General features: G+C 44.0%; 1 protein-coding gene and 2 pseudogenes across 14 annotated transcripts; 2 read left to right on the top strand and 1 right to left on the bottom strand.

The window, feature by feature from the left end:
- The first annotated feature begins 1,772 nt into the window (after positions 1-1,772).
- Positions 1,773-65,608, top strand: LOC118918132 (collagen alpha-1(VII) chain-like). Of its 14 annotated transcripts, none has more exons than XR_008994175.1 (5): positions 1,773-1,892; positions 3,614-3,843; positions 20,437-20,814; positions 62,238-62,367; positions 64,341-65,608. XR_008994175.1 is itself a non-coding variant. In XM_057493419.1 (5 exons), the coding sequence occupies exons 2-5, from the start codon at positions 3,776-3,778 to the stop codon at positions 64,353-64,355; spliced, it is 528 nt and encodes a 175-aa protein (XP_057349402.1). In that variant the 5' UTR covers positions 1,773-1,892; positions 3,614-3,775; the 3' UTR covers positions 64,356-65,608. The 14 variants fall into 14 exon arrangements, 3 of the variants coding, with proteins under 3 accessions (XP_057349402.1, XP_036752546.2, XP_057349403.1); XR_005026996.2 differs by lacking the exons at positions 20,437-20,814; positions 62,238-62,367; positions 64,341-65,608 and adding exons at positions 12,494-12,574; positions 12,894-12,968; positions 19,433-19,614; XR_005026992.2 differs by lacking the exons at positions 20,437-20,814; positions 62,238-62,367; positions 64,341-65,608 and adding exons at positions 12,494-12,574; positions 12,894-12,968; positions 13,901-14,543.
- A 5,041-nt stretch (positions 65,609-70,649) lies between these two features.
- On the top strand, positions 70,650-102,205 carry LOC130680963 (NT-3 growth factor receptor-like; annotated as a pseudogene).
- On the bottom strand, positions 100,947-137,250 carry LOC130680962 (zinc finger protein 541-like; annotated as a pseudogene).
- Between the last annotated feature and the right edge of the window lie 6,929 nt (positions 137,251-144,179).

Here is a 144,179-nt window from a genome sequence, read left to right as displayed (position 1 = left end):
CCACCTTGAGTCATTCCTGTTTTTTGCCTTCCCAGAAATCTCATCTGGGCTTATTTGCTATACCCAGATATGATATATCAAGGTGATAATTTTGTTTCCTAGGAGTCCCTTGCTGTTCTCCAGGAATGATCAGGTAGGATTAAGCACTCAGGAGCGCGGGAGTAACACTGAAGTATGCGAGAGGTCATATGGAGATTGTTATGTTCAGGGAAAGTGTTCATAGCTAGGTCTGGGCACCAAAAGGAAGGAGAACCTCCATTCCTAGCCTGGCCATTGCCTATCAGGTGAGCTGCTGAAGCCTATTTGCTGACAGAATATATTCCATGTTTAGCCTTAATTTCCTGGTTGCATGTACAAAATTGTCCCGTTTTCAACTTTCCAATTAATCAGGAAGTGAAGAATGTCAGATGGTCATCTAGGCCAGGGTGTTCTGGCTTGTTTCTGGTCCCTATAAAGCCAAGACTGCTGATCACTTTTCCAAGAGACCAAAAACTCTGTTCAGTATTTACAAACTTCCTCCCTAAAAGGACCGGCTCCTGCTTCCTGTACCTTCTTAATCATTATCTTGAGAACTGCCAGCACCTGGGCCTATATGTTTTCCACTCATAGCATTGTAAAGCCTTCTTATCACAGTCTTAACATCTAGCATGTTTGCACACTGTTAATTTGTTAAGTTTAACATGATTTTAAAAAGAGCTAGTTTTTGGAGACAGTATGCAATGGAAGCAGATGCCCCTGTTCCCCACCCTACCAGCTCTGCTTTTGCCTGTTTTTCCACAATAAAAGTTTCTACCTGCTGGATTTTTTCACTGCTGCCTGAAAAGCTAATGACACAGAATCAGTTCAGGGAGATCCAAGAAAAATATACACAGCAGGGAGTGGGAGAAAGTAGTGATCTGAACACTGGCCCGAGAGAGGAGGTTAACACCCGTGCAGGGGGTTTAAGCTGAACAGTGTCATGTCACCACATTAAGAAATACACAGAGAGGCTTTCAAAACTTGGGTTGAAAAGTATCCCCAGAGAGTTTAACTTTTAAACCAAACCATAAATGTGCAGCGTGGTTATATACAAAGTCTCCTGATTTTCATTCTGATAATGTCCTGATACTCATTCTGATTAGCGGTCTTGAAAGACGATTTTGGAAAAAAGCTGCGCACACATTCGTGCTTACACACGTCCACACGGAGAAAGTGCCACTATTTGAATTTGCTGTAAATAACCGTCTCAGAGGCAGGGATTCTGTCAAACAGATCTTTGCGTCCCCGTTTCCTCTCAGTGCACCTTAATGAAAAAACACTCATTTTCACTGTTTTATTAGGTTTCAGATACTAAAATTCTCTTCTAGGCAATAAAAGGGTTTGCTGAATGCCTCAGGCCACCAAGTTTGTGTAGAGAGTAACACAAACAAGCGGAAATTTTCATTAGTTTTCCTTCGCCCGATTTAGAAACCCTGGGTAGTTGAGGCAGGACTCGGGTCAGCAACCCCTCCTTGAACCCTGGATTTGTGTGAGTGTGGCAGAGAGGCTATCTAGCAGGAACCCCTACCCCAATCAAAATTATTTTAAAACGCAAAAGTTTAACGGCTCGAGTATCAGTCCGTTTAACTGCTCGGTTCCCCCGCTACCGCCTCGATCTAACTGGACCCAAACGGCCGCCAGCGCGCTCGCTCCTCAGAGGTGGGACTTTCCTCAGGCGGCCGTTCTACCCTCTGGGTCCTAAATTCTCCCGAGTGCAGGCGAAAGTCTGCAGGCAGGGGCGGGGCGGGGCGGGCGCCGGATGTGACGTTTCCGGAAGCTCAGAGTGTCGTCCGCCGGGACTGGTGGGGAAGTGTCCCGGGATTTGGCGGGGGCCGGCGCCGAGCGTGGACCGAGTGTGGAGGCGAGCGGCCGCCGTGAGTGTGGGCCTGCAGCCTTCTCCTGTCGCGCGCCCCCTGCCCGGGCCGCCGCGCGCGAGGCTTCTCGCGGCTCCCTTCCCCAGCTGGGTCCAGCGCGTCCCCGCCTGCCCACTCGAAAGTCCCGAAAACCTTGAAAATTTTTGCCCTGGAAAGCCAACTCCCTGACTGCTTTCGAAAAGGGAGGCTCAAGCAGTTGTCAGGCGGCCCCTCTCGACAGTATACGCCCCCTCCGGTGGCCACCTACCTTCCTCCCGTATCTGCGGATGCTGCATCTCCTCTTAGGGTTGTTGCCCAGCCCTGTTGTACCAGGCACCGCCCTGGCCTCGTTAGGGGATTCCATTCTCCCAAGATATCCTCTCCCGAGAGGTAGTGACCACCCTCTGCTTTAGTTTGCTTTGATGGGCTCTGGGCTGTTAACTAAATTAGGCAATTTGGGGACGTTTTAGATTTGCTAGCGGCTTTCTGAGCCCCTAAAAAGGCTTGGTGGGAGATGGGATGACTGTGTCCTGTCCCTGTCGTCTCTACAGCTTTTTGTACTATTGGTGTTTTAGAGAGCGAGTTTGGTGCAAGAAGCGTGATCTAGGGATAGAACTGGCCGAGGGAAGACTATCTCTGAGGGACGGTGAGAGTGGAACACAGAGAAACTGGATAGACTAGTGATTGGTGAGGATTTCTGGGCAGATCAGAATCCTGACTGAAGTAGATCTCTTTTGGGAAGAAGGAAGGCTTAAAACTGAAAAGATAAAATAAGGCCTGTTGAACTATGGCCTTGAATTCCAAGGTGAATTCAATAGCTTGTGCATTTTTGAGCATGCGAAATGCTAGGGTGTGCTGTATTTCAATGTGTATCAGATATCCAGGTTCTTTTTGGAAATGGTGTAGAGTTATATCTGATTAGAAGTTGGAAACTGATTCTAACAGCAAGAATATGTAGAAAGATTGTAGAATTACTGCAGCTTGAGACCCAGGGAGGGAAACCCCCAGGTTTTTTGTTGGTTTGCCTTTGGCATTGCAAGTTACTTTTGTGCCCTTTTGTTATTCAGAGTGCTCAGTGAAGATAGATTTGAATAAATTGTTTTCAAGATCTAAATTCCTTGCCCTGATATGAATATAATGTTATAGATTGACTGGAATAGTGCTTTAGTGAGCAGAGTTAGAATTATGAGCATTCATTCCCAGCCAGTTCCTTTAACTTGTGCTCAAATATGAAAAAAGTACACCATAGAAAAATGTCACTTGCCCTCACGTTAAATACCAGTGATCAAATACCAGTCATCAGTTAGCAATTACGATGAAAGTCCATTGAGTATACTCTGCCATGGAGTAGATTGAAGTGGGTATCCGAGAAAAGAAATCATGCAAAATGTTAAGATACTGTCCTTCCTTTTATGGTGCTGATGGCAGGGCCACCTAATGGTAGGGAATGATAAGCATGCAAAGTAGATGTAAATTTTATTCCTGTACCCCCTTACTTCTGGTGCAGGGATTGTGAGTTTTTGAGTCTGCCTATCCTTTCACCATGTGATAAGGGTTCTTCCTTGAGGGTCTCAGCCTTTTTATGGAAAACAGACCTTATGTGATACGAGCCATAATATAGGGTATTTTTCTCTTAATGTCTTTGTCATGTAGAGGTTTGTGGGATGAACACGCTGTGTGCTAGGCTGTGCTGGCCAATGGGGCCATGGTTGATGCCGCCTGTTTTTTTCTTTACTGCTCAGAATTTGGTCCTGATGTTTGACCATGGAGATGTGAGCTGAGCCTTCCTGAGCCTTCCTACCGAAGACCGGGTGAGGGCCCTCTCCCAGATGGGCAGCCCAGTGTGAATAAATGAAGAGATTCCACCACATCGGTACTTCTGCTCTGAAGTCGAGGTGATCAGAATGGCCTCCATTTACTCTGAGGAAGGCAACACTGAACATGTCTTCATCCTTTATAACAAGCACATCACGTAAGACACCTCCAGTTTCCTTTTTCTTTTCTGGTGACTGATGCCTCACTCATTCTGCTCTTATGCTCCTTTATTCTGCTCAGAATTGCTAAAATTGGGGAACTTGACACCATCATTAGCATTAATCATTTTTACTGGCAGCTCCTACATAGTGGCTGTCCTTGACATTCAAACACATAAGTACCAAAAGTATTATTATTATGACTCAATAATTTCATGAGTAAGAGGCCTAGCTCTTCGACCTGTGCCCACGTAGCCCAGCTGTTAGGCAAGAGAGTTGGTGGTTAAATTATACTGGTTTTGTTTTGATTAATGTTTTTCTCTCTTAAGGCAGCCTGCCATAGGATTATTATTAAGATTAGCAGAGCCAAGATTCCTTACCTCTGCTTATTTTATAGCAAATTCAGTGATTCAGGGAAAAGTTTTTTCTTCTTAACCTTTATCGTAATCATGCAAATCATCAAATAAGTATTGAGCACCTACAGATCGTGTGGCTTATCATAAGACCTTCCCCTGAGTTACTTAGATCTTAGGTAGGCAGCATAAATAGAAGATTTCAGTGCAGTTGCTAGGCAACAACTCCTAAAGCCACAGTGATAATGAAATGATGTGTAATTTAGGAAGGGAATAATGTTAAAGTGTCCCATTTACATTTGTAGTCTTATTCTTTCATAATACTAGGTCCTTCTTAAAAAAAATAATAGTGTTTTGCCTAGTTTTTAATAGTTCATAGAGTATTTCACCTCCTTTACTTCATTAGGTCTTCACAGTTCAGTGTGCTCTGAGTTGGGCGCATTATCCTCTCATTCTTTAAGTAAGGAACCGTTCTCTGGGTTTGGTGACATGCTTTGTTCCACAGTTTGGAGTAATAAAACCTTGATTTTCCAGCTCTTCTTTCAGGATTCACATTATAGGCCACATTCTTTTTGTTTTACTTTTGGTAATTCTCTGTGAGCTGAACGTAGTCTTTTGAGATAATAGTCTAGAGCCACACTGACCACTTTTTCGTTATTTTTTAATTCTTTGAAAAGGTGACATGTACATGTGCAAAATTCAGAAAGCACAAAAGGGTATGTATATATATATATCTAAAATCAAAGTTTCTCTGCTGCTCCTCTTTTCCCCCAAACCCTCACTTCCACTGCCCAGAGACAATCACTCTTAGTTTCTTATATGTCCTCCCAGAGATGGTATATGCTTAGCAATTATATCACATTAGACTTTTTGATCACATACTACTCAAAGGGTTTGTCAGTATTATTGAGATTTAGGTGGAATAATTCTTTGCTGTGGGGACTGTCCTTTGTGTGCAGGGTGTTTAGCAGTGTCCCTGGTCTGTACCCACTAGATGCCAGTAACACCTCTTCCCCCACTGTGACAACCAAAAATGTCTCCAGACATGACCTCATGGATTCTGAGGGGCAAAACTGCCCTGGTTGAGAACCAGTGCCCTAAAGAACAGGAGGCGGAAGAAAGGGACTGCTGTTGTCTTTTATTTTTATTATTATTATTTTTTGATAAAAAAATTTAAGAGTTGTTTATTAGGACTGTCATTAAAAAGTGAAAGACTCTATATTCCACAGAGGGAATGATGTTGTTTGTTTATTTATTTTATTAAGGTATCATTGATATACAATCACATGAGCAACATTGTGGTTACTAGATTCCCCCCATTATGAAGGCCATACCACTTACCCCATAACGGTCACTGTCCATCAGCATAGTAAAATGCTATAGAGTCAGTACTTGTCTTCTCTGTGCTATAGTTCTTTCCATGTGCCCCCCCTACCTTATGTGTGCTAATCATAAAGCACCTTAATCCCCTTATCCCTCCCTTCCCATCCACCCTCCCCAGTCCCTTTCCCTTTGGTAACTCTTGGTCCACTCTTAGGTTCTGTGAGTCTGTTGCTGTTTTGTTCCTTCAGTTTTTGCTTTGTTCTTACACTCCACAGATGAGTGAAATCATTTGGTACTTGTCTTTCTCCACCTGGCTTATTTCACTGAGCATAATACTCTCTATCTCCATCCATGTTGTTGTAAATGGTAGCATTTGTTTTCTTCTTATGGCTGAATTTTGTATATGTACCACATCTTCTTTATCCATTCATCTACTGATGAACACTTGGGTTGCTTCCATTTCTTGGTTATTGTAAATAGTGCTGCGATCAACATAGGGATGCATATGTCTTTTTGAATCTGGGATCCTGTATTCTTAGGGTAAATTCCTAGGAGTGGAATTCCGGGTCAAATGGAATTTCTATTATTAGTTTTTTGAGGAACCTCCATACTGCTTTCCACAATGGTTGAACTAATTTACATTCCCACCAGCAGTGTAAGAGGGTTCAGCTTTCTCCACATCCTTGCCAGAATTTGTTGTTGTTTATTTTTTCAATCTTGGCCATCCTAATTGGTGTGAGGTGATATCTCATTGTGGTTTTAATTTGCATTTGTCTGATGATTAGCAAAGTGGAGCATCTTTTCATTTGTCTGTTGGCCATCTGAATTTCTTCTTTGGAGGAGTGTCTGTTCAGAAGCTTTTAGTTAGATATAGTCCCACTTGTTCATTTTTGCTTTTGTTTCTCTTGCCTGGGGAGATATGTTCATGAAAAAGTTGCTCATGTTTATATTCAAGAGAGTTTTGCCTATGTTTTCTTGTAAGAGTTTTATGTTTTCATGACTTACATTCAGGTCTTTGATCCATTTTGAGTTTACTTTTGTGTATGGAGTTAGACAGTAATCCAGTTTTATTATCTTACCTGTACCTGTCCAGTTTTGCCAACACTAGTTGTTGAAGAGGCTGTCGTTTCCTGATTCTATATCCATGGCTCCTTTATTGTATATTAATTGACCATATATACTTGGTTTTATATCTGGGCTCTCTAGTCTGTTCCATTGGTCTGTGGGTCTGTTCTTCTGCCAGTAGCAAATTGTCTTCATTACTGTGGCTTTGTTATAGAGTTTGAATTTGGGGAGTGTAATCCTCCTGCTTTATTTTTCCTTCTCTGGATTGTTTTGGCTCTTGGGGTCTTTTGTGGTTGCATCTGAATTTTAGAACTATTTGCTCTAGTTCATTGAAGAATGCTATTAGTATTTTGATAGGAATTGCATTGCATCTGTAGATTGCTTTAGGTAGGATGGCCATTTTGAAAATATTAATTCTCCTTCTCCATGAGCATGGGATGCATTTCCATTTACTGGTATCTTCTTTAATTTCCCTCATGAGTGTCTTGTAGTTTTGAGAGTATAGGTTTTTTACTTCCTTGGTTAGGTTTATTCCTAGGTATTTTATTCTTCTTGATGCAATTGTTAATGGAATTGTTTTCCTGATTTCTCTTTCTGCTAGTTGATCATTAGTGTATAGAAATGCCACAGATTTCTGCATATTAATTTTGTATCCTGCAACTTTGCTGAATTCCGGTATTAGTTCTAGTAGTTTTGGTGTGGGTTCCTTAGGGTTTTCTGTGTACAGTATCATGTCATCTGCAAACAGTGACAGTTTAACTTCTTCCTTACCAATCTGGATGCCTTTTATATCTTTGTGTTGTCTGATTGCCGTGGCTAGGAGCTCCAGAACTATGTTGAATAAAAGTGGGGAGAGTGGACATCCTTGTGTTACTGATCTTAAAGGAAAAGCTTTCAGCTTCTCGCTGTTAAGTATGATGTTGGCTATGGTTTTGTCATATTTCGCCTTTATTATGTTGAGGTTCTTGCCCTCTATACCCATTTTGTTGAGTGTTTTTATCATGAATGGATGTTGAATTTTATCAAATGCTTTTTCAACATCTGTGGAGATGATCATGTGGTTTTGTTCTTCTTTTTATTGATGTGGTAGATGATGCTGATGTATTTTCGAATATTGTACCATCCTTGCATCCGTGGAATAAATCCTACCTGATCATGATGGATGATCTTTTTGATGTATTTTTTAATTCAATTTGCTAATATTTTGTGTAGTGTTTTTCACGTGTGTTCATCAGGGATATTGGTTTGTAATTTTCTTTTTTTGTGGTTTCCTTGCCTGGTTTTGGTATTAGAGTGATGCTGGCCTCATAGAATGAGTTTGTAAGTATTTCCTCCTCTTCTACTTTTTGGAAAACTTTAAGGAGGATGGGTATTAAGTCTTCACTAAATGTTTGATGAAAGGGATTTTGTTCTTAGGTCATTTTTTATTACCAGTTCAATTTCTTTAGTGGTAATTGGTCTGTTCAGATTTTCTGTTTCTCCTTGGGTCAGCCTTGGAAGGTTGTATTTTTCTAGAAAGTTGTCCATTTCTTCTAGGTTATCCAGTTTGTTAGCATATAATTTTTCATAGTATTCTCTAATAATTCTTTGTATTTCTGTAGTGTCCATAGTGAATTTTCCTTTCTTATTTCTGATTCTGTTTATATATGTAGACTCCCTTTTTTTCTTGATAAGTCTTGCTTGGGGCTTATCTATTTGATTTATTTTCTCCAACAACCAGCGCCTGCTTCATTGATTCTTTCCATTGTTTTATTCTTCTCGATTTTATTTATTTCTGCTTTAATCTTTATTATTACCCTCTTTCTTCTGACTTTGGGCTGTATTTGTTTTTCTTTTCCTAATTTCATTAATTGTGAGTTTAGACTGTTCATGCGTCGGCCTTCACTGTGTCCCACAGATTTTATGGTGTTGAGTTATTGTTATCACTTTTTTCCATATATTGCTTGATCTCTGTTTTTTGTTGGTCATTGATCCATTGATTATTTAGGAGCATGTTATTAAGCCTCCATTTATCTGTGGGTATTTTTATTTTCTATTCATAGTTTATTTCTAGTTTCATACCTTTGTGGTCTGTGAAGCTGGTTGGCACAATTTCAACCTTTTTGAATTTACCAAGGCTTCTTTTGTGGCTTAGTATGTGATCTATACTGGAAACCGTTCCATGTACACTTGAGAAGAATATGTGTCCTTATTCTTTTGGGTGGGGTGTTCTATAGATGTCTGTTAAGGTCCATCTTTTCTAGTGAATTGTTCAGTGCCTTTGTCTCCTTATTTTCTGCCTGGTTGATATGTCTTTTGGTGTGAGTGGTATGTTGAAGTCTCCTAAAATGAATGCATTGCATTCTACTTTCACCTTTAAGGCTGTTAGTACCTGTTTTATACATTTAGGTGCTCCTGTATTGGGTGCAGAGATATTTATAATAGTTATATCCTCTGTTGGAATCATTATGTTACATTCTTCTTTGTCTCTTGTTACTTTATTTAGAAATCATTTTGTCTGATATAAGTACTGCTGCTCCTGCCTTTTTCTTCCTATTATTTGCCTGAACTTTTTCCATCTTTTCACTTGTACTAGTCTGTGTATGACTTTCGGTTTGAAGTGAGTCTCTTGTAGGCAGCATACAGATGGGTCTTGTTTTTTTTGTCCATTCTGTAACTCTGTGTCTTTGGATTGGTGAATTCAGACCATTTACATTTAGGGTGATTTTCCATAGATACATACTTATTCCCATTGTAGGCTTCAGATTTGTGGTTACCAAATGTTCAAGGGCTGCTTCCTTACTGTCTAACAGGCTAAATTAACTCGCTTATTATGCTATTTCAAACACAATCTAAAGGTTCTTTTTCTCTCTCCCTTCTTCTTCATCTTTCTCCTCCATTCTTTATATATTAGGTGTTCTGTACTCTTAGTATATCCCTTGACTGACTTTGTGTTTAGTTAATTTAATTTTGTATTTGCTTTGTCTACTTCCTTTACTGTGTTTTCATTTTCTCTGGTGACAGCTATTTAGCCTTAGGAGCACTTCCATTTAGAGTGGTCCCTTTAAGACACTGTAGAGATGGTTTGTGAATGGTGAATTCGCTCAATTTTTGCTTATGTGGAGATTGTTTAATCCTTGCTGCAAATTTAAATGGTAATCTTTCCAGGTAGAGTATTCTTGGCTGGAGACCCTTGTGTTTCATTGCATTCAGTATATCATGCCACTCCCTTTTTGCCTTTAAAGTTTCTTCTGAGAAGTCTGCTAACAGTCTGATGGGCTTTCCTTTAGAAGTGATCTTTTTTCTCTCTCTGGTTGCTTTCCATACTCTGTCCTTGTCCTTGATCTTCACCATTTTAATTATTATGTCTTGGTGGTGTCTTCCTATGGTCCCTTGTGTGGGAGGTCTCTGCACTTCCATGACCTGAGTGACTTATTTCCTTCCTCAGGTTGGGGAAGTTTCATCAATTATTTCCTCAAGGAGAGTTTCTATCCCTTTTTGTCTCTCTTCTTCTACTGGTACCTGTGTAGTATGAATATTGTTCCTTTTGGATTGGTTGCACAGTTCTCTTATTATTTTTTCATTCCTAGAGATTTTTTTCTCTGCCTCAGCTTCTTTGTTTTTTTGTTCTCTAATTTCTGAATAGATATTTAGTTGGTTTCTACATCTTCGGTATTGTGAATAGTGCTGTGATGAACATAAGAGTCCTAATAGCTCTTTGAGATCCTGTTTGCAATTCTTTTGAATAAATATCCATAACTGGGATTGCTGGATCATATGATAGTTTTATTTTAAATTTTTTGAGACATGTCCATGCTGTTTTCCATAGCAGCAACACCATTTGCAGTCTTACCAACCCTTTTGGTTTTTTGATAATAACTATCCTGACAGGTGTGAGATGGTGTCTCATTGCAGTTTTGATACACATTTTCCTGAAGATAAGTGATGTTGAGCAGTTTTCATCTACCTGTTGGACATTTATAGGTTTTCTTTGGGGAAATGTGTTCAAGTCATTTTTCTATTTGTTAATTGGGTTATTATTTAACTGTTGAGTTGTAGGAATTCCTTACATATTTTGGAGATTAACCCCTTACTGAATATATGGTATGCAAATATTTTCTCATTCTGTAGATTGCCCTTTCGCTTTGTTGGTTGTTTCCTTTGCTATGTAGAAGCTTTTGAGTTTGATGTAGCCCCACTTGTTTTTATTTTTGTTGCATGTACTTTGAGTATCATATCTATGAAATCTTTCCAAAGACCAATGTCATGAAACTTTTCCTCTCTGATTTCTTCTAGGAGTTTTACAGTTGCAGGTCTTATATTTAGGTCTATAATCTATTTTGAGTTGATTTTTATATATTGCGTAAAATTGGATTTATTTCATTCTTCCATATGTGGTTACCCAGTTGTCCAACACCATTTGTTGAAGAGACTTTTCTTTCCCCACCATGTATGCTAGGTACCCTTATCAGTGATCACTTGTACATGTATAGGTGAATGTATGTGGGTGCTCTATTCCATTTCATCAATCTCACATAACCTGTCCTACGTTATTTTCCTCTGTTCTCTCTACTTTATAAATTGTATAAGCCATAAAGACTGAATCTTTACACTCACTTATTTGCTCAGTGCTTTTTCTTGTAGAGTAAAAGAAAGCCGTTGAAAGTTAAGCAGAAAATGACAGGTCCAGTTTACATATTTAAAAAACTACTCTGATCACTATTTGAATAATAGATTGGAAGAGTACAAGAATGGACAGAAAACCTATTAGAGATATGCAGTATTGTGGAAAGCAGTGGAGAGAAGTGGACAGTTATGTTTGTTGAGGGATTCATGGCAGGAACTAGAAGGTATGGGAAATGGAAATGATACGAATAACCTCCAGATTTCAGTTTGGGTTTGAATTATGTACCAGTTACAGAGATTTGAAAGAGTGGGAGAGGTACATTTAGAGGAGGCGTGAATACAGTTCAGTTAGGGACATTTCTAATTTAACATGACTGTGGGATCCAAGTGGGTATATCGTATGTAGTTGAATCTGGAACTCTAAAGAAAGAATGTAGAATAAGAATATTCCCTGGAATTGGCCTCGCGTGGAAGTCACTGATCATCTTAGCAAGGGCAGTTAAAAGTTAGAAGTCCAGTGGAATGGCTGTTCTCTGATTAGAAGAGAGAATTGGGGTAGAGAAAAAGGTAAAGAAAAGAAAAAATTTTATTTTCCACTTGAAATATTTGGCTATAACAAGGAGCAAAGACATGCGCCAATACCTGAAGGAGGATATGAAGGTTTTCTAAATATATAATACACTAAATGATGCTTTCGGAATGTTGGAAATGACCCAGTAAAGAGAGAGAGCCTGAAGTTATGAGATATGACGTGGAAAGGAACCACGGTCCTGAAAGGAAGATGGGTTATACTTCCTTTGCCCCAGTGGAGGAACTTGCATTTAAAAGGAGGGGTGGTTCTGTTACTGCATCTGAAAAGATTGTAGGTGTACGTGGATTGCTGAAGGGTGATGTTACCTACATGATGATCTCCCAGCCAGAATATTTTTCACCTGCTGTCTTTTTGGTGTAGCGCTCACTTTTACTTCATATTTCAGCCTCCTCAGAGAAGCCTTCCCTAACTACCACTTCCTATTTAAATTATTCTTCCATCACTTTTGCTTTTGTCCCTTAATAGCCTTTAATATAATTTATAATTGTACAATTGTATATATTGCAACTATGTAATTGTAAGGTTTTTTTAGTTTTTAAATAAATTTTTTATTTTAAAAGTTTTAGATTTAAAGAAAAATTGTGAAGATAGTACTAAAAGTTGTCATAGACCCTACACCGTTTCGTTTATTAACATATTAGTATAGTGTATTCATTATAATTAATGAACAAATATTGATATAGTATGAACTAATGTCCACACTTTCTTCAGATTTTTCTTTTGGTTATTATCTACTGCTGTGGGGAAAGTGAAGGTTCCTGTGGCCAGGATTCTGAACAACTGCTTTCTCTGGTAAAACCCTTAACATATTAGTCCTAGTTATTATAAATTCTCTGTGATAGTTCTAAAAGCTGTGTCATGTCTGAGTTGGTTCTGATGGTTGCTTTGCCTCTTCAGAACATGTTTTTTCTTTGCCTCTTGGTATGCCTTGAAATATTTTGTTGAAAGACATTTTGTGTCAGGTAATAGGAACTGAGTGAATGGACTAGGGCTTTTAATCTGACCAGGGGTTAGGCTGTGTTTAATATTTATTGGACTTTGTAGATATTAGAGTTTTTACATTCCTCTTATGTCCCTGTTTTTTGTCTTCTTAACACGGGGCTCCCCTAAGCCTTCCTCCTCAGAGTCTGGGTCCTAACACTCGTCAGCTGTAACCCACTGATCCTGGAGCCCTGCTGGTGTCACGGTAAGCTGTGAGGGAGGGGATACGTCCTATAACCTTATGAATGAATCTTCCTTTTTTACTGAGTCTCTTTCTTTGGTCCATGACGTTCGAAAATGCTTCTCCAGTGGTTTAGCTTTTCTTTTTAAACCAAAGTCAGGTGAGAAAAGAAGTCTAGAGGCCACTGGAATAGGAAGAAATCTCTTCTCCCACCTGGAATGACCACTCTGAGTACCAGTTTTTTCCCAGGAGGGTAGGCTTTCTCGTGGAGAACTCTCTGGATGTATTTCACAGTGATTTGTCTTATTCCCTTTTGGATCATTCTCGGATCCTTGTGAGAATCTGGTGCATTTCAAGTTGATGGCTCCGGAGGATTCTGTTCCAGAGGAGCAAATGTCAGCTGTGACTGGATGTGCCTTTCTCTTCGGATTTCAGAGTAGTGATTTGATTTGCAATTTCAGTCACAACCTCATTTCTTGTTTGGGTCAGTTTGTTCTGCTTTTCCTTGGAAGAAGGGAAGTGATGACTTCCAAGCTCTTTTTGAATATCAGCACGATTGTAAATAGACATATGAGTTATTAGGAGACTTCAGTTGAGAAAAATCACCAGGTCTAAAACCCATCCAGGTTGGTGTGATCATTATCCAGTGGGCATGGCATTTTCCAGGACAACCTAAGGCAGCTAGAGCTAGAATTCAGAGAAAGGGAGGTGACAGGAAGAACAAGTCAGGGAAGCGGGAGCACCACCGCTATCAAGGTGAAAGGATTGCAGGCTTGGTTTCAAATGGGTGTGTGACCATCTACAAGTCAGTCAGTAATTCCGGTCTGTCTTCATCTGGTCAAATCAAAGAGGCGAGCAGCAGCCGCTTGAGCTCCCGGCGGGCGTCCCGCTTGTCCCTGCGGAGCTGCGGCTGTCTCGTCGTCGTTGATCCGCTGGGCTTCCTTGTCCCCGCTCAGGCAGCGCGCCGCGATGGACCCCAGAGTCATTCTCCCACAGCGCCTCCGCTGCAGCCCCGCCGGTCCTCTGCTCACACGCGCGCGCGCACCCCCTCCCGCCCTCGCTACCCGGAGGCTGCGTTGGCCGCCGAGCCCCCGCCGCCCGGGCGCGCGTCCGGAAGAAGCTCGGGGAACCTCTGCGGGGCTGTGGCCAGGGCCGGGCCAGCAGGTGGGCCGGGGAGGCAGCGGGAGCGGACGGCTGGGGCCACCGGGACGAGCGAGGCGGGCGCGGGCGCGCGAGGGAAGGCCTCCCGCCCGGCCTCGCTTACACGCCCGCGCTTCCTTCCCCAGGAGGCGGCGGTCCGCCTCGCCCTCCGCACAGCCTCCGCCGAGGTTCCCTGTAGGCCTGCGCCCGGCGGCGTGAGCACTGCCACCGGGGCGTCCCTGCAGCGAGCGGCCGCCGACGGCTCCCCGCGCCCGGCTCGCCCGCCCCTCGCCGCCTCCTGGCACTGCTCCGGGGCGCCCTCAGCCCAGCCCGCGCCCACCGTCCGGATTCTGCACCTGTAATTGTGTGTTTTTAAGTGCTGCTAGATAATTCTAAAATTATAGTTTTAAAATAGAGATAAATTGACATATAACATTGTATTAGTTTTAGGTGTACAGCATAATGATTTTTTTTCAGCATAATGATTTGATATATGTATTATACATTGTGAAATGATTACTACAATAAGTTAACATTCATCACTATATATAGTTAGGATTTTTTTTCTTGTGATGAGAACTTTTAGTATCTACTCTCTCAACATTTAAATATACGATACAACATTGTTAGCTGTATTCACCATGCTATATATTACATCCCAGAACTTAATGCCTCTGTTAACTGGAAGTTTGTAACTTTTGGCCTTCTCCCATTGTGCCTACCCCCTCACCCTCACCCCCCCCTTCTCTGGTATTCACCAATCTGTTCTGTATGTCTATGAATTCTCTCTTTTTGTTTGGTTCTGTTTTGTTTTGTTTTAGATTCCACATGTAAGTGATATCGCACAGTATTTGTCTGACATTTCATTTAGGGTACATCCATATTGTTACAAATGGCAGAATTTCCATTTTTTTAAAACTGCGTACTATCCCATTGTCTGTATATATGTATATATATACATACCACATTTTCTTTATCCATTCATCCATCAGTGGACACTTAGATTGTTTCCTGTCAGCCTGTCAGATTTCATAAAATATTCTGTCAGGATTTTGTTGGAATTACATTGAATTTATATATTCATTAATACACATATTAATTGGAGAGAATTGACATCTTTTTACAATATTCAGTTCATATGGTCTCTGCCTTCACTTATTTATCAATACATCTTTATCACCTTTTGCTAAGTTTTATAATTTTTTGTAAACGCACATCGTTCATTAAATTTACACATTTTGAGAGTTGTATTTTTAAAAACTAAATTTTTTTATAATTATTTTTTTGACATGTAGAAATAAAATTCATTTCATCATGATGGTCCTATCTATGTCCATCAGCTTTGATGAATGTTATATAAATTCAATAATTTGTCCTATGCAGATTCTTTGTAGTTTCATATGGAGGAGTTTAAACTCTTTCATCTGTTTGTTTTTGTTTATCTTTTCATTGTTTATCTTTGTGACTTATTGTTGCCTTTTTGATGATTCCTTGGAATTTTGTACACACTGGATAATATCTGAAAATAAAAGGTTTACTTCTTCCTTTCTGATTTAGATGCTTTAACTTCTGTTGTGCTGCTCCCTTCTCTCTCCTCCTCTTGTCTGGCACCTCCAGTACTTTGTAGAATGGAACCGTTGGCCGTAGACATCCTTGTCTTGTTCTGAACGTAGGGGAAGACATTCAGTCTTGTATCATTAAATGTAATTTTGGCTATAGGTTTTATATGCCTCTTATTGGGTTGAGGGAGTTCCATTCATTTCCTAGTTTGTTGAGCCTTATGAATAAGTAAGGGATTTTGTTAGATACTTTCTGTTTCTATTGAGGTGGTCATGGTCTTTTTTCCATTTATTTTGTTAATATGGTATATTTCATTAACTGATTTTCAGATATTGAACCTTGATTTCTGGAATAAATACCACTTTAGTGTATAATCCTTTTGACTTGTTGCTGGATTTGGTTTGAGAATATTTTATTAAGGATGTTCTTTACTTCTGTTCATGAAGGTTATTGATCTGTATTTTACATTCCTTGTGATATCTTCATCTAGCTTTGGTATCAGGATAATAATGACTGCAGATAATGAGTTGGGAATTGTTTCTTCCTCATTTACTTAAAGAGTTTGTGGAGGATTTGTATTATTTCTTTAAATATTTGTTAGAATCCACCAGTGAAGGCAATCATACAGGAACTTGTCTTTGTGTGACTTTTAACTACTGAATCAATCTTGTTACTTATATCTATTCAGAAACTAGTTTTTCTTGAGTTTTTATAATTTGTGTCATTCTAGAATTCTTCTCTTTTGCTTTTTGTCTAATGTTGGCATAAAGTTTATAATATTCTCTTCTAATCCTTTTAATTTCTGTGATGTCAGTAATGATGTTCCCTTACTTTTGATTTGGTAATTTCTGTCCTCTTGTTCATTGTAACTAAAGATTTCACAGTTTTGTTGATCTTATTTAAAAACACCTTTTAGGTTCATTAATTTCTCTATTCATTTATGGTTTTCTATTTGATAATTTCTTGTAAACATGTATTATTTCCTTATTTAGGCTTATTTTGTGTTTTATTTATTTATTTATTTATTTTACTTAGGATAGAAACTTAGTTGATTTGAAACCAATTTCTTTTTAACAAAAGCATTTAAAGGTACAACTTTCTGTGTAATCACCTCTTTAGGTACATCCCATAAATTTTGTTAAATTGAGTTTTGTTTTCATTCAGTTCAAATATGTTTCAATTTCTCTTCAGATTCCTTTTCTATCCCACAAGTTACTTAGAGGTGCTAGTTTAATTTCCACATATTTGTGGAAAGTTCTTATTTCATTCCTTTGTGGTAGGAAAACATAATTCATATGACTTTTTTTTTAGGTTTTATTGACACTCATTTTTTTGCCTAGCATATGGTCTATTCTGGAGAATATTCTGTATATACTTGAAAAGAATATGTATTCTGCAGTCTTTGCACAGTGTTCCACACATGTCATCACTTTGATCAAGTTGTTTGGTTGTGTCTTCTATAGCTCTGATTTTCTCTCTAGTTGTTCCATCTATTATTGACAATGGAATATTTAAATTTGGCTATTGTAAATCGTGCTGCGATAAACATATCTGTGTTTAAACATATTTGTGAATCTGGGATCCTGAATTCTTGGGTTAAATTCCTAGGAGTGGAATTCCTGGGTCAAATGGAATTTTATTTTTAGTTTTTTGAGGAACCTCCATACTGCTTTCCACAATGGTTGAACTAATTTACATTCCTACCAACAGTGTAAGAGGGTTCCCCTTTCTCCACATCCTTGCCAGCATTTGTTGTTGCTTGTCTTTTGGATGTTGGCCATCGTAACTGGTGTGAGGTGATATCTCATTGTTGTTTTAATTTGCATTTCTCTGATGACTAGCTATGTGGAGCATCTTTTCATTTGTCTGTTGGCCATCTGAATTTCTTCTTTGGAGAACTGTCTGTTCATATCCTCCACCCACTTTTCAAATGGATTTTTGCTTTTTGGGTGTTGAGGTGTGTGAGTTCTTTATATATTTTGGATGTTAACCTCTTGTCTGATATTTCACTTACAAATATATTCTCCCATACTGTAGAATGCCTTTTTCTTCTGCTGATGCTGTCCTTTGCGGTACAGTAGCTTTTTAACTTGATGTAGTCCTCTATTTGTTCATTTTTGCTTTTGTTTCCCTTGTCTGAGGAGATGCATTCAGGAAAAAGTTGCTCATGTTTATGTTCAGGAGATTTTTGTCTGTGTTTTCTTCTAAGAGTTTTATGGTTTTGTGCCTTACACTCAGGTCTTTGATCCATTTTGAGTTCTAATCTCATGTATTTTATAGAAATTAAGGGAAAAAGTGAGAAAAATTAATGTATGCAAATCTTTTATTTTTACCCATATATTTAGCATGTTCAGTGGTCCCCATTTCTTCCTATGTATTTGATTTAGTGTCTTGTGTCATTTCTTTTCAACCTGAAGGTCTTATTTAGTATTCCTTATAGGTCATGTTTGCTAGCAACAGTTATTTTGAGTACTTGTTCATCTGTGACTATCTTTACATCAGTTTCATTTTTGAAGGATACCTTTTTCGAGAGAACAGGATTCATCACTGATAGTTTTCCCCCCTTTATTTCAGCTCTTTGAATTAACAGTTCCAGTGCCTTCTTGTCTCCATTGTCTCTGACAAGAAGTTAGCCCCAGTGATATTGTGTGTTGGCCCCACCTCCACCCCCCTTCCCATACATGTTGAGTCATTTTTCTTGTGCTGCTTTCAAGATAGTTTCTTTGACTTTTTTTCTGATAATCAGCTGGCTGTGATATGTCTAGCTGGGGCTCTTTATGTTTATCTTGGGGTATGTCAAGCTTCTTGTATCTGTAGATCAATGTTCCCATCCAAAAAATGGCATTTTGTCCATTATTTCTTCAGACCTTTTTTCTGCTCTTTTCTCTTGGTCTTCGCCTTCCCAAGTGCCCATTACACGTAGGTTCGTTTGTCTGATGGTGTCCCACAAGTTTCTGTTTTTCCTCAGTCTTGCTTTCACTCTGTTCTCCAGTTTGGAGAACAGTTACTCATTCTCAGTAATTTATTTTTAACTTCACACTTCTGTTGCAAACTCAAAAATGCTGTTGTATCTCTCTAGTAAGTTTGTAATTTCAGTTATTTCACTTTTTAATTCCAGAATTACCTCTTGTTTGTTTTCATCAATTGATGAATGGCTAAACAAAAGGTAGTATATCTGTACAATGGAATATTATTCAGTAATAAAAAGGAATGAAGTACTGATACAACTTGGATGAACCTTGGCAACAGTATGCTAAGTAAATAAGGCAGACACAAGTGACCTCATATAATTCTGTTTATGTGAAATGTCTAGACTAGACAAATCCATACAAACAAAATGTATTTTTGGAAGCCAGTTAATGGGGGAAGGTGGCAATGGAGAGTGAACGCTGCAAGTACAGGGTTTCTTTTGAGGATGATAAAAATATTCAGGAATAAGATAGCAGTAATGGTTGCACAAACCACATGAATGTAGTAAAATCCATCAAATTGTACAGTTTAAAATGGTGAATTTCATTCTATGTGAATTATTTCTCAATAAAAATTAATCATACTAGGGTAGTTTTTGCTAAGGATAGACGTATACATGATTCCAGAATTAGACTCAGAGATACATGGTTAATTGATTAATAAGGTGCTTTATTAATTTCCTATTGTTGATATAACAAATTACTGTACACCTAGTGGCTCAAACAATATAGTTATTATCTTACAGTTCTTTAGGTCAAAAGTCTGAAATGAATTTCACTGTTGTAGAATCAAGTTGACATGGTTGCATTCCTTTCTAGAGGCTGGAGAGGATCTGTTTCCTTCCCTTTCTAGCTTGGACGAACTTCCTGCATTCCTCAGCTGGTGGACCCCTTTCATCTTCAAACCCAGTAGTGATTGGTTGAATCTCACATTATACCACTCTGACATTGACTCTTATGCCTTCCTCTTCCCCATTTAAGGACCCTGCCATTACATTGGGCCCAACCATATAATTCAGGATTTTAGGCCAGTCTTGTAGCAACTTTAATTCCACCTGCTAACTTAATGCCCTTTGCCATGTAACATAACATATTCACAGGCTCTGGGAGTTAGAATGTGGACATTTTGGGGTGCCTGTTATCATGCCTACCACAGATTTGAGGAAAGTAATAGTATTGTCAACAAACGTTGTTAGAATAACTAGATTTCCAGTAACTTCTTTTGCACGTGCCTGTCCAGTTGTCCCCATACCATTTGTTGAAAAGACTATTCTTTCTGCCTTTAAGTTACTTTGGCACCTTTGTTGAAAATCAATAGACTGTAAATATAAGGGCTTTTTTCTGCATGCTCAGTGCTAGAAATCTATCTTTATGCCAATAACACTGATTACTGTAACTGTGTAAGTTTTGAAATCGGAAAACGTGAGTCCTTTAACTTTGTTTTTCATTTTCACGATTAATTTGACTTTTCTGGGTCCCTTCCAGGCCATCTGAATTTTAGGGTCAGCTTGTCAATTCCTACCAAAATCATGCTTGGACATGTTGGTTTTGGGGATCAATATTCCCTTTAAACATGTATATCCTGATCTTGGCACATAGGTTCCGCCTGATGTCATTATGTTTGACTTCTCCTCTCTTCATGGAAGCTCCTTCTCTAAAGGTTATCCTTCAAGATAAACCTGTGGTCTCCCTGAAAGGTCTGCGGGCAAGTTCAGCGCAGGTTTTCTAAGACAATCTACCTGGGCGAGTACCTCACGCTTTCCGGTCTAGACTACATTTCCCAGAAGAACTTGCGAATCCAGCGACCTTTTTCTATTTCTCAGGGAACATGGCTCCCTGGAATTGGCAAGGCCCACGGAGGAAGCTTGTCTCCAGGGTGTGGGGCCTGCACTTGTGTGGGAGCCCTCAACCCGAGACTGCACGTTGATCTCGAAGATTCCTGGCAGCGATTCTGAGAGGGGAGCGAGGATGTCGGCTTGGCCCACCTTGTGTACTAGCAGGAAAACCGGAGGTCGGGGCGCCGTCTTACCCACGCGGATTCGGCTCCAAACTACATTTCCCAGGAGCCCCCGGGGGACCTGGTCTGCCTTTTCACTTGCCTGCGGCGCGCTCGTACTCCGGAGAATTGGAAGTGCAAGGTGAGCGGTCTAGGTCCTGGGGTCCCGACCTGATTGTTCCGGCTCGTCCCTGGAGTTCTACAGGTACTGTCCGACCGGGTCTGGAGTTGGTCGGGCTGTGGGAGGGGCTCTTGCGTGTAGGATTCCATGCATGCGAATGTGGCATAATGTGACTGCAGCGCTGTGTGCGGGTGTCATTGTGACCATGACTATGTGCCGAGCTCCGAGCTCTGTGTGCAGGTGACTATGGATATCTCCGTGTTGCTGTGACACCGCATGGCCGTGTGTGTGCAGGTGAGACTGTCCCCGTGGTGGGGCTGTGAGTTTGGGTCCGTATAATTTTGTGTGACATTATGTCAGAATCTGTGATCATGCGGGTCTATTTTCTGCGGGTCGTGTGTGACGGTGATGGTATGAACGTTAGCAGCATTAAGTACGTTGGCTGTGACTGTGAGGGTGTGTGAGTGTGATCATGCAACTTTGCGTGTGCGGTTGCAGGGTAGTTGTAATTGTGCCGGGGTAATAACGTGTGTGTACCAGTGGTTACTGTGTGAGATCGGGTCAGACTGAGGCTTTGAGCAGCAGAGACTTCTCCCCTTATGACACTAGGAATGCTCAGGACAGCCTTGACTCTTTTGACCTCTGTCCTTGTCTCCATGGGTGGTTGATGTGGGTCCAGTACTGCCTCCGATCTGGGCAGTTTACGCCACAAGAAAGGGCTGCCATCTCATAATTCCTTTCTTCTTCTTCACCTCTGCTCTTCTCAGAGGGGTCTCCAGAGGAAGGAGAAGGAATGGCTGTTGGCCAAACCAAATACAAGGTGCAGTGGGGTTTTCTTTTTGCTTTCATTCTCCTGGGATGGTCTTGTTTAACACAGAGTCATCAAGTGACTTGGTTCTTACAAATTTCTATTCAAGAAAATGATGGGAAGCCCTCCGGGTCGACACATAGATACCAGTATTCTCCCTCATTTATTTCTACATAATGTTCACATATTAATGTAGGAAAGAGCTCAGTTTCCCCTATGTACTAAGTTTTAGTTGCATTTTAAACACATACACAACATGATTTTTTAAAATTAAAGTATTTTTGATATAAATCTTAGGTTGGTTTCAAATGTACAACACAGTGGCTCAACAGTTACCCATATTATTCAATCTTCACCCCCTCTAGTGTGGTCACTGTATTAATCAATGTAGTAAGATGTTACAGAATCTTTAACTATTCTCCATGCTGTACTACTGTCCCAGTGACTACCTTATATTGTGATTGCGAATTATTGTGCCCCTTTATCCCTTCTGCCCCACCACCTTCCCCCACGCCCCGAGCCAAGCCAACCCCACCCCTTTGCCTTGGTAACCACTAGTCCCTTCTGGGTGTCTGTGAGTCTACGGCTATTTTGTTCCTTCTGTTTTGCTTTGTTTTTCTGTGCGTGTGTTTGTTTTTTGTTGTCTAGAAGAGACTCACTTTATTTTTATTTTTATTTTTTTATTAAGGTATCATTGCTGTACAATCTTCTGAAGGTTTCCCATGACCAACATTGTGGTTATAACATTCACCAATAGTATCAATTCCCCCACACACCCCCCACTGCAGTCACTGTCCATCAACATAGTAAGATGCTGTAGAGTCACTACTTGTCTTCTCTGTGCTATACTGCTGCTTTCCCGTGAGCCACTTACATTATGTGTGCTAATCGTACTGCCCCTTAATCCCCTTCTCCCTCCCTCCCCACCCACCCCTTTCCTTTGGTAACCACTAGTCCCTTCTTGGAGTCTCAGTCAGCTGCTGTTTTATTCCTTCAGTTTTGCTTCGTTGTTATACTCCACATATGAGTAAAGTCATTTGGTACTTGTCTTTCTCCACCTGGCTTATTTCGCTGAGCATAATACCCTCTAGCTCCATCCATGTTGTTGCAAATAGTAGGATTTATTTTCTCCTTATGGCTGAATAATACTCCATTGTGTATATGTACCACATCTTCTTTACCCATTCATCTACTGATGGACACTTGGGTTGCTTCCATATCTTGGCTATTTGTAAATAGTGCTGTGATACATGTAGGGGTGTATATTTCTTTTTAAATCTGGGATTTTATTTTCTTTGGGTAAATTCCTTGGAGTGGAATTCCTGGGTCAAAATGGTACTTTTATTTTCAGTTCTTTGAGGAACCTCCATTTTGCTTCCCGCAATGGTTGAACTAATTTACATTCCCACCAGCAGCGTAGGAGCATTCCCCGTTTTCTGCATCCTTGCCAGCATTTGTTTTTTCCTATCTTTTGAATGTTGGCCATCCTAACTGGTGTGAGGTGATAACTCATTGTGGTTTTAATATGCATTTGCCTGATAATTAGTGATATGGAACATCTTTTCATGTGCCTATTGGCCATCTGAATTTCTTCTCTGGAGAAGTGTCTGTTCATATCCTCTGCCCATTTTTTTTTTTTGGTATCATTAATCTACAATTACACGAGGAACATTATGTTTACTAGATTCCCCCCTTCACCCAGTCCCCCCTACATCCCTACATGCCCCATTAGTCACTGTCCATCAGCGTAGTAAGATGCTGTAAAATCACTACTTGTCTTCTCTGTGTTGCACAGCCCTCCCTGTGCCCCCCCCACATTATACATGCTAATCATAATACCCCCTTTTTTCTTCCCTGCCCTTATCCCTCCCTATCCTCCCATTCTCCCCAGTCTCTTTCCCTTTGGTAACTGTAAGTCCATTCTTGGGTTCTGTGATTCTGCTGCTGTTTTGTTCCTTCAGTTTTTCCTTTGTTCTTTTTTTTTTTATTAATTAAAAAAATTTTTTTTTAATTTTGATATCAATAATCTACAATTACAGAAAAAACATTATGTTTACTAGGTTTCCCCCTTCACCAAGTACCCCCCACATACCCCTTCACAGTCACTGTCCATCTGAGTAGTAAGATGCTGCAGAATCAATACTTGTCTTCTCTGTGTTGCACAGCCCTCACCGTGCCCCCGACGCACTATACATGCTAATCTTAATGCCCTCTTTCTTTTTCCCCACCCTTATCCCTCCCTCTCCACTCATCGTCCCCAGTCCCTTTCCCTTTGGTAACTATTAGTGCAATCTTGGTTTCTGTGATTCTGTTGCTGTTTTGTTCCTTCACTTTTCCTTTGTTCTTATACTCCACAGATGAGTGAAATCATTTGGTATTTGTCTTTCTCTGCTTGGCTTATTTCACTGAGCATAATACCCTCTAACTCCATCCATGTTGTTGCAAATTGTAGGATTTTTTTTCTTCTTATGGCTGAATAATGTTCCATTGTGTATATGTACTACATCTTCTTTATCTGTTCATCTACTGATGGACACTTAGGTTGCTTCCATTTATTGGCTATTGTAAATAGTGCTGCGATAAACATAGGGGCATCTGTCTTTTTCAAACTGGAGTGCTGCATTCTTAGGGTAAATTCCTAGAAGTGGAATTCCTGGGTCAAATGGTATTTCTATTTTGAGCATTTTGAGGAACCTCCATACTGCTTTCCACAATGGTTGAACTGATTTACATTCCCACCAGCAGTGTAGGAGGGTTCCCCTTTCTCCACAACCTCGCCAACATTTGTTGTTGTTTGTCTTTTGGATGGTAGCCATCCTTACTGGTGTGAGGTGATATCTCATTGTGGTTTTAATTTGCATTTCTCTGATGACTAGTGATGTGGAGCATCTTTTCATGTGTCTGTTGGCCATCTGAATTTCTTCTTTGGAGAACTGTCTGTTCAGATCCTCTGCCCATTTTTTAATTGGATTATTTGCTTTTTGTTTGTTGAGGTGCATGAGCTCTTTATGTATTTTGGATGTTAAGCCTTTATTGGATCTTCATTTACGAATATATTCTCCCATACTGTAGGGTACCTTTTAGTTCTATTGATGGTGTCCTTTGCTGTACAGAAGCTTTTCAGCTTGATATAGTCCCACTTGTTCATTTTTGCTTTTGTTTCCCTTGCCCGGGAAGATATGTTCATGAAGAAGTCGCTAATGTCTATGTCCAAGAGATTTTTGCCTGTGTTTTTTCCTAAGAGTTTTGTGGTTTCATGACTTACATTCAGGTCTTTGATACATTTCGAATGTACTTTTGTGTATGGGGTTAGACAGTGATCCAGTTTCATTCTCTTACATGTAGCTGTCCAGTTTTGCCAGCACCATCTGTTGAAGAGACTGTCATTTCCCCATTGTATGTCCATGGCTCCTTTATCAAATATTAATGGACCATATATGTTTGGATTAATGTCTCGAGTCTCTAATCTGTTCTTGTGCCAGTACCAAATTATCTTGATTACTGTGGCTTTGTAGTAGAGCTTGAAGTTGGGGAGCGAGATCCCTCCCACTTTATTCTTCCTTCTCAGGATTGCTTTGGCTATTCAGGGTCTTTGGTGGTTCCATATGAATTTTTGAAATATTTGTTCCAGTTTGTTGAAGAATGCTGTTGGTAATTTGATACAGATTGCATTAAATCTGTATATTGCTTTGGGCAAGATGGCCATTTTGACTGTATTAATTCTTCCTAGCCAAGAGCATGGGATGAGTTTCCATTTCTTAGTGTCCTCTTTAATTTCTCTTCAGAATGTCTTGTAGTTTTCAGGGTATAGGTCTTTCACTTCCTTAGTTAGGGTTATTCCTAGGTATTTTATTTTTTTTTGATGCAATTGTGAATGGAATTGATTTCCTGCTTTCTCTTTCTCTTAGTTCATTGTTAGTGTATAGGAAAGTCTCAGATTTCTGTGTGTTAATTTTGTATCCTGCAACTTTGCTGTATTCCAGTATCAGTAGTTTCTAGTAGTTTTGGAGTGGAGTCTTTAGGGTTTTTTATGTACAATATCATGTCATCTGCAAATAGTGACAGTTTGACCTCTTCTTTACCAATATGGATTCCTTGTATTTCTTTGTTTTGTTTAATTGCCATGGCTAGGACCTCCAGTACTATGTTGAATAACAGTGGGGAGAGTGGGCATCCCTGTCTTGTTCCTAATCTTAGAGGAAATGCTTTCAGCTTCTCACTGTTCAGTATGATGTTGGCTGTGGGTTTTTCATATATGGACTTTATTATGCTGAGGTACTTGCCCTCTATACCCATTTTGCTGATAGTTTTTATCATGAATGGATGTTGAATTTTTTTTTTTTTTTGTAGATAATTATTTTTTATTGAAGGGTAGTTGACACACAGTATTACATTACATTAGTTTCAGGTGTACAACACAGTGATTCAACATTTATAGACATGAAAATTCTAGGTACCAGCTATCATAATACCAAGTTGTTACAATATTTTGACTATATTCCTTATGCTATACATTACATCCCGGTTACTTATTTATTTTACAATTGGAAGTATGTACTTTTGTTGTTGTTGTTGTTGTTGTGAGGGCATCTCTCATATTTATTGATCAAATGATTGTTAACAACAATAAAATTCTGTATAGGGGAGTCAATGCTCAATGCACAATCATTAATCCACCCCAAGCCTAATTTTCGTCAGTCTCCAATCTTCTGAAGCATAATGAACAAGTTCTTACATGGAGAACAAATTCTTACATAGTGAATAAGTTACATGGTGAACAGTACAAGGGTAGTCATCACAGAAACTTTTGGTTCTGCTCATGCATTGTGAACATTAAACAGTCAGTTCAAATATGAATACTCATTTGATTTTTATACTTGATTTATATGTGGATACCACATTTCTCTCTTTATTATTATTATTTTTAATAAAATGCTGAAGTGGTAGGTAGATACAAGATAAAGGTAGAAAACATAGTTTAGGTTGTAAGAGAGCAAATGTAGATGATCAAGTGTGTGCCTGTAGACTATGTGTTAATCCAAGCTAGACAAGGGCAATAAAACATCCACGTATGCAGAAGATTTCTCTCAGAACAGGGGGGGTGAGGTTCTAAGCCTCACCTCTGTTGATCCCCAATTTCTCACCTGATGACCCCCCTGCAACTGTGCCTGTCTTAGGTTGTTCCTCCCTTGAGGAATCTTACCCGTCTCTGGCTAACCAGTCATCTTCCAGGGCCATACAGGAAAATGTAAAGTTGGTAAGTGAGAGAGAAGCCTTATTGTTTGAAATGGTTAGCTTTTTATTTCTTTGCATATTTATGCCCTGTAGCTTCTATGCCCAGCATTTGTCTTGAGGTATCTTTACCACTTGGAAGAATTATGATACTCGGTAAATTTGATATGAGGCACGAATTCTATTTAAGGGTTGTAATTAGGAAGGAAGAAGAAAAGCTATAGAAGTAGCAGGCGGAAGAAAACATGGGAAGATTGATTATTTCTTTGACATATCTTCTTGTAGAGTAACTTCAGCATGTATAAGTTTTAAACTACTAATTAAATTGCGCACACACATTAACATAATAGGAGTATAGTTACATAACCAAAACATACCTGTAATTACCAGCCATCTCCAGTGAAACCAACTGAACTTGAACAGTCTGAGAGAAATCAGACAAATTAAAAGAACCCATTCCTGGGGACTGTTCACATCCCATATGTTCTTTTAACAGTAAATAGTCTGTAGTTGTAAGATTTTGGAGCGCTACAATTTGCACTTCTCCTAATTCTTGGTTGAGTTCCAACAGTATAGATCCAGTCAATTTGTTGTTTTACTGTATGCACAGGCCAGCTTAGATATCTCCTTCCTCATTCCCATGGGAAGTCCAGGAACTGGTGGGATGAGTGCATCTACAGCTGTAGCAGTGCGTGGATCTTTGTTGGGGTTTTTTGATGATCATCTTCTGGCATGAGTCTTCCCGAGGGTGCTGATGTTGGAAGTTCTTTTTCATATCGTATCTTAGTTCATTTTTGGGGTAGCCCAATTAGGCTTTGATCCTCTGTATAAACATAAACAGACCCTTTGCCTACACTTTTATATGCCCTTTATACCCTTGTGTTGAACTAATTGGAGGTCACCACACAGGAACTGCCTTTTTTCTTTTTGGTATCATTAATCTACACTTACATGATGACTGTTATGTTTACTAGGCTCTCCCCTATACCAGGTCCCCCCTATAAACCCCTTTACAGTCACTGTCCATCAGCATAGCAAAATGTTGTAGAATCACTACTTGCCTTCTCTGTGTTGTACAGCCCTCCCCTTTCTCCCACCCCCCCATGCATGCTAATCTTAATACCCCCCTTCTTCTCCCCCCCCTTATCCCTCCCTACCCACCCATCCTCCCCAGTCCCTTTCCCTTTGGTACCTGTTAGTCCATTCTTGAGTTCTGTGATTCTGCTGCTGGTTTGTTCCTTCAGTTTTTCCGTTGTTCTTATATTCCACAGATGAGTGAAATCATTTGGTATTTCTCTTTCTCCGCTTGGCTTGTTTCACTGAGCATAATACCCTCCAGCTCCATCCATGTTGCTGCCAATGGTAGGATTTGTCCTTTTCTTATGGCTGAGTAGTATTCCATTGTGTATATGTACCACATCTTCTTTATCCATTCATCTATCGATGGACATTTAGGTTGCTTCCAATTCTTGGCTATTGTAAATAGTGCTGCGATAAACATAGGGGTTCATTGGTCTTTCTCATACTTGATTGCTGCATTCTTAGGGTAAATTACTAGGAGTGCAATTCCTGGGTCAAATGGTAAGTTTGTTTTGAGCATTTTGATGTGCCTCCATACTGCTTTCCACAATGGTTGAACTAATTTACATTCCCACCAGCAGTGTAGGAGGGTTCCCCTTTCTCCATAGCCTCGCCAACATTTGTTGTTGTTTGTCTTTTGGATGGCAGCCATCCTTACTGGTGTGAGGTGATACCTCATTGTAGTTTTAGTTTGCATTTCTCTGATAATTAGCAATGTGGAGCATCTTTTCATGTGTCTGTTGGCCATCTGTATTTCTTTTTTTTTGAACTGTCTGTTCAGTACCTGTGCCCATTTTTCAATTGGGTTATTTGTTTTTTGTTTGTTGAGGCGTGTGACCTCTTTATATATTCTGAACGTCAAGCCTTTATCGGATCTGTCATTTTCAAATATATTCTCCCATACTGTAGGGTTCGTTTTTGTTCTATTGATGGTGTCTTTTGCTGTACAGAAGCTTTTCAGCTTAATATAGTCCCACTTGTTCATTTTTGCTGTTGTTTTCCTTGCCTGGGGAGATACGTTCAAGAAGAGGTCACTCACGTTTATGTCTAAGAGGTTTTTGCCTATGTTTCCTTCCAACAGTTTAATGGTTTCATGACTTACATTCAGGTCTTTGATCCATTTTGAGTTTACTTTTGTATATGGGGTTAGACAATGGTCCAGTTTCATTCTCCTACGTGTAGCTGTCCAGTTTTGCCAGCACCATCTGTTGAAGAGACTGTCATTTCGCCATTGTATGTCCATGGCTCCTTTATCAAATATTAATTGACCATATATGTCTGGGTTAATGTCTGGATTGTCTAGTCTGTTCCATTGGTCTGTGGCTCTGTTCTTGGGCCAGTACCAAATTGTCTTGATTACTGTGGCTTTATAGTAGAGCTTGAAGTTGGGGAGTGAGATCCCCCCTACTTTATTCTTCTTTCTCAGGATTGCTTTGGCTATTCGGGGTCTTTGGTGTTTCCATATGAATTTTTTAATTATTTGTTCCAGTTCATTGAAGAATGTTGCGGGTAGTTTCATAGGGATTGCATCAAATCTGTATATTGCTTTGGGCAGGATGGCCATTTTGACGATATTAATTCTCCCTAGCCACGAGCATGGGATGTGTTTCCATCTGTTAGTGTCCCCTTTAATTTCTCTTAAGAGTGACTTGTAGTTTTCAGAGTATAAGTCTTTCACTTGTTTGGTTAGGTTTATTCCTAGGCATTTTATTTTTTTTGATGCAATTGTGAATGGAGTTATTTTCCTGATTTCTCTTTCTGTTGGTTCATTGTTAGTGTATAGGAAAGCCACAGATTTCTGTGTGTTGATTTTGTATCCTGCAACTTTGCTGTATTCTGATATCAGTTCTAGTAGTTTTGGGGTGGAGTCTTTAGGGTTTTTTATGTACAGTATCATGTCATCTGCAAATAGTTACAGTTTGACTTCTTCTTTACCAATCTGGATTCCTTGTATTTTTTTGTTTTGTCTGATTGCCATGGCTAGGACCTCCAGTACTATGTTAAATAACAGTGGGGAGAGTGAGCATCCCTGTCTAGTTCCCGATCTCAGAGGAAATGCTTTCAGCTTCTCGCTGTTCAATATAATGTTGGATGTGGGTTTATCATAGATGGCCTTTATTATGTTGAGGTACTTGCCCTCTATTCCCATTTTGCTGAGAGTTCTTATCATGAATGGATGTTGAACTTTGTCAAATGCTTTTTCAGCATCTATGGAGATGATCATGTGGTTTTTGTCTTTCTTTTTGTTGATGTGGTGGATGATATTGATGGACTTTCGAATGTTGTGCCATCCTTGCATCCCTGGGATGAATCCCACTTGGTCATGGTGTACGATGGTTTTGATGTATTTTTGAATTCGGTTTGCTAAAATTTTGTTGAGTATTTTTGCGTCTACGTTCATCAGGGATATTGGTCTGTAGTTTTCTTTTTTGGTGGTGTCTTTGCCTGGTTTTGGTATTAGGGTGATGTTAGCTTCATAGAATGAGTTTGGGAGTATCCCCTCCTCTTCTATTTCTTGGAAAACTTTAAGGAGAATGGGTATTATGTCTTCCCTGTATGTCTGATAAAATTCCGAGGTAAATCCATCTGGCCCGGGGGTTTTGTTCTTTGGTAGTTTTTGGATTACCGCTTCAATTTCGTTGCTGGTAATTGGTCTGTTTAGATTTTCTGTTTCTTTTTGGGTCAGTCTTGGAAGGTTGTATTTTTCTAGGAAGTTGTCCATTTCTCCTAGGTTTCCCAGCTTGTTAGCATATAGGTTTTCATAGTAGTCTCTAATAATTCTTTGTATTTCTGTGTGGTCTATCATGATGTTTCCTTTCTCGTTTCTGATTCTGTTGATGTGTGTTGATTCTCTTTTTCTCTTAATAAGTCTGGCTAGAAGCTTATCTATTTTGTTTATTTTCTCAAAGAACCAGCTCTTGGTTTCATTGATTTTTTTTCTATTGTTTTATTCTTCTCAATTTTATTCATTTCTTCTCTGATCTTTAGTATGTCCCTCCTTCTGCTGACTTTAGGCCTCATTTGTTCTTCTTTCTCCAATTTTTATAATTGTGACATTAGACTATTCATTTGGGTTTGTTCTTCCTTCTTTAAATATGCCTGGATTGCTATATACTTTCCTCTTAAGACTGCTTTCGCTGCGTGCCACAGAAGTTGGGGCTTGGTGGTGGTGTTGTCATTTGTTTCCATATATTGCTGGATCTCTATTTTAATTTGTTCATTGATCCATTGATTATTTAGGAGCATGTTGTTAAGCTCCATGTGTTTGTGGGCCTTTCTGCTTTCTTTGTACAATTTAGTTCTAGTTTTATACCTTTCTCGTCTGAAAAGTTGGTTGGTATAATTTCAGTCTTTTTGAATTTACTGAGGCTCTTTTTGTGGCCTAGTATGTGGTCTATTCTGGAGAATGTTCCATGTGCACTTGAGAAGAATGTGTATCCTGTTGCTTTTGGATGTAGAGTTCTATAGATGTCTATTAGGTCCATCTGTTCTAGTGTGTTGTTCAGTGCCTCTGTGTCCTTACTTATTTTCTGTCTGGTGGATCTGTCCTTTGGTGTGAATGGTGTGTTAAAGTCTCCTAAAATGAATGCATTGCATTCTATTTCCTCCTTTAGTTCTGTTAGTATTTGTTTCACATATGCTGGTGCTCCTGTGTTGGGTGCATATATATTTATGCACTCTTGATGGACTGATCCCTTTATCATTATGTAATGTCCTTCTTTATCTCTTGTTACTTTCTTTGTTTTGAAGTATTTTGTCTGATGCTAGTACTGCAACACCTGCCTTTTTCTCCCTATTGTTTGTGTGAAATATCTTTTCCCATCCCTTGACTTTTAGTCTGTGCATGTCTTTGGGTTTGAGGTGAGTCTCTTGTAAGCAGCATATAGATGGGTCTTGTTTTTTTATCCATTCAGTGACTCTATGTCTTTTGATTGGTGCATTCAGTCCACTTACATTTAGGGTGATTATCGATAGGTATGTACTTATTGCCACTGCAGGCTTTAGATTCGTGGTTACCAAAGGTTCCAGGTTACTTTCCTTACTATCTAAGAATCTAACTTAACTCACTTAGTATGATGTTACAAAAACAATCTAAAGGTTCTTTTCTTTTTCTCCTCCTTTTTCTTCCTCCTCCACTCTTTATATATTAGGTATCATATTCTGTACTTTTTGTTTATCCCTTTATTGACTTTGGGATAGTTAATTTTGCATTTCCTTAGTAATTAGCTATTCTACTTTCTTTCCTGTGGTTTTATTACATCTGGTGACAACTATTCCAACTTAGGAACACTTCCATCTATAGCAGTCCCTCCAAAATAGACTGTAGAGATGGTTTGTGGGAGGTAAATTCTCTCAGCTTTTGCTTATCTGGAAATTGTTTAATCCCTCCTTCAAATTTAAATGATAATCTCGCCAGATAAAGTAATCTTGGTTCCAGGCCCTTCTGCTTCATGGCATTAAATATATCATGCCACTCCCTTCTGGCCTGTAAGGTTTCTGCTGAGAAGTCTGATGATAGCCTGATGGGCTTTCCTTTGTATGTGATCTTATTTCTGTCTGTGGCTGCTTTTAGCAGTCTGTCCTTATCCTTGATCTTTTCCATTTTAATTACTGTGTGTCTTGGTGTTGTCTTCCTTGGGTCCCTTGTGTTGGGAGATCTGTGGATCTCCATGGCCTGAGTGACTATGTCCTTCCCCAGATTGGGGAAGTTTTCAGCAACTACCTCCTCAAAGACATTTTCTATCCCTTTTTCTGTCTTCTTCTTCTGGTCTCCCTATAATACGAATATTGTTCCATTTGGATTGGTCACACAGTTCTCTCAATATTCTTTCATTCTTAGAGATCCTTTTTTCTCTCTGTGCCTCAGCTTCTTTGTATTCCTCTTCTCTAGTTTCTATTTCATTTATCGTCTCTTCCACCATATCCAACCTGCTTTTAATACCCTCCATCATGCTCCTGAACAATTGGATCTCTGACCTGAATTCATTCCTTCGTTCTTGGATGTCTTTCCGTACCTCCACTAGCATGTTGATGATTTTTATTTTGAACTCCCTTTCAGGAAGAGGCACGAGGTCCATATCATTTAAATCTTTCTCAGGAGTTGTAGTAATAATTTTACTCTGGACAAGGTTCCTTTGGCATTTCATGTTTGTGTATGGCGCCCTCTAGTGTCCAGAAGCTGTAGTCTCTGGAGCTGCTCAGTCCCTGAAGCAATGTTGGGGGTCACAGGGGAGCAGTATTGGTGCCTGGGGGGTGGAAAGAGCTGTTCCCTGCTTCCCGGCTGCTGTGCCTGTCTCCACTGCCTGAGCCAGTGGGCCGAGCACACAGATATAAGCTTTTGTCCCAGAGCAGCCAGATATGGATCCCTGCTTTCCACAAGCAGCGGGAATCCCAGTCTCCCCAGTAACTCTGCTTGTCTCAGCTTTCCAACCCCGTAATCAGAAGAGTATGATGAAAGCACCATGAAATGTAGGTTTGTGCTCCCGGCACAGGACTCTGGAGCTAGGTATTCAGCATTCCCAGGCCTTCCACTCCCTCCCTGCTCCATTTCTCTTCCTCCCGCCGGTGAGCTGCGGTGGGGGAAGGGCTTGGGTCCCACGGAGCCACAGCTCTGGTACGTTACCCCATTCAGTGAGGTCTGCTCTTTTCTCCAGGTGTGTGCAGTCTGGTGTCATCCTCTTTCCTGTTGCTCTCTCAGGATTAGTTGCACCAACTATATTTTCTAATTGTATCCAGTTTTAGGAGGAAGCCTTTGCCTCTCCTCTCACGCCGCCATCTTTAATCCGAATCCTCTGTCTTCTTTTTATCTTTCCTTCATCATCATCTTCAGTATCTTCATCACTAATCATAGGAATTCAGAGCCAAGAGAGGAACTCATAAGTTTATATTAGTTAATTGTTGAGGCTGTTGACTTAAGAATGCCCCGGCTATCTGATCCTGTTAGTGATACCCTGCTGTAAGTTAATCTGCTTAAAATTGATACTACCGAGGGATTTAGACTTTATTGATTACATTTACTGGTAGACTCTGGCCTTTGTGTTGTGCTCATTGGGCCCTGAACAATATGGCCATTACCCTGAAGAGAGTGGGGCACCTTGTGGTACCAGATGATTTGAGGATTTTGGTTCTGGGAGGGCCACATAAAGTTGAGGATAAGAGGCATTGATGCTAAGATAATTGGTTTTGTTGTTTTACTTTTCCTTACTTTGCTATTTTGAGGCTAACATAATCAATGTTTGAAGTTTATGGAAGAAGAAGTGCTTTGAAAGTGCCAAGATACTATAGTAGATCCTGAAAATAATGTGGCCTATTGTTATACAGGTTCACACACACACGAGTCTTACCGCATTTCTAAAAAAATTTTTCTATTCTTTAAATCACAGTCTGTCAGGTGGGAAATAGAACTGTTGGACATGCTTTCCCAGGTTTCAATGTAGCAGATTCTGATTCAGTAGGTTTGGAGAGGAGCCTAAGATTCCCCATTTCTAACAGGCTCTCAGGTGATGCCGTTATTGCTGGTCTGGGAACCATTCTTTGAGTAGTAAGGGTTACAGGCTGGAGAAACACCACTGGTACAGGGGGAGGAAGAGAATCCAATAGAATGAACGGGAGTAGAAAGATAGGAAGATGAGCAGGGTGGTGCAGTATTAGAAATGTCATGGGGGATGTGGGGTGGTCAAGATGCCACACTGGGGAATGATCAGGGTAACAAGGAATGATGAAATCTGTTCATGGAATAACCACGATGATCTTCAAGAGAGCGGTTTCTGGAGTGAATAGAACTTGAATTACAGTAAGTTAAGTATGAGTGATCTGGGAGACAGTGGAGGTTCCAGGTGGAATTGAGTCATGCAAATTGTTGGTACCCAAGGGATGTAAGGATATAGGATGATATCAAATGATATAGTAAAGTGGATTAAATTGCTCCATCTCTTACTAGATTCAGAGTCAGGGAGTGTGGGCATCTGTGGGTTTGGTACATGTACACATACCAAAAGATACAGGTGACCATATTTAGATTTCTGTAGAAAGGGGAACAGAATAGAGAGATGCTGGACAGATAAGAAATAATTGAAGAAGGAAGTTGGAGATAGGGTTGAATGTATCATTTAAATTAGTCTTAGAAATAAGGCAAATGCATTTTTTCTCAGTATTAGAAAGAAAAAAATAATCAAGCTCTGGTTAAGATGGTACAGTGAGTTAATGCTTTGGTGCATCTCCTTTGCTCCAAACATGTTACAATGATAGAAAAGTATAAAAAGACATAGCTGGGCCCCAAAACATGATAAATAACCTGATGGATAAAAAAAAAATACAGAAATAAAAGGTGATTAATAGAGCTAAATTTATTCTCATGCTGGGTTCCAAGTCTGGAGGCAAAAAAACAAGGACAAGAATTTAGCTCCAGATGGATCTACAAAACTATATGTGCTCTGTATTATCAGGGGATCAGACTCATTGCTTGAAGCCATCAGCTGGGGACAAGTTCCCACACTGATGAAGAGTCTGAAAAAATGTTGCTACCCCCATCTGGAAATACAAGAAATAGGAAACTCTGAACCTAAGGAAGTGGGGAGAGAGGATAAAGATGTAGCCTTTGAGAAGATAAACTGAACCAAGCTGCTCAAAGAGCTGAATACTGTTGTGCTACTTTCCTAGTATTGGCAGAGGCTGCCATGCCATCATTATAGGATTGGTTCAAAACTGATGTTCTAAGAGTCTGGGTGGAAGTGGCAATAAAAACCACACACAAAAAAACATTAGATGATGATGAGTGAGCACAAAAGGAAAAAGGAAATGGAGGAAGAAAGGAAAGGAGGGAGGATGGGAGGGACAGAAGCCAGGAAAAAAAAAATCCTATGCAAAACGAGTTGAAATCCAAAAGCATGAAACACGTGAAAAAAAGTCTAATGATAAGGATGCTTGTTATGATGACTTAGTCAACAATGTTCTGGAAAGCCTAGCCAATGCAATAAGACAAGAAAAGAAACATAAGAATTGGGAATTCAGATGACTGCCTTTGTCATGAATGATATGATCACCCTACATAGAGTATCAAAGACCTCTAAAGTTAATGATAGAGTTCAGAAAAGTTGTTGATACAAGATCAGTAAACAAAATCAGTATATTCCCTAGGCATTTCTAGAAAATGTAACTGAAAACAAATCACATTTAAAATACTAAAAATGAAATAACACCAAGAAACGAAGCAAAAAAGTATGAATCTAACAAAGGGTATGCAAGTTCTTCTGGAAACATAGAAAACATTGTTAATATTATAAAAGATGAAAGAATAAATGGAATAGATATCTTCTTCATGGACAGGATGAACCAATATAATGAAGATGTTGATTCTCCCCCAAGTCTATAAATTAAATACAATCTCAGTAAAATCCCAGTAGGTTTTTGAAGATACTTCCTGATAAGGTTATTCTATAATTTATATGGAAGAATGAAAGACAATGAACAGCCAAGATAGTGTTTGAAAAGAAAATTTGAAAAAAGGGGAGTCGTTCCTTAATACATAAAAAGGCATTATAAAGTTACAGTAATTAAGACAGGGAGATAACTGGCCGAAGTATATATTTTTAGCACTCAGAAAACATACATGTGTAACTATATAGATATATAAATAGATGAACAGACAGACAGTAGAGGGGTTGTGGGTATGTGGGCATTTTTGATATGTCATTGTAAATTGATATTAAAGGGAATAGGTATTCAGTAAAACCACATGAGGAAAAATGAAGTTATACTTCCTACTAGTCACAAAATAAATGATAAATTCTGGGTTAAATTTAAAGGTAGAACTGTTTATTTTAAATAAGGCTTTTATTTGAAAATAATTTTAGGTATCCAGGCAGTTACAATAATAGCACAGAGAATTCCCTCATATCCCTCACTCAGTTTCTCCTATTGGAATTATCTATATCAACATGATACATTTATTACACTATGCATTATAGATTATAGTTTACATTATAAACTCAGTACTTATTCTGATATCACTAATTTTTCCCCAAATATCCTTTTTCCATTCCAGGATCAGCATTACATTTAATTTTCATGCCTCCTTCATGTCCTCTGGTCTAAGACAGTTTCTCAGACTTACCTTGTCCTTGATCACCTTCACAATTTTGAGGAACACTGGTCATTTTATGCAGAATGATTCCCAGTTCAGGCTTGTCAGTGGGGTCATGGGTTTTGGAAAGGAGGACCACAGGGGTGATCGCCACTCTTGTCATATCATATCAAGAGTATGTGCTTATCACATGACATCACTGATGATGCAAACCCCGATCACCTGGCTAAGAGAGTATTTGCCAGGATTCTCCACTCGAAAGTTGCCTTTCCTCCTGGCAAACTCTTTGGAAGGAACCTAATCAACACAATGCACATTCAAGGTAGGGCATGGATCTCCACCTTCCTGAGCAAGGAATCTCTACATAAATAACTTGCAATTCTCCTCTAAGGGAGATTGTGAAGTGCAGCATTTTTAAAGGAAAGGAGAATATCATTTGACTTTGAGGCGGGAAAGTCTTCTTAAGGTACAGATTAAATATAACAGAAAGGAAAAGATTAATGCCTTTGACTACATTAATTGAAAAACAAGTCTATATAAGATACCATACATAAAGTCAAAAGACAAGTCATAGACTGAGAGAACATAATTCCAATGCATGATTCCAACAGAGTTTGCATACAGAATTAATAAACTCCTGCAAAAAATATATATGTGTATATACATATGTGTGTGTGTGTGTATACATACACATATAATGGAAAACATGCAGATGTATATTGTGTGCATATATATATATTGTAAGATACACACATAGTGAGGAAAGGGTGTGAAGAGAGAGTTCACAGAACAGGAAACTCCAGTTGAGATGTTGTGCCACCTCAGCAGTAATCAGGGAAACGCACCCAAAGCTACGAGGAGCTAGTGTCTACCACACCACATACTGTTAGATATGAAGATTAAAGGGTAAGAAGTTCATCCATTTGGTGATTATAGAAATATGAGTTAGTATCATCACTTTGGGGGAACATTAAACAATACAGGGAAGGACTTATATACACTAAGGTATCGGGTTATCCTCTAAAGCCATTCTTCTTAAATATTTCTGTGCACAGAAATCGCCTCTTTGAAGAGCTTGTTACGATGCAGATGTTGCTCAGTGGGGGCTGAGGTTTCCCTTCTACTAAACTCCCCGCTGCTGCTGCTGCTGCTGCTGCTCCACATTCCGCACTTCGAGTGACAAGCCTCTAGAGTAGAGGGCAGAAAGGGCGGCCTGTGGACCCAGGACCAAATCTGGCTCCTGACTGTTTTGTAAATAAAGTTTTATTGGAACACGTTCATTTGTTTACATGTTGTCTATGGCTGCTTTCAGACTACAGTGGCAGAATTTAGTTAGTAGGAACAGAGGCACTATGATTTGTATAAAGATAAAGGTTAAAATATTCATTATCTGACCCTTTACGGGAAAAAGTTTGCCAGCTGCTGCTCTAGAGAAGCTCTCCCACCTGCACAGAAAGAGGCTTGTGAAATAATATTCTTTGTAACTTTTTTTGGAATAATGACAAAATGGAAATAAGCATCAGTTGGCAGAACAGGCAGATAATTTGTGGCATATTCACATAGTGGACTACATCAGTTAAAATTAACGAATAAGAGCAATGTATATCAACACAAATAAGTCTAGAAGACACCCCTTGTTTTGAAGTTTAAACCAAGGTAAAACAATACTATAATTTGCTTATGGATATATACCTATGTAGCAAAATGATTAAAAGATGCCCGGAAATGATAATTGCCTATTTCAGGCCAAGGGTTACTCTTTGGTGGAGGGAAAGAGGGGGAACATGCTCACGGATGGACTCTCAGGGGTTCTCCACCATACTGTGATGTGTTATTTCAAAAAATGTGGGAAGAAGATATCAAAATATTAACATTGTTAATGCTGAACAGTGGGCACGTGGTTTTGATACTCTTTACCTTCTGATATTTCATCTATTTGAAACATTCGTAAAGAGTAAAAAGGAATCAAGAAAGGAAAATTTATACTGAATATAAAGATGGGGAATTTGAAAGGCAGGGAGAGGAATGGAAATAGAGAAAAGTTATTAATACCTGAGGCTCTCTCTCCTCTCAATTAAGCAATAGGAGATGTTTGGGGATTACACACTGTCCCTTATATAGTTAATTTTGAGAATGGTGAACAGGTTTTGCCATGTGACTAATTTGACTCTGTGGCTTACGGGAGTATTTTGATATTAAGGTGTCACTTCATCCATTTCTATGCGGAGTGAATGGAATTTCCCTTTCTCCAGGGCTATCATTTCACTCCTCAAAGTCAAGGTCAGCGTGCTGTTGGGACAATGTCAGCACGCCAAGGGTGAAGCTCCCAGGCACATCTTTCTCCATTTGGGTCCAATGGAATACCCACCTTGCAATACCCACCAGGGAAGCGTCGTCAGAGCCTACGAGATTCTTTTAGGGACAGCCTTTCACTTTCGTCTGAGAATCTCAGTGTTCCCTGTCCTTTCATCTCCCCAGGGTGTAGATGCCCTCCCACTTCCTCTGGGCACGATTCCATAAGGTAAATCACACCTGAGGTGCGCCCAGCCTCGGCCCCCTCCCTCAGAGCACCCGAATGCAGCTGGAACCGGACTTGCCCCCGGGCCCAGGCATCTCATTTTGCCAGCAGTACTGAGGCGGCTTTGCAGGCAGGAGGTGCTGCGTTTGATGTTGGGCGTCTCAGCTTCACACTCTTCTTCATGAAGTACATCCGGGCCATTTCAAGTCCAAAGACATTTCCGTGAACTACAGAACCCTGTGTAGCTTGTTTTCTATTATAGGGATAGGAGAACACTTTGGGTCAAATCATGCCCCGTGAACTAGAACAGCTATATTAAAAAGTCCTGATAGCTGGCACTTGACAACCTGTGGTCAGCCAGCTGATGGCACAAATGCCACCTTTCCACCAACAATAGCTTCATAAATGGCCTCTAGCATGTTTTCTTATTGGAAACCTGGTTTCGAACACAATGGCCTCTTACCCAAACTCTCTCCCCCTTTCTGAGATGTCTGTTCCTCTCATGTAGGTTTCTAGTCACTTTTTTGTAACTCTAAACGCTGACTCGAAGGAGCACAATCTGTTGTTATAGGGACAGTCACCAAGGCTCGGTGAGATGGCACTTCCCTAATCTCTAATATGCAGCCCATGTTTACTGTAACACACAAGCATAGCACACAGCTTTATGTTTGTTGTAAAGTTTTAACTTGAATGCTACGACTAACCGTGTGGGTGTTGTCAATAAGTGGAGGGTCGGAGGGAGTGTGGGCACATGGCAATCTGTCTACACCGAGGGGTCACTGCCTTGCTGTAGCTGCTTGTCGCTGTCCCAGCAGAGCCAGAACACTTGCATCTCAAAGGGAAGCTGGAAAGGGGGATATTTTCATGTTGGCAACTTCGTCAGCAGTTTTATTTTTTAATTTATGCTGAAAAGAGCCACATATGACCTATAGGTTAAGTTTGGCAACCTCAGAGCAACACAGGAAAAGATCTAAGGGTTTTGAGCAAGCTGGCTTATGGTCTGTAAGCCTGGATGTCTGGGTCTCACCCGCCTAGGTCATTGCTATTGAATCTTACGGCAGGAGAAGAAAGCACTTAAATTGAAAAAAGCAGTAGCCACACCAGGAGGCCAAGGTATAGAATAAAGTAAAGTAACATCCATATTCTAGGAATCTTTTTCCCCATGACCTTGAGGAGGTCACCACGGAGGGAGGAAACAGGCAAGAGGTGGCTCTGCGGGAGCTTTTCTTTGCCCTGATACATTTTCCTGCCCCTTCCTGCTCCTGCAGTGGCCTCCGGAGAGAGTTCTGGGTGAACGCTTGGCTTCCAGGGGTATTCCAGATACTTCACACTCTTGCTATGGGTGTGACTATGTTCTGAATAGTTGCTCTTCTCTCCAAACCCAATATTATCTCTCTTTCCTCCAGTTTGCTTTTCATCTCTCTTAAGCTAAACTCCCAGAAGTAATATTGAACCCAAGGAGTCAATGTGTAGATAGAGTTTGGGACGCCTTTCTTGGAGGCCCTCAGTACCTGCAAAGCGTTGTTGTGAGAGTGGAGGTTGTGGCAGGCCAGTGGCAGCAGAAAGTGAGACCGCCTGGGGCAGTCCTGGCCCGGCGTGTGCTGCGTGGTAGGCCGTGCCCGGGCACCGGGTGCTCATCTCCCTGGCTAGGGTGGCAGTTAGGCAGGAAAGAAAAGTCTAGCCTCGCAGGAGGAGCCAGACAGAAAGCCCTGCTTGGCCTGGAGAACGTCCCCACCGCTGTGGCTTTGACCTCCATTTCAGCCTCCTTTTCCTGGATATTGATTTTCAACACAAGGAAGTCATCTTGCCGTGTTCATTATAAGGACTTTTGAGTTATAAAGAGCTTGGTTCAATATCGGACTCTGACACAAAGTGAACTTGCTGTATATATGTTATCAGTATAATAACACATATTAGTATAATTGGTATAACATATATATTATTGAACCTTAGTTTTCCCACATCTAAAATGGAGTTAAGCATAACCTTTTAAAGATATTGGGGGAGACTGAGTTAACTGGAGGCAGTGCCCAGCCCTGTCACTAACTTAGGTAGATCTCGGCATTCCGGAGTGATCGTGATGCGTCTGATGGTCGGATTATCATAGCTGAGCATTGCTTAAGCACCCTTCTTCAGGCCATATCTCCGCACAGTATGGCCCAAAACATTTCACCTCCTCCTACCCCATGGCGCAAGGTGGGGAGGCTGTGGCGAGAATGCCCACTGGCCAGGGTGGTGCGGAGTTGTCTCTCTGGACAAGGATCTGAAGGGCTCTGTGCACCCCGTTCTCTGTTGCTAAGCTGTCCACGACCTCAGCACCGGGACCCCCATGTATTTCAACGCACTCTTGAGTATGAAGTGCTTTGCTCACAGCCTGTGCTATGTGAGTGATAAGTGTCATTGTGATACAGGGATTTTAAGTTGATGAATGAATATATTGGAGGAAAATAATCCAGTAGAGCTCCATGTGGTACTGGGCCTTTTATCCAGGCCGTAACCTGAACCACTTTTTGGAGTTAGGTAGTCAAATTACCATGTCAGCTAACGAAAGGAAGCAGCAGGGATGGAAGGGGAGACCTTGAGATCCAGAGTGGGATGAAGGGTGTGAAGCTGGAAGGCACAGGGGGTTTTCTCACTGGTGGGTGCTGGAGGCTGGTGGCCCTGATCTCTCAAGACCAGAGTGCAGGGATGGGGCTGGGGTGAAACCCCAGAGAAGGGGAGATGAAGAGGGTCTGGGAGATGGTCAGAAAAACAGAGGTTTGCAGGTCTGGGCCACCTGTCCTATTGCCCAGCCACAGCAGCCGGTCCTTCTCTTGCTGCGGTGACTACTGAAGGACTTGCCTTTGAAGATACAACCTGCTTTTGGCCCAACGGGCTTGGCTGCAGAGCCTGTGATCCAGTCCTATGGGTGCTCAGCCCTCCTGCCCCCCATCGCTGCCTTCCCAGCTCTGCTCCCTTTCCCAGATGAGCCCAGAGCCTCTGGCTCACCTCCCAGGAAACATGTACCTACACAGTCCCCCAGAGACCGGGTTCTCTGTGAACCCGAGGGTCTACAACTAACTTTGTGCCAGATGACTTTGGAGAAAGCTGTTGACAGATGGTGAAGAAGGTTAGACCTGGGGGTCCATGGGCCACAGGTGGGCGAGGCCTTCTATGGAGGTGTATGGAGGTGTGTTTGCCCTGTCCTTCCTGCCACCCCTCCGGCCCTTTCCGAGTCAGTGTCCACGGTGGCCCTGGCCTCCCTGCCCTGCCTGCAGCAGATGCATTTCCCTTCCCGGAGGCTTTGGAGCGGTGCCTCTTACGCCATCAGGATTCAGCATTTAGAATCTTGGGAAGGCTCCACCTGGGAAAGGGTTCCAGAGAAAACAAGCTTCAGATCCCGGCTGATATGGGAAAGGGCTCATGTTCATGGACACAGCTTCAGGGACCTTGGCAGACGCTTAGGCAGGCCTGGCCCCTGCTTTTAATGGATTCGACATGGAGCCTTCCAGGGCCCACGGTGCTGCATGGCCTCCAAGGGCCATTTCACTCTCTAGCTGTACTGACATCACTGTGACAGGAGGTGTAGTCGCGGGGTCTGCAGTGAACCAACCACAGCTTCTGTTCTTTCTACCGCTTATGCCCTAAGTCCAGGGAGATGTTAAGGGGCCTAACACCCCCTCTTGTCTCCTCCTTATCTTCCCCTATTAAGTTGTTTCCCTCTCAGAAATGAGCTGTGTTTCTTCTATGGCAGAAAACGGGCCTGAAAGAGGGTCTGGGGACCTGCAGGATCATGGCCCCAGTCCCCAGAATCGCCTTCCAGCCCCAGAAATGGCGTCCAGAGTAGCAGTAACGGGATGAGGTCAGGGTGCTCTGGCCCAAGGAGGGAAGGGAGGCGAGCATGTTAGGGAAAGGGCGGGGCGGAGTTCCTGGGGGTGGGCAGTCTTCTCTGATTCCCAGGCCCAGTTCTTTAATGCCACTGTGTGATACTCAAGAGGACCACGTATGTAGATTTTGTGCATACAATAAACCAAGTAAAGCCCCTACAGGTAAAGTGAGGGCAGGAGCAGGGAACACCTGGATTTCTGTTTCTGGCATTGTGCACTTAAGAAAAACACTCCCCCATGTTTTTGTCCTTGGGGCTTCATACTGACCATTGACTTCCCCGTGTCTGCCTCTTCTGCCAGGGGTCTTTTCAAACATAGACAGTCATGGGATATTAAACTGGAAGGACAGTAGCGATCATCTAGTCCCGTCACCTCACTATGTATATGAGGAACCTGAGGTCCAGAGTGGGGAAGTGTCTTACCCGAGGTCACATGGTGAGTTACCTCCTTCGACGTCTTTGTGTGCAGTACAGACCCCTCCCTGCCACCAATTTTGATTCTTCAGCTCTTAAGACCTCATGAAGTCTCCATATATCCCAGAGGACTAAGGGATGACTAGGCTCCTGGTGTAGAATTGGTACTAAAATCCCTTCGTTCAGAGGAGTCTCCCAGGGAGCATACGTCATAGGGCCCAGGTGAGAGGTGTGAGACGGTCAAGAGAGGGAACGTGGCTTGGAGAGAAGCAGTGGTGTCACAGACCTCCTGGCAGGCTGCCCAGACCAATGGCTTCCTTCCCTTCTGCCTCCACCCAAGGGAGCCCTTGCCCCATGTTAGCAGAGGGAACCTATCATGGAAACATCTCATTTTGAAATTGAGCCTCCCTCTAAACATGATGTTATAGACAGGGAAGTGCCCTCTATCTTCACCAGTCTGACCCCACTCCCTGCGGATGGAGGACTCCTAACATCCAGGACGACTTAACTCTGTTTGGACCATAATATGTCCTGGGAATGAGGAGAGGCCCGTCTCCGTGCAGCCAACTCAGTCTCTTTCCATCATGTCCCCCCAACATCCAGCTGCTCATTATGCCCTTCACATGCCTGCACATGTAGCTCGTATCAAATGGTAGGCTTGGTCCTGTCTTGTTTGCACACTTTACAGACATTATTTTGTGACATTATTGTAATCTGGTGTCGATTGAGAAACCTTGTTCTGGAGGTGTGATGGGGAACACCCCACATCTGTGGACATCCTAATTCAGTCCATGACAGAGTGGCCAGAAAGTCGCTGAGCAGTCATGGAAGGGCTCCTTACTTGGGGCAGCCCTTGGCCTGGCGGCCACAATGTCACTCCTCCAGGGTAATTCCTTTCCCCATAGCACTTGGAATTATGAGAAGGCTGAGAGATGAGCTATCATTTCCTGAACCTTCCACTGACCTGGTGAAAAGTCAATGACAGAGAGCTTGTAGGCTTAGAAGCACAGCCCCCCCACTCCCGGGTGGGGTCAAAGGTGGACCATACAGTTCCAGCCTCTAAGATTAGCAATGGCCCCGTGGTGTCCCTGAAGAATGTCCGTTCTGAGAAAGCGTTCTCCTCTCACCCCTTTGCCCCTCAGTGACCCTCGTGGTTAAACCCCTTTCCCACCTGTCAGCTTATCAGCAGGGGCCCCCCCACTTAGATGAGGCTATTCCCACTCATCTGTGATGGTCCAAGTCCCAGCCCCCATATATTTGCTCACTTCCCTTCCTCGGTTCAGTGGAGGCAGCAGCAAAACGGAGGGGTCCCAGTGCCTCTGGCCGTGCGTGGCTTTCGGTCAGCCCCTCCTCCTGTCCCTGCCTCTCACGCACAGTTCGCTTGGCCGTTCCCAATACACCTGTGTGCATACCTCCAGCTCTTCCCCCCTTTTGAGCCCCCTCTCTGTTTCGCCTCCTAGTTTGGATCCTCTTTGGGGATTTTGGTTTTTACTTTATTTTGCTTTTTTCTGTTTTTCTGTTTTTGTTTTTTTATAGGTTTCAGAGAAATTATGTTGAATCCAATAAGCCTTCCCGGACATACATTCCAAGCCTCTTAACCAAGGCATCTATGTTGACGATGTCAATGTTTATTTCAGCAAAGGACTTCATGGCTTTTAAAAACTTCTTTTAAGCCTCCATATTCTGATGTCACCTTGGTAGGCGGGGCCCTCTGAGAGCGGGCGGAGAGGGGGGCGGGGAGCTCTAGGCCCCTTGTCTTTGGATCCGGGAATGCTAAGTAGAAACTGCATGAACCACCGGTGCCCCCCGCACCCTTTCCACCACCCAGCCCGGTGTTTCCCCGTCCACCACGGGCAGGCTGCCCCTTCCCTCCAGTCAGCACTGTGCTCCTCTTCTTCTGGCCTCTGAGGCAGCCCCTGCCACCCATCTTTAGAGCCAATAAAGAGAATTAAACACCTGTGCACCAGGAGGCATCTTTTACACCCACTAGACATTCTCTGGCTTTCCAAAAACAACCCAACCAGCACGAGAAAGCTGATGAGGCCCAGCCGTGCTCTGGCTTCACTTGCCCTGCTTGGAAGCGTGGGGTCTCCCTGGCTCTCCCTTGGACACCAGGCTCTCTTAGCGACCTCATCGCCCTGCAGCCTCCAGTGGGGAAGAGCCTCTAAGCGGAGGTGGAGACGGCGTGGTGAGAGGAGGGGGGAGCCGGGCTCAAGTGTTGGCACCAGATTAGGCCTCAGAGGAAAAGAATGGAAACCAATCATTGTCTGTATTTGTTTTGGTGGAGAAAACCATCCCTTTTTTTTGGACACATATCCCCCCTACTCCCTCTTCTCTCTGGAATGGTTCACAGTGAGTGTGATGTTAGAAAACTCCTTGGAGAGGAAGATTTCTCCAGGGCTGCTCCTTGGCCCCTAGAGCTGCAGTTCCGACAAGCTTTGGCTGCGGGAGGTCCTGCCTGTGAACTGACCGTGCCTCTAGGACCACAAGGGACCGAGGGAATCAGGGACCGAGGCCCTTCCTGCTTGTCCATGATCCCGGGATCTCTTCCCCCCACTTTCACTTATTCTTGACTCTGAGAACTTTTGGAACCAATGGAATCACCATTTCAAAGCCAAGATGAACTGAAGGGGGAGAGAAGTAAGACTTGGCCTCCTCCAGCCCCTCTCGCGGCACCAATGGAAGTGTCATCCTATTCTCTAGTCAATGTATGTGTTCACTTTGCTTGCTTTGACCCATGCCTTACTCCAGGGCCACCCTCTCCCAAAGACGGGGTTTGTGTCCCCTGTTTTCAGCTAATCCACTGGGGAGAGAGCGGGGGATGCCTTCGCCTGCTCCGACAGGACAGGCACAGCGGTGGGGCCTGAACTGCTCCCAGGTCTGCAGCCATGTTGGCTCAGTGCCCTTCGGGCTCGGCCTGCTCCCCGCAACCCGTGGTGCCTCCCTCGTGGGAGGTCAGCCCAGGCTGGAGCAGGGGGCCTCCCACGGATGACTCTTAGGACTGAACGGTGGTGGTTCTTAACCTGCTAAGTTTTGGAGTGGAGTCGCACGACTATAGATAGCAGATTCTCTGCCTCTGGCAAATTTACATGGGAATTAAGATCCCCACTTAGGATTTTCCTTCCTGGGTCCTGTGGATGGTGGTTCTTCATGCCAGGTCCTCAGCCTGAATCTGCGGATACCTCCACGGGGTTTAAAAACAAAACTTTTTCCAAGTTCTTGCCCCATATCTGGGTGACCTCCCAGGCAGCTGAATCCCCAGAGTGTCACATGGGGATTCAGGTTCTCTCCAGGGCCTTGAGGTGTGTGTTTCTTCAGCCCCTCCCAGCTCCCCACCATCCTGCTCCCCAGTGCTTCCCGCCAGGCTGTCCCCCATCATGTCCTGCTGACCCTTTGGGCCAGGGCCACCTCCTGAGTGTGGCCTTAAGGAGTAAGCTTGAGGATGATGCTTTTTAATTATTGTAAATCATTACCTCATTTCCAGCCTCCGAGGCTCCACCCATCCCAGCATCTTCTATCCTGCCATTTTCCTCACCTTGTGCTATGACAATGGGGTGTTGTGTTTCCACAGAGACTTATAGGAGTGTTCAGTGTATAGTTTCTTAATAAACACTTTATTTTCTAATGAAATGACTGGATCAGACCTCTTATTTGGCAATTTTGCAAATAATATTAATGATACAGGAATTCCAGACTGCCCACATTTTTGTTTTCCTATTTTACAGTTACTTTTAAAGGTGTTTCTTCACTCAGACCTCAGTCTTCAAAGAAAGCTGTTTACAGTCATTTCCACTGGGTGCTTTCATTGAGATCCCTCCAGACAGGTCAAGTCCATCTAGGGAAGTGTTTCCTCATCCTACTGAAGAAGGAATTAGAGATACAGAGAGGTTCAGTGGGTCACCCAGGGGCACACAGCACAAGAGGCAGAGGCCAGATTCAAACCTGACACCTCCAGACATGACTCAGGCCATTGAGAACCTTGGTGGCTGTGAGACTGTGCTGTTTGAGCAGCTGTGACTTACAGAGACCCTCTCTTCTGAGCTGTTGCATAAGGGGATTTGGGAGTAGGGTTGAGGGACCCTTCATCTCTGGTGCACCAGCAAACCAGTGGGAATTTCCCTCAGATGGAGTGGAGTGGTATCTTCCCTGCGGATCTTGGGGAAGTGACCTTGTCCGGGGGAAGAGGAGCTCTGGACCTGCAGGTCAATCTGCTGAGCTTTCAGGAACACCCCCTACACACACACACACACACACACACACGTACTTGGGGAGGCCAAACTCTCACGGCCAGTCTCACGTGGGCTGCCAGAAGGGGGCAGGCAAAAGAGTCCTGGGATCCTATCAAGAGCAGAATGCTGCCCCCGGGGTTCCTGGGCCCTGACCCAGCTAGAAATGCCTTCGCTAACTCACAATACCTCCCTGTTAGCAGGTAGGGACTCTGTATGAGGGAGCAAAAACAGGGACAGGGGCTGGGGAAGAGTTCCCGGTTGGATTTGAACCCTTCATTGGGCCCAGAAGGCTTTGATGGAGCTTGCTTACTGAGCAAGTAAAGGAGACGCAGGGAGAGTAAGTTGGGTGAGCTTAAGGTAGAAGTCCGGCGGAGGACTGACCAGGCTTGGGGTGGTATTTTGTCTACCTACTCTTACTCAGTCTCCTCTTTAAGTATGATTTGGTTTGAACCCCCCACCCCCAACCCAAATGGACTTTCCTCTTCCCTAGAGTGGCCGGCTAGGGGGTTGTCCCAGCACCTAGTGAGAGGCACTTTTTGCCCATGAGGAAGCTGAGGCTCAGAAAGATTCAATAACTAGCCCGGGTTTCACAGCCTGTGACCAGCAGAAAGCAATGCCGACAGGGGGCACTCCTTGATACACCTCTTCCCTAGAGCGGCCTGGCTAGGGGGTTCTCAGTGGTTCTGGGGTTGGAACAGGGATGCCCCAAGAGCTGGAATTGTCCTTAGGACCATGGGGATGCATGGGTGCAAGGGGAAACTTTCGTTTTTATTAACAGAGATTTGAGCTTTGCTCGTCCTGATGCAAAGAGCCTGTTGATGCATGAACAGAAACGCCCCTGAGAAGATGAGAGGCAAAAGCTCACAGCTCAGGAGGAGGGCATCAGCCATGTGGAGTTCATCCATTGTATCTGAGACAAGAGGAAAGATTCGTCCATTGTATCTGGAGATAAGGAAGGAAAGGAGTTCTTGTCTGGTGGCTTCTGTTTTGCCTATAAAGTGTAAGGCAAGGCCGAGTGCTGTGAGTGTGAAGCTTTGGGGAGAGTGGAGAAGGTCTGAAATAGCAGGGGAAGAGGCTACGGCAGATGGTGGAAGCGTGGAAAAGCTGCCAGGTGGGACGGGGACTCACGGAGAATGCAGGGCAATGTCTATTGTCCAGGACTCTGTTTTCTGTGTTTTCCTACTGGGCCCTGAAGTGCCGTGGCCTTTACTCCAGTGTGAGAGCCTGTGGAGAAGGCAGAGCCCGTGGGGGTAAATGGCATCCAGAGCGCAGGACAGACCTGGGCTCAGCCCAGAAGGACGCTGGCGTGGAAGGGTTCCGTGCCCGGAGGCTCAGGGAACCAGCCAGACCCGCAGCTCCCTGGCCTTCTGGGTCTGGAGTCTCACCCACAGGATGTCACAGCGGCTTTCTTGGGCTCAGGCTTACCTTCTGGCGCTGTGTCACGGGTTCTCCGCTGACACAGGCCGTGAGTCCGGTGTGCTTACCAGGTGCTCTTAGGTCTCCATTTGGTGGGGAGGGTGAAGGGCGGTGGTTCTGAACCATCTTCACTGAATCTTGGAGACTGGGAACCCTCCGTGTAGGACAGTGGTGGAAACAGGTGCAGGGCCTTCCAGGGACATGGTCAGAGAGGACCTGAGTCTTTCATCAGGGTGATGTGGCCAGAATTGGGGACTCGTTGCCAGGTTTCAAAGAATGGGTTCACCCGTGACTCATTAATAATCCTTGTTATGTGGAACTTACGAAGCGCTTACTCAGAGGCAGGCGTATTTTGCCCAGGAAGAAGCCAAGGCCCGAAAGAGTCAAAAACTAGCCCGGGTGTTCACAGCCTGCGAATAGCAGAACCAGTGTGGACCCGAGCTCTCCTGGACGTCAGAGTGCCCTCGGCCTCTCTGCTGCCCTGTACAGCATCCTGGCTTCTGTTCCTGGAGGGCTGCAGTCCTGGGGGCTGCACAGTCACCATCCCCGCTGCCCCCACTCCCAGATGAAGAAGTCTCTCAGGGCTCTTGGGGCTGGACGCCATCCCTCACTTCCTTCCGGAACCACTGGAGCACAGTGGTTTTAAAGACTTCCCGGGAACAAGTGTCTACAATGTTCTCTTCTCACCCACTCTAACATTTAGGGATCCTGGGTACCTGAAAGTGCGATTGGTCTTAGATCTAAGGTTAATTACTACCCGGCTTGCAGTTGGTGAGATTCCCAAGCAGACAGCAGTGGTGTCTTTGATGTTGGGGAGGACTTGCTGGGTGAGACACACCTGACCTTCAGGATGGTCCGTGAGGCTGCCCAGGTCTGGGCAGGTGTGAGCAGATTCAGACGGGAAGGTAATGGGAGGTAGGAATGCCTTGCCTGACTTTCCTACCCCAATTTGAACTTTCTTCACCCAAGTCTGAGACCTCCTTGTGTGTGGAAGTTCAGCCATGTGCTTCTCACCCCAGAAAAGAACAAAAAGTTCGCCTCTGGGCTGCCCTGTCTCGCCCCTCCTGTGTGGGAATTCCTTTCTGTGGGCAACCTCCCAGCAGCCTCATCCTCACCTCCACCTCCCCAGTGACAGGTGTGACCTCACACAGGTGTGACCGGCTGCAACACCTGTCCTGGTTCGGCCCCATTCCTGCAGGTCAAGCCCAGGAGTGCGCCATATACAAACGTGGAACACCAAAGGAACCTTGTCCAGAGTAAAATTATTACTACAACTCCCAAGAAAGATTTAAATGATATGGACCTCGTGACTCTTCCTGAAAGGGAGTTCAAAATAAAAATATTCTAATGGAGGTATGGAAAGACATCCAAGAACTCAGGAATGAATTCAGGTTGGACGTCCAATCATTGAAGAGCAAGATGGAGGGTATTAAAAGCAGGTTGGATATGGTGGAGGAGACAATAAATGAAATAGAAACAAGAGAAGAGGAATACAAAGAAGCTGAGGCACAGAGAGAAAAAAGAATCTCTAAGAATGAAAGAATATTGAGAGAATTGTGTGAACAATCCAAACAGAATAATATTCACATTATAGGGGTTCCAGAAGAAGAAGAGAGAGAAGGGGATAGAAAGTGTCTTTGAGGAGGTAGTTACTGAAAACTTCCCCAATCTGGGGAAGGACATAGTCACTCAGGCCATGGAGATCCACAGATCTCCCAACACGAGGGATCCAAGAAAGATAACACCAAGACACATAGTAATTAAAATGGGAAAGATCAAGGATAAGGACAGACTGTTAAAAGCAGCCAGAGACAGAAATAAGATCACATACAAAGGAAAGCCCATCAGGCTAACATCAGACTTCTCAGCAGAAACCTTACAGGCCAGAAGGGAGTGGCATGATGTATTTAATACCATGAAGCAGAAGGGCCTGGAACCAAGATTACTTTATCTGGCAAGATTATCATTTAAATTTGAAGGAGGGATTAAACAATTTCCAGATAAGCAAAAGCTGAGAGAATTTACCTCCCACAGACCATCTCTACAGTCTATTTTGGAGGGACTGTTATAGATGGAAGTGTTCCTAAGGATTAACAGCTGTCACCTGAGGGTAAAAAACCACAGTAATGAATGTCAAACAGCTAATTACGAAGCAAATGCAAAATTAAATTAACTATCCCCAAAGTCGATCAAGGGATAGACAAAAAGTACAGAATTTGATACCTAATATATAAAGAATGAAGGAGGAAGAAAAAGGAGAAGAAATAGATAAGAACCTTTAGATTGTGTTTATAACAGCATACTGAAAGAGTTAAGTTAGACTCTTAGATAGTAAGGAAAGTAACCTGGAACCTTTGGTAACCACGAATCTAAAGCCTGCAGTGGCAATAAGTACATACCTATCAATAATCACCCTAAATGTAAGTGGACTGAATGCACCAATCAAAAGACATAGAGTCACTGAATGGATGAAAAAACAAGACCCATCTATATGCTGCTTACAAGAGACTCACCACAAACCCAAAGACATGCACAGACTAAAAGTCAAGGGATGGGAAAAGATATTTCACACAAACAATAGGGAGAAAAAGGCAGGTGTTGCAGTACTAGCATCAGACAAAATACTTCAAAACAAAGAAAGTAACAAGAGATAAAGAAGGACATTACATAATGATAAAGGGCTCAGTTCAGCAAGAGGATATAACCATTATAAATATATATGCATCCAGCACAGGAGCACCAGCATATGTGAAACAAATACTACCAGAACTAAAGGAGGAAATAGAATGCAATGCATTCATTTTAGGAGACTTCAACACACCATTCACTCCAAAGGGCAGATCCACCAGACAGAAAATAAGGACACAGAGGCACTGAACAACACACTAGAACAGATGGACCTAACAGACATCTATAGAACTCTACATCCAAAAGCAACAGGATACACGTACTTCTCAAGTGCACATGGAACATTCTCCAGAATAGACCACATACTAGGCCACAAAAAGAGCCTCAGTAAATTCAAAAACTTTGAAATTCTACCAACCAGCTTTTCAGAAAACAAAGGTATAAAACTAGAAATAAATTGTACAAAGAAAGCAAAAAGGCTCACAAACACATGGAGGCTTAACAACATGTTCCTAAATAGTCAATGGATCAACAACCAAATTAAAATGGAGATCCAGCAATATATGGAAATAATTGACAACAACCACACAAAGCCCCAACTTCTGTGGGACACAGCGAAAGCAGTCTTAAGAGGAAAGTATATAGCAATCCAGGCATATTTAAAGAAGGAAGAACAAACCCAAATGAATAGTCTAACATCACAATTATCAAAATTGGAAAAGAAGAACAAATGAGGCCTAAAGTCAGCAGAAGGAGGGACATAATAAAGATCAGAGAAGAAATAAAATTGAGAAGAATAAAACAATGGAAAAAAATCAATGAAACCAAGAGCTGGTTCTTTGAAAAAATAAACAAAATAGATAAGCCTCTAGCCAGACTTATTAAGAGAAAAAGAGAATCAACACACATCAACAGAATCAGAAATGAGAAAGGAAACATCACGATGGACCCAAAAGAAGTACAAATTATTAGAGAATACTATGAAAACCTATATGCTAAGAAGCTGGAAAACCATTTGGACAACTTCCTAGAAAAATACAACCTTCCAAGACTGACCAAGGAAGAAACACAAAATCTAAACAAACCAATTACCAGCAAAGAAATTGAAGCAGTAATCAAAAAACTACCCAAGAAAAAAACCCCGGGCCAGATGAATTTACCTCGGAATTTTATCAGACATACAGGGAAGACATAATACCCATTCTCCTTAAAGATTTCCAAAAAATAGAAGAGGAGGGAATACTCCCAAACTCATTCTATGAAGCCAACATCACTCTAATACCAAAACAAGTCAAAGACCCCACAAAAAAAAATTACAGACCAATATCCCTGATGAATGTAGATGCAAAAATACTCGACAAAATATTAGCAAACGGAATTCAAAAATACATCAAAAGGATCATACACCATGACCAAGGGGGATTCATCCCAGGGATGCAAGGATGGTACAACATTCGAAAGTCCATCAACATCATCCACCACATCAACAAAAAGAAAGACAAAAACCACATGATCATCTCCATAGATGCTGAAAAAGCATTCGACAAAACTCAACATCCATTCATGATAAAAACTCTCAACAAAATAGGTATAGAGGGCAGGTACCTCAACATAAAGGGCATATATGATAAACCCACAGCCAGCATCATACTGAACAAAGAAAAGCTGAAAGCTTTTCCTCTAAGATTGGGAACAAGACAGGGATGCCCACTCTCTCCACTGTTATTCAACATAGTACTATAGGTCCTAGCCATGGCAATTAGACAAAACAAAGAAATACAAGGAATCCAATTGGTAAAGAAAAAGTCAAACTGTCACTATTTGCAGATGACATGATATTGCACATAAAAAACCCTAAAGACTCCACTCCAAAACTACTAGATCTGATATCAGAATACAGCAAAGTTGCAGGATACAAAATTAACACACAGAAATCTGAGACTTTCCTATACACTAACAATGAACTAATAGAAACAAATCAGGAAAACAATTCCGTTCACAATTGCATCTAAAAGAATAAAATACCTAGGAATAAACCTTGCCAAGGAAGTGAACGACCTATACCCTGAAAATTACAAGACACTCTTAAGAGAAATTAAAGAGGACACTAACAAATGGAAACTCATCCCATGCTCCTGGCTGGGAAGAATTAATATCATCAAAATGGCCATCCTGCCCAAAGCAATATACAGATTTGATGCAATCCCTATCAAATTACCAACAACATTCTTCAACGAACTAGAACAAATTGTTCAAAAATTCATACGGAAACACCAAAGACCCCGAATAGCCAAAGCAATCCTGAGAAGGAAGAATAAAGTTGGGGGATCTCGCTCCCCAAATTCAAGCTCTACTACAAACCCACAGTAATCAAGACAGTTTGGTACTGGCACAACAACAGAGCCTCAGACCAGGGGAACAGAATAGAGACCCCAGATATTAACCCAAACATTTATGGTCAATTAATATACGATAAAGGAGCCATGGACATACAATGGGGAAATGACAGTCTCTTCAACAGATGGTGCTGACAAAACTGGACAGCTACATGTAAGAGAATGAACCTGGATCACTGTCTAACCCCATACACAAAAGTAAATTCGAAATGGATCAAAGACCTGAATGTAAGTCATGAAACCATAAAACTCTTAGAAAAAAACATAGGCAAAAATCTCTTGGACATAAACACGAGCGACTTCTTTGTGAACATTTCTCCCCAGGCAAGGGAAACAAAAGCAAAAATGAACAAGCGGGACTATATCAAGCTGAAAAGCTTCTGTACAGCAAAGGACACCATCAATAGAACAAAAAAGTACCCTACAGTATGGGAGAATATATTCGTAAATGAAGATCCGATAAATGCTTAACATCCAAAATAAAAAAAGAGCTCACCCACCTCAACAAACAAAAAGCAAATAATCCAATTAAAAAATGGGCAGAGGATCTGAACAGACAGTTCTCCAAAGAAGAAATTCAGATGGCCAACAGACACATGAAAAGATGTTCCACATCACTAGTCATCAGAGAAATGCAAATTAAAACCACAATGAGATATCACCTCACACCAGTAAGGATGGCTACCATCCAAAAGACAAACAACAACAAATGTTGGCGAGGTTGTGGAGAAAGGGGAACCCTCCTACACTGCTGGTGGGAATGTAAATCAGTTCAACCATTGTGGAAAGCAGTATGGAGGTTCCTCAAAATGCTCAAAATAGAAATACCATTTGACCCAGGAATTCCACTTCTAGGAACTTACCCTAAGAAAAGAGGGTCACAGATTCAAAAAGACATATTCACCCCTATGTTTATCACAGCACTATTTACAATAGCCAAGATATGGAAGCAACCTGTGTCCATCAGTAGATGAGTGGATAAAGAAGATGTGGTATATGTACACAATAGAATATTATTCAGCCATAAGAAGAAAACAAATCCTACAATTTGCAACAACATGGATGGAGTTAGAGGGTATTATGCTCAGTGAAATAAGCCAGATGGAGAAAGACAAGTACCAAATGATTTCACTCATCTGTGGAGTATAAGAACAAAGGTAAACTGAAGGAACAAAACAGCAGCAGACTCACAGAACCCAAGAATGGACTAACAGTTACCAAAGGGAAAGGGACTGGGGATGATGGGTGGGAAGAGAGGGATAAGGGCAGGGAAAAAGGAAGGGGGCCTTACGATTAGCATGTATAATGTGGGGGGCATAGGGAGGGATGTGCAACACAGAGAAGACAAGTAGTGATTCTACAGCATCTTACTGTGCTGATGGACAGTGACTGTAATGGGGTTTGGTGGGGGGGACTTGGTGATGGGAGGAGTCTAGTAACCATAATGTTTTTCATGTATTTGCAGATTAATGATAATAAAGTGAATTAAAAAAAAAAAACCCACAGTCGGAGCTCTGGGAATGTTTTTCTTTTCCATTTAAATACATTCCATTTCATGTGTAATTAAATGTGTGGGATTGAACTAAAAATGTTTTCTTCTGAGCATTCTTGGCAGCCTGAGACCCTAGGGTCTGGCTAGTGCAAAGAAAACACACGCTTCTCAGAGACCCTCCCCCACCTTCTCTTCCCATTCCCTCCTCCCCCCTTTCCTGCCAAGAATCTTCCTCCTCCTTCATGCACACAGTCACCCTTAGGCCTTACCTTGTAACTCAAGAGCCCCCGAGGCTGTTGGACCCTTTGTTCTTCTGGGAGCGTTGGGGCTTTGGTTGTCTGTCCTCATCTCCAGAAGCCACCTCAATGCTCATGTTGAACTCAGGTGGTGATGACGATTGGTGGCAAGAACGGAGTCCCCTGGCAATGACTCTCTTCCTGTCCTTTTCGATGCCATTGGTCTCCACCAAGTGCTGTGGACAGTTCAGAAGGCAGCATTTCTCCCTGGTGTAGGGGGTCACAGAGGCAAAAGGGGCTGGCACATGCTGTTCATGCAGACCTTCAGAGTCCAACGAGACACCTCTAACAGCTGGGTGATCTTGGACAAATTCTCTTGAGCTTCAGCCACACACTGTGCAGAAACGAGTTGTAAAGATGAGTCAGATAGTGCATGCAGAGTGCTTAGCATGGGGCCTGCCACAGGGTGAGGACTCAATTGAGGGGAGTTATTTTTATTATTAATAAGGGCTCCAGGGGATAATAATAAGCTGAAAGAGGTAGGCACAGAGTGAGACAGGGTTGATGGGGGAAGATCTGAAAGGTCTCAGCAATGAGGCTGGCCCCAATTAGGGACTGGGGGTTATCATTACAATGGGCCAGAGAAGAAGGGAAGGTGGGGTGGTCAAGAGAACACACCAGGGCTCAGCTTTAAGAGCACCTGGCCAGCCCTTCGTGGTGCTGGGAGGGCCTGCGTCTGAGTCCCTTAGGTCCAGAGAAAGGTGATCTCAGCACTGCACACGTGGAGTACTTTTAGGACAATAATTAGGCAAAGCACCAAGGTGGCCAATGAGCTTTGGGGACAGCATCTGGGTCTGAATGAAGGAACACTCTGGCTTTGGGGGGCTGACTTTGCTGCCTGACATACAGCACAGTCAAGATCACCATTATTTATAACCACCAACATGGGAAATCTGGTTTCTCTCTGCTGATCAACAGCAATCTGTGTAGGTGGCTGTCTCAGCCTCTGATGTCTTTATCCCACTGTCTGACCAACCTCCTCCCAGTAACTATTTTCGCCTCTGTAGGAGGGGGTAGGACAGGCTGGGGCAGGCTGCCAGTGACCCCAGAGTCAGGATCGGCTCCCCTGCTCTCACCCCAGCAACCTTATACCATTTTATTTCAGGAGAATATCACCATCCTTCATCAAGTTCCTCTCCAAGCCACTACTTTGTTCGAGGGTAGATTGAGCAATTAGTTAACACCTCGCAGAAAGGAAGGAGACACACTTTGTTACATGTCCACTATGGTTCAGATATTTCCTATTACCTCTACTGTCTAAAATTTTAAGTCAGTCCTCTTCCCATTAACTCTGCCAAGTAGACAGACACTTCCTTGCTCTACAGTTAAGGGAGCAGTGCCCGAGGGGGGACCAGGCAGGGTTGGGGTGCAGACACAGACCTGTTTCCTTTCCCGAGTCCTCACAGCACCTGGTGGGCTTTCTGCGTCCCCTTCGTCCCTGGTCAGAAGGGCCGAGCAGTTCACGGTTGCTGCACACCTGTTTTCCCAGGAAATGGAGGTGCAGATAACAGTGGTACCTGCATCTCGGGCCACCTCCGTCTACCCCCTGGTCCTGGACGGGTCCCAGAAGGTGTGGCAGGAAACCTCTTCCTCCCGGGAGGAGGCAGCCCAGGCGAACAGAGGCCGGAGGAGGGGGAACGGCAGCGAGCCCGCTAAGCTCTCAGGGGTCTGAGGGCCTCGGGACAGGGCCTGCGGGTGACCTCCTTAGATTAAGCCGGGTCAAGGTTGCTCCAGGCCTGGGGAAGACCTCCCGGAAGTGAATCCCACACATGCAGAACGATGATCTTGGTCCTCAGTACGGAGGGAAATGTGCGGAGCAGTGACTGAAATGCAGGAATCCTCCTGTGTTTGTCCGACGACCCTCTTGTCCTGTGGGAAGAGAAGCTATTCGACGGCTTTCCCTGGTGGAACCTAGTCGGTGGCTCTCTCAACACGCGGAGTCAGGGAAGAGCGCGGCCAGGAGGTGCCGGGAACCCTTTTCACCTCCCTGTGACCCTTCCCCCCCCACACCAGCCCCCTGCTGTCCACTCAGACCCTCACTGCTGGAGATTGGGAAACCTTCCCACGGCCCCGGCTGTGTGTCCCCCTCTCTCCCCCTCCCCTGCCAGTGTCCCGGCATCTGAGACGTGTGGCCCGGACTCGGCAGGGCCAGCCAGCCAGGCAGTAAAAGGAGACTGATGCCCTCCCCTCCCAGGGACATCTACCACTTCCTGGCACGCGGGTGAAATGGCCTCACCAGAGGCAGCCCTGAGCAGCGCTCTGTGAGCTAAAAACAGCAGAAAAAGAGGCCCAAATAGACATGTGAACGTCAGAAATGGAAATGGTTCACTGTGGCCCTTCCCCAGGGTCCGAGCAGCTCCCTTTCCTCCCACAGCCTCCCACCCAAACCCTTCTCCCCAGGGCCTCTGGGAAGGGGGGCAACCCCTGGCCTTTCCCTCAGGAAGATGAACAGGGAAAGAAGCTGGGCAGGAGTAGGAGAAAGGAGAAGTTGGGGAGTCACGCTTCTGTGGACAGGGTTCTCCTGGTGGCCACAGAGCAGCAGAGGCTGGTGGGAAGGCAACCGTGGGTAAGGGAAAAACACAGGGGCTCGGGAGCCACAGAAAGAGGGGGGTTCTTCCTTGGCCGTGTCTTGGCTCTGAGAACTTTGGAAAGTTACCCTCTGCCTCTGTTTTCTCATCTGTGAAAGGGGTTCAGTTACGCTTACTGTCATGGTTATCATGAGAACAGAATGTCGAGCGAATAGTAGGACTGGGCCCAGATTTATTCCCTTTTCCCTACTTCCTCCGACTTAGGATCAGGGAAGGCAGCTGCTCGCATGGTGCTCTGGTCCAGAGCCTGGGTGGCACACAGGGTTGTCCGCACGGAAGGGATTTGCCTTCTGAGCTGGGCCCGTATCCAGCCTCTCTCTGCTGAAACGGCTCTGTTGCCTTGTGGGACTTCTCCCCGTGTCTGGGAGAAAGTTCTCTCTTGGGAGCAGGGGAACGAGGGCAGGATTCCTGATGGAGTTGGGGGCTGATTTTATCTTCCATTCCTTCTGCTGGCCCTTCCTGAATCTCACCACCCCGTTCCAGCTCAGGTACTGGTTTCAGACGACTCCCTGAAGACAAAGGGAGTGAGCCCAGGCGGTTCTCTACTGAGCCACTGCATGTTCTGTGTGTCTGAAAAAGATCTGTTTGCAGATTTGGGGAAAACACTGTGGTCCGTGGGAGGCTTCCTCTCCGGGTTTGCAGAGAGCAGACGGATTTCCAGCAACACCGTCACCTGCCCGTTGCTACATCCAAGGCCCACGGAGGTCATAGCCCCCCCTCCTGCAGTGGGAGTTTTGCAGCTGCCGCCAGGCGCTCAACTCCTGGGATGTAGAGGGAAGGCTGAGAAACAGCTCCCTGTCCTCTGCTCCCTCTTGGCTGCCTGAATCTTCCAGCGCCTGAGATTCTTGCCGCCAGGGAGGAGATGGAGGTTTCTGAGACGTGCCTTAGCACCACTGGAGAACCAGAGCTCTGCAGAGCTTCTCCGTTCTCTGCGCTCACTGTAGCTGAGAGTGGGGAGCTCTCAAGGAAGCTGGTGAGCTCGCCCAGGCTGGAGTTGGGCTTAGGGGTCCAGGAACTTCCATGCTATGGCTTTCCCTTTGCAGAGGCGTGTCCGGAACACAGGAAGGCAAAAGAGGCATGGTCTCCACCACGTGGATGAGCACGTGAGGCTCTGAGAGTGGGTCTGACTCAGCCTAAGCCACACAGCTGGGAACGGGGGAGAGGGGATCCTGGAGGGGAGCCATGATTGCAGGCCCCCTTCCTGGGCTTCCAGCTGGGAGGCACGACTGAACTGTTCATGGACTTGGGGCTTGCTGAGGCCAAGCTGTAAAGGGGAATGTCTCATCTGCTGGCTAATTCCTCACCCCAACAGGGGCGTCCTGTTTCATGGTTCTCAAAAGAGGTGGCCAGGCCGGCAGCTTCGCCATCACCTGGGATCTTGTGAGGAGGGCAAATCTCAGGCCCCATCCTGCCTCCTGAATGGGCATCTCTGGGGAAAGGGCCCAGCGATCTGGGCGAGCCCTCCAGGAGATTTTGACGTGGCTTGGGTTTGAGAACCATTGTCCTCTTGCCATGCTGAGGGAGGCTGGAGTTGGGATGGGGTCTGGGGCCGAAGGGGGCTTATCCCCAACGATTTGGCTGCACTGACATGTCCTGGTGCTCTGGATTCTAATTCTGTCTCAGCTACCAGTTAGGGACACCTGACTTGGCCTTTATTTTCCTTTCTTGTAAAATAATATCGATAATGAAGAAAACACCTCGACACACCAGCATGATAGAGGAGGCGAGCATTTGCAACCCTTTACATACAATAGCTCATGGAGCGCATAAACTGGACTGTTTACTCCTCCCCCACCCATTTTCAGACGAGGAAACCAAGCCGAGATGTTCGGGGAGGTGCGCAGACCAGAACGGCTGGGGGTTCCAGGTCCTGCCGCAAGAGCCCCGACTGCCCGTTCCTGACCAGCCCCTGCACGTCCGGAGGCCTTGAAAGCTGCCACCATCAGCCCATCTCCACTCCGAGGCTGGGCCGGGACACTCCCCTGGCAGGGCCCGGGCGTCGCCCATAGTCACCTGGGAATGACTGCACAGTAATGAGCATGTGGCTCCCTCCAGCGGTCCTAACCTCCCGTTTCCTCTCAGTGGGAGACACTTTAGCCTTCCCCTCCCAGGCCGACAAACACTCTTCCGCAGAGGCCAGGAAAGAGCATCACAGGGTGTGAAGAAGGAAGCAGGTTGGAATGCCCCTGTTGCAAAGGCTGGCGCAGCAAAGGCTTCGTGTGCTGCAGCCCCGTGGCCTTGAGGAGCGGCCGCCAGCCGCTGCGAGCCGGCAGGTCTGTCTTGCTGGGAGGAGGGAATGATGGTCTGCAAGGCTTCCTCCCACAAGGCTCTGCTGCCATGTCATCTGGGACATGGGGGGCGTGGATCCCAAGAACTCCTGATAGAAAAAAAAAAGTCGTGTGTACTCAGAAGGGAATCCCCACACCAGCCAAAACACTCGCAAAGCCTTGTAGCCACGCCCCTCTGTCCCTGTCACATGTCTCGTCGCTCAGGGGGACAGTCTGCCTGGCCCATCTTCAGCTTTCACTTTCTGACAAGGTCATCTGAGACAATCCCCTCTCCTGGCTCTGCGGTGTATCTTCATCATGTCGATACGGGTATTTAATGGGCTTCCGCCTGCTGAACGATTAATGGAAGGGTCAGTGAGTAATCTCTGGCTTGCCCCTTTCGTCACCAGCCCAGGGCTGGGGCAGCAACTTTGTAACATTCTTTCCAATAGATGGGAGAGCTGAGGTCACATCTTTGCTTTCTCCTGGCAGACAGACTCTAATTAGGTTGCTAAATTAGCCGAGGCAATGGCAACCCTTCTCTTTGCAGAGACCCTTGTTCTGGGGAGGTCTCGGGACCTCGCCTGCTTGAGCTCATTGTTCTTTCTCTCAGAGGGAAGGGATTTCTCAAGTAGAGGCTTCTCCCAGATAATTTTAGCTGCCGTTCAGTAGTCTCTACCAGGAAGCAGACACTTAAGGATCGCTACAGCCGTTACGCTACAGCAAGAGCCAGTGTGTGTCCCTGTGTGTGTGTGTGTCTTTCGTTTGTCGCAGGCACTGAGAGCTTGTTAGAAATGCAGATTCTCAGATGCACTGGCTCGGAGTCTGTACGAGGCCCACAGGATTCTGTGACCAGAGACGGGCTGTAATCTGTCTCGTGCAGCTGCAGCTGATGATGCTAGAATCCTGCGTGTCAGCAACTGTTGATTGCGTTTTCCTGCCGAAGCAGCTATGTTTTGGGGAGGCTCGGGGCTGGGCAGGGGCAGAGCTGAGAGGATCCTGGGTTGGACTCTCGGACCACTGGGTGATGGCTGGTTTCGTGCCCCCCTGGGGTGCTGAGTTCCGTCACCCTGCCGTGGACTCAGGAGCAGATCTCCCTGCGCTAGACGCCGGTGCCCTCCTGACCTCCTGGGCCTCTAATGGGGACAAGTGCCTGGGACTGACTGGGCCACTCTCCTCTCTGTCCCCTCTGACAGATGTGCAGCACATGATGGGGCGGGACATCGTGTTGAAACGAGAACTGGGCGAGGGAGCCTTTGGGAAGGTCTTCCTAGCAGCGTGCTACAAACTCAGCCCGACCAAGGACAGATGCTCGTGGCCGTGAAGGTAAACCCCAGAGGCATGTGGGCCCAGGCAGGGAGAGGGCTGGCTGGGGCCGGGAGCCGGAAGAAGGGGCTCACTCCACTGGATGAGATGATGCAAACTGCCTCTATCAGAGGTCAGGGGCGCTGCTCCAAGGCCGTGAACTTTCCTTTGGACCCAAACCGACTTCCTTTGGCTTCAGAGGTTAAGAGCCGTGGCAGGGAGGGGGTGGGCCTGAGGGGCAGCTGGGGAAGCGAGGTATATACCATGAGAGGCCCTGGTTCTCTCCTGGAGGCCCTGGGCACTGTGGGCCCCCCGCCGGCCCTCCTTCCTTCTCAGGGACTTTGTGAGATGTATTGGCCGTGCCTAGAGAGTCACTCGACCGTTTCTCAGGAATGGAGTTGGATGGTGGGGGGGGTCAAGGGGCCCTAGGAGCCACCGCTCAAGGGCAGCAGACATCTCTGGGGATTGGAGGTGGGGTGGGGGTCAGGGATTGAGCACAGGGGGGACAGCGAGTGAGGCTGGGAAAGATTTTTAGATAACCCCCATGGGATCCAAGTTCAGCCCCCAGGGGGAGGCATGCCTGAGGGTAACTGCCTCCTGGCAGCTACCGATAGGTCTCTTACCCACAAGGCTTTTTGTTGCCAGGCCAGCTGTGCAGATCTGCAGCCGGGGGCAGTGGGAAGGGGCTTTGTTCCTAGTCCCCCGCCTGACACTTCCTCCAGCAGAGAGCAGCTTCTACCGTAAATCAGTGTTGGACATGGTTGGCACAAGCCAGAGGCCAGGAGCCTTGCTGACACACCCACAGGTCCCGGGAGCCGTGCTCTGGGCCATGGGCTGGTCTCCCTGTGTGCAGCAAGCAGGCCTCTGAGGTCAGCAGGGGTTACTGTTCCCCATGAAGACGCTCACCCAGGCCTGGCCAGGCCTTAGTACCAAGAGCCGCAACCAAACCACCTTCACAATGGCAGCATTACGCTGTGAGACTTCCGGGTGTCTGGATACAGTTGCCTCCATCCACAGAGGGCAGCTGACCTCCACAGATGTGGGCTGTGCAGGCTATGGGCATAGCACAGGCATCAGAGAGCCTGGGTGGGAGGCCCAGCCCACCTCTGATTAGCTGTGTGACTTTGAGCAAGAAGCTCAACCTTTTGGGGCCTCAGGCTCCTTCTCTGTATAATAGGAAATGTAATATCTCCTCCTGAAAACTTCCATGATTCAATTACATAACATGGGAAATCCTTAGTGCCCTGCTTGGGACACAGGAAGTGCTCAATACAGAGTGGTTGGTATTTCTTGTTATCACTGTTCTTCACGTTGACTTGACTGAATGTGCGCAGACATGTGGCATGCTGCCTGCCAAGCTCATGTTGGCCATCTAATATAGGAGCTGCTAAACTTTTTGTCTAAAAGGGCCAGATAGTAAGTATCTTAGGCTCTGAGGGACATATGCTCTCTCTTTTAACTACTCAACTCTCTGCCCATATAGGTGGGAGAGCAACGCACACAATATGTAAACTGGTGCCGGCTGTTTTCCAATAAATTTTTTCTTTTTACAAAAATAGGTGTTGTCTGCTGACCTTTACTTTAGAAAATCCGTAAGGAGCTAGAGTATTGCCCCCATGAAAGGCTAATGATTATTATTAGTACACGTCCTGACAATGAACTTGCTCCATCAGTGTCCATAGATGCGGGACAGTCAGATGGACCAGGGATGTGGAAACGTCTTTGAGTTTGTCCCTAAACTTAGAATCTACACTTTCATGAAATTTTTCATTTAAAGGGTGACAGTGATCCACTGGGTGTTCCAGCATCTATCTGGGGATGGGCGAATGCCCTGAACATTTTTGCTCTTTGAGCAGGAAATGAAATGATGGCCTAAAACTCTGGGAAATGTTTTCCTCTGAGTGGTCTGGCATTTGGGGCAGTACCCAGACTGGGGAATGTGGAAAATGTGTTTCTGTTTTCATCCTTTTAAAAGGCTGTGCTTCTCCCCTCAGGTCTGGGAAACTTGAGGAGATGAGCGTTCTGGGATTGCACGCCGCCCGCCACCCGGTGGGGCTGCCTCTGCAGGGGACACTCATCTCCGGAGAACAGCAGAGAAATGACACGTCCTGCTTCATGTCCTCTTTGGATTGTACTGCTTTTTGCAGGCTCCTTCCTCTTCAATTTGTTCTCATGTTGATGTAGGGTAATTGTGGACTTTCAGAAAACATATCCATGAATAACCCAAGATTAGGTTTTCTAAAAGTTGCGTTTGTAAATCAACTGGCAAGAATTTTTTGCCCAGCTGTTGCTATGGTGGAAACAAAAAGTAGAAATCCCAGCCTGTTCTGAAGGCGCTTACAGTCTGTTGGGGAGACAAGAGAATACTCATGAAAGGAATGGAGAATGGGACAAGACAGAGGGTAGCTTGTGTATATCCGCAGTGTAACGGTGACATTAAAATCATGTGATTTGTGATATTTTTAAATAGGAGATGGCCACTTTTAAAAAGTCATTTGACAAACAATATGACAGCTCCAAAGAGCTCAAAAGAGTCTCCTCTGATAGCCAAATCACTGATAGGAATGTGAGACAGGTGTCCAGTGTAATTAATCATCAGAAGAAATGCGAATGGAACCATGAGGTACCACGATACACCAACCAGAATGGCTAAATAGCACTGACAGTGCTTAGTGCTGCCAAGGATCTGGAGCAACTTCAACTCTCATAGTTTGCTGGTGGGAATGCAAAGAGGAATAATTGTTTTGAAAAATAGTTTGGTATTCTAGAACATTAGCATTCTGTGTGACCCAGCATTTCTACTTCTAGGCTCTATCCTATCTACCTGTCTGTCTGTTTATCTATCTATCATCTATTTACCTACAAAGAGATATGTCTAAGAATGTTCATAAAGCATTATGCATAACAGTCTAGAGCTGGAAGCAGCCAGTGTCCATCAATAGCAACATAGATATGTAATATGGTACATTCATACCATGGGAAACTATTCAACAAGGAAAATCAGTGAACTAGAGCTACTTGCGACAACATGGAAGAATTTCAAAAACACAATGTTGAATGAAAAAGGATAAATATGGAAATATATATAATGCTCTATGTATGATTCCACTTATTTAAATTAAAGAAAAACAAAAAACAAGCCCTAGTGTTAGGTATTCACGTTTAGTTTGTAAAAACTTTTTAAAAGAGCAAGAACCTGAATTCCATAAGTCAGGATAGTGGTTGGCTTTGGGATGAGAGAGAGCATGACAGAGGAGCGGGGCATGGGTTGGGGGGGATTTCTGGAGGGTTAGCAATATTTTATTTTCTACTTAAATTGAGGATACACTGGTGTTAGCTTTGTGAAAAATCATAGTGTGTGCTAAAACTTTTTTCTCTCAAAGATTGATCACATTCTTAAAAACACACCTAATTTATTCATCCCATAAGTATTTATTGAGCACTTACTATGTGACTGGTGCTGTATAAGATACTGGGATGGAGGAGGAAAGGAGACCTGTAGGCCCTGTGGCTCATGTCTCAGAGTCATAGAATTTAGGGCCCTGAAGGGACATTTAAGGAGGGAGGAGAGAATGTTGCCGATGACAGCATCTAACAGAACAGCCATTAGGGCGCTCACTACGCATCAGGCCTTGCCGTAAGTGCTGACTGCCGATTAATTTCATTCTCACAGAAATCCTAAGAGCCAGGCACCGTCACTATCCCCATTTTACAGAAGAGGATGCGGAGGCACGGACAGAGGTTAAGCATTTTGCCCAAGGTCCCAGAGCAAATCAGTGGTGGAGCAACATTCAAATCCAGCAATGCCTTTCCTTCTAGGACGATAGCACGTGGTGCTCACCGTGCTTTGTCTGTTTTTCCTGTCTCTGTGCTGGGTTCTGGATGAATCTCAACATTTTTCCATGTCGTGAATTCCTCTTGTGGTTTTATCTAGTGTCAAGTTTTGTCCTGTCTGTGGAGGTTTCTGTTTTAACTTCAATAACCACATAATTTATTTCCAAGATACTAATTGGTTTTTAGTTTTATTGTTAATTTTATTTCTCCCTGTTTGGGCTGTATACCTTCTTGGTTATTGGAAACAATTATTTCTTCCTTCTCATCGAACATTTATTTTATTTTAATATCTCTATCAGCCTAGTTCTATAAAATTAGTTTTAGCTGAAGGAAATTCCTGTTCTGGTTATTGATAATTTTAATCATTTGTATTTAGTCCTATGTATTTTTTCAATATGTCAGAACTTCAAGTTTCGCGTTCTTTTGGGTTTGGAGAGCTGTTTTGGGAGTTCATTTTTTCCATTTCCAATTACTTTAATTTGGAGCAGGAATTTAAAACATTTGTGAAAAAATCTAAGTGCAGAATCTCAGAGTTTCATTATTTTCCCATTAAAAAAAATAGGTTTTCCTCCTATTCATAACACTTTATTTACCACTGACTTTTCACAGGTCTTTCTAAAGTATTCATCCTCAGTTTCCATCAAAACAGCCCCCTCTGTGCACTTATATTTCATTGGTTTCCCTGACATAGCATCACTTTAAGTGATGACATTATCAGATCTAATGGTCATAGTGAATTTGGAAGCAATCACAGCTGAACCTTGGTAAGCTCCTCCCTGGGACAGAAAGGGTCTCTCTGAGTATTCACTTAGCAGTGAAAGTTCAGGGTTGAATGAACACCGGTCAGTATGTTCCTCAGAGATCATGGACAGTACCAGTTAATTTGGCCAGCCATGTGGATTTAGCTCAGGTGAGAGTGTTTCTGGTCAACAGAACAGCACGTGCAAAGGGCCTGAGGCAGATAAAAGCTTGAAGGGTACAAAGGATAGAAAGACTAGTGAGACTGAAGTGTAATGAATGAAGGCAGGTAGAGGAGGTAGAGGGAGAGGGGGATACTCAACATTCAGAGCCCATGACTGTATTAAGGAGTTTGGATTTTATCCTGAAAACAGCAGAAAACCAGTGGCCAGTTTTAAGCTTAAAGACAAGTGGGAAAAGATTACCTGTGCATGTGATAATTACCCATCTTCCTTCTTCATAAGTTGTTCAAGATACTCAAGCAGGAGAAGTGGCAGTGGATTTTGAGAGACTAAGAGAAAGGTCTTAGTGTGATTGCATACTTAAGTGTTGATTCGTGTGTGTGTTTGAACATTTACAAATGTGTTTTCCACACATATAAATGGGTTTCCATATATTAATGAACTCTGAAACCCAACAGCCTTTAAAATATATTCCCCTAATAAAAAAAAGGACAATGGAAGGCAATAGACCTCCTAGGCTGGGCAAGGTGAGATATTAAGTGGCTTGGAAGGAGTTGGGAGCTGTTGAGAAATTTGAATGTTCATGCATCTAGACTGCTTCCCTCCCATCCGATTACACAGCTCTCTGAAACCCAGGGCTGGGGTGGACACGAGGTCTGATGCACATAAGGTAAGATCAGAAAGGGTGATGTCTCCAAACTTTGAGGGACGAAGAAGGACGCAGGAGGGGCCAATTCTAGAGCTCTTCTTTGTGCTGTGAACACTGTGCGTAGGGCATTGCCAGGAGCCTCCCTGGCTCCCGTGACCTGTTAGCAAGACCCTGCAGCTGTGAGAAGCAATGGTTCTGTCCCTTTCCACTGGCTGGTGACCCTCTTTGAGTTCTCCAGCTCTGCAGAAGGTGTTGGGGGTAGACCTTATAGAGAGGGACAGGAGAGTCTCTGAGCTGATTTTCCTCCACACTATTCTGCTCTGGTCCTGATGGCATCAATCCCTGGGGATGGTGGCCACCCACCTGTCCCTTTGCCAGTTACACGGGGGCCCCAGGTTTGACCCAGGAGCTGGAAAACCCAGCCAAAGGCGGAGAGAGAACTAGGAGAAGGCACATGGGAAGCCTGGGAGATGGCAGTTGCTTCGTGCCTCATCTTTCAGATGAAGAGCATCTATTTGCCTCTTGTTGGAGGGCAACAGCCTTGGGGACGCTGGCTGGCACTGGTCAGGAACTGAGAACGGAAATATCCAATGGTGGCTGCTGGCTTCCAGACTATGGTAGAGGATGATTTACAGAGGTGGAGAGAGGCCATTTGGCTGGCCCCAAATCTGATCTACTTTCCCTCTCATAAATCCAGTGCTCACATAAATCTTGGTATTCTCCTATCCCACCCATACTGGGTTCCTTTTTTGTTTTTTTCTCATATTCCTCATGAAAATAAATACATCACTGGCAGTCATCCTATAGCCATGGCCCAGCCCCTGCAGCTGAGGAGCAGGGCCACAAAGAGGCTGCCTCTCTCCATGACTCGCTGCCTTCCTCCGCCCATAGCAAGAAGGCTTCTCACATGTCTTTGTTCTGGCAGTAGGTGGACACACAGAAGCGTTTCCTTTATTATTGGGCAGCGTCCTGGGAAGCTCTTCTCTGCTGGCCGCCTGCTGTCCTTGTCTTTCCTGACCCTCTCCTCTGCCCTTCCACATCTTTTAACTTTGGTACACACCATTCTCTTTGGCGACCTGCCTAGGGACTAATTGTTCTGATAAATCCATTCAAGCAGGTATGTTGGACAGGAAAGGGTTCGGGCTCCAGACTAAACTATTGCTTCTCATAGGATCTTCAGCAAATGGCTTGTCCATTTTGGGACTCAGTTTTTCCAACCTATAAAATGGGAAAGCTACATTAGATAGCTTCCAACATTTTTGTCAATGGTAGACTCCTGTCATCAAACACTTTTTTGGTGAAAACTTCGAATTTTGTAAAGAATGAAAGGTGGTAGTGGTTGAGATTGAAGGAGGGCTGGATCTCTGGGTGAGAGACCGAGACTCTAGAAGCATTGCTATTGAACTTTGACCCCCAAGAGATTGCTGAGGTCCAGTTTAACTCTAAGCTTTTGTCATTTAAGGTGTGCATGTGTGCCGATACCTGGGCAGGGCTACCTCAGTTTCTCCAACTCCAGAAATGGGCAGATGGAAGCAGATGATAGCTAGGGCCCTTTTATGCTAAGAGTCCATCGTGTCTAATGTATGCTAATGACTGATAGAGGTTTGATGGGCCTCCTAGATCCAGTTTTTGCATCTTCACATTTCTGCAGCCCTGTAAGTGAGGCAGCCCTGTGGATTTCAGCTGATGGGGGTTGCTGGGGCAAAAGAAAGATCTCTAGCTAGAGAGATGCAGCCCGATCTACAGGCGAAGTCAGTCTGCTTAAATAACCAGAAAGTCAGAGAGAATGTGAACCAATTTCCCATCAATCTAGATTTGCACAAACCTGGAAACGGTGTGCAAACGTCCCTCTCTCTCCTTCAATCCCTGGTATCGTGTCTATAGAGGTAACTAAGCTGGTCAGTGGAGCAGGTCAGTGTTTGGCCCCACTTGCCTTCTGGCCTCGAGGGGAGGGTGGGAAGGCTGGAGATAGGTCGGCACCCACCTGCCCAGGCTGTGCCTCCCACAGAAATGGACCCCCCCCCCCCAGTCCATTCTCTTTCATGGCCAGCATCTCCGTATCCCCGTGGCAGCGCCCTATCCAACATCCCTTGGAGGTGCTCAGTCTTCTGCTTTGGTCTCACCGTCTCTTCTGCTGCAGGAAAACCATATTCACAACTGACAGCTTCCTGACCGTTGCTCTGCCATTTATCTTCCTGGGACAAGTGGCCCGGTCTGGTGCTTCCGCCTCATACCAGGTCTTCCACTCCCACAGGGGCTGAGCTGTGGCATTTTAGTGGCCACCAGACACCCACGGTTTCCGTCCTGCTCTTGGGCTTTGTGGGATGCTAAGGCTTCTGCCCGTGAGCTGCCGCTCCCACGGCTGCTGGCCTGCCCACCCCCTGCACTCCCTTGAACCCCCTACTCACAGGACACACGTGCCTTCCAGAAGCCAGAGCGTTCGCATTTCTCTGCAAAGATACACTCCTTCACAGGCTAAAATCAAAGAAGAGAAAGGGGCGGGAGGTGTTTTTATGTCGTCTGCCTGATTTCTGGTAGGCTATGGGCTGAGGCTAACACAGAAGTTAAAGCACTTGGGGCAGTGGTTTCCCCACTCTTTCTTGCAGCTGAGGGACCATTTCTTCAAGGAAACCTTAGGGGAGGGGGCCTTTGTCAGGCCTCCCACCTCCCAGCTCCCTTTCCCCGGCCATTTTCACTGCTCTTCCAGGAAGCCTAGGGCTCTGAGATGAACATGGTTTGAATCTCTGGCCGGTAGTCAGGACGTGGGCGTTAGAAGGTCAGTTTCTGTTTCCTCAGGGATGAAAATGTCAAAGTAGGAAAGAATCAGGCTTGGCTGTTGTGATGTAGCCTCATGGTCTCTCAACCCTGATTCAAATCTTACTTGTTGGGAACCAGCAGTATCTTCCTTACAGCACCAGGTTTCTTCCCCTGGAGAACAGAAATGGACAGAAAATGGACAGCCATCTGCCTTCTGGTGGGTAAGAACCACGTCCTGCCCTGTCTCCAGGCCCTGAAGGATCCCACCCTGGCTGCCCGGAAGGACTTCCAGAGGGAGGCTGAGCTGCTCACCAACCTGCAGCACGAGCATATCGTCAAGTTCTATGGCGTGTGTGGCGACGGGGACCCCCTCATCATGGTGTTTGAGTACATGAAGCACGGGGACCTGCACAAGTTCCTCAGGTAAGCGAAGGCTGCAGTCTCCCCCTGCTCCCCAGCCCCACCGAGCCCCTGGGGGGTCTCGCTGGAGCCGGAGGGCACACTGCCCCTGGAACACATCAGCCTGGGGACGAGGGACGAGAAGCAACCATTTGTTCTTCTGCATCATCCCCTGAGCAGCTGGATTCAGGGCTTCGCCCCTGATTTCTGGGGTGAATAAGCTGAGGATGCTATGACAGCAGCCTGTGCCCTTCCTCCTGGACCAAGGGGGACGGGGAAGAAGAGGGGGTGTGCGATGGGGTCACGGAGGGGGCTCAGCGGACCCGCCTGCCCCCACCTGCCCCCTCCCGCTGCACGACCGTGGCTTCCCAGGCACGGCGAGCAGCTTCCCATTTGGTGCCCAGTGTTTCTGTGTCACAAGGTGAGGCTAATACCGTACACGCCTCCTGGAAACCTTCCTGCCACGGACTTTCTGCAGATGACTAAGAAGGCACAATGTTCCCAGCTTATCAGGGGATAGTGAGACTTTTAAAAAAAAGAAGACAGATTTTTTCAGATAAATTTAGAACCATGCTGTCCAGCACGGTAGCCACATATGGATATTGGAATTTAAATTGACATTACTTAAAGTTAAGTAAAATTTAAAAATTCAGTTTCTTGTTCATGCCAGCTACATTTCAAGCACTCACAAGTACACACTATCCGCCGTGGCTACCATGCTGGCTGTGCCGTAGAGATTATTTCCATTGACAGAAAATTCTACTGGATAACACGGTCCTGGAAAGATTGCATTTGTTGCAAGAAGGGATTCCCCAAGCCTGGAGCAAGGTTGTCTGGATTTTGAGATGCCCTTGATGTTCCAGTAAGAGACAAACCCCAGCCAGAAGTCCTGGGTGGATGTGGGGGTGCCTGCCAGAGAAGACAGCATCTTGCCATCGAGCAGGGTTAGCACATCTCTGCCTCCCACATCTCCCACCTCCAAGTAGTGCCATGAAGTCAGGAAGGCAGCCACGTGCCAGGATTCAGAGTCTAGAGTGATCAGGCCCTCTACACTTAAAGTGTGGTCTTTCCTGCCTTCTGAATCCCCTTGAATTCCACGGCTGAGACCGAGATCTTCAGAATTCAAATGTAGGCTGTTAACACTCCAGCACATTCACCCAAAATTGATGAGCATTTCCTTGAAGTGGGACACCCAACTGGGCGCTGTGCTTTTGAGGAGGAAATGGAAAGGGTTGGTAGCAGATAATGACCTCTGCTTTTGAGCTAGGTTACCAAAAATGGCCCTAAAGGAATTGAAAGTATCTCTAGGAAGTTCTAAAATTCCTGAACTCTGCTCCCCAGTGACATTTATTCCTTTCCTAGAAAACTCCATGCTTATCACAAGACAGATTCAGACTCACATTCTGACTTTGTCAGGTTGTAGTGACACAACCTGAAGCAAGATCTTAAACATTAACTCTCTCCTTAGAAAATAAGACTACTAATAACTGCTTCACAGGTTTGATGTTATGCATATTAAATGACTGTATTTGTATAATACCTGGACGAGTTTTCCACGTAGTTAGGTGTTCAGTCAACGGTAGGTAGCTACTACCATTAACATTATTGTATCAGAACTGTGAACCAGATAGTTTTTAATACAGGCACTGCCTTTGCTCAGTATTCAGGATCTTTCTCTCCCTGTCGTCCACTCCCCTGGGCCGTGCTGTATTTTCTACTAGGGCTTCTCTGTGGATTCAGCAGTGCCTTCAGCCCCAGGGGCCACAGCTGGGTGCCTCTCTGTGACACTCATGCCCAATATAAAGGAAGAGGAAGAGGCAGGGAGAAGATCCTTCCCACGGTCATATCTCCTGGCTGGTGGTTTTGAGGGGCGTGCTCCAAGTATTCTCCTGGTCCACTGGGGTGCAGGTTTGCCTGCTGATCCCCCTTCCCTGTGAGCTGATGCAGGAGCTCTCTCAGAGGGCTGAGGGACACAGGCCCACAGGAGATAATAAAATGAGCGTGTTCGTATAATACGGTGCATTTCAGTGGAAATTGAAGAAGCAGTAAAACAGGCCAAGGCCTTGCTGTGCCCCAGGGCTCCTTGGCTCACACCAGCATAAATAAGGGCTGTGGGTGTGGTTACAGCTCACTGGGCTTTCAGAAGAAAAGAGTGAATTCTAAAAGCGACTGGCATGACAGGACGAGGTGGTTGGATGACAAATCCAGGCCCTTGATTTGGGTTGGAGTGGGTGCTAGCCTCCCCAGGCCTGTGCGTCCTGGTTACTGGATTTCTCCATCTGGGCCCGCCCCCAACAGAAGTTACGCAGCCCCAGGCAGAATGACGGGAGAGGCTGGGAGTGGGACGACAGAGTCTGGCTGTCCAGAGATGTGCCAGTGACGTGGGGGCAGGGCCAGGAACCTACTTAACAAGCCCTCTGTGATGCTCCTTAGAGTGAAAAGCTCTCCTCTAAAGCCACATGGCTGGTTTCAGTCTGCTTTCTGATTTACTCATATGGCCACTCTGGGACTTCTGTGACCTTGGCCAGGTGATTGGATCATTTTGTAACTGTTTCCTCGTCTTAAAATTGGGGTGGGAGGACTAAGTGAATCGATATGTTTAAGATCCTGAGAGCAGTGCTTGGAACATGGTACGGGCTCTGTAAGAGTTAGTTGTTTCATGAATTATTCTACAATAGACATCTAGAACTTGGGAAACCCCTGGATAGCAGTAAAATATTTAAAGGAGTAGCTTTATTCCCCGATCCCATATCTACACCATCTTCGTGGGGATTTTACTGTAGCATTTTACCCATATCCACACTCATAATTTTGGGTAGTAGAAATAGGCCACAGGAGGCTGAGAAGGGAGATTTCATCGGTGTCTGTGACTCTGTGATGCGTTCCACAGAAGAAGGACTCGTGAAGGCTGTTCCTACTGATCTCCTGAATTCTCTGCCCCCACCCCTTCCCCCCTCACCCCTCACAGGGCCCATGGACCAGAAGCTATGATCCTCATGGACGGGCAGCCATGCCAGGAGAAAGGCGAACTGGGGCTCTCCCAGATGCTCCACATCACCAGTCAGATTGCGTCGGGCAGCACTTCGTGCACCAGGACCTGGCCAGCAGGAACTGCCTGGTCGGAGCCAATCTGCTGGTGAAGATCAGAGACTTCAGCATGTCCAGAGAGGTCTACAGCACTGATTACTACAGGGTAAGGTGGCTTTTCCTGCTGCAGGACTCAGCGGCCGAGCTAGCACCGTGCTTACGTGTCTGCATCATGTCCGTTAGCCCTGTCACTCTGGATCACGCACATGCACACCCACACCCAGGTTTTCCTGTGGCCACCACTGTATTTTGACTTACCTTCTTGTTATTCTCTCGATAGTTCACTCCTTCCTTCCTCCTGGACATTTAACTTAACCATATCCTTACACTGCACTGACATGTGCCTTGTGTTCTCACTTGCATTAATATTCATTCTCCATGCAAACAGACTCATATATATATGTGTGCACCCAAGGGCACACATAGACAAGCTTAGCTTGGTTCTACATTTTAACATCTTCCAACTTGGTCCCCCGTCCAGCCTCACCCACACCACTTTTTATTCTCTGAAGTTACCTGGTTGACTTGTCTTGTCTTTAAAGGTGGATCTTGATAAGAAGGCAGAACCCAAAGTAAAAGGGCTAAATGTCCAACTAATGTATTGCTGACCAGAACTACCCCAATGATTCAGGAAAGATGAAGCAAGAGAGGATGTTCCTGTTGCCAGCTTTGGAGGGAGGTGCAGGCTGGCCTTAGAAAAAGCCTTCTGATCACAAGAGGGGAACGTCACATTCAGTTTCACTCCCACACAGTTGTTGACTTTTTTCATAACAGGTGTCTTATTTTTCACCCAAAATTATTTTTTCCTTAGTCTTTGGGAATCTCTGTGTCATGGATCACTGAGTAGTTCTGACAGTCTTATTATTGCCAGGGAAAGGACCAGTGGGAATTTATCCCCGAAAGGGGAAATGTAGGTACATCCTGAGATACAGAGATGAGATAATTTCTGCAAACTGATTGGGAGGCAGATGTCTGAAAAATATGGGAGATTAACTTTGGGGACCTTAAATGTGTGAGGCATTTGGATAGGGCATATAAGGAGAGGGTGGGGTGATGCTTTGGAGGTCGAGAGGCATGGTAGCTGTTTGTCTCATCTTTGTAGGGAATGAATGATCATAATGTGGGTTAGGATCCAGGTATGACTGTCCTGTTAGCCCGAGCGTGGTGGACCAGGAGGCTGGGCATTTGGAGCTGACATCTACAGATCAGTCATATCTGGGTGCTCCTGATGGCTTTGCCTGATGACATGACCCAGACTTTAAAACTGGCCACTCAAGACACTTCACTTTAGCTATGGCCTGAAGAAAAGTGGCATGTTTGAGAATGGCCCTTTGTGATTTTCTCATAGTGGCACAACTCAAGGACGACAGATGATAGACCATCATGAGAGGGTAAGAAGCCAAGTAGACCAAACAGTGGGGAAGGTGAATGTCTCCAGTGAACTGGGCAGTTTCTTGAACCACCCAAGCTGTCCAAGACCCCCAGATCTGGAGAAGGGAGTGCAATGCAGCCATAGCCACAGACTGATGGCCAGGGCAGACCTGCCAGGAAATGTCAAAACAGAGTCTCTCTTTAGCATCCAGACCAATTTTTTTCAGTCATTTCCAAGAAAGGCAGTGGTGTGGTTACTAAGGGGCCACAGATCATAGATTTCTTGAGTCTAGCTGGAACCGGCACCGTTTAATTGCCTTTGCACTCTTGTGTAATGGGGTTTACTGACCTGTCTGGCTGAGCTCAAATTTATCTTGGTGTTGATAAAAGCAGGGAATGCATCATTCATTGTTTGTTCCATGTGAGGATGTTTAGATATACCAATCTGGCCTCTCCTGGCTTGACCAGGGTCTGACCAGACTGTGCACAAACTCAGTTTTCAAACTTGCTTCAGGGAGTGCACTTAGGATTTCTTGATTCTGATTTAAAAGATAAAAAAACAAAAATGATCACATCTCCAAGCGATACTGTTCTTGCTTTAACGACTGCGAACTGTTGCTCTGGACTCCTGGAGAGCTGTAAGGAGTCAATCCATCTCGTGTGTGTGGGCTCCAGGGCAGATTGGAATTTAAGGAAGGGAGAGTGAGGTGGGAAGACATCCACATTCCAGGTGATCTGCAGTTCCTTTTTTATGAGTTCTATACCAGGTGTAAGCTGCGGCCATCTGGCTTGAAGACGTATGTCTTTGGTCCCAAGGAAGCATGAATTTAAGAAAGGATGGCTATTGCAATAAAAACACCATTGTGCACCATGGTGCCCACTGGAAAACTGCGTTTCCCACCGATGGTGGGTAGGCATCATACTGTCCATATTCAAAGAGCAGCTTGGGCCATATCTTTATGTTCAGTTGCTCACAGCGTCCTAATGTATACACAACTCCCCCCGCCCCTCACCGTCTGCAAGACAAAAGACAGAAGTAGATTTGCCAGAGGTCACATCAGTAATGAACCCTAAAGTCTTGTTTTCTGTATGGGAAGACATCGGAATTCTGTATTTGGATGTAATCTTGTTCACATCCTAATACCACCATTAGCAACCATGGGACCTTAATACATTTTTCCTAATGTTTATTTAACTTCCCCATTTTAAAATTGAGGGCAAATATGGTCTCTCAATGGAGTTATTTTGATGTTAAGCAAGTTAATTTGTGTAAAGAGCCTAGAATACAGCATTTACAGACAAGCTATTGTTTATATTGTCCTCCTTAGTTCTGGTCACACCCAAGGCAGGAGAATCGCCTGAATAATCTTATTTCCAGATGCAATTCTTGGGTCAGAGATAGGGATCTCCTAATCACTGGGAAATAAACTGAAATCAGGCAGCTGCCCCAAAGTAGCAGGACCTTTAAACGGACCACCTCTGGAAAATCTTCTTCCCAAGGTTTGACCTTAGATAGGAATACTGGGTCATCAGTACTTGCCAATTATGGTCAGTGTTTATATAGTCCTGCTCTCGATTCTTAGAGTGGAGTGCAGGCGATTTGTGAACGATTTTTTTGTTTGGTACACTGGCTGAGGCGCAGGGGAAATGAGTGATTTCTTAGACAGGAAGAGCACTGAAGGATTCTCCCTGCAAGCTGACACCAAAACAGGGACATTTGCATCTCTCTGCTGTTGTAGGTTACTGAAGACTGCTGGGCTTGGGAGTTTGCTGGTTCCTGGTGCCTAACACAGCTCAATGCAGATAATTTAGGCACGCATGCATATGTGTGTGTGTGTGTGTGTCTGCACTCCCCTGCCTGATGCAGATTCCAGGGCGTGTCTACAAGAGCCAGGGAAGAGACAGAGATAAACTCCTCCTTATATTCCTTCTTTATCATTTTTAATTTTTTAAAGAGGTGCCATCTGCCTCTTGCCTAAGTGATATGCAAATGATCTGCAAAGATGAACTGCCTAATTTCCTGTTACACATTTAGATAAAGAAAACAAACATCTCGGCAGCTGAGTGTCACAGTGGTTTGTTCTCTATTCTCAAGAGAGATGACAGATACCTTCTCCTCCTCTGGGTCACTGACTCCATGCTTCTGAGATCACCTTCACACTGGCTTTGACAAGTGGGGCTTTGGTGCCATCATGCTGTTCCCAGAACATGACACAACAATAAGAGATTAGAGGGGAAATCTGGAATTAAAGTGTTGAGACCCAAAAGAGGAAGAGGTTGAGATTCCAGAATAAAATATTAATGTTTTCAGATCTTTCATTTGGAGGGGAGGTGATGTGCTCAGACACAGGAAGAATGGGATTGCAGAAGGGTCAGTGTTCTGATCCTATTGATCCAGGGCTGGGGGTGTGTCTCCCTGTTTGCACTGTTCTCTCTGTGCCTGGCACAGTGCCTATGACTTGGTAGACACCCAATAAAAATACGAATGAATGAATGGAGTCATAATGGGAATTGGGAGTTAGGCAGGAAGTGGATTAGGGCAAACCACGAGGAACCTGGCAGGCAAACACATGCCCACCTAGGAGAGGTGAATCCTTGGAGATGATGTGGAACTCCGTTATCTAAGTAAGTTGAAGCACTGTCTGGAGACAATGTTTAGGGGAGGCAGTTGAGTGATGGTCTGAGTCAGGGATGATTCACTTGAAGTCAGAGTGGAGTCTTGGTGGGGATGGAGTCCAGGGGATGTGAAGGAAAGGATGCCATGATCCAGGCGACACACCTGTGGGGGACCTAAGGCAGTGTGGAAGCTGATGGCGAGGCCCTGGGTTCTAAGCTGGAGATTGTGGGTCAGGGTTCCTGGAAACCCCTGACAGGAATGACAGTAGTAACCCTAGGATGTGGGAATGATTTAGAACAAGCTGATCTGACTGGCAGTATATTTGATTTTATGGATGTCATGCGCGTTCGTGGCAGTGATGGAAAGACAAACTCTGTTACCTACACTGCCTGGGGTTGAATACCAGCTCCTAAAATTAGTGGCTATGTGGCCTTGGGCAAGTTATTTAGCCTTTCTGTGCCTCCAACTGTAAAATAGGGTTCATAGCCCCTATCATATGCATTTGCTGTAAGGATGAAGAGTGAATAAATATAAGGCTCTTAAGATAATGAATGCTTGATAAACATTAATTACTGTTAATTTTATTGGAGCTAAAATACAGATGTCTTCCCCAATTCCAAAATGGACATTCTGAAGAACGCTTACTAAGTGTACTAGCAAAAGTAGGCCGACTGCTATAGCAAGTAGATGCAAAATCTGTAATGTTTCCAACACAGATAGGTCACAGAGCAGTGTGAACAGGGGCACTTGGGGGAGAAGCCTTCCTCCACGTGGTCACACGGGCTGACGGAGCTCTACCCTCTTCTTTGTGTGGCGCCCATGGTCACTGTAGCCATCCATCCTCATTCCGACCAGCTGGAAGGGGAAAGGGACGGGAAAGCGCACATGTGGGTAATGGGCCAGATCTGGAGGGGGGCCTGGCTCTTCCCCTCATGCTAAGAACCCAGCCACGTGCGTGATTTCACTGCTTGTGAGGAAGGCTGAGACATGGAGTGTCCCCAGGCAGAAGAGGAGAAACTGGCTCATAATGAGCAGCTGGCAGCCTCTGCCATAGTATGGGTGAAGAAAAACTCCTCTCTTTCCACCATTCTATTCCAATGGTATATCAGCCCATGGCTGGTGATTTATCAGGAAGTTGGGACAAGATACCCTTACTTTCTACTGCTACCCCACCCTGGTCATGGAGCTGGTTATCCTGAGATGCTCCTTCTGTCTCCTGCTTGCAAGCTCCGAGTGTCCCATTGCATTTGTAAGCCATGGGGGAGCTTGGCTCCACCTGCCATCCTGGTGCTTTGGTTCATCCCCCTGGAAAGCAAAATGGGCATCCCCACCAGGAAACACCTCCAGTGGGTTGGCAGGGGAAGGGGAAGGGAATCAAAGGGAGTCTAAGGTAATAGAAAAGAGAATACATCCGGGCAAAAAACAGGAAAGATATACACACTGAGAAGCTTCTAATCTAAATCCACGGTGGTGGAGGAGGTCTCCAGAAAATATTCCAAATTCTAGCTGACGATGCTCAGGGCTCTTTGAAGCAGGGTTGTGATCTTGACTGAAAGCCCAGGTTCTCAGCCACTGGAGGGTCCTAGGGTGGGCTTCAGGAACTCTAAGACTTCCTGAAATTGTCTGAGCAATGTTTCATGTTGGGTACTTTGATGTGGTTTTGATTTTGGAGGGCTGAGAGCTTTCAAGAGAATCCCAAAGATATCTAGAGCCCATGGGCTTACTGGAAATGGGTGTCCTTGCATGTAAGTGCTGAGAGAATAAGACAGAGACCCAGGGACTGAGAGCTGAGGAGGGACCCCTCTGATTAAATCAGGACCTGAGGTTAAACCAGGACTGAGACGTGATCACATGGTCTCTAAAGCTCCTCCCCATTTTATGACCAGCAGATGATTACTGAGTCACCTAACCTGAGAGCCTGGGGCTCCTCAAAGTCTTGTTGACTGATTAATTAGTCCTCAAGTGGGGAGAGGGCCTTTGATGGAATTCAAGTGGCCGGCAGAGTGTTGAGGAGAGCCACTGCCTCTGAGAGCCAGTGATGGCAGTGTAAGCCAACTGACTTTTAGGACCACGGGGTGCTGCCAACGGCTCTTACTCTTTGTTGGGGTTTTGGGAGGCCCACCCAGTAACTGGCATCCCTCTTCCCAGCTCCAATTCTGAGTTCTGAGCCACCGAGACAAGAGAAGTCTGGCAGATGGAGATCATAATGTGCACGTGAGCAGTTCAGATGACAGCCTCCCTGGGCAGCAGCCCTGAGCTTCCTCACACTCACTCCCGGAACTAGACTTCCCCACCCAGCCACGGCAGCCTGGGGACAGCCCAAGCTCTGCCCTGCTAGGGTGGAATACTTGCTGCTCATTTCTGCCCTCTGCGGGCAGGCAGATGCCCACCAGAAGGGGGAAGGTGGGTGACTGAATGGGGCCCCACCAATCAGCGTTGTTCCCCCCGGGGGGTAGGATTCGGGCCTGAGAGCTCTTTGAATTGTTACTCCACTAGGTGTCCCTCCAGGTGGAGGCCTGAAACAGTGCAAGGAAGGTGGGTCCCTCAGAATTCTCTTTGTCCCCGTGCGGGCCCGTGGCTGCCAGCCCCCCGCAGAGTCTTCAGTTCCTTCCTCTGAGTCCCGGCTGAACTGCCCAAGAAAGGAAGAACAGTGGGGCACACCTGTCCCTGAGGGATGCTGACTGTGTTTAGAGAGGGCTTAGCCAGACTCGTCCTGTGGTTTCAGCCAGTAGACGGACGTCTGGTGAAGAAAGCGGAGTAGACTAAGCACTATGGCAGGAAAAGTGGCCTGGCTTACAGAAGGTGGCAGGGTCATGCAGCTGCCCAGTGGCCAGCGCCCACTTACTGGTCCTGATTGTTCCCTTGCTATTTTTGGAATACCCTAATAATTTGTCATCCATATCCCTATTTATCTGGAGGAGAACAATGGGGGAAGGTTTGTATTCCATTCCTGAGTAACTTGATTTTCCCATTTCTTATTTTTCATAAATACATTTTTATTTTGTATTAATTTTAGATGTAAGTTAAAGTTGCAAAGATAGTATAGGATGTTCCCATTTACCCTTTACCCAGTTTTCCCTACTGATGACCATGGTGCACTTGTGAAAACTAAAAAAATAATGTTGGTGCAAATTGTTAATTAAACTACAGGCTTTGGATTTTATCAGGTTTTCTACTAATATCCTTTTATTTTTTTGCCCCCCAAATCCACTCCAGGATACCACATAGTATTTTGCTGTATTGTTTTTGAAGAGCAGTAGGACGTGTATGGTTGAATCATGGGTGAGGAGAGCCATCGCTCCATGGTATAGTCCCCTCTTTGGTCTCCAGCACCCCAGAGAAACCCTTGATCTGCCTCCAACCTCCACAGTTCTCTGCGTTCTGGGAAGGTGGACTATGAGAAGCCTCTAAGGTACCCCATTTTGTGAGCAACTTGTAACTCCAAACTCTGATAGGAACCCTTCAGATCTATGCAGTCATCAGCTGCCATCGTTAGACAGCAAGCAGATCAGGCTAGGTTAGGAGGCCAGAGGAAAGCTTGGGGTCTCCTTAGATTCCCAGTCCCTAAACTCTGTTCTTTTCTCCAGCTTTGGGAAAGGGGGCCCTGTACACTAAGAGATGCAGACACAAAGTAGACATCCAGGCATGCTCAGAGCTTCAATTGCCCGAATGTCTACTATGGGACTTGGTGCTATAGTAGGTATATCTTGTTTCAGTTTTGAAAAACAATTTAAAGTTCTTAAGCTGCACAGAGTGCGGAGGGCATGAACATAGAGGAAGGAATAGAGGGTAGATTTTACGCTAATGAAAGGCATTGCAACTTGGTTTACTTGATGAAAGCCAAAGTATTTGCACACTGATCTCTACAAAATAGCAGACATCTTGGAATCCAAGTCTGTTGAGGGACAGGACTGCTACTTAGGACACCTTGGTCCTGATGCCAGCTCTGTGTCCATCTTGGCAGTGAGAGCTTCACTTTCATCTGTGGAATCTGGAGTTTGGATTCTGGTCCTGTGGTTTCTGTGAGGTGTTGCCTTCTGTGGGAAAAAGTTCTGGGTATAATGATAAGTAAGCAGGAGGCTTGGTTTCCTTAGAAAGGAGGGGGACAGAGCCGAAGGTAGGAGAATAAAGCCAAGGTTGTCTCAAGAGGTCTCTACCATCGATTTGCCCCAGAGCACAGCTGCTCAACACCCCAGACCCCTCCTCCCCTCCTGACAAGGTAAGGGAGTAGCCTCCAGTTCTGAGAGAGGCTCTTCTTCCCTTCATACCTGGGTCTAGTTTAGTGACTGAAATTTGTTTTCTGCTCTTCCCTCTTTTTCTTCTTTGAGATATTTAGGGTAGTTGGACACACATCATCCTGGAGCAGAAAAATTACTGGACACACTTTCTTGTGGCATGGGATCCATGTGTCTGTTGTCATGGCCTGAGTGTGTCATATGTCAAGTGGGCACTTCCCCACCTGAATGAACCCAGTTTTCTAAGGAACCCAAGAATGCATACCCGCCCATCTCTGCATGCCCAAGCCACGCAGGAGAGCCTGGGATGAGCTCTTTTCCCTCCTCTCTGCGTGGATTTTCAGCTGTCACCGAGGCCGTGGGTGGATGCGGTTGCCCTGAAGCTGTCCGTGAGCCAGGGCGTTCTAAATATGCTGGGACTTTGATGAAGTGAAAACACAACATAGTTTAACAGCCTTGAAATTGCAGGATGTGGTTTCCCTTCTTGCCGTGGCTGTCCCAAATCTTGCAATTCAAGAGAGTTAAGACTGGCCTTTTGGGAGGAACCTAATACTTTCTCCTGCGGGAGATGCCTCTTAATTATGTGGCATCTCCGGTCCTTCTAAGTTCAGGGAGATTGGTTGTGTGTTCCCAGGGCCAGTCCTTTTGGGTTCTCACCTGGAGATTTATCCAGAGATAAGAACTCTGCCCATTAAATGGTAATTCATCCTTGAACTCATCGTTCCCTTAGCATTTTGCTCCCTGTTGATCTGAAAATAGATCAGAGCAAGACCCCAGAACAGCATGATGGAAGTTGTCTGGAATGAGGTGGGGCTCAGGTCTTCAGGTGAAGGGGCTGTGGGGGTCAGAGGGAAGATGACAGAGAAGGGAAGACAGTTGTTCTGGCTGCCATCAGCTGGGACTGCTCTTTAGGAAAGCTGCCCTCAGCTTTGTGATGGGATGCTGCACTCTTTGTTCTGAATCTTATCTTCAAAGCTGCCCAAGTCCATTTGCTTCTGCAATTCTTTTGGGACAAATGACTTAAGAGAAATCCATATGTCCAGAAGGATTGTGACAGGGTCTCCTGTCTGCGTGTGCTGGAGGGGTTAGCATGAATTCCAGTCGCTCTTTTGCCCGAGTCTGCTGGGCTGGTGCCTACCTCTCCTGAGCATTAGCTAGTTCCTCTGAATTTTGCTGCCTCCTTCCGTCCTGGCACTTGTGGCTAAAACTAATGGAAAGTAGATGTCCAATGTGACCTCTGGCTAAAGGCACTGGGCTGAGGAAGGCTGGTATCTCGGCAAAGTCAGCTTTCAGTTCAGGTGCTGGTGTCCGAACCACGTGTTTTAAACTGTCTCCTTAGGATGCTTTATGGCAAAGCCCTGCCATGTGGGTGCTGTCATGCAGAGCACAGAGGCAGAAAAGGGCACCTGGTAGGTGAGACAAGGCGTAATGCAGTTCCTCACCAGCTGGACAACCTGTTTCTATCTGGGCCTCAGGGATCTCTCTGAGTTTTTCTTCCTATGTTCATTTCTAGAAATAGATATTTTATTCCTTGAAATAGAGACTAACTTTAAAGTAGAATTTTCCAGTGTTATATCAAGATTCTCTCAATTACAAGTGACAGAAAACCTATCCCAATGGATCTTAAGCAAAAAGGCAATGTATTGTCTTAATAATCATAAAAACCAGATTTAGGACTTATTTCTGGTGTGGCTGAATTCTAAGACCTGAGTAAGTCACCAGGCTTGACCCATGCCCCTTCTCCTCATCTCCACTCAGCCTTCCTACGGCTCCTCCATCCCTGTCTGCCTTCCTCTTTTCCTGCCGAAGACAATCGTCTTAGGGAATCGGATGTTCATAGGAAATAAATTTCTAAACAATTGAGGCTAATGAATTTTGAAAATCATGGTGATAAATGCAGCCATAGTTGAACAGATTATCTGGGACCTAGATGTTCAGTAACAGAGACTCGTCTTCATCGAAGATGCCTTGTGTCAGGAGCCCGGCTGCCCAGGCATTAAATAGTTAGTGTCATTGCTACAGAAGTCAGGCCAGGCATTATGCCCAGAGAAGCTACAAAGGGAAAGACTGAGGAGGGAAGGCCCGTGCCTGGCTGCTGCTTCCAGTCTGTCTATTAGGAGCCCACCATGTTTTCTCGCATCATTTTTCTGAATGCTCTCTGGGCTGAGGCAGGCTCCCACCTTGGCTTTACCATCGGCAGATTTAGATATTTCTGAACAGAAATCTCTCTTCAGCTTTACTGGGTGTTATTATAGAAATCAAACTCTAGGATTTCTATCGCATTGTTCAGCTTCTGCCAACCCAGCCCGCCAGTGTGTATGCCTTCACTTCCCCGAGGGAGTCTTCCCTCAGCTTGGGTGTGCAGAGGAACTCTGACTTGGTGGGACAAAAAACACTGGTTTGGGAATCAGAAGAGTTTAGGCGTGAACTTTGGATCTTTCACTGTTCAGCCCTTTGCACTCACGTAAGTCGCTTTGCTCCTCCATCCTCTCCTCCCCCCCGCCCCACTGTCCGCCCTTTCTCCATCTATGCAATGCTTTCCATGATAGTAAGTTCCAGAGCCCCGGCATATTGGGAGGGCTGAATGAAGCCATCCATTCTAACTCACTTAGCACAGATCCTGGCAGAGTATAAACACTCGGTAAGTCCTTCTCTTTCCCTGGGACAAGCCTTCCACTATAGTCCCAACCTTGGAATGCAGAGAACATCCCTTTCTACCTCTGTAGTGGGGAAGACCAAAGGTTTAAGCAAACGAAGGTGAGGGCTCCACCCTTGGGGATTACCTACCCCACATTTAGCCTGGCTTCACCTCCTGGGGACCTACTAAGTGACCCAGAGATACTTCCTCCCCATTTCATGAGCCTGGAAGCAAGAAGCCAACTTGGCCTCTCTCTCCTTCTATGCTTTGGAGGTATGAGTGTGCATAACAGACTGGGAATGCCTTTGAAAAAAACCGTCCAACTGCAATTAATGGCTTAGCATTTAAGACTTTCTCCTGGGTTCATCCTCAGAGCTGTCTTACCCCTAACTTTTGACCTGAAAAGAGAAGCCAAGAGGTAAGGCTTGTTTATAAAGGGAAGAGGGGCAGCCCCCAGCTGCAGGCCTCTGATGATGGCCTGGGATGCCAGATGCTGTGTGGAGGGACAGCCCCTCCATCCCTTTCATTGGACACTGCCCTTGGCTCACAGCCTTCACTGCAGAGAGGCACCCTGGGACCTGGTTGCAGAGCAGGGAGCTGTGTAGAACTAGTAGGTCCCAGAACTCTAACCTTCTCACGGCACTGGGAGGGGCATCCAGAGGTCATGCGGTCTCTGCTTCACTGAGGCACAATGTTCGGGAACTAGGGGATACCTACAGGTCAACCAGCCCCACCCTTTTCCTCACCTACTGATGTCACAGATGAGGACCTAGTGTGCCCAGGGATGAGCAGGCGGTATGATGGAGCTGCTTCCGAGAGCTGGCTCTCTGCTCTTGTCTTGCATACCGCAAGCGCACACACCCAGCTCCGGAAGTCAGGCTGCCGATATGGCCGCTGCTGCTGAGATGAGCTTGTGTTCAGTGCTCTTGGTCTATTGAGTAAGAGAAGGAGAGGTTGCTGTGGACAATCTCATGTGGTTTCTGAGTGGAGAAGAATCTTTGCAGTCATCTGGCCCAGCTCTGTCATGATTGCAGATGTGAACATCGAGACCCAAAGGAAGCACCAGGACTCAAAGCCACAGGGTGACACTGTCAAAGTGCAGCAAGAGCGCAGGGGACCTGAGCCTCAGTCCGGTGCTCCTCCCACCGGATTCCACAGCTCCTTTGGCATCAGATCTGCCCCTGGACTGCTTCCCTCCTAGGATGCCGGTGGGACTCTGGTCACTGTCAGGACTGTGTGGCTGGCTTCATCAATACCCCTTTCCTGGAATTTCTTAGGGAAAGTGCCAACTGGGAGCTCATCATGCATAAAAACAGTAGTGGCACTAATGCCTGTTGGTCAATCACTGTGCAGGACACAGAGGCTTCAGCTGCTCTTAACACCCATCTGCACACTTCCCTAAGAACTGAATCCTATTATTTTTTTCTAAGTTGAACCCCCACCTTTAATGATGATGGAGGGTTTTATGTTTGTGGTTCACTGCTTCATGTTTGTGGTTCTGCCAGAGATCTGGCAAGGGATCTATGAGCTCCATCCTCTCAGGCATCATGCCTTCCTTTAGAATGAAAGGGTCTTGTTTCACGACTCAAAGCAGAATCCCACTTTCCACTGGGGGAAGAGGTGCATTCGGTTCTCCAGGAAGCTGTGGTCGTTGACCTTCCGCTTGCTCTAGCTGGAGCTGCCCTAGCAGCTAGTCCGTGGATGGATTGGAAGGTCAGCTCAGGCTCAGAGAAGCCAGATAAGGCAGCTTCTAGTCTAAGGAACAGCAAGTTTTTTATGTCATGATGCTCTTCCCACCTCCCTTTGCCTGGGGATGTAGCCATCGCTGGTAGGTTTCTGCCGGGGTATGGACCGCTTACTGAAGTAATTAAAATATGCAAAGTGTTCCCTGTCTCCCATTTTGTGCTTCTTCCTCAGCTACTTCTGGCATTTTCACTTGGCGGTTAATGAAATAAAAGGGGGGCCCAAAGGCCTGAGTCTCCCTCTAGCAGAATGACTAACTCAGAGTGGTTTGGAAGGAGCAGGTTTTACCTTTAGCTACAGCCACGCCTTTGTGGCTGGTCTGCTCGATCTGTATCTAAGCAGTGGAACTGGAGGACTGTGTGGGCTTCCTTAAGGGTCCAGGCAGGTGGGGGGGTGCAGGAAGGAGGCTGGGGTCTGGTGTACTTACTAGCAGAGCACAAAACCAGAAGACATTTCTCTTTCCTCAGGGCAGGCCTTCATTGAAAGCACATAGCCAAGGACACTTGAAATTTACTTCTTAATTCAGTTTAAATCTTCACCACCCACCAATCTCCCCATCTCCCTGCACATGTAGATGTTTAAAACCCATTCCCTCACATTACCTAAATCCTGGACCTAGGGGGTGCTTCTTGCCAATATTTCTGGGAGATCAATGCAACCAGCATTACTGTAGCGATTATTGCTATGTGACGTGCTAACCTGTATTGAGGCTTGTCACATGCCAGGTACCCTACTAATTACTTGATGTGGATTATTTTATTTAATCCTCTAGGCCATTTTAGGAGGTAAATACCAGTTGGTGCTTAACAAATGGGTAACTGAGGCCTAAGAGGTTAAGTGATTTCCAGAGGTGACATGGCTATGAATTTGCGACTGTGCGCTCCACTCTGATACACAGCCTCTGCCCTAAGGTCTGCTTAAGGGTGGGCTGCCCTCTGTTCCCATTCTGGGGACCTGTCTCTGCACCCACTGATTTCTCCAATGGGCTAGCTTGCCTTATCCAGCAGCACTGTGCAGAGTATGGAGATACAGAGTCTGCCAGAGGCATCATTCCCTGCCTCAGTTTACCCCTGTGCTGGCCCAGATGAACAGCTATCTGCCTCCTTCCAATCCCTGGCCCCAGGAGATGAGAGACATGTGAATCACATCATACTCGGAGAGTTCGCACGGTGAGGGATACGGGTAGGCCACAGCTGGAAGAGCCTCTTTCAGAGATAGTTCAGAAGCAGCCTCTGATGATGGCTGGTGTCACACCAGTGCAGAAACCCCTGGCATTGTGGGAAAGGCTGCTCCACGCCACCGCTGTCAGGCTGGTTCATGCTGCTGGCTGTGCTCTGTCAACATTCGCTAATAAGTCATCACAAGTTCTCTCTGGGAGAAATGAAGACCAAGAGCACCCCATGGAGGCTATTTGAAGCCGTCTGCTTGTAGGGTAGTCAGTGTGGGGCCCCAGCTGTTGTTGGACAGGAAGAGTCTCCCACTGACGCAAGCATGCAGTCTGCATACAGATTTTACACGTGGCCAGTCAAGGGTGCAAGGCTGTTGGGAACTTGGAATTAGAAAAAAAAAAGCTTTGAATTAAGAAGGCCACCTACTCTAGCTTCTCCTCCAAAACCTGAGAGGTGGGCACCCAGCCTGAGCTTACTTAGCGATGGGGCCTCACTGGTTCGCAAGGGATAATATTCCATCATTTATAAGAAAAGCTCTTTCTCACACGGTACCATTGGTGCATATCTGCTGTCCATTCACCACTGTGCTTGGAAGGAAAGCCAGGGTCATAAGATGATACAGTAAAACTAGAATCATGATTAAAGAATCAAGTGCTGTCATCGTAAAGCTGATGGGCTATTCAGTCAATAGAAAGTATTACTGTTATTGTTACTAATGTTTGAGAAGATGGCTGGAGGAGACAATTTATTGCTCAGTTTGCCTTATGAGGAAAAAGACCCTGTCTCATTCTTTGCTTTTTTTAAGTTGAAATCATCTTGTTTTTACTTTGTTTTTTCCTGCCATGAGACTTCACTCAGGACACGCAGCCGCTGGACGCAGGCCATAGGAGGAGAGCACCGTATTCTAACCAGGCCAGTGCTGTCCGCTGGGTATCTAAACCCTGTTCTTGCAAACAGCCAAGTATTCCAGGCAAGCAGGTTGAGGGCCATGCTGATCCTGAAATCCCTGTTAAGCAGCCCCCAGAGCTTGTAGGTGGGGTGGTCTTGAACCCACAGAATTATAACGGGAAGGATGTACAGTGTGGCCATGGATTACCTTCCACTGTGGCCCCTACCTACCCCGGACTTGCTGACATTCCATCCTGAGCGGTTTTCCTTATCCATAAAATGGGAAAATGTTGCCTTAGTGTTGTAAGGGTCGCCGGATAGTATGTCCAAATCTCTGGAAAAATTGGGAATTACAGTACAATAAACATAAACATTGAGAAATTAGCATCTTCCAAGGAAGATTTAGATTAAAAATAATATGTATGTGCAGTGCATTGAAAACCTGCCATGTCTTTCATTTAATATCTTACTTAATTCCTGTACATGTTCTGGGTACATGTATTACTAATCCTGTCTTACAAAGATGCTGAGTCTTCCAGAGGTGAAGGAAATTCCCTAGTAAATGGTATTGGCTAAGTTACACATTATCTCCTGTTTCCTCATCTGTACCCATATTTTCAAAATCCCTTACACTTTTGATGTTTGTTGGGGGCATCTAACTATATAGTAAAGCCGGACTTCGAATGGGATCACCATATTTTTGCTAAATAAATCTGAATTTAAATTGAAACCTATCAGGGCCTGAGCCATACAAGGTAAATTAAATGTCTGGATTTATCACTACAAGGTTTTATTCTCCTGCCTGCCTTTACCCATTAATATTTAGCAAGCATTCAAGGTCTGGAAAGATCAGTCTGGAACCAGTGTGATCCGTGGATCTGAGCTGAGCTGAGACCTCCAGCTCTGTTCAGTGAATTGAGTTCTTTTAACAGTATCCTTAAAAGTATCCTTTTCCATGAAAAGATTTGAGTGCAGCCAGGAGGCTCCAAGTATTTGGAAAGGAAAATGAGGGCCAAGTTATTTTTCAACCCACATCTCTGGACTTGCAGTGTCTGTTCTATAAAAAAATATATTGTTTGGGGGCAGGGAAGGACAGTGAGGTCTCAGAATGAGCACCAGAATTTAGACAGGATTTAAAAAGGGAAAACAAAAGGGAAGTTATAAAAGGTATGTGTTCCTGGGGCTTCCATCTGAGAAGCTGCTCCTGGCAGGTGCTGCTCTAGGTAAGAGAATCACAATGGGCCTGTTTATCCTTCACGCTCACACAGCCAAACAGTGTGGCTCCTACACTCCTTGTATTTTTGGAAGACTCCGAGGGTTTTTCCTGATCCCAGGGCTAGAGGCTCAGCCTGAAACAGCCATTCCACTGAGATTCTGCTAAATGGATGCCTTTTTTGCATCAGCTGTCACAAAGCCCTGCTCAGAGCGAGCAATGGTATAACGATGTCTTTGTGAGTTTCCTTTGCACCTTCCTCCCCAAGAATTCCAAGCACCTACTAGACCTGGGGCTGAGATCTTCAGTTTGTGTCTATAACAAGATGGATAAGAGCTTGCCCACTTAATTGGGAAGAAGAGGAGGGGCAAAAAGTGGCAAACAATTCTGCCATATTAAGTCAGAAGTCTGGTGTCACTGTAGAAAAATCTCAATCTCTTGTGTGAAGGTTTCCTCCATGCAATTTCCACAGGAGGAGAGAAGCCACAAACAGACGTATATTTGTGACTACACACACACATATTGTAGGCCCAAATCAAAAGGCTATTCAAACCAATGCCTCCCTAAGGTGTGCACCCACACAAGTGGCAGAACCGAGTTCTGCCAGGTTACCCTCAGTCTGTACACATAGGGGTGGCAAGGAAGCTTAGAACCAAAATTTAAACTTCATAAGATTCAGTTAGTCTATTTGTGACTTGTATACCTTAATGTATGTATGCTTTTCTCCAGTAGCAAGTTTATATTAGAAATAAGAACTGGACTCCATGGGACTTCCATTCTATTCATTATTCTTAGTGACCTCAGGCAGGTTCACTCACTACCTCTCTCCAAGCTAAGATTTCCAGGCCTGGAGGCAGGTTAGGTAATTTCCAAGATTTTTCCCAGCCTTGTCATCCCAGGAGCTGCATACAGCTTTAGTGTTACAGCTTTTAAGCCCTGGATTCTGATGAGCCTGGATTTGGGGAGATGGAGTGGGTGCAGTTACAGGGCAGGGCTGGTCCCGCAAAGATGCGCCAGGAATCCAGATGGAATCTGGAGGGCATATAGGCTCAGACATCAAAGCAACGTGCCTACTGAATGGTCAGATGGGGCTGGGCAGCCAGGTGAACAGCTGCGAAGATATAGTGCCCACAACTCAGAGTTGCAGACAGTGGAGAAACAGCCCAGTGGAGAAAGTGAGAGGAAGTGGAGAAGAAAAGCAAGAGCCGGGGAGGGTTCCTGAAGGGCAGGCTGCCAATTCTAAGGCTCTGGTGGTCTCCCATGTATGAGGGAGGGAGCTGTTAGCGGGGTCCAGCAGTTGGGTCGGCTGGACAATGAGAAGGGTTAATTCCAGGAAGGAGGGCTGTGCTGCTGGCAAGTTTGAAGCTGTCTGCAAAGCTGAGTAACTGGCTTAGAGTGGAACCATTTATGTTAGAAGGCACATTAGAAGAGGACTTTGGGCCTTTCCTTCTACATTTAGGACATTTATTTTAGGAGGTACCCAAGGGCGATTTTGCTAACTTCAGGTGATCAGGGTATGATCGACAGTCCTGGGTTTGAATCTACGAGGTCCCACATGCATATGCATCGGCCTGCACGTAGTTCATCTAAACAGCCCTCCACCCACCCACCTCTACCCCTGCTTGGGGGTGTGTATCTGTGCTAGATGTAGCTAATACCGATGTGGGTGAAAACCCCCCTCCCTCAGGGGCAAGAGTGGAACAATTTTAAAGACTGTAGTGGTGGCTATGGGACTGCTGTTGGGGGCATTTCAAGGTGACTGCCAGACCTGGCTGACATCCGCTCAGACTGCCAGAGCAGGACATAAGAGGCAAAGCCTCTGCGGCATGTGGAAAACCAGGAAACTTTCCAGGGGATGAAGAAAGCACATACTAAAGCTTTTATTTTTTCTTAATGCATATGGAGGCTCTTTAAAGGGCTGAGCATGCAATCAAGAAAGATTAAAATTGAATAGATAAAAAAAAGACACTCACTACAAATGACAATCTTTATGATAATCTTCTGATTAAGCTACTTTGCCATTAACATATATTGCAAAATTCTTACAAGTGTTCAGAAAGCCACTGCCTTCTCACCTCTTTAAATCTCATCCAATTTTGACGTGGCCCATAGAGATTCGTGATTACAGAGGAAGCTTGAGTCCTTCGATTGCTTCCAGAAATATCGTGCCCTGTGAGAATGTTTGCTCACCTTTGCTGGGCCTTGGTTTCTTTATCTGGAATGTATGGGTCCATTTGTCTCCTTTATCCCTTGTCAGAGTCGTGTGAGGCTGGACATTCTGAACTTCTGGGAGAGAAGCGGGTTTCTGTGTGTTCTCTGGAATCCACCAGCTGCCTCCTTTCTGTGCAATAGATGCCCGAGAGCCTTCCAGAGCTCCGCTGAGTTTCTCTCTAACCCGGAGGTGTGGGTTCCTCTGACTGCAGGGGGCTGCCATCGCTCTGCGGAAATGAGCTGGACATTCCTTGTGCAGGAGAGGCAGGCTCAGAAGAGAAAGGTGGCTGTGGAGAGGTGGGGAGGTGAGAGATTCCCACCCCTCCACAGGAACACTCTGCCCCCAGTGGGAAATGGAGCCTGCAGCCCCCCTGCTTCCCACACCTTTTGTCCCAATTTCTCCAGGTGCCCTGGGCACAGGCTGAAGGCTTGACTGAGACAGTGAGTTGTGTGGATTTTAGGTAGGCAGGGGCTAGAGAGGAGGCTGTTGCTTGCTTCCCTCCTCTCACGGGCTCTCCCCTCCCCCTGCTGCCACTGAGGAGGGGTGGGAGAGAGCGTTGGGGAAAGAGAGAAACTCGCCAGAGAGGTAATAAGCCCGAAGTGCACCACGAGGTGTTTAGTCTCTAGACCTGTGGTTCTCAAACTTTCATGTCCCTAAAATAATTTTGAAAACCTATGTACACCCCTTGCACAATTCAAGTGGCCAGCTAAATCTTCAACATATTTTTAAATAGTTGTCAATGATGCCATTTCTGGAATATTGTAAATTTTGACATGACAAAAAGCCACCACTCCTTTAACGTATCTGATGAACTTTAAATAACAGAGCAATTTGATATGTCATCTATTAAACACATGAACAAGTTCTTAAGCAGTTTTATAGTCCTTTCCTTCTGGAATTCATATTTTCATTCCAGTTGCCCTACCAAATTTTATCCTTACTATTATATCGTTATGCATGAAAGCCTTTTATTGGCCATTCTATCATAATTTAGTGTGACACAAATATGTATGAAGATTTAAATTTAATTTTTAATGTCCAATGACTATAAGTTTCTAGATGCTAAGAGTTTTTGGATTGAGATATCATTATAATTATTAGTAATACACAGAAACAGGTAGTAGATAAAAACAATGTACATACATCATAAGTTTCAATGAAAAGGAAAGAGAAAAGGTATGATACATTTTGGAAATGCACCTCATATTTTTCAATTAGTTCATGTGTTCATTAATGAATATTATTTATTGTCAAAGTAGGGAAGGTTCAGGATAAATTTTGCTTGTTTTTTATCTTTATGAGTATAAAAACTGAGAAACTTTATTCACACTTAAAACAAATCGATTGGAAAGGAGGGAGCTTGTTATTGCACTGTGGGTGGCTCAGTTCTTTGAAATATTATCTAGTTATTTGCCTGAAGTCACATATTAGTCTCTTATCAAAATTTCTTTTTAATCTTGTCTCAGCTGATAATTCTTTTAGGTCTGTCCACCTTCAGAACTGGAAACTACCTGGCTTGCAAAAGGATTCATTTCCCAGTCAGTAGAGACATTTATTTTCAACACTGTACTGATCTTTCGTAGAGTTTATTCGTATGTACTCTGCAGGTTCTCTCTCCTGAGATTTAGAACTAGTGAGAGATCTGAACATGGCAGGTGTGTTTATGTGTGGGTGTGTGTATGTGTGAGCATACACAACTGGGGAAAGGGATTGCTGATCTGCAACGGATTTTCAGTTCAATGTTAGAAAAAATCCATACGAGCACTGAGGATATGAAAAATCCTTTAAATTTATCCTTGCCTGGGTGCCTGCTGGAAAGTCTCCATGTATCTCCAAAGTTACTGTAGACCCTGGATTGAAACTACTGCTGTGGGCATTGTAGTCTATTTCTGCCTGTTACACTGAATGAAATTCTAGGCTCTTATTCTTTAGGGGAATGCAAATCACCTGAGATACAAGTAAAAAGTGCACTTCCTTATTGGTAATAACGAGAGTAGACTAACTCGAGTCCTATCAATAGGGGATGATAGGATAAACTGGCATCGTCATGCATAATGGAGTCCTATAATAGCTACAAAAGGAGTGAGGGAACCCCGGTGGGAAAATGTAAAGTATACAACAGATGGTGAGTTACCTTTTATCTAAGAAAGTGAGGGAAACAAACATAATCTGTATTCACTGATGTTAAAAACAATAGGAGAACAAACAAAAAATGGTTGTCCCTGGGGAGGAAGAGATAAGGAGGGAGGGAGGGAGAGATGGAAGTAGAGTTCACATACCTTGTTTTCTGGCTTTGACTTTGAGACTGTGTAACAGTCTTCACATCATTATAAAGCTGCATAAAATCAAATGAGAAAGAAAAAGCAAAGCAATTCTTAATAAAAAGTGAAATGGTTTCCCTTTTGTGTGGAATCTAAAAAAAAATAAAACAAATGAACAAACACAACAAAAAACAGACTCATAAACAAATCCAAGGTAGTGCAATCCAAAGATCTCCAAGTATATGTTTTATTTCCAAAATAATTTCTTGGAATCTTTGCCTTACTCTCATATGCTTCCTGTTTCAAGGCTCAGCCTTCAGATCCTTGATGTATCTCATTGAGAGCTTGGATCATTCACTAGTATTTCTGGGGGCAGTGCCTAGGGAAGTTACTTTATCTTCTGGGAATTCAATCACAAAGGACGGAAGGGAGGATGAAGGGAGGGATGTGGCTGGTCCTCAGTGTGCATTAATTAGGACTTTTCTTAGATTAGTATGGCAGCCCATTGCTTGTCCGGCTAGGTTTTGCTCTGGGGATGTTTGTCAATGTATTTTTTTTATCAGGGAAGGATTTGACTACCACCTTTCCCAGACTGGATCTTTCCAATGTGGTTTAGGTAGCCCTGGAGGAAAATCAGTGTCGTCTAGGTGGAGCTTTCCAGAAAATATGGAAAACCTAGCATGTAAAGTCACACATAGTGAACAGATGTTGCACTTTATGTATGTACTTTTGCATTTATGGTGCTTAGGTTTTACTGTATATCGTCTCATTTTAGGCAGGGATGTTACTTAATTCCTATGTTGAAGACAAAGAAGTTGACACCCAAAGAGATTAATGGCTTGTCAAAAGTCACATCAGAACCCAGTGTTCTGGCTTCCAATTGAATGCTCTTTTTGTTGTATCACTGACCTCTTGAATTCTTCTGGAGGGATGCCCATATGAACTTCACCAACACTGGTGGTGCTGACCCATGAAAATCTAGATAAAATTTATCTTACTAGGGTCCCTGTGGCTAATTAATAAACTTCTAACACTTTTCTGCCCAAACATTAAGCTTATCAAACTTTATATCAGCACACTTGCATTTCTTTCTCTGCAAACTTGGAGATTTCAATTTGGAACATTTCTTCTGGAATATGTATAAAGTCATCATATGAGGCAAACACTAGCATCAGTTTGGAGGAATGTGTCATCTAAAAAGAATGTTCCAATATCGCCAAGGGAAATGTTCCTCTATCCTTGACTTTTTTTTTAATCAAGAAGCCAAGTACAATAAACCATCCTATTAGATTCTACCACAAACATAATTTTTCTTTAAAAAAATCATCTTTTGATATGGAACTTACATAAATGAGGCCCAATGATCCTTCCTTTTATTGGTTTTAAATTTTCAAATGCTATACATAACCATGCTAAAATGACAAATAGCATAGAAATCCATATAGTAAAAAGTGGAATTTTCACTTCAGTGCTCACTTTCATTTCCCTCTCTACAGTAGACCGCTGCTTTAATGGCTGTATTTCTAGACTTTTCTCTATGCATTTACAGTTACACATATTGCCTTTTAACATATTTGCTTATGTATATCACTTTTTATATGAATGAGAATGCTAATATATACTTTTAATGTCTTGTGTTTTTATTTAATGTATCACTTGCACATAACTCTACTATATTCCTTTTAACTGCTGCACATACATTTAATGATGAACAAATTGTCTCCCTTAAAAACAATGAAATAAACATCTTCAGCCAAGTATTTCTGCTTACATGAGCAAGTTATTTTTCGAAGACTCCTAGAATTGAAATTAGTAGGTTAAAAAGGACTAAACATCTTTAGTGTGGGCAGATTCTGCCAAGCCACCCTCAGAAAAGGCTGCCCCAATTTTAGCAATAGTATTTGAGAATAAACTCCTTACCTCACACCTTCTCAAGCAACAGATAGTATCAATCTTTTCCATTTTTCCTACATAACATTCCAAAATGTGTCTCTTTGTTGTTTTAATTGACATCTCTTCACATGTTTGTAGTTATTTGCAGCACTTCTGTGGATTATCTGTTCTTACCCTTTACTCATTTTTCTATTGGGTTGCTTTTTAAAACTAATTTAAATGAAGCACTTTATAATATATGGATTTTAATTCTTTGTTACCTATAGTGCAAATGTTTTCTCTGCCATTTGTCTTAACTATGCTTATTTTGTATTTTGCCATGCAAAAGTTCTTAGTTTATACAAGTTGTATCTCTAAATCCTATCCTTTATGGCTTCATGAACATGTGTCTTGTTTAGGAAGGACTTCCTCTCCTGAGGTTATACAAATACTTTTCTAAATTTTCTTCTAATATTATTATTGTTTTCTTTTTATCTTTAGCTCTTTAATCTATCTGGAAATGATTTTTGTATATGGTGTGACGTAGGTATCTAAGTGTACTCTTTAAATGAATAGTTCATTGTCCCAACACTTTGATTACTAACCCATAATTTCATATATTAAATTCCAATATTTATACATGAGTCTGCTTTTGGACTTTATTTATACCATTGATCAATGAAATTTGTCTATTCCTATGCCAATAACACAGTGTGTTCGTTACTGTAGTTTCACAATATGTTTTGCAATTTGATGGAGCAAATCACTCTTGTTCTATTTCAAGTATATCTTAGTTTTTATCAACTATTTACTCCTTTAGATGAATTTTGGTATCATATCAATTTCCATACATCATTCCATTGGGGCTTTCATTTAGATTGTGTCAAATTTTTAGATTAATTTGAGGGAGGAATGAGAGATGTATGATATTGAATTGGCTTATTCAAGGAAATAACATGTTTTCATGTATTCAGATCTTATGTTTTTCAATACTTTCCTTTAAACAGACCCAGTACATTTTATGTTAAGGTTAATGCCGAGGAATTTTATACATTTTTGTTACTATTATACAAACAATCTCATTTTTCATTGAATTTGTTGCTACTTATATATGGGAATAGTTAAATTTTTGTAGGTTCATTTTGTATCTGGGTAGTCGACTAAATCATATAATGGGGTCCTAATTGCTTTATAGTTACATGTTTTGAATAGTCATCACACGCAATCAATGGCAGTTTTGGCTCTTCATTTTCATTATTTCTATTTTACTTTTATTCTTTCATTATTGCATTGGCTAGGACACCTGAAGAATATTGTATAAAATCAGTGATAGAAGATTGCTTCTATCCATCATATGTTTTGTTAGTAAGTATGATATTTAGTGTGTTAAATTAAGGAAGTTACCTTCTATTACTAATGAATTAGGGCTTTTAATTAGGAAGAGGGGTTGGAAATTTTTGACATGTTTTGAAAGGATGTTTTTTCTTCTATCTCTTAATCAGTAAATAAAACAGTAGATTTTGTAAAGCTGAGGCATTCTTGTATTACTCTTATAAAATGTATTGAGTTATAATATGGAATTCTTGTGATATATCATTAATTCAATATGCTAATATTTGATTCATATTTGGAGACAATGTTCCTAACAGTTTTACACATAGATAGATAAAATACCTTTATCTCTATTCATATGTTTAAGGCTATATGCTAAGTTTGACTGATTTTATCATCAAGGACCTTCAAACCACAGAGAGTTTCTTAGGAAAGTTGCTGGTTTTTGGTTTTTGTTTTGCTTTGGAAAAGTATACAGAAGATAGAAAATTTTAGTAGAACCTACCCATGAAACCTTATGGACCTTGTACTTTTTTAATGTATAGATTTTTTACTAGGAGTGTAATTGTTTTGTGTTCAAATTTTCTACTTAAATTCTTCCATTAATATTTTCTAATAAATCAGTTACAACACTACATTTACAAATTTGTTGTTGTAATATTTTTAGCATTTTACATTTGTTTCCTGTATGTCTCTTATTAACTTTGCCAAACATTTATATTACTTTGAAAGAACTAGTAACTGGTTACATAGATACAGTCTGCTTTTTATTTCTTCCTTTTGGTTGCTTGTTTTACTTGGCTTTGTTTTACATCGCTTCCTCATTTTATCTTTATTGTTTATTTCTTCTTGATTTCTATAAATTTGTCCTGTTGGTCATTTAGCTTTTTTGTTGAATCCTTAATTTAATTCTATTTTTACCTATTTTTAAAGTAAGTGCTCAAATGCTGTAATTCCCCCAAATTACTTATCTATAGTCCATAGAGTTCCATGAATAAGACTTTAATTATTATTGTAATAAATAGCTCTACATTTTATTTCAATTATTTTCTTTACCAAATAATTTTTTAATTGCCCAAAGAAAACCTTTTAAAAATTATCCTTTTGTTGTTCATTTCTATTATACTTTATTTGGTACAGAAAAGTTTCTTATTTTTATCTTTACTTTGTTTTTCTCTTAGAACTTCAGATTTCCTTTGAGGTATAATATATTATTGGTTTTTATAAATATTTTTAGATGTTGAAAATAATGTGTAGCTCTTTAGGGAGGCCAAAAGACACATCACAACACTCATATCCATCAATTAAAACTCATTTTATTTTTAAAATGGATATTCATTTTTGTTGTCTTCTTTATCTGTCAATTTGTAAAAGAATTATAGCTTTGTCAGTTCCCTTTTATTTATAACCTGTTTTTACTCTTTATATGTTTCTGTTATTGTGTTAATTAAGCATAAAAGTTCTTGATTATCATAGTGGTGAATTTTGCCAACTTCAAGTATGACATAAACCACTGTGTCTCCATTTAGTGTTTGACATTCTGATTTTTTTTCTGTATACATTCAATTTTTAATATTTTATATTTAATTGTATAAGTTACATATTGAGTGTATAAATTGAATATATGTTAAATTTTCCTTTTATCATTGTATTTTTGTATTCTTTCATTTTCAATATTTTCTAATTTTTCTTACATGTCTTTTCTAAATAACATGCATCTTGATTTTTTAACGTAAATTTTTCCTTTATTTAAGGAATATTTATTTAACGTATATTTAAGAAGTAGTATAATCTTTTTGTGCTTATTGTCTATAGTGATTTTATTTAAACTTATTTTTCATTTTGTGCTTTCTATTCACCATTATCCCCCTCCTTCTTTTTGATATTGGTTAGAGATTTTTGGTTCTATTTTCCCAAAACCGGTTTGGAAGCTATATGTGCTATTTCTATTCATCTGGAAGCTATTTTAGTATTTTATCAAGCACATTTAAATTTAAATTATTACTATCAACACTACCATCTGTAAGCCCCCTTCCCTTCCCTTTTTCTAGAAGAGAGATCCTTTCTAGGCTTTTAATTATTTCTCTACCTTCTCGCCTATATACTTACGGTTGAAATTATCTGGAAATTTCATTCCAGATAAGTATTACTAATGGTAGCAATGTAGCTCTATTAGCATTATTAGTATTATTATTTAGTTTATATCTCTGTTTTATAGAGAGCCTTTATTAGAGTTATTGTGTTACATTAAACTACCAAATTACCAACCATTATTTAGATTTAAATTGCATTTTTGCAGCTTATTTGCTCTGCCCAGTTCGTTAAGTTCCAAGTCATTGTATATCTTAGGTTCTTTTTTCTGTGTTTCTGGAATGCATCCTCAACAAATCTTTGCTCCTTTATTTTCTGAAAGGCTCTGAGTGGTAAACTTTCGGAATCTTTGCTCTTCTGAAAGAAACATCTTTGTCTTTCTACTTGATACAGAACTGTTTTGATTATAAAATCCCAAGTTGAGAGGAATTGCTGTACATCTGCATTATCACATATCTTCTAAAATATTTCAAGATAAGGCAAACATAATTTCCCTTTTTAGAAGCAAGACTGCCCAACTCCCAACTAGTCATTCTTTCTTAAGTGTTCATTATTATTCCTCCAATTGGCCCACCATAGAAACGAGAACTTCTGAGTAATAGCTCATCAGGACATTTAGAGAGAGCTCTTCATAGCAACAGTAAGGGCCTTTCTAATGACAAATCTCATGAATGAGTTAGAAGTTCCAATTTCTGATGCTCTGCTTACTAATGATGCCTTTAGTCCCTGAGTCCTACAACATGTGTGAATTTTCTTCTACCTATGCTAATACCACTAACCTGCTGGGCAGTGAGGATTCCCCTAATGCTTCCTCAGGAAAGGGTACCTTGACTGTCAGTCATTTCCTCATGTCCTTGGCTATTAGATCTGTAGGCCCATGGATGGGTCTCCTTAGGCTTTTTTAAAAGACACTCTCCTCACTGCCTCTAAGGAAAGGAGTTAATAGAATAGAGCTATTTACTTGTTGGTTTGATCTTTCAGCTTGATGGCTTTACAGACCCCATTTACATTACATTACCCAGGAAAAAGTGGCGTAGGCCTAAAAGGACTGCTTTGAAAGGGAGCAGAGGAACCTTTGCTAAGGGAGAGATAAAATTCAGAGACTGCTATGGACTTTTATGGATTTATACCGTTAAACACCAGTTTCTCTCACTGCTTGGGAATTACCCTGCTAATCACCTCCTGTAAGAAATCTGATCTGTGAGATAAGAGGTCGGGGATCATCTGCATCTTTCGCATAGGCAGCAGCCTAGCTGGAGGTTCACTCACGCCATAGGATCAATCAGCCAGAGCTGAGATCTAAGGACCACGGTCTACTGATCCAGTCCGCCCTCGGAGTCCGCCGATTAGGATAGGAAAGTAGGAAATTGGCTCAGCCACTCCCCGATATTCCTGTTGGTCCAGAGGCGGGGGATCAAGGAGCGGCAGACACCGGGAAACCTTTCACCCGAGACTTAAGACTGGTAGCCGCCGCTAATCGTCTTTTAAGTGACTAACAGGTGCCCAGACACATTTTATGAGATAAAGAGTGCAGCATTAAGTCAGGAATAAGAGCGAAGCATGGGTCTCCTACCTTGTGGGCATGAGCATCAGGTTCCGTGAGATTGATGAAGTTAGAAGAGAGTTAGGGACACCCCCTGCCTCACTCAGAGGCCAGGGCAGGCTGAAGAAGCAGGTTGGAAGTCAGAGACAGAGAGAGAGAGGCACTCCTCACGGATACCCAGTCGGACTGTAGGGGTCTGATTCCAGACACGCGGGCCTTTCAGAAGCCGCTGAAGTGCAGCCTCAGCCTAGAGTCTCGCAGTTGCCCACAGCCTTCCTCGGTCCCTCGCATCCAACGAGAGGCCTCTGAAAGGGAATCCTGGCCTCCGCTCAGCTGACTTTCCCAGCTCCCAAGGGAGACAGGGCATCCACTGAGGGAGACGCAGGGGAAACTGTCGCTCGAGACTTTGAGATCGGCAGCCGGGCCCATCCCATTTAAGTGGCTGACGAGCACCCATGTTGTGTGCCACAGACGGCTCCCTTCTATAAGGACAGTGAAAGAAAAGGCAGGCTTAGATGCTGATACTCACCTCTGAGGTTATCCCGGGCGAGCCCCTAAAAAGGGGGAGTTTGTAAAGGTTGCAAAGCGAGAGTGATCAAGTTACATAAAGACTAGATAGGCAAAGGAATAGCATCGCCCTGTCCATGAGCTTTCTTAAGATCTCTCATAACATTAACCCAATTAGTTTGAGGGTTCCCTGCGGTGGCAACCAATAACAATATTTTTAAATGTATTTATGCAATTGGGCAAAATCCCTCTTAGAAGTTTTCACTCCTGATGTTTTTAGGAGGGCACAGAGTAATTTTAAATAGTCCTCTGGTTAGCTGCTTTGGTCTGTTTGGCCCATTATAGTGTCCCTGATGTCTCGATCCTGTCCCTACGTGCGATTTCTTGGGAGTCTTACCGGATCGACGATCTTTGGAGCTGCCCGCTGTGCTTGTCAAGGATCGCCCGAGCAGAGCTTCCCTGCTCTGAGTTTCAACGGTCCCTGTTCAGGCGCCACTTGCCGGTCCCCTCCCTGCCACTAAGCCGCAGACAAGGGAGGAGACCCGATGAGTTGTTGAAGACCTGAAAGGGTCAGCCAGGGGGCTCAAGGCATAACAGCTCAAGAGCAATGCTGAGAAGACACTCCTCATGTTTATTGAGCAAATGAACTTACAATGAACTCAAACATCATTATCTGGCCTTGAGTCTAGCCCAAGGTCGCGACGCTTCTCAAGGATACCAAACTGTGTGAAGATGGCTCCGAGCCATGAGAACTGCTTTGGTTCCCATCACTCAGTCCTTGATTACACATCAACAGAGTGTGTGGGAAAAACAGTCAAGTGATGTGTGCTTATACATTTGATTTCTACCTTGAATTATGTATCAACCCCATCAATCCCACAGGGGGGAACCTAGTAACCACAATATTGCTCATGTGATTGTATATTAATACCAAAATAATAAAAAAGGTGGAACACAACTCCTTCCTCCTTAAGTGACTTCCTGTACAGTATGGGGAGGAAGACTGAGTTGAGGGTGGAAAAACCTGACAAGCGTCGCCAGCCAGGTGGCTGAGGCTCACACCAGCAGGGATGAATCATCACATTGATACATGCACCCTTGATAACATGTGATGACAGTGACCCTTCTCCTCTATGGTCTTCCAGTTTAATCATAAGAAAAACACACAATTCCAACTGAGGCACAATCTCCAAAATACCTGACCAGGACGTCTCAAAGCCGTCAAGGCATCCGAAACAAGGAAAGCCTGAGAAACTGTCACAGCTGTCAGAAAACAGCATAAAACCTAAATGTGATTTACTCCCACCAGGAGGTTTAAAATTTTAACAGTGAGGTATTAACAAAGGGCCACGCGGTGGAAGCTGCTCAGGCTGAGAGTCGGGTGGGAATTGATAAGGGCCTGGCTATACCTGGCTGAGGTTTTTAAATGTACCAATAAGAAAGATGCAACTGGCTTAGGCGACGTCCGGGAAAGAATGTGAACCCTGCAGTACTCAGCCAATGAGGAACCAGGGGAGGGACTCGCGCACTAGGAGGTAAATTACTGTCGCCAAACTCCCCAGGTGTGCCTGCCCACGAGACACCCAATCCTGCAAGAATGACATTAAAGCCTCGCTCCACTGTCCTCTTTTTCTCCCTGTTCACTTACTGAATTTGGACCAGTGAGTGGGTTTCTCACAGTGTGACCCATCAGTAAGTCTGAGGCGCATCCCTAATCCCTGAGTTTCTGTCCCTCTTTATGGCTACCCAGCCCAGGCCACCGTCGTCTCTGAAAGCCTCTGTCACCTCTCCAGGCTTGCCGTCTTGCCTCCTGCAACCTCGGCACAGCAGCCACAGAGCTTTTAACCCTCCACTAGTTCCCGTGGCAGAGTCAGCACTTGCCATGCCGTGGCCTGGAATACAGACCGTGGCCTCAGCAGCCTCCTCCGGGTGGCCTTCCCTGGCCGTCCCCCTAACGCCATCTGCCACACCCTGGTCACTCTTTAGGATTTGAGCCCCTGCCTTATTTTCCTCCTGTCACCTTGTGGTGGACGCAAGGGCTGCTGACCCAGTAGCCACTCATGCTTCCTCTTCTTTTCCTGGCAGACAGAATTTCCACTTTGGTCAGGTGGCAGGAAACCTGAGGAAACATGCTGGTTTCCCCTGGTCCTGAGGAGACCTTGGATATCGGGATGACTGCGGCCATAGCCCTTCCTACTGCCAGGGATCAGTTTAGAAGAAGCATGGGCCCCAGTCCTGACCAATGGACCCAGAGGCATTCTTCTGGAGACCGTTACAAGCTCTCCCCGCTCTTAAAAAGGACAAGACGAAGGAGGGAGGAACGTGCTCTTTCCTGTGCCCTCTGGTTTGAACCTCGGGGCAGGAGGAGGTGATCCTCGTCCCCGCTGCAATCCGCATGCTCAGCTGGCCGCTGCTGGGAGACCCTGACTTCACCCCGGACACAGTGGAACCACCGTCATGTACTGACTGCTGGTCACTACGCTGCTGACTCTTCTGTCCTTATGGCCTAAAGCAATAGCTAAAACCACCTCTTTGCTTATTTATTCCTGCTGCTCTCCTGCTCCTAAAATGTGAGCTCCCTGAGGGGAGCACCTGGGTCCCTCCTGTGTCGCTGTGTGCCCGCTGCATGGACTGGGCGCTGACACACACTGCAGTGGGCACCTAAGGGCCGGCTCCCGGAATGTATGGGGACCAGGCCCCTCCAGGGCGGAGACTAAGCTCACTCATTTCTGCGGCGCTGGCGAGTGGCAGGAGCCCTAAAGCCTTTGTTGGCTTTAGGCCAGAGAACAGGCCAGAGAAGCCAGAAGATAGCTACTTAACAACATAATTTAATAAGATTTACAAATTGACTTGTACAAAAAAAACTTAAGAATGTACAAAGTCATTGCCACACTAGTGGCTAAATGCAGAGGGCACGGTCTCCTGATGAGGAGTCTGACATGTTGGGAGATCCAGAAGTATTTTCCCACTGGGTGTCCACACCTCGGCCTTCTCTAACAGATGTAACGAAACCCCAAAATTGAGGCGAAGATTGGTGAGGACTCAGATCTAACATGTTTCCCCACACAAGGCTCCCTGCTCCAGAGAATAGAAGGGGAAAGACTATTGACCTAAAGAGAACGGAGCCTCTGGCACCAGCTGGCAAGGATGTCACAGTGTCCGACGATGGCGGCACTCTGCCTGTTGATGGCCAATGCCCGCTGTGTTTGCAAGCTGGGCTGGTCAGTGGGGGGGCAGGGGGGTGGGGGTGGAGGCAGAGGGATGCCCTGAACACCTCAGGGAGGCTGAAGGGAGAGGTGACGGCCCGAGGTCCTCATCCCGATGACGTGCTGCCTGGCCCCGGCTCATGGCCCAAATCACCCCTGCAAGGGGCCCATGTCAGCCCCCATCTCCCCTTCCTCCTCCTCCTTCTCCTCCTCTTGGAGCAGGAAGGCCTTTGCTGGTCTCTCCGCCCTTACAGTTTGTTCCATGGGGTCCTGAAGCCGGTGCTGCCTCATGTGGGCATTTCGACTCTGGATCTTGTCAAACACCCTGCAGAGTCAGCAGAGGACACGGGTCAGAGCAAGGGGAAGGTGGGCCGAGGGCCCAAAGGGACAAAGGGCAGGCTGTGCGGGTGCATCTGGGGACAGGGCTGGTGCCCACCTCTCACACTCTCTGCAGGGAAAAGTGCCTCGGCCCTGTACGCTCCCCGGAGGCTCAGGGGTCTGCTTGGGACCAGCATTTGGGCTTGTGTTGATGACGGATTCTCCCCTGCATCTCTTCGTCTTCATCTTCAACTCAGGGGTTGGATGACCTTTGGGTCTCTTCTGAGGACTGCAAGTGGCCTGTAGAAGGGGCAGAAATGACATCAGGGTGCCGACCTTCCACCCTTCTAAGGGAAATGCTCTCCTCTGTAGAGGCACCCTTTCCCACCCCAACCTGGGTGATCAGTAGCTATCCATACCAGCACTGAACTCCAGTGAAACCCCCTTGCCCAAGAATCCCCTACCTTTGTTTCTGTTCTGTCTGCCTCGTCCAGCTTTCTTTTGACCCCATTTCCCAGGCCTGGGGCCCGAACATAGGCAAACCTGATCTTTCTTTTCCAGGTGTAGTAATACTCTACACACTGGGCCACTGTCTTTGTCTGGACCTGGTGAAAGAAAACAGCAGTGGGCTTTGGGCACTGCCTCACACACCCCCTCGCCGTGGGGCTAGGCACTTTCTGAAAGCTCTCCTGGAATGTCTCTCCTCTTGGGCTTGGCACAACCCTGTGCTACAAGGAGCACAGAAGCACAGAGTCCTGCTGGTGATGAGGGGCTCAGGGTGAAGCCACCGTAGCCAGCACCATCCAAGCTCTGCATGCTCTCTGAGCCCCAAGTCAATCCCGGGAGTCCCTCCCTACAGGAAGGGGTACACGAGGGCTCCCTACACAGGCGCTCACTGTGACATCAGGCCTAATGGCTATGCATTTACCACCTGGGACTCCCTGCAGCAGGATGCCCTCATCAGCAGGTACCACAAAGCCTTTGCAACAGCCAGGCAGAGCCCTACAGCACAGAGATAAGGGGCCCACGAGAGGAGGGGGTTTTGAGGGCACAGTCTGATCCTAGGGCATTCAGATCTCACCATGTGCTCTCCCTCCACTAAGAATGGACACCATTAATAATAACTTCTGTAAAAACAAAATGGAACAGGAAAATTTAATTGCTCTAGGAAGACGATTTCTCAGGAAAATTAAATTGGCCAGTTAAGATGTGGGGCTCACTTCAGAAAATACTTTCTCCATGTGAAATGTTTTCAGCTCTGTATGTCTTCAAAGACTAGGAGCCAAAGTAGTAAATCCTCTGCCTAAGAAATATCACTCAGTTAGAAGAAAAAAAAAGAAGTTGGACTCTGCTTCCAAACAAGATGGAGCAACAGGAGCTACATTGACCTTCCCATTCAAAACAATGAGAAGAAACAGTCAAAATGTCTGAAATAATGTTTGCTAAGATGCTAGGAAAGCCAAGAACAAGTCTTTCTGAGAGACAGAAAATAAGCTACAACTGTGCCAACACACTACACCTTGGGAGAGTTTCCAGGCCATGGCCTGGGGAGAGGGGTCTGGGCAGAGCCCGGTGGGCTTCCTGAGCTGAGATGGGAGGGAGGGTTCTGGGAGAACAAGGCGGTGAGAGTTCACAGGACAAGGCAGGACAGGGAAGAGCTGCTCAGAGGAAAATTCCAGAGATCTGGAGGGCGCTCCCCTCCAGCATTCAGCAACGTGCTGACCAGCATGTGCGTATGAGGTGGCCCAAAACTGGGTAAAGAACCACCTGAAAGAATTAGATGAAAAGGCACCTCACACAGGGCCAGGAATAGCACCTGGTTTCCACCCGCTGGGGTGGGAAAAAACTCATAGTTCATGGGACATTGATAGAGAAATGAGGAGGGTTTTGCCTCCGTAATGAGGAATGGTCTAATTTAAACAAATCCAAAACCAGTACCCAAAAGGAACAAGCTGTTTTCAAGTAACCATGTATCAGAACAAAGTTCAAGAATACTTACTAAGAATACAAAAATATTCAGCACTCAACAAGCTATAATTCACAATGCCAGGAATCCACTGAAAAATTACCAGGCATAGAAAGCAGGAAAATGTGACATATAATGGGAAAAAAATCAATCCATCAAAATCAACCCAGAATGGGCACAGATGTTAGAATTAGCAGGAAAGGGTACTAAAAGTCATTATAATTGTACATTATATGTTGAAAAAGTTAAGTAGAGACATGGGACACTAATGAGACCCAAAAAGAACTCCTAGATATTAAAATTACAATGTCTGAGATGAAAACTACACTGCAGATTAGATACTGCAGAAGAAAGGATTACTGAACTTAGACACATAGCAATAAAAATCATCCAAAATGAAACACACAGAGAAAAGAAGAATCAGTCGAAATGAAAAGAGCATCGGTGACTCCCGGACAACTGCAGGAAGCCCAGCACCCACTAAGTGGAGCCCCCAAAGGAGAAGGGGGATGCAAGAAATGTTTGAAGAAACAAGACTGAATTTCCCCAAATGTAAGGAAAACTATAAACCCACAGATACCAGAAGCTCAACAAACTGCAAGCACAAGAAAGAAAAATGAAGAAAGCACACCAAAGCCCATCATAATAAAATTGCTCAAAGCCAGTGATAAAGGGAAATTCTGACAAATATCCAGCCAGAAAAAAAAAGACATGTTATATGGAGAGGACCAAAGACACAGAAATCTGGAGATTTCTTATGAAAAATAATAAAAGCCAGAAGAAAGCAAATTACCTCTTTAAATTACAGAGAAAAGACCTGTCAAGCTAGAATTCCACACTTAACAAAGATGTCTTTTAGAAATGAAGGCCAAATAAAGGTTCTTTTTTAGCTATACAGAAGCTGGAAAAATTCATTATTGGCAAATCTGCACTTTAAGAAATGTTAAATGACTTACATTTATTTCCTTCTGGAAAATGATACCAGATGGAAATATGCATCTACATAAAGGAATGCGGAGCAATGAAAATGTAAGTACATGGGTAACTATATAAGACATTTTATTATTTAAAGCTATCTACAAATAATTTACCATTTAAACAAAAATATCAACAATGTATAGTGGGGTTTACAACATATGTAAAATGAAATGCATAACAACAATTGTATAAAGGCCAGGAGGAGAAATGTAAGTACACTACTGGAAGGTTTTCATTCTGCACATGAAATGCTATCAAATCACTTGAAGGGAGACTGTGGTAAGTTAATGATGCATACTATTAACCCTAAAGCAACCATCAAAATAATAAAATACAGTTATAGCCAACAAGCTGACAAAGGAGATAAAACAGAATCCTACAATTTACTACATTAATTTTTTCTGCCAAAAGAAGGCAGAAAAAGTGGAAAGGGGAAACAAACAACAGATGGGACAAATAGAAAACAAAGAGCAAGATGATGGACTTAAACCTAACCATTCAATAACAACATTAAGTGTGAATGTTCTAAACACCCTAATTTAAAAGGCTGAATATTTAATAGGAAATAAAAAAGCAACACTGAACACATGTTATTTATAAGAACACACTTTAGCTGTAAAGGCTAAATAGTTTAAAAGTGAGATTAAAAAAATGATATAGCATGCTAGCACCCATTTTTAAGAAAGCTGGAGAGGTTGGATATACTAATATCAGAAAAAAGTAGATTTCAGAGCAAATAGTACTTCTAGAGATAAAGTAAATAATTTCATAATGATAAAAGGGTCAATTAATCAAGAAGACATAAGAATCCTAAAAGTTCATATGTCTACACCAGGGCTTCAAAATATATGAAGCAAAAAATTATAGAACTTTGGGGAAAAATAGACCCACAATTATAGGAAAACATTTTAATATCCCATTCTCAACAATTGCTGGAACAATTAGACAGTAAAAGGGTGGAAGACCTAAACCACACTCTGAGCCACAACGAACTCTCATTTATAGAGCTCCACTCACACACAGCAGGTACACCTCCTTCAAGTGTACGAAGAACACTTACCAAGAGGTAAACCATGTTCTGGACTATAAAAAAGGGTCAATAAATTTAAAAGGATTCAAGTCATGCAAAGTATTTCTCTGGTCACAATGGCATTAACTGAAAAATCAGTTAACTGAAGAACTATGCAAAATCCTCAAATATTTGGAGACTAACACACTTCTAAATATTCATACTTCAAAAAATAAATCAAAAGGGAGATGAAAAAGTATTTTGAATTGAATAAAAATGAAAACCCAAAATAAGAAAACTTATCAAAGAAGTACTTTGAGGGAAACTTACAGCACTACAAACCCATGTTTGGGAGGAAGAAAGGTCTGAAATCAATGAGCTCAGCTTCCATTTTCAGAAACTAGTAAAAGAAGAGCAATTTAAACACAAAGCAAACAGAAGAAACTGCAGAATAAATAAACCAAATAGAGAAAAACCAGGAAGCCAAAACTGGCTTTTTGAGAAAATCAGTAAAATTGATAAGCCTTTAGTCAGATCAGAATAAAAAGATATATTACCGATACCAGGAATGAGAGAGGGGCTATCACTATAGTCTATAAATTCAAAAAGGAGAATATAAGAATATAATAAACAACTTTATGCTAATACATCAGACAACTTAGAAGAAATGTACAAAAGTCCTTGAAAGATAAAAACTACCAAGGTTCACTAAAAAGGACATTGATAACCTGAGTAGCCATATATCTATCAAATAAGTTGAATTTGCACTTCAAACCCTCCCCACAAAGAAAGCTGCAGGCCCAAATATTTAAGGAAGGAAGAAATAATCCAATTCTAAACAAACTCTTCCCCAAAAAAATTGAAGTGGAGGGAACACTTCTGAACTCATTCCACAAGGTCAGCACTACCCCCATCCCAAAGCCAGATAAACGCACCGCAGGAGAGACAGCTACAGGCCAGTACCCACCATGGACACGGGGGAAATTCCAGAGACAGTTTTAACAAGTAGAATCCAACAATACATATAAAAAGAACCCATACATATACAGCCAACTGCTATCTGACATGGTACAAAGGCAGCTGAGTGCAGAAAATATGGCCTCTTCAACAAAAGGCACTGGAACAACTAAATATCCACAGGAAAAGATGGAACTGCAATCCATACCATGCTCTACATACAAAAACTAACCCCGAAAGGACCGTACATCTAAATGTAAAGCCTAACACTATAAAGCTTCTCAAAGAAGACATAGAGGAAAAGCTCTGTGACTTTGGGTTAGGCAAAGATTTCTTAGATACAACACCAAAATCATGGTCCATGAAAGAAAAATTAATCAATAGAATTTAATTAAAATTTAAAACTTTCTTCAAAAGACACTGTTAAAAGACTAAAAAGCTACAGATTGGGAGAAAATACTTGCAAAGCATATATCTGGATAAAAAACTTGTGCCCAGAACAAATAATGAACTTCTACAACTCAATAAAAACACAAACATCCCAGTGAAAACAAAGGCAAAGAAGCAAACAGACACCAAAGAAGGCTCACAGATAGCAAACAAGCACATGAAAAGCTGTTCAGCAACATTAGTCAGGGGGAAATGCAGTGAGATACCTCTGCATACTCATTAGAATGGCTACGATTTAAAAAAACCGACCATATCAAGTGCTGGAGATGTTGTGGAGCAACTGGAACTCTTGTACCTGCCAGTGGGAATGTGAAATGGTACAGCCCCTTTGCGTAAGTTTGGCACTTTCTTGAAAAGTTAAATGTACACCTACCATGTGAGCCACTGATTCCTTTCCTAAGTATTTGCTGCCCTACCCCCCACCAGCAGTACTTGTTCATGTAGAGATTTGAATGTGAATGTACACAGAAGCTTTATTTATAATTGCAGATAACGTGGAAACCACACAGATGTCCATCAATAGGTGAATGATTAAATGAACTGTGTTACGTCCACACAATGGAATACTCCGCAGCAAGAAAAAGGGTCCACACAATAAGATGGATGAACCTCAAAATAATGATGCTGAGTGTAAGAAGACACACAAGGCAGACAAGCAGTGCACATGCTGCAGGACAGATAGAAAACTCTGGAAAATGCAAACTAATTTAGAGTGACAGAAAGAAGATAAGGAGGTGATTAGGGAGGGACAGGGGTGGTAGGAAAAAGGAATTTACCAAGGGGAGGAGGAAACTTTTGGGGGTGATGAATGTGTTTATTATCTTGACTATGGTGATGGTTTTGCAGGTATAAATATGTCAAAACATGAAATAGTACATTTTTGTTACGTGCAGTTTTGTGTTTATCAAGTTAAAAGAACAAAAAACATCAGCAGACATGAAGTGTAGTATGATCGCATCCTTTTCTAAATACATGCGTATATGCACGGAAGATCTGTACAGGGAAAGAAATGCCTGAGGTGCCCAGCCAAAGTCAGAGGTCATCATTCAGAAGTAGGACGACGGGGATGGGTGCGGAGGGCTTTGAGCACGTGATGGCATTCCTGTACTGTCTGGAGTTGTTCACATCAGTGGCTTTTTTAAATTACCAACTGTTTACAGTGTGAACAGCGTGTCACCCCGATAGGCCCTCCAGCTCTAGCTCGGCTCAGTGGTGTGAGTCGAGGCCTTGTCTACACCAGCCCACCCACATACACCTTACCATCTTGTGTATCAAGTGGAAGTTCTTCTTATGAGCCTGGAATGCCTTATTAAACAGAATCTTCTCCTGGGAGGTCCAGACGTCTGAACCTATCGGAGAAACAGGAGGGAGAAGGACAGTTCTGCGGCCGCAGCCGTGGCTGAAATGCAGCCTGCCCTTTTTAAAGCTGTCACTACCGAGTACCAAGTATGTGCCAAGAATTCTGTTTTGTCTCATACATTCCTTAGAAAAACCTCAGCAGGTTGGGATCAGTACTATCCCCACTTTACAGATGTAATATCAAGGCTTCCATTGGTTAACAGACTTGCCAACGGGAGGCAGCAACCCCCAGTTGCCTGACTCCCAGGCTGGGGTGCTCAGCCACTGCATCTGAGCCCGCCTTCACCTCTCCCTGGCCAGGGGATCCCTTTCCTGGCTGGGCACAGACGGTGAGGGAACCACTGGAAGGGGGAAGGGAGGACCCAGCCAGGAGAGACAGGCACCCCCTGAGGTCCCCTGGAGAGGAAAGGCCCTTCTGGAAAGGCAGGAGAAGGAGGGCCCCAAGAGAACACCCAGAGGCACAAGCAGAGCCTGCCGCCAAGACCGACTGGCTCCCGGGTACTAGCCGGGCACACCCACCCCCGCAGCCTCGCTCCAGTACCTGCGTAGTGATAGTTGGCAAGAGGGTGAGTCAGCGGCTTCTGGGGTCCTCCGTGTAACAGGGTCTCTAGGGCCACCTGGAGCAGGAAGGAAAGCAGGCTACTTTCTGAGGGAGGGAAGGTGAGGTCGAGGCCTGCCTTCATCCTTTCATCCATTTGAGAAACACTTACAGGCCTCCCTAAAGCCTCCCTCACTCCAGGGCTACTCAGAGCATGGTGGGGCCGTGGACTGGCTGTGGCCTGCGAACTGCATGGGGACATACCGGCTCCGTCACTGTGCATACTGGGTGCAGCTGGTGTTTTTCTCATAGTAGGGTTTTCTTGACGAAGGAAGCAGTGTGCAGATTTATTCTTGTGCCAGCTCCTTCCTTCGTCAAGGACTGGCAGTTGTAGGAGCCCTGCCTGTGCCACGCCCCAGTTTATTTTCTTCATAGAACTAATCATTAACAACTTTTAAAAACAGATTTCCCTTTGACTGTCCTAAAATGAAAATGCAATCCCCACGGAGAAGGATTTTGTCTTGCTCAACAGTGTCAACCCGATCAGGACTGGCCATGGAACTTGCAGGGCCCAGTGCAAAATGAAAATGCAGACTTTTTGAAAATTTGTTAATTTCAAAAATGGTGGAGGCAGAGCATTAGACCGAGGGGGACCCCAAAGCCAGCCCTGCCCCAGGGCCACAACACTCATGAGGGCAAATACACATGTGCTGGTTACTCTGCTGAGCACCCACTATGTGGCAGCCACTACCTTGTAACTTGAGGAAAACTATAGTTGGCAATACTGACTCCTCGGGCCCTAACTCGGGTGACATGACTCCCCTTTCCACTACTCAGAGTTGCACTTTTATTTTCTAAACTTCAGGATTGTGAAGCGGGTCCTTGGAGGAAGCAGATGTTTTTGTTGCATCAGGGGTTTTCGTACATGGGTTTTTAATAAAAAAGGTAAAGCTCCAATGATAAACCAGATCAGTGCAGGACCTGAGTCAGTCTACTGGGCTCCGCTCCCCCCGATCGCCCCTGCGATCTCGGAGGAACCTGGTGCTCTGCTGCTGCCCAAGGTAAATAACTGACTAACTGGGCCCCATCTGCACACTTGCCCTACAACTGACAACGACATCAACCCCACAGCCACTGGGGAGAAGGATGGGTGGCCTTTCTTTAGTTTTCATGAGCCGCAAAGCCCACAGATGGCACATTACATGAACCAGATCCCCAGCCTCAGGAGAGCAGGGGCTTTCCAGGGACCCGCCAAGCCCGCCCCTGCCTCCAGCTCACCGGGACGTCGCCCTGGGCCTCGTGCAGGCAGTGCAGAGCGAGCTCCAGGTTGGTGCCCCCTCCTGGCATCGCGCTGGACGCCATCTTGCAGAGCTCAGTAACTGTTCCCAGCAAATGTCCCCAGAAGAGTATGAGAAAGGGGAGACACAGGGAGTCAGTGAATGCCGGGAGGAGACGTCCCCAAAAGCACACAGAGGGGCTCCTTGTCCCTGTCTCCCTCACAGCTCCCTGAAAAGCAGGCAAAGGGAAGGACACGGATGAAGGGCAGAAACCCTGCTCCTGGGACCTGCTCAGGATGACCTGGCCGATTACTGCGTGAGAAGAATGGGGGGCAGCAGAAGTCCTGGTCAAACAGTCTGCTACCCCACCCAGAGATACTGCTTCTTGGTCCAGGTGAGAACTGGGAGGAGGAACTCCTTGGAGATGAGGGAAGCGGGGAACCCTTGAGAATTTGGCCACCATGTCTCAGCCACCTCTATCCTGTGTTTCTGGATTGCTCGACACATCGTCCGATGGCTTCCAGACCAGAGAAGCTCCATATTCACCGGTCTCGGCCGTAGGGCGCTCCTGGAGCTCCGGGATCTCGGCCTGAAACTCGCTTCCTATCCTGATGTGTCTGAAATGAGGCCACACACAAGACATACACATGTGACTAAGATGGGAAATAAGACAGAGATGTGTGACGTGCCCTGCTCTCAGGCCACAACCCTGCTCTCTGGAAACCTCTATCATCTCCCAGATGCATCTGGGGAGTATTTGTAACCCCTGACAGACATGGACAAGTATTCTAGATACCGTCCAGCTACACCCCCTTCGTCCAATTTCCTTTTTCACCAGGCTTCTGCACTCAGGTGCCCCTCTTGGGGTCCAGGACAGGGGAGGTGTATGCTGATGCCTGGCATGCTTCTACATCCATGGCCACATCCATCTAGTCACATTCCATGGATACTCAAGTCTCACACGTGCCATCACCAATTTTACCTAGATCCCCAGGGGACTGGGCACTTGTCCCAGTGGGCCCAACTATGGGATGCTCAGATAGAAGGAATATTGTAGGAACTTCCCACATACACCCAGAGTAATCTACCACTTCTCTCCCACAGAGTAGCTAACCCCCCTGTGAGGAAGGAGCTCTGGGGGAACACAAGGAGGGCAAAAATATCCCCACGTTGGAAGGACCCCCAAGTTCTAAGTCTGTTCCAACTCACGGTCTAATGCTGGGCTTGGTGTCATCCTCGATTGCACAGATGCCAAAACAGTCATCCACTTGATCTAGAAAACACGCAACAGAAAGCTTCAAGAACACTGACTAGAAGTGACACAGGGGCCCCTTCTGCCTGCCTTTGTAGAGCAGCTGAAAGCAGGGTTTCCAAGATTGCAAGGCAGGGAGCTCCTACAGAACACTAACAATAGAACTACCGTATGATCCAGCAATCCTACTAGTGGGTACTGTGCCAGGAGGACAGAAATCAGGCTCGCAAAGAGACACCTGCACTACCATGGTCACTGCAACGAGATTCACAATTGCTAAGATGTGGAAACAACGAAGATGCCCATCGACATATGAATGAGAAAAGATTACGTGATTTATAGATACAATGGAATCCTATTTAGCCTTAAAAAGAAATTTTGCAATATGCAACAACAGGGATGAAGCCCTTGAGGACATTAAATGAAATAAGCCAGTCACAGAAAGAGAAACACTGCATGAATGCACTTAGACATATAGTATCTAAAATACTCAAATTCATATAACCAAAGGGTGGAATGGTGGTGGCCAGGGGTAAGGGTAGTGAGAAATGGGGAGTTACTAAGCAATGAACGTAAAGTCTCAGTTAAGCAAGTTGAATACAGTATAGAGATCTGCGGTACGGCACTGCTAACAATACTATACTGCACTTAAAACATTTGTTACACGGTAGGTCTTATGTTAACTCTTTTCTTCTCAACAAAAACTCTTAAAAAGATCATGTGGAAGAGGATGACGACTTCTGAAAAGACAAAGAGGAAAACAACAAATAAACTGGTAAAAATTATTTTTAAAGCAGTTAAAGTCTCTAGAAGTTATCCTAAAGGTATACACCATTTTAAGAAATATTCATTCAGGACAACTGAGTAAATGTCGGTAAGAATAGTGAGTTTGTGGCATCTGAGCCATGACTTGTTCCCTTACCTACCAACCCCATGCACTGTGTATCAGAAGCTCTACTTGGAGGGCTCTACTCCAGGGAGGTGCAGCCAGGGACACAGGGGGTCCCTCTCCTCCCAGCTCTCATGCCTAAAGAGCTAAAGGAAGGTACAATGAAAAATGCTCATCAAAGAGAGAATACAATTAAGAGGTAGAAATTGTGTTTTTTTCCAACCAAAGGGAAATCTTGGAGTTAACGACAATAACCAAAATGTAGATTTGAGCTGGCGGAGGTAACCAGCAGCCAACTTAAAGCTAGATCCATGGAGATTATGGATTTTGAAGAACAGAGAGAAAAATAAATGAATGAAGGAAAACGAAGAGCCACAGAGAAATGTGGGGCATCAATAAGTGCAGCAACACGTGCAATGGGAATACAAGGAGGAGTGGAGAAAGGAACAGAAAAATATTTAAAGTATTTAATGGCAGAAAATGCACAAAATGTGACAAAAAAAACAATACATACATCCAAGAAACTCTATAAAATCCAAGTAGCACAAACACAAAAAGCTCTCCATCTGGGCACATCTTAGGCAAAATACTGAAAGCCAAAGATAAAAAGCTTGAAAACAAAAAGAGAAAAATAACGTGATATACACGTACACTCCAGTAAGATCAACAGCTGACTTCTCATCGGACATGACAGCAGTTGGAAGGCAGTGGGACAACATGATCTCATTGCTGGAAGTAAAAACTCAACCAAGAATCTTATATCCAGCAAATTACCTTTCACAAATGAAGGTGGAAAAAGACATCCTTAGGTAAATAAAAACTGAGGAAACTTGTTGCTTGCAGACATATCTTACAAGGAACATTAAAGGGAGAGAATTATTCAGCCATGAAAAGAAATGAAGTTCTGATATACACAACATGGGTGAAACCCTAAGTTTTCATGCTAACTGGAAGAAAACACAAAGAAGCACACACTGTATGATTCCCACTTATATGAAATGTCCAGAAGAGCCGAGCCCACAGGACAGAAAGTAGATTTGTGGTTCCCTACAGCTGGGGACAGGGTCGAGAGGGGAGGGACAAGAGTGACTGCTGAGTACAGGGCCCCCTTGGGCATGATGAAAATATCCAAAAATTGATGGTAGCAACGGTTGCACACACAGCCCTGAAATACCAACTAACACTGTATAGTTTATTTTAAGGGGATGAATTGTATGGCATGTGAATTACACCTCCACAATATAAATAAATACTACAGGAAGTTCTTCAGACTGAAAGAGAAAATGACATGAGATAGTAATCTGAATCCAAACAAAGAAACAAAAAACACTGGTAAATGTACTTATATAGGTAATTATAAAAGTCAGTCTAAATGCATACTTTTTCTCTTTTCTTAATTGAACTAAAAAGTAATTGCATAAAACACTACTGTTATAGGCCTGTAATTTATAAACATATATACGACAACAACAGCACAACAAAGGGGAGATTCATTGGAGTAAAGAAATAGCACTCCATACAGTAACTCAAATCCACAGGAATAAATGAAGAGATGAGAAACGGTAATGAAAAATGTTATATAACAAACTGTATAAATAATGCTTACATTCCCTTATTCTCTCAGCTTTTGTTACATAAAACAAAATTGTATAATATAAGAATCGATGTTTTGCAGGGTTTATATACACACACACTCACATACACATACATATATAAAGTACATATATGAATAATAAGAGCACGAGGGTTCGGAGAAATAGAGCTGTATAGAAGTAATGTTTCCGTATTTCACTGTAAGTGACAGGAAGGACAGGGAGGAAGGGCAGAAACCCTGCTCCTGGGACCTGCTCAGGATGACCTGGATGGTTACTGCATGAGAAGAATGGGGGGCGGGGGGAGACATCCTGGTCCCACAGCCTGCTACCCCACCCAGGGATACTGCTTCTTGGTCCAGGTGAGAACTGGGAGGAGGAACTCCTTGGAGATGAGGGAAGGGGGGAGCCCTTGGGAATTTGGCCACCATGTCTCAGCCACCTCTACCCTGTGTTTCTGGATTGCTAATTGCATCGTCCGATGGCTTCCAGACCAGAGAAGCTCCATGTTCAATGGTCTCGGCTGTAGGGCGCTCCTGGAGCTCCGGGATCTCGGCCTGAAACTTCTTTCCTCTCCTGATGCGTCTGAAATGAGGCCACACACGAGACATACACATGTGACTAAGATGGGAAATAAGACGGAGATGTGTGACGTGCCCTGCTCTCAGGCCACAACCCTGCTCTGTGGAAACGTCTGTCATCTCCCAGATGCATCTGCTGAGTATTTGTCACCCCGGACAGACATGGACAAGTGTTCTAGATACTGTCCAGCTACACTCCCTTCCTCCAATTTTATCACCAGGCTTCTCCCTCAGGTTCCCCTCTAGGGGTCCAGGACAGGGGAGGTGTATGCTGATGCCTGGCATGCTTCTACATCCATGGCTACATCCCTCTAGTCACATCCCATGGATACTCAAGCCTCACATGTGCCATCAACAGTTCTACCTATATCCCCAGGGTCCTGGGCATTTGCCCCCATGGGCCCAACTATGGGATGCCAAGAAAGAAGGAACATTGGAGGAACTTCCCACATACACCCAGAGAAATCTACCACTTCTCTCCCAGAGAGGAGCTAACGCCCCTGTGAGGAAGGAGCTGTGGGGGAACACAAGGAGGGTAAGAATATCCCCACTTTGGTAGGATCCCCAGGTTCTAAGTCTGTTCAAACTCACATTCGAATGTGGGGCTTGGTGTCATCCTTTATAACATGGCTGCCGGAAGAGTCATCCACTTGATCTAGAAAACACGCAACAGAAAGCTTCAAGAACACCGGCTGGAAGGGATGCAGGGTCCCCTTCTACCTGCTTTTGTAGAGCAGCTGAAAGTAGAGTTCACAAGCTTGCAAGGTCGGGAGCTCCCTCAGAACACGAACAGTAGAACTACCGTATGATCCAGGAACCCCACTTGTCGGTATTGACCCAAAATAATCGAAATCAGCCTCTCAAAGACACACCTGCACTCCCATGTTCACTGCAACGTGATTCACAATAGCTAAGATGTGGAAACTCCCAAGATGCCCATCGACACATGAATGGGTAAAGAATATGTGGTTTATACATACAATGGAATCCTATTTAGCCTTGAAAAAAGGGAATTTTGTAATATAAAACAACATGGATGAACCCCCTGAGAACATTAAGTGAATTAAGCCAGTCACAGAAAGACAAATACTGCATGAATGCACTTAACATGTAGTATGTAAAATAGTCAAATCCATATAACAAAAGGGTGGAATGGTGGTGGCCAGGTTTAGCGTTGTGGGAAATGGGGAGTTACTAACCAAGGAATGTAAAGTCTCAAATAAGCAACATGAATAAAGTCTAGAGATCTGCTGTACGGCACTGCCAACAATACTACATTGAACACTTAAAAGATTTGTTAGAGGGTAGGTCTTATGTTCACTCTTCTTGTCACAACCAAAATTGTTAAAAAGATCATGTGGAATACGACTAGGACTTCATGAAGGCAAATTGTAAAACAACAAAGTAACTGGTAAAAATTATTTTTAAAGCAGTTAAAGTCTCTAGAAGTTATCCTAAAGGTATACACCATTTTAAGAAATATTCATTCAGGACAACTGAGTAAATGTCGGTAAGAATAGTGAGTTTGTGGCATCTGAGCCATGACTTGTTCCCTTACCTACCAACCCCATGCACTGTGTATCAGAAGCTCTACTTGGAGGGCTCTACTCCAGGGAGGTGCAGCCAGGGACACAGGGGGTCCCTCTCCTCCCAGCTCTCATGCCTAAAGAGCTAAAGGAAGGTACAATGAAAAATGCTCATCAAAGAGAGAATACAATTAAGAGGTAGAAATTGTTTTTTTTTCCAACCAAAGGGAAATCTTGGAGTTAACGACAATAACCAAAATGTAGATTTGAGCTGGCGGAGGTAACCAGCAGCCAACTTAAAGCTAGATCCATGGAGATTATGGATTTTGAAGAACAGAGAGAAAAATAAATGAATGAAGGAAAACGAAGAGCCACAGAGAAATGTGGGGCATTAATAAGTGCAGCAACACGTGCAATGGGAATACAAGGAGGAGTGGAGAAAGGAACAGAAAAATATTTAAAGTATTTAATGGCAGAAAATGCACAAAATGTGACAAAAAAAACAATACATACATCCAAGAAACTCTATAAAATCCAAGTAGCACAAACACAAAAAGCTCTCCATCTGGGCACATCTTAGGCAAAATACTGAAAGCCAAAGATAAAAAGCTTGAAAACAAAAAAAGAAAAATAACGTGATATACACGTACACTCCAGTAAGATCAACAGCTGACTTCTCATCGGACATGACAGCAGTTGGAAGGCAGTGGGACAACATGATCTCATTGCTGGAAGTAAAAACTCAACCAAGAATCTAATATCCAGCAAATTACCTTTCACAAATGAAGGTGGAAAAAGACATCCTTAGGTAAATAAAAACTGAGGAAACTTGTTGCTTGCAGACATATCTTACAAGGAACATTAAAGGGAGAGAATTATTCAGCCATGAAAAGAAATGAAGTTCTGATATACACAACATGGGTGAAACCCTAAGTTTTCATGCTAACTGGAAGAAAACACAAAGAAGCACACACTGTATGATTCCCACTTATATGAAATGTCCAGAAGAGCCGAGCCTACAGGACAGAAAGTAGATTTGTGGTTCCCTACAGCTGGGGACAGGGTCGAGAGGGGAGGGACAAGAGTGACTGCTGAGTACAGGGCCCCCTTGGGCATGATGAAAATATCCAAAAATTGATGGTAGCAACGGTTGCACACACAGCTCTGAAATACCAACTAACACTGTATAGTTTATTTTAAGGGGATGAATTGTATGGCATGTGAATTACACCTCCACAATATAAATAAATACTACAGGAAGTTCTTCAGACTGAAAGAGAAAATGACATGAGATAGTAATCTGAATCCAAACAAAGAAACAAAAAACACTGGTAAATGTACTTATATAGGTAATTATAAAAGTCAGTCTAAATGCATACTTTTTCTCTTTTCTTAATTGAACTAAAAAGTAATTGCATAAAACACTACTGTTATAGGCCTGTAATTTATAAACATATATACGACAACAACAGCACAACAAAGGGGAGATTCATTGGAGTAAAGAAATAGCACTCCATACAGTAACTCAAATCCACAGGAATAAATGAAGAGATGAGAAACGGTAATGAAAAATGTTATATAACAAACTGTATAAATAATGCTTACATTCCCTTATTCTCTCAGCTTTTGTTACATAAAACAAAATTGTATAATATAAGAATCGATGTTTTGCAGGGTTTATATACACACACACTCACATACACATACATATATAAAGTACATATATGAATAATAAGAGCACGAGGGTTCGGAGAAATAGAGCTGTATAGAAGTAATGTTTCCGTATTTCACTGTAAGTGACAGGAAGGACAGGGAGGAAGGGCAGAAACCCTGCTCCTGGGACCTGCTCAGGATGACCTGGATGGTTACTGCATGAGAAGAATGGGGGGCGGGGGGAGACATCCTGGTCCCACAGCCTGCTACCCCACCCAGGGATACTGCTTCTTGGTCCAGGTGAGAACTGGGAGGAGGAACTCCTTGGAGATGAGGGAAGGGGGGAGCCCTTGGGAATTTGGCCACCATGTCTCAGCCACCTCTACCCTGTGTTTCTGGATTGCTAATTGCATCGTCCGATGGCTTCCAGACCAGAGAAGCTCCATGTTCAATGGTCTCGGCTGTAGGGCGCTCCTGGAGCTCCGGGATCTCGGCCTGAAACTTCTTTCCTCTCCTGATGCGTCTGAAATGAGGCCACACACGAGACATACACATGTGACTAAGATGGGAAATAAGACGGAGATGTGTGACGTGCCCTGCTCTCAGGCCACAACCCTGCTCTGTGGAAACGTCTGTCATCTCCCAGATGCATCTGCTGAGTATTTGTCACCCCGGACAGACATGGACAAGTGTTCTAGATACTGTCCAGCTACACTCCCTTCCTCCAATTTTATCACCAGGTTTCTCCCTCAGGTTCCCCTCTAGGGGTCCCGGACAGGGGAGGTGTATGCTGATGCCTGGCATGCTTCTACATCCATGGCTACATCCCTCTAGTCACATCCCATGGATACTCAACCCTCACATGTGCCATCACCAGTTCTACCTATATCCCCAGGGTCCTGGGCATTTGTCCCCGTGGGCCCAACTATGGGATGCCAAGAAAGAAGGAACATTGGAGGAACTTCCCACATACACCCAGAGAAATCTACCACTTCTCTCCCAGAGAGGAGCTAACGCCCCTGTGAGGAAGGAGCTGTGGGGGAACACAAGGAGGGTAAGAATATCCCCACTTTGGTAGGACCCCCAGGTTCTAAGTCTGTTCAAACTCACATTCGAATGTGGGGCTTGGTGTCATCCTTTATAACATGGCTGCCGGAAGAGTCATCCACTTGATCTAGAAAACACGCAACAGAAAGCTTCAAGAACACAGGCTGGAAGGGATGCAGGGTCCCCTTCTACCTTCTTTTGTAGAGCAGCTGAAAGCAGGGTTCCCAAGCTTGCAAGGACGGGAGCTCTTTCAGAACACTAACAACAGAACTACCGTATGATCCAGCAACCCCACTTGTCGGTATTGACCCAAAATGATCGAAATCAGCCTCTCAAAGACACACCTGCACTCCCATGTTCACTGCAACGTGATTCACAATAGCTAAGATGTGGAAACAACCAAGATGCCCATCGACACATGAATGGGTAAAGAATATGTGGTTTATACATACAATGGAATCCTATTTAGCCTTGAAAAAAGGGAATTTTGCAATATGCAACAACATTGATGAACCCCTTGAGAACATTAAATGAAATAAGCCAGTCACAGAAAGAGAAATACTGCATGAATGCACTTAACATGTAGTATGTAAAATAGTCAAATCCATATAACCAAAGGGTGGAATGGTGGTGGCCAGGTTTAGCGTTGTGGGAAATGGGGAGTTACTAACCAAGGAATGTAAAGTCTCAAATAAGCAACATGAATAAAGTCTAGAGATCTGCTGTACGGCACTGCCAACAATACTACATTGAACACTTAAAAGATTTGTTAGAGGGTAGGTCTTATGTTCACTCTTCTTGTCACAACCAAAATTGTTAAAAAGATCATGTGGAATACGACTAGGACTTCATGAAGGCAAATTGTAAAACAACAAAGTAACTGGTAAAAATTATTTTTAAAGCAGTTAAAGTCTCTAGAAGTTATCCTAAAGGTATACACCATTTTAAGAAATACTCATTCAGGACAACTGAGTAAATGTCGGTAAGAATAGTGAGTTTGTGGCATCTGAGCCATGACTTGTTCCCTTACCTACCAACCCCATGCACTGTGTATCAGAAGCTCTACTTGGAGGGCTCTACTCCAGGGAGGTGCAGCCAGGGACACAGGGGGTCCCTCTCCTCCCAGCTCTCATGCCTAAAGAGCTAAAGAAAGGTACAATGACAAATGCTCATCAAAGAGAGAATACTATTAAGAGGTAGAAATTGTTTTTCTTTCGAACCAAATGGAAATCTTGGAGTTAAGAACAATAACCAAAATGTAGATTTGAGCTGGCGGAGGTAACCAGCAGCCAACTTAAAGCTAGATCCATGGAGATCATGGATTTTGAAGAACAGAGAGAAAAATTAATGAATGAAGGAAAACGAAGAGCCACAGAGAAATGTGGGGCATCAATAAGTGCAGCAACACGTGCAATGGGAATACAAGGAGGAGAGGAGAAAGGAAAAGGAAAATATTTAAAGTATTTCATGGTGGGAAATGCCCAAAATGTGATGAAAAAATACATACATCCAAGAAACTCTATAAACTCCAAGTAGGATAAACAAAAGAGCTCACCATATGGCACATTATAGGCAAAATACTGAAAGCCAAAGAGAAGGACCTTGGAAGCAAAAAGAGAAAAATAACATAATATAGACGTACACCCCAGTAAGATTAACAGCTGACTTCTCATCGGACATGATAGTAGTTGGAAGGCAGTGGGACAACATGATCTCATTGCTGGAAGTAAAAACTGTCAACCAAGAATCTTATATCCAGCAAATTACCTTTCAAAAATGAAGGTGAAAAAAGACATCCTTAGGTCAATAAAAACCAAGGAAATTTGTTACTTGCAGACCTGTCTTATAAAGAACATTAAAGGTAGAGAATTATTCAGCCATGCATGAAAAGAAATGAAGTTCTGATATGCACAACATGGATGAAACCCTAAGTTTTTATGCTAACTGAAAGAAGATACAAAGAAGCACAGATCGTATGATTTCCACTTACATGAATTGTCCAGAACAGCCGAGCCTACAGGACAGAAAGTAGATTCGTGGTTACCTACGGCTGGGGACAGGGTTGGGAGGGGAGGGACAACAGCGAATGCTGAGCACAGGGCTTCCTTGGGACATGATAAAAATATCTGGAAATTGATGGTAACAACAGTTGCACAGCTCTGACAAAGTACCAACCACTGCTGTATTGTATATTTAAAGGGATGAATTGTATGACATGTGAATTACACCTCCACAATGAAAATAAATACTACAGGAAGTTTCAGACTGAAAGAAAAAAATACATTAGATAGTAACCTGAATCCAAACAAATACAAAACACTGGTAAATGTACTTATGTAGGTAATTATAAAAGGCAATATAATTGCATATTTTTTCTTTTCTTGACTTAAAAAGTAAATGCATGAAACATTAGTGTTATAGGCCTGTAATTTATAAACATATATATGACAACAACAGCACAACAGAGGGGAGATGCATTGGAGTAGAGAAATAACACTCCATACAGTAACTCCAATCCACAGAAATAAATAAATGAAGAGATGAGAAATGGTAACTAAAAACGTTACATAAGAAATTGTATAAATAATGCTTGCTTTCCTTTATTCTCTCAGTTTTTGTTACATAATACAAAATAGTATAATGTAAGAACTAAACAATGTATTGCTGGATTTGTATGTATATACACACACACATATAGAAAATGAAATATATATATAAAGTACATACATACATAGTAAGAGAAAAAGGGTTAGGAGAAATAGAGCTGTATAGGAGTAATGTTTCTATATTTCACTGTAAGTTATTATATATCTGAACAGATTCTGATAACGTTAAGATGTAGTTTTAAGTCCTAGAGCAACCACTAAGGAATGATTAAGAAAAAAATGAAAAACTAAAGGAGTTAAAATGTTACAATAGAAAACACTTAATATAAAAGAAAGCCAGAATACAGGAACAGAAGGAGAAAAAGGCAAGGTACATACAATCAAAAGCATAATGGCAAATGTAAACCTCCCTATAACAATGTAACATTAAGTGACACTGGATTGAATAAACCAATCAAAATGCAGAGTTCGTCAGATTAGATAAAAAATGTATGATCCAACTAATATAATCTATAGGAGACATGGTTTATTTTAAAAAACATAAGCAGGTTGAAAATACAAGTACAGAAAAAATATACCAAGTAAACAACCATAAAAGAGACAGAATGGTACTAATGTTAGGCTAATTAGGCTTAAAAAAAAAAACTAGAGATAATGATAAAATTATTGCAGTGATGATAAAGAACATTGTAGTCACTTCATGGAAAAAACAATCACACCATCAGGAAGATATGACAATTATAAGCATATATGCACCTAAAAACATAGTCCAAAAATACATGAAGCAGAAACTGACAAAACTGAGTATGAAATAAACAATTCAAAACAATAGTTGGAGATTTCAGTACTTGCAGTAATGGATAGGACAACCATACAGAATAAAACAAGACATAGGAACATTTTTGGTGCCTTCCACCCAACATCAGTAGAATATATTCTTATGCACACATAGGACATTCTTCAGGACAGAACATATTCTAGCCATAAAACATGTCTCAATACATTTAAAAGGAACAACTTAATACAAAGCATGTTCTCTGACTACAAAACAATTGCATTATTAATCAATAAAAGGAGACAATTTGGAAAATTCACAAATATGTGGAAATAAAACAACACACTCCTCAATAATCAGTGTATTTAAGAAGAAATCAAAAGATAAATTAGGGAATACTTTGAGATAAATGGAAAGAAGAATATAACATACTAAAACTTATGGAATGTGGCTAAAGCAATGCTCTGAGGGAACTTACAGTTGTAACTGTCTGTATTAAAAAATAAGAAAAATCTAAAATCACTATGGTCAGTTGATTTTCCACAAAGGTGCCACACCTGCTCAATGGGGGAAAGAATAATCTCTTTAACAAACGGTGCTGGAACAACTGATATCCCCACACAAAGGAATGAATTTAGACTCCAACCTCACATAATATATAAAAGTTAACTTAAAATCAATCAAAGACCTAAATGTAAGAGTTAAAATTACAAAACTCTTTGAAGAGAAAGGAGTAAAAGTCAGCATAATTGCATATTTCTTCTCTTTTCTTAACTGACTTAAAAAAAGCAATTGTGACTTTTAGTCAGGCAAAACTGCAGATACAACACCAAAAGCACAAGTGACAAAAAATAAAAACTCTTGTACCGCAAATACCATAAATAAAATGAAAAGATAAGATACGAAACAGGAGAGAATTTCCAAATCATGTATCTAATAAGGGGCTTGCATCCACAATATGTAAGGAGCTCTTACAACTCAGGAATACAAAGATAATAACTCAATTTTAAAAAGGGACAAAGGATCTGAATAGACATTTCTTCTGAGAAAATACACAAATGGACAATAAGCACATCGGAAGATATCAACATCATTACCATAGGAGAAATGCACATCAAAACCACAATAAGATATTTTATGCCCACTAGGAAAGTTATAATTTATAAAGAATCACTGGCAAGGATGTGGAAAATTGGAACTTGCATGCAATGTGCATCGAAATTTATTAACATGGCTCAGCCATTTTGGAAAACAGTCTGGCATTAAACCATTAAACATAGTTACCCTATGACCCAGCAATTCCACTCCTAGGCATAAACTCAAGAGAAATGAAAGCCTTTGTCCAACAAAAACTTGTATGTGAATGTTCATAACAGCATTATTCATGATAATTAAAAGATGGAAACAACCCAAATACTCATCAGGTATAAATGGTTAAATTTTGTGTATCCACACAATGGAATATTATTCAGCCATAAAAAGGACTGAAGCACTGTATATGCTGTAACATGGATGAACTTTGAAAATATTATGCTAAATGAACAAACTAAATGCCAAATGCCACATACTGTATGATTCCAATTACATGCAATGTCCAGAGTAGGTGCATCCATGATGATTAGAGATGATCAGTGGTTGCCCAGGGCTGGGGAGATGGGGGCTGTGGGGTGTGTGTGACTGCAAATGTACAGTGCTGCTTCTGGGGTGATGAAATTGCTCTAAAATTACATGGTGTGATGGATGCACAAGTCTATGAATTTACTAAAAAACACTGTATTTTAAATAGGTGTTCATATGGTATGTGAATTATGTACCAATAAAGCTGCTAACAAAATTATTCAAGAGGACAGACAGAAGGGTGGTCAGGCTAAATGGCTTCCATATTTTCCTTCTGCCTGTAAAATTCTCAGCACCTAGAAGGCTGCTGGTTCCACATCGTCCTTGGATACCTCTGAGCAGCCATGGGACCCCCAGGCTGGACACAGCCGAAGGCCAGAGAGAACCCCTGGATCAAATGCTACATGTCGAGTTGCATCTGGCCCATAGCAGGCCTGCCATGTGATGGTCAGAGATGACATGCCTGAGCCTCACTCACCAAGCTTGCTGCCGATGACTTTGTCAGAATCATCCTGAGTGGACATGGAACAGTGTTTAAATACAGCCCAGACCCCTCCCGGATGGGGCTCAGCACCAGGGGCAGCATACTGGGAGACCACTGGAACAGTCCCTGCAGGGAGTGGTCCACCAGGAGCACCGGAAAACACAGGCAGCTCTGGTGGCCTCCTTCGGGGCCCGGCTCCCCAAAGGCATAAGGAGCGGGAGGCAGGAACGATGCCTTGGGCCGCAGGCACTTTCTCCGCTTTCTGGGCTGGCTACTCTCCTCGCTGTCTCTGTCTTGTCCCTGGAGAAGAGAATTCAAAGCCACAGGGGGTGACATGAGACCACGTGTGCACAGTTCAGTCTTTAAGGGGGCACGCGTATAGGCAAGGGCACTGCCCATGGAGCCAGAGGGAAATGTAACACCCAACACCCTGGTCTGAGCCGGCCTCAACAAGGGGGCCGAGCGGGACCACCATGCCCGAGCCAGACCCCAGACTCTCGGCATGGATGTATGATGCAGGAAGCTTCCTCATGTGCACACACCCCCAAGGAGAGGCGCTGATACAAAGGGTTTCGGAGATGTATGAGGCCAGCGTCAACTTGTTAAAATGACTGGCACATAGAGATGCGGCCAGAGATGCAGTGCAACAGCACTACAAGATGAAAAATGACCACAGCTCCATGATATGGACAAGGGGATCTATGAACCCTGTCGCCTGGCCTGGAGGGGGCTTCTCCAGGTGGGACCCTTCAGTCCAGGCTGCAATGGCTGATCCCATGAACTTACATCTCTTACCCACCTCCACACAATCTCCCCTCTTTCTACCAGTCTTACTGCTCCTCATCCTCCAGGTCTCAGCTCTGACCCCCTCCAGAAAGTCCTCCTTGACCTCCTCAGGCGGGGTCTCTGGGGTCCCCTCAGTCCCTCTGCTCCTCCTCCCAGCCCAGCCCAGTCTGAGTCCTCACTGTCTGACATGGGTCCATCTACTCACCTGGACTGGCAGACCAGGACGCCAGGCTGGGGCCGTCCCTGTTACCATGGTGTCCTCGGCACTGCCCCCACAGGGCCGGCATGGAAGGTGGATGAATGAACGCGCAAGTCAAGCTGTTCTGGAGAGATTTTTTGTGGCGCTTGGTTTGGGCTCTGCCCATGGCTTCCACTGGCAGGTTGTGCAGGAAGCAGTGGAAAGGAAGTGGACCGACCAGTACCCACCTTGGCGGTGCTCCCCGGGGGCTGGCTCACTGGGCCCACAGGCTCCGACGCAGGCGTCCCCAGAGGAGCTGTGCTCATGCCGTCGAGGGTTTCCAGGCTCCTGGGGGGCTCTGTGCCTCCACCTCCAGCCTCAGCGCCTGTCTCAGAGGCTTGAAAAACTCCATGCCGGACACCCAAACACCGACAGAGAAGAGATGGCAGCCTACGAGGAACCATAGGCAGGCGGCAGAGGGGACGCTCCAGGCTCAAGCGCCAGCCTGCCCCCCAGAGCAGCGCAGCCTGACTCCTGGTCCCTGCCCAGGCTTCCCCAGGAGGACGCCTCCATCCTGAGACAATGACACCCAGCCACTGACTCCCTCCCCCAAAGCCTGTGAGCACCCTGCGAACACAGAACCTACTGCACGCGCACCTTCACCTGTTGGTCCTGCTTCCTTTGAGGTGACAGCCACTTGTCACTGTGAAAACAAATATGGCTGGTCAGCCCTTTCTCTGTATAAAACATCTGGATGCAATTCTTGCAGACATACCTGCTCCTTGGCTCTGCCCAATCTGCAGGGCCTCCATTTTGCTGGTTGCTATGTACAGACACGGCAGGAGGGAAGAATGGGAGAAGGGGACTCCACCCGTTTTTTTCTTTTTTTGCTTTTAAGTCTGATCCACTGACAACTCTTGATGAATCCCCAGAAATGGAGACAATACCCCATTCCTTCATGGTCTGGCATGTACCTCTTCAGGGCTGAAGCATCCAGAGCTCACTCGCCCAAGGCCAGCACATAAAAGCTCCCAGAGGACTCCCGAGGGGTTGAGCCCCAAGGCCCAGCAGGGAGAGGCTTCTGAACTTACCATCTGCCTGCTGCCATGCTCTCCTCCTTCACTGGATCGGGGAGCCAGTAGGTATTTCCATCCTGAATATGAAAATACATTTGAGCCAACATATCAAAAATGAGGCATATGCAAGGACTAAAACTACAAAGTGCCAAGAAGAAAACACAGGTGTGACTCCGTGACCTTGGATTAGGCAATGCTTTCTTGGATGACACAGAAAGAGAACAAACTGGACTTATCAAAACTTAAAACTTCCCTGCATCAAGGGACACCATCAAGAAAGTAAGATCCCACAGAATGGGAGAAAGTCATTACACATTATACATCTCATAAGGGCCTTGTATGTACAATACATAAAGAACTCTTACAGCTCAACAAAACTCAAATAACCCAGTTCAAAAGTGCGCAAAGGATATGAACAGACACCAAACCGAAGACATGAATGGCTGATAAGCACATGAAAAGATGCTCAGCACCACCAGCCGTTAGAGCCTCGTGAGTCAGACCATGATGAGGTAGCACCTCACATCCACTAGAATGGCTATGGTTTAAAAAAAATTGGACAATAGCAAGTGCTGATGAGGCTGTGGAGAAATCGAAGCCCTCATCCCCCAAGGATGGGGATGTGAAATGGCGCAACTGCTTTGGAAAAGCCTGGCAGCTTCTCAGATGGTTAAACACAGAGCTACCCCATGAACTGATAATTCCACTCCTAGGTAATTTCCGAGAGAAATGAAAATGTATGTCCCCACAAAAACTTGTACAAATGCTCACAGAAGCACTATTCACGATGGCCAAGTGGAAACAACCCAAATGGTGATCAACTGATGAATAAATAAACAAAATGTGATGTATCCACACAATGGAGTATTACTCAGCCATAAAAAGGAGAGAAGCCTGGCATATGCTACAACATGAACTTTGAAAACATTATGCTGAGTGGAAGAAGGCAGACATGAAAGGCCATAGTGTATGATCTCAATTATATGAGATGTCCAGAGTAGGCAAATCCTTAGAGACAGAGGTAGATTCATAGTGCCAGGGGTTGGGAGGTTATAGGGAGACCTGGGGGGACAACTAAGGGTGTGGGGTTAATTTCTGGGGTGATGAAAATGTTCTGGAAAAAGTGGTAATGGTGCACAACCTTCTTGAGTATACTAAAAGTCACCAGATGGTGTGACTTAAAATGGTTAGATGGCACACGAATATTAAAGCTGTTTAAAAAAAAAAAAAAGGATGCAGCTTTCGGGTGCTCGACCTCAGCATGTCGCAAAGAGAAGCAGCTGACCGCTTGGCGCCCAGGTCCTCGTGGCCACCACCTGGGGAGGAGCCAGGCTAATGCTGCACAAGTGCTGACACATGTGGGCACCCTTGCCCCACAGCCAGAGATGGCATCTCATGCAGGAATACTGAGGGGGAAGGAACCTTTATAGCCTCTGGAGAATTTGAGGGGCAAACCCAGAAGGAAGAGAAGGGCAAGAGGAAAGCAAGCAGAAAAAACTCAGTGAGGAAAGGTGACACGGGGCGTCCCAGCAATTCTGCAAAGCCTTCATCCTGGCTTTTCTGTGGGGGAGGTTGGTGGGGGGCCACGATCTCTCTGAACCTTCACTTCCCCTCTGTAAAACTGGCTCTGAATATGCACAGGCACTAAGTAAAATGCCTGGACAACTCAAATTCGGAAACAAGTGATGAGTGAGACTCTCATCTCACAGCATAAAGTCAGGTACCTGGATCCTGTTGGATATCGTCAGCTTGGGCTTTGAGTCCTGTGGGGGGTCCACCGAAGGCCCAGCCTCCTGCCAGCTCTCCAGGGAGGGCAGTTGCTGGGGTGGCCGCTCCAACTCAGCTGGGTGTGGACCACCATCCTCTGCTACCCTGGAGTGAATGGCTGTGAACCCAGTGGCAGGCTCCTTCCACAGGGGATGACACTCCTCAGGAACATCAGTGCCCAGGGTCCCTGGGGCCGCTGGGGTGCAGGTGTAAGGCCCCAGTGAGGGTGGGGAGGGACAGGCTGTGTTTTTCCCTTCCCCGTCATCTGAGGGCCCGGCCAGGACTGGGCCGAGAGAAGAGATCTCCTGGTGGACCATGCTGCTTACAATAGAGCGCAGGGGCTCTCGGTTGGGCAAAAGGGGGCCTGAGGACCTGGCTTCTGGAGGCATCAGGGACCGCAGGCCATCCGCAGCAGGCTGGCCAGCCCCCTCGTGGGCAGGAGAGGAGTCCCCACAGGCTTCTTCCTCAGGGGGGGCCTCCTTCAGGACGCACAAGCCGTGCTGGACCTCGTAGTGCTGGCGCAGGGAGCGATCATCACAGTAGCTCTTGCTGCAGCCCTGCTCCCTACACGCAAAGGGCTTGGTCTTCTGGTGGGTGAGCATGTGCCTAGTCCTGGAGTCACACGAGAAGGGAGTCAGAGGTCACTGGGGCTCAGCCTCCCACTGCAGGGTCCCGAGCCTGACTCCCCCCACAGTGCTCCCAAGGGGCAGTGGAGCTCAGAACCACAGTTCAGAACCTGCACTCAGCCCCCGGCTACAAAGCATCTGGAGCTGCCCCTCTCCCTCACCGTTAAGCAAACCCCGTATCTGAGAGAAAAATCAACAGAAGCCAGGCCAGAGTTCCCCAGAATGGGTTCCCAAGGAACACCAGCCCTCCAGAGTGGCTCCCCGAGGACGTGGGCTCAGCTGGCAAGTAAGTTCTGACAAAACACTGTTTGCTTCTTGGAGGTACACAGGAGCAAATTTAAAAGCCACATAGCAGGTAGATAGATAGAGGGTCATCTGCTTAACCTGCCATGTCTCTGAAACATAGTGGCCCACAGAACTGTTTTGTGAAATAGCCCCTCTTTGCGCCCTTAAGAACCAAAGTTTTACAGAATACATTTGAGGAGAAGCTAATTTTGGGAGGATCCTGCCTTTATCAAAGGAGTCCTTCCCCTACCATAGAATTCCTATAAGGAGACAGCTGCCTGAAATCCCCCACAGGAAAAAATACAATTTACAGATGCACAACCAGAACTTTCTAGAAAACAGCCAAATGTGCCTCCTATAATATAAATGAATACAAATATGTACAAATGATTATGTCATACTCATATCTACATTAGTAACTATAAACAGATGAGAAAATCACCCTCTGCACTCCAAGCAGCCCTAGTCTGGATAGTCCTAATAATACTGCACACGGGACGTGTCTGATAAATGACAAAGCCCTTCCCTAAAGGTCAGCCCCGGCCTCCATCGGAGGAGAGTGGGAGAGACCCAATCTCCAGCTCCCCTGTTAACTGGTCTGTGACATGAGCAAATCGCGGCCTTTCCCTGGGAGGGGGCTTGGCGAGAGGATGAGTCAGAAGGTGGGTCAGTCAAAGCCCTGTGGGAAGGCCAGGACCATATAAAATGCAATGGACTCTAGCTCCATCCATGTTGTTGCAAATGGTACGGATAAGGGGGTGGCGGGGGAAGAAAGGGGGCATTACGATTAGCATGTATAATGTGGAGGGGGGCATGGGGAGTGCTGTACAGCACAGAGAAGACAAGTAGTCATTCTACAGCATCTTACTATGCTGATGGACAGTGACTGTAATGGGGTTTGTGGGGGGGACTTGGTGAAGGGGGGGAGCCTAGGAAACAATGTTCTTCATGTAATTGTAGATTAATGATAACAACAACAAAAAAGCAATGGACTGTTGTCTCCCACTTCCCAGTCTCTTGGTTTGAGAAAGTCTGTCTGTCCTTCCTCACTAGCAGGAAAAGCTTATCATTTACCAGACATTAAGAACAAAAGGAATTCTGCTTCAGATTCTTTTTAAAATCAAGAGTTAAAAATAATAATAATAAAGAGTTAAAAAAGACAAGAGTCTCTCATGCCCTGTGGAGTCCAGGTACATGTTCCTCATATAAACATGGGCTGGTTCTCCTCAGGCAACTACCACTGTCTCCAAATATTTCTCTATAAAGTTAACCCGATTCCCTCCATGACAACATTGCCTCGGGAGGTCCCATCTGCAAATAAAGGCAGTGATTTTCTCATTGGTAGACTTTGGGGGCGTGGAAGAGTGACCTCTGCAAATCAAGGCAGTGATTTTCTCATTGGTAGACTTTGGGGGCTTGGAAGAGTGACCTCTTCAGGGCAGTGCCAGAACTGTCCCCAGACACAGAGTTCTCGTCTAAGCACGGGTCACAGAGACCCAACACCGACAGGGTGTGTCAGGCTCATCTGGGAGGTGATGAGAATGACTTAGGAACATGCCCCCCCACGCCAGGCCCTTGCACAGACGTTGGTGACCAGACTCCTACATACAGGTGGTCCTTGCGCTTAAAGGCCTTGCTGCAGATTCCGCAAATGTGTTTCCATTCCTGGCTGTGCGTGAGGTAGTGCTTGCTCCGAGAGCTGGTGCTGCTGAAAACCTTCCCGCAGACGCTGCAATCCAGAAGCAGCTTCTGAGGCCAAGTGTGATGCTGCTCTTCTTTCCCTGCGCTCCCGGAGGTGGCCCTGCCTCCTTCGTCAGCCTCTTTAGGGACCGGAAGCTTGCCCAGCCTCAGGTCTAAACAAACAGAAGGAGAAAGCCCAGATTAGAGACACCTGGGGACATCCAAGAGCACAGCTAAAGCACTCCCCGACTCTTAGAACCACAGCAGACGCAGGAAGAGAGGCCCGGAAACCCTTTCTCCATCTCCAGCACCTTTACCCACAGAGAAAACAAGGCCTAGACTGGGGAGTGGGGAGAGTAAGGACCCTGGCCCGGCCACGCTGCAAGACGGCGCCCAGTCAGAGGCCACACTCAGGACAGTTGTGGCCTGGAAGGCTTCTAAAGACTAGGGTGCTGTGGCGGCAGGGGCTTTATGGCACCATTTATCTGGAACTCTGCAGAGGTGGGATCCAAGAATCCAACAGGCCAGCTTGTGGGGAGTGGAGGGGGCTCAGCTTTAGGAGCCAGAGCGCTCAGCCTCTGAGCCTGAGACCCAGCAGAGAGACCCAGCAGGAAGGAGCCTGGGCTGGGCCTCCAGGCCTGGTCTCTCATCCCAATCTGCCTCTGGCCACTGCCTCCTGTTACTTAACCTGCCTGATCTACATTCTCTTCATATGAGAAATCACTGTCCCCAGTGGTCAAATGATTCCAACAGTTTAAATGAGGAAAAACAGGACTCCTTCCGGGGCAAGTCCCAGCCTTGCTGAGTTACTTTTAAAATGCTCATTAAAGCAATTTAATTAAACTAGAAAACAAAATGTTGTTTCAAAAAATTAGCAAGGACCCTGACAAAGAGGCAAACGAGTCACTGGCCCAGAAAGCCACTTGACCTTCCCAGGAGGCGGTGTTATAAGCACTCTCAAACTGTGTACATTTTCTGATGGACAAACCCACTGGTAGGAATATGTTCAAAGAACTAATCCAAAAGAAAACACGTATGTAAGAAGTTGTTCACAGAAACACTGTAACAGTCTAACCAGCAAGAATATGGCCAACCAATACAATGCAATAATCATTACAACGATAACTGAATATTCTACCTTTATATATGAAAGCAAATATACTAAGGTTTAAAATTTTCAAATAGAAATGTCCACTTAATTTCTGCAAAACCATGTCTTTCTGAGTGACTTCACCCATGTTTTAAAAAATCTATGTGTGGGAGCCAGAGTGGGGATTTTTCTTGTTACTCTTCTTCATTTTCAAGGTTTTCTTAAATAAATATGCATTACTTTTCTAACTTAAAACTTAAAATTAATCTAAGTATATGCATTTATGAATTTAAGTTATGTATTAAAAAAACAAAGAGTTAAAACTTAATGTTCAGTGGATTTTTTTAACAAGGTTAAAAAAATGCAATTTAAAATGAATTTGGAAATGTTGAACTAGGTTAATCATTGTAACATTTTACAGTGGGGTGCATGGATCCGTATGAAAATCTGGTGAAAGCTACAGTTTTACTGGCCAGCAAAATGCACACATGTGCACACGCTTTTTTTTTGTATCATCAATCTAAAATTACATGAGGAACATTATGTTTACTAGGCTCCCCCCTTCACCAAGTCCCCCCCACAACCCCCATTACAGTCACTGTCCACCAGCGTACTAAGATCCTGTAGAATCACTACTTATCTTCTCTGACATGTGCACACGTTTTAACACTGGCATTTTCATGTTAATTTCTGTGGACGGGGTTGAGAACCCCAATTACTGTATCCACAGGCCTGTCCAGTGCCCAGGGCAGCACCACGGATGTCCCGATTCTAGGAATTTATATTTAGCCACTGTTTCAACACGGGGGCACTGCACCTTGCGTGGAGTGGGGGCCTCAGATGTTTTTCATTTTAGCAAGTCTTCAGGGGGCTTTGTTAGCTGCTTATCCCAACCAGCAGTTTGCAGGGCCACTCCAGATGTGGCTTTCCACGCACGTGGTGTGACTCTCACTCGATCAACCCACCTAAGCATCTTACCTAAGGATATCATGAAGAGGGCTAAAACAAAAACTGAATTTATCTTGTGTGGGAAGCCTGAAGGCAAAGCAAAAGGAGACAAGCAAGGTCTCTAATTATTGCTTTAGTTCTCTGTTTGCTGAAGAGAAGACTTAGAACTAAATCAATGGACTGCTGGCATTAACTCTAACAATATCGATAAAAACCTGCGCACTGTCCAGTGCTTTATAATCTATGAGGGGCTTTTACATTCATTTCTTCTTTTGCTTCTGACTGCTGTTACTCTGGGGAAAGCAGAGTGCGTATTATCATCAACCACTTTGCAGATGAAGACACTGATCCTTAGGAAGAAGAGACAACCAAGGAGCAAATGGACAGGATCCTAGCTCATTCTGCAAACATGAGAAGAGCCTCTGAGATGTGGCAAGGGCAGGAAAGTCTCTCACCAACTCAAAGGTCTGCCCACCCCACACACAAGATTAGGATATCTCCAAACATCTAAACTTCTCAGCATTATTTCCTAGGATCGGTATTTAGTTTCCTTGACTAGCAAATTGGGAACGATGCCCAAGCAGAAAACCAAAAGGTGACTGTCCTTCCCCATTCACCCACAGAAAAGGAAAGTTTCCTTAACCAGTCCACACAGAATCAACATGTAGCTAGCCCAGGCAATTTCACACAGCCCACCAGGCCCTGGGACCCAGGTGGACAGCCTCACCCTGTAAAGAAGCCTGAGATGCTGGGTCTGCATACATCTCCAGCAGCTTCACGGAGTCACGGTCCTCCCCAGAGTACAGGGAGAAAGCATCCAAGTTGTCCTCCAGCACCTTGCTGGGCACATTGGGTGCTGGGAGGCTGGGGTCCATGTCCAAACCACTCAGGCCAGCATAGAGCAGGTCTCGGGAGCTGGGACCCAGATCCTGGTTGAGGGCATTGCTGCAGTTGAGTCCTTGACTCTCAGAAAATGAAGAGAGGTGTATCTCGGATGGAAGGGCACCCTCCTCCCCTGCGCTGTTCTGGTCCATGGCTCTCTGCTGTCAAATCTTGGCCAAGAGCTACTCTCCAGACGAGCAAGGCTTGCAAGGACTCGGGGAGGAGAGATCCCTCGGTGGTTTCTAATTCCTGAAAACAAACAAGGAGGAATCAAAATTATGAGATGGCCATGGAGCATATAGAGCATGGACTTGGACTTCAAACAGACCTGTATCTGGGTCTGTTCTCTGCCATTTAACAGCCATGTGATCACAGGTAATTCACTTAAGCTCCACAAGCGTATTTTCTCTTCTGTAAATTGGGCCTAAGAGTACCTCCATCATAAGGTGATTGTTGGGAATAAATTAAAAGATTTCCAGCAACTTCATGGACTGAACCAACCTTCTTATCCAGCAATGAACACATACAAATATGACAAAAGATAATTTTTAATACATAGCCAAGCTCAAGAGACAGGTAAACCCCCAAGTTGCCAGGAAAAATGCAAAAACTCAAAGACAATTCGGAGGTACAAGCTCGGGTCTGCTTAGGGGAAAATCAGACTCAGATACAGGACTCAGAGCCATCACCCAATACGGCAGCCACAAGGCATATGTGGCTCTGAAGCGCTTGAACTGTGGAAGGCTCAAGTTGAGACACACTGTGAATATAAAATACACAGTCGATTTAGAAGATTTAATGCAAATCAAAAGAAAGAATGTATCTGTAATGTTTTACATTATTACATGTTGTAGTGGTACTTTAGATATAGTGGGTTAAATGTTATTAAAATTCATTTTGTCTGCCTCTACTTTTCAATGTGGCTCCTAGAAAATTCTAAATTATATATGCCTTATATTAAATTTCTATTACAGAACATTACCTTGGAGGCTGGCACCTAGGGTCAAAACAGACATAAGGAAAAAGGAACAGGACCTTGAGCTCACAGGAAATGGAGACCTGGGACCCCAGAAGAGCCATGACATCCACAGGACAGTTAAAGAAATGAAAGAGAAATTCTGCACACAAGCCTAGAGAAGCACTCCAAGAATTAAAATAAAAAAATAAAAATAAATAAATAAAAACAGGACAATGAAAGATGAGAAAACTCAGCACAAAGCCCAGTTTGAAAAAGACAGATGCACCCCTATGTTTATCGCAGCACTATTTACCATAGCCAAGAAATGGAAACAACCTAAGTGTCCATCAGTAGATGAGTGGATAAAGAAGAAGTGGTACACATACACAATGGAATATTATTCAGCCATAAGAAGAAAACAAATCCTACCACTTGCAACAACATAGATGGAGCTAGAGGGTATTATGCTCAGTGAAATAAGCCAGGCGGAGAAAGACAACTACCAAATGATTTCACTCATATGTGGAGTATAAGAACAAAGAAAAACTGAAGGAACAAAACAGCAGCAGAATCACAGAACCCAAGAATGGACTAACAGTTACCAAAGGGAAAGGGACTGGGGAGAATGGGAGGGAAGGGAGGGATAAGGGAGGGGAAAAAGAAAAGGGGTATTACGATTAGCATGTATAGTGTGGGGTGGAGGAATGGGGAGGTCTGTGCAACACAGAGAAGACAAGTAGTGATTCTACAACATCTTACCATGCTGATCGACAGTGACTGTAATGGGGTTTGTGGGGAAGACTTGGTGAAGGGGGGACCCTAGTAAACATAATGTTGTTTATATAATTGTAGATTAATGATAACAAAAAAAAAAAAGAAAACCCAGCACAAGAAAAGAAAGAGTCAGTATGAGACAAAAACAAATATCTTTTCAAAGGAGCAATTGGAATTCCTAGAAATGAAAGGTATTTAAATAAAAATTCACTGGCAGGTTAAAGAGCAGATTAAACAGTGCTAAAGAGGAATAATTAATCAGCAGAGCAATCTGAGAAACTCCCCCCCAAATTCAGCACAGAGAGATAAAGACATGGAAAATATGAATGAGAAATTGAGGAAACATGAGAAGCAGATGCAAAAGTCTCAGGCCTATGTCTAATAGGGAAATGAGGAAAGAGGAGACACTACAGGAGGACAGAATACTAAAGAGATAATGGAGGAACTCCCAGGACTGCAGAAGCACATGACGCCAGGCTTAAAGATCTGATTCGTAAAGACATGGGGTTAATAACAACCAATCATTTCAAGGCCAGAGCAGAATAAATAAAAATGAATTCACTCCCTGACATGCAGCAGAACTGCCAAACACTAAAGACAAAGAGGACACCCTAAAAAGCTACCAAAAAGAAGCAGCAGATGATTTACAAAGGGAAGATGACTAGTCTGGTGACAAACTTCTCAACAGAAATAACGCTGGAAGGTGTGGAATAATACCATCAGCAGACAAAGGAAAGGTGGGAGCCAGCCCAGAACTCAACACACAGCAACATCTGTATTTAAGGAGCAATGCAGACTTTTCTCAGTCAAGGCTTAAGAGTTCACAGGTTTCTGAATCATTTGGGAAAAAGAAAGTGACAATGATTGATTTTATATTTTAAGTATAAACTCTAAAGGAATCTTAAGTGTAACTACCAAAAGGAAAGGAATAAACTATGTAGCATGTAAACTAGTAGGATTTATCTCAAGAAAAGAAAAAGAGGGAAAAAAAAGACTCAAATTTCTAAAATCAGAAATTAAAGAGGGGACATCACTAATGACCCTACAAAAACAAAAAGGATTATAAAGAAATACTACAAACAATTACATGCCAACAAATTAGGAAACTTGGATTGAAGTGGACAAATTCCTAGAAAGATACAAATTACCCAAACTGACTCAAGGGGACCCAGACTACCTGAGTAGACTTGTATCAAGTAAAAAGATTGAATTCGTAATTTAAAAACTTCCTACCTGTGCCCCCACTGAGAAAAACTTTATCAGAACTCTGGAAGAAAGTCAATGCTTTATAGTAACCAAGTGAACTCCGATAAAGAAAATGGTGAATGAAACCTGGTAGGAGAAGCCTGTGACACTGTAACTTCCCCTTGCCCCATCCCACTCCCCAGCTCCACAAAAGTTTGAAGACAGCATCCAGTTCCACCTGGGGCCTCCTGGTGTAGGAGGGAGCAGAGACAATCTTGTTCTCAAAGAATCAAAGAACTGATGTCTCTCTTGACCTGGATGGCTCTTGAAAAGCTAACACAAAGGTCTTGCTTTGACTTTGCCTAACCTAGAACTCACGCAGCAAGTAGAGTAGCCATGGGGATGGCATTTGTTGAAAACATTAAAGCAACTAGGGCAAGTAGTTCTAAAATTCATATGGAACCACAAAAGACCCCGAATAGCCAAAGCAATCCTGAGAAGGAAGAATAAAGTCGGGGGGATTATACTACCTGACTTCAAGCTCTACTACAAGCCACACTAATCAAGAGAATTTGGTACAGGCACAAGAACAGACCCATAGACCAGTGGAATAGACTAGAGAGCCCTGATATAAACTCAAGCATATATGGACAGTTAATATATGATAAAGAAGCCATGGATATACAATGGAGAAATGACAGCCTCTTCAACAATTGGTGTTGGCAAAACTGGACATCTACGTGCAAGAGAATGAAACTTATTATTGTCTAACCCCATACACAAAAGGAAACTCAAAATGGATCAAAGACCTGAATGTAAGTCATGAAACCATAAAACTCTTAGAAGAAAACATAGGCAAAAATCTCTTGAATATAAACATGAGCAACTTTTTCCTGAATGCATCTCCTCAGGCAAAGGAAACAAAATAAAAAACGAATGCATGGGACTACATCATGCTAAAAAGTTTCTGTACAGCAAAGGACATCAGCAGCAGAACAAAAAGGCATCCTACAGTATGGGAGAATTTATCTGTAAATGACATATCTGACAAGAGGTTAACATCCAAAATATATAAAGAATTCATACACCTCAACACCCAAAAAGCAAATAACTGCATTAAAAAATAGGCAGAGGATATGAACAGACACTTCTCCAAAGAAGAAATTCAGATGGCCAACAGACACATGAAAAGATGTTTCACATTGCTAATTATCAGGGAAATACAAAGTAAAACCACAGTGACATATCACCTCACACTAGTTAGGATGGCCAACATAGAAAAGACTAGGAACAACAAATGCTGGCGAGAATGCAGAGAAAGGGAACCCTCCTACACTGCTGGTGGGAATGTAAACTAGCTCAACCATTGTGGAAGCAATATGGAGGTTCTTCAAAAAACTAAAAATAGAAACACCATTTGACCTGGGAATCCCACTCCTTGGAATTTACCCAAAGAATACAATTTCTCAGACTCAAAAACACATATGCACCCCTGTGTTTATTGCAGCACTTTTTACAATAGCCAAGATATGGAAGCAACCTAAGTGTCCATCAGTAGATGAATGGATAAAGAAGATGTGGTATACATACACAATGGAATATTATTCATCCATAAGAAGAAAACAAATCCTACCATTTATAACAACATGGATGGAGCTGGAGGACATTATGCTCAGTGAAATAAGCCAGGTGGAGAAAGACAAGTGCCAAATGATTTCCCTCATTTGTGAAGTATAACAACGAAGCAAAACTGAAGGAACAAAATAGGAGCAGACTCAGACTCCAAGAAGGGATTAGATGTTACCAGAGGGGAGGGATGGGGAGGGCAGATGGGGAGGGAGGGAGAAGGGGATTGAGGGGTATTATGTTTAGTACACATGGTGTGGGGGATCACGGGAAAACCAGTGTAGCACAGAGAAGGCAAACAGTGACTCTGTGGCATCTTATTACACTGATGGACAGTGATTGCAATGGGGTGTGGGGGGACTTGATAATATGGGTGAATGTAGTAACCACACTGTTTTTACATGTGAAACCCTCATAAGAGCATATATCAATAATACCTTAATAAAAAAAATTTTTAATATAATGGAAAGACACTTCACTGACAGCATGTGACAAAGAACAGTCCAAAGAAATAGTCTAGAAAAGTCCCTAAACACAGTTACAACCACGAGGAAGAGCAACAAGCAGCCCTGGGGTAGAGGGAAAATCCGACTCCCAGAGTCACCATGTTGGAATGTTCAACATGTCCAGTTTCTCAACAAAAAGTTACGACGCATGCAAACAAAGTACGGTCCATTCACAGGGTCATCCATTTCATACAAATGGAATCAAACAAGATGTGGCCTTTTATGTCTGGCTTCTTTTACCAGTAAGCATGGCATTTTTCTGGGTTAATGCACATTTCGCGGCATGTACCATTACTTCATCATTTTTATGACCAGGAAACATTGGATTGTCTGTATAGGCCACATTTTCTGCCTCTATTAATCTACTGATGGGCATCTGGATTGTTTCCATTTTGGCTTTTATGAATACTTCTATCCACACCTACACACTTAATAAACATGTACTGATTCACTGATAACAAATCTGATGGACGCTAGGATACCAGGAGTTGGGCCTGGACTACCAGGCTATATCAGTGTATACTGTTTAAAATCTTTTTGTGTTGAGATGTAATGGAACGGCTGTGCCCTCAACACCTGCGTTTCACATTGTGCATCTCCCTGTGTGTCTGCGCGTGTAGCCCACTGAGGGAGCTCAAATTCAAAGTTGAATACAGGTCCACAGACCTGGACCACAGCTCTGGGACCTGACTGAGTTCCAGAATTCACAACATGGAGGATTTAGAAAGGTGCATAATGCATACACCGTGTTTTAAATAATCCCCAGGGGGTCCAGGACAGCACCTGGTCACCAAATCATTCATTCTGCATCAACACTTAGGATGACTCAGAATAAAGTGGAATAAATAGACTGTAAAGAGCAACATGTGAATTCAGGTTTGGCCACCAAAGGAGACTGGGACACCCTGGCATTATCAGAACTTCCTAGGTTTCTAAACTGCAGAGAAAAGGGGGTGTGTGAACTGTATTAGTTTATATTCAGAGGCAAAATGATTTTCCCTGCCAATTCTCGTTTCCAACAGTGCTGCTGGAAGCTGTTTTCAGTCCTCCGAGGAGCAAAGAACCCAGCTTTATTCATCTCCCAGTAATAAAACAAGCTGATAAAATATAAAGTAGTATTTTGTAAAATAAGATATTAAGCATTTTCTCCTTCTCATGGATTATACCAACTGCTTTACATGCATTCATTCACTCACTCCTCACTACCCAGAGGCTGGTTCTATTATTACTTCCATTTTACAGAGAAGGAAAGGGACTCTAAGAGGACAAGTAATCTGTCCAAAGTCATGTACTTAACAAGTAGTTGAGCCAGATCTTAAACCCAGATAATTTGACTTTAGAGCTGTGTGCTTATCCACCACACAATACTGATTCCTTATCAAATAAACGGCAGACCACATTGTGTACCTGTTAAACTAGAAAACACAAGAGGTGCTGGGTGGGGACAGGGCGGGAGAAAGACTGTCTCTGGAATCCCCCAACGCTTGAATCACCTGCTTTCCAGCATACTCCCAAAGTCCATAGAACACATCGGTCTGGTTACAACCTCAGGCAAGCAAGCCCAAAGTCCAAAGGCCGTGTTTGTCCACAAAGTAAAGCAAGCCCCCCTCAGCCGATATTGAATTTACTTGGGTTCTGTCACCACACAAATTCAATTCATCAAGTGTCAGCACCTTCCATGTCCCTGCGGGGCAGGGTCTGTGGTGCCCTGGATCCTTGTAGATATCCCCAAGGGTCCAGATACTCTTTCCAAGAATTTTATATGTTTTCATTTTAAGAATTACCTAAAAGAAAAAAATCAGTGTATCTAGATGACTGGATTAACACTCTATAACCAAGTGCTACCATTTGGTTTCAATGCCTAGGGTATGTTTACAATGGCACTAAGGCCAACAAGGACTACTTTTACTGCCACAGGCTAATGAGAAGAAGCTAGAGGTGGATTTAGCTCATTGTAATACCTTTGGCTCAGTTAAAAGCCAACAGGCATCCTGGTACAAATGGAGGTTTTACTGTAGTTCAAACTGAGAAAGGATGGAAGAATTGAG

The sequence above is a fragment of the Manis pentadactyla genome, chromosome 15, assembly GCF_030020395.1.
Source record: "Manis pentadactyla isolate mManPen7 chromosome 15, mManPen7.hap1, whole genome shotgun sequence".
Lineage (NCBI taxonomy): Eukaryota > Metazoa > Chordata > Mammalia > Pholidota > Manidae > Manis > Manis pentadactyla.
The sequence above is the reverse complement of the archived record's forward strand: the minus strand, read 5'-3'. Positions and strand labels throughout refer to the sequence as shown.

What these genes read in the sequence shown, in the direction of transcription:
- LOC118918132 (XM_057493419.1), top strand. Translation starts at nt 3,776, where the DNA reads ATGGCCTCCATTTACTCTGAGGAAGGCAACACTGAACATGTCTTCATC. An exon ending in CTTTATAACAAGCACATCAC is followed by an intron (nt 3,844 to 20,436) that starts GTAAGACACCTC and finishes TCTATTTCTCAG; the next exon opens with GGAACATGGCTCCCTGGAAT. An exon ending in CGGAGAATTGGAAGTGCAAG is followed by an intron (nt 20,752 to 62,237) that starts GTGAGCGGTCTA and finishes CCCCTCTGACAG; the next exon opens with ATGTGCAGCACATGATGGGG.